This window comes from Poecilia mexicana, unplaced genomic scaffold (genome assembly GCF_051168715.1).
Source record: "Poecilia mexicana isolate PSO_F unplaced genomic scaffold, ASM5116871v1 scaffold_16, whole genome shotgun sequence".
Classification (NCBI taxonomy): domain Eukaryota; kingdom Metazoa; phylum Chordata; class Actinopteri; order Cyprinodontiformes; family Poeciliidae; genus Poecilia; species Poecilia mexicana.
This window is the reverse complement of record NW_028263385.1, coordinates 19,367,243-19,506,048: the sequence shown is the minus strand read 5'-3', so window position 1 is coordinate 19,506,048 and position 138,806 is coordinate 19,367,243. Positions and strand designations below refer to the sequence as shown.

General features: G+C 37.9%; 13 protein-coding genes, 2 long non-coding RNA genes and 1 pseudogene across 22 annotated transcripts; 3 read left to right on the top strand and 13 right to left on the bottom strand.

Moving 5' to 3' along the window:
- The first annotated feature begins 463 nt into the window (after positions 1 to 463).
- LOC106919185 (SUN domain-containing protein 2-like) lies at positions 464 to 5,482 on the top strand. Its single transcript, XM_088014017.1, has 7 exons — positions 464 to 548; positions 655 to 768; positions 866 to 978; positions 1,116 to 1,289; positions 1,543 to 1,632; positions 4,007 to 4,045; positions 5,064 to 5,482. Exons 1-7 carry the CDS (start codon positions 464 to 466, stop codon positions 5,304 to 5,306), a joined length of 858 nt encoding a protein of 285 aa, XP_087870143.1. The 3' UTR covers positions 5,307 to 5,482.
- Positions 5,483 to 19,984: 14,502 nt separating this feature from the next.
- Positions 19,985 to 21,397, top strand: LOC106905512 (urokinase plasminogen activator surface receptor-like). The gene is made up of 5 exons (XM_014970401.2): positions 19,985 to 20,129; positions 20,356 to 20,472; positions 20,546 to 20,692; positions 20,908 to 21,015; positions 21,125 to 21,397. The coding sequence occupies exons 1-5, from the start codon at positions 20,069 to 20,071 to the stop codon at positions 21,313 to 21,315; spliced, it is 624 nt and encodes a 207-aa protein (XP_014825887.2). The 5' UTR covers positions 19,985 to 20,068; the 3' UTR covers positions 21,316 to 21,397.
- Positions 21,398 to 30,737: 9,340 nt separating this feature from the next.
- On the bottom strand, positions 30,738 to 65,531 carry LOC148155064 (uncharacterized). Of its 3 annotated transcripts, none has more exons than XM_088014064.1 (22): positions 65,471 to 65,531; positions 38,037 to 38,095; positions 37,540 to 37,923; positions 37,160 to 37,447; positions 36,759 to 37,055; positions 35,969 to 36,349; positions 34,848 to 35,135; positions 34,466 to 34,759; positions 34,190 to 34,228; positions 33,628 to 33,984; positions 33,232 to 33,528; positions 33,024 to 33,132; positions 32,854 to 32,901; positions 32,092 to 32,118; positions 31,956 to 32,003; positions 31,854 to 31,880; positions 31,736 to 31,774; positions 31,633 to 31,659; positions 31,509 to 31,547; positions 31,355 to 31,420; positions 31,233 to 31,266; positions 30,738 to 30,919 (listed from the first exon to the last, which is right to left on the bottom strand). In XM_088014064.1, exons 2-22 carry the CDS (start codon positions 38,077 to 38,079, stop codon positions 30,893 to 30,895), a joined length of 3,159 nt encoding a protein of 1,052 aa, XP_087870190.1. In that variant the 5' UTR covers positions 38,080 to 38,095; positions 65,471 to 65,531; the 3' UTR covers positions 30,738 to 30,892. The 3 variants fall into 3 exon arrangements, with proteins under 3 accessions (XP_087870190.1, XP_087870189.1, XP_087870191.1); XM_088014063.1 differs by lacking the exon at positions 65,471 to 65,531 and adding an exon at positions 40,904 to 42,634; XM_088014065.1 differs by lacking the exons at positions 31,956 to 32,003; positions 32,092 to 32,118; positions 65,471 to 65,531 and adding an exon at positions 40,904 to 42,640.
- On the bottom strand, positions 49,703 to 60,570 carry LOC106905514 (myeloid cell surface antigen CD33-like). The gene is made up of 8 exons (XM_088014083.1): positions 57,246 to 60,570; positions 55,927 to 56,014; positions 55,448 to 55,843; positions 55,067 to 55,363; positions 54,850 to 54,949; positions 54,708 to 54,743; positions 54,582 to 54,614; positions 49,703 to 54,502 (listed from the first exon to the last, which is right to left on the bottom strand). The coding sequence occupies exons 2-8, from the start codon at positions 55,967 to 55,969 to the stop codon at positions 54,481 to 54,483; spliced, it is 927 nt and encodes a 308-aa protein (XP_087870209.1). The 5' UTR covers positions 55,970 to 56,014; positions 57,246 to 60,570; the 3' UTR covers positions 49,703 to 54,480.
- On the bottom strand, positions 60,663 to 65,553 carry LOC106905515 (myelin-associated glycoprotein-like; annotated as a pseudogene). Its single transcript, XR_015765656.1, has 9 exons — positions 65,471 to 65,553; positions 63,000 to 63,090; positions 62,517 to 62,912; positions 62,126 to 62,425; positions 61,939 to 62,038; positions 61,283 to 61,307; positions 61,123 to 61,188; positions 61,004 to 61,031; positions 60,663 to 60,910 (listed from the first exon to the last, which is right to left on the bottom strand). The product of XR_015765656.1 is annotated as a myelin-associated glycoprotein-like (transcript).
- A 5,417-nt stretch (positions 65,554 to 70,970) lies between these two features.
- LOC106905513 (myelin-associated glycoprotein-like) lies at positions 70,971 to 75,347 on the bottom strand. 4 transcript variants are annotated; one of them, XM_014970403.2, is made up of 13 exons: positions 75,222 to 75,347; positions 73,608 to 73,686; positions 73,130 to 73,525; positions 72,739 to 73,038; positions 72,525 to 72,624; positions 72,394 to 72,429; positions 72,281 to 72,313; positions 72,115 to 72,156; positions 71,884 to 71,910; positions 71,749 to 71,778; positions 71,597 to 71,662; positions 71,485 to 71,512; positions 70,971 to 71,403 (listed from the first exon to the last, which is right to left on the bottom strand). In XM_014970403.2, the coding sequence occupies exons 2-13, from the start codon at positions 73,648 to 73,650 to the stop codon at positions 71,341 to 71,343; spliced, it is 1,164 nt and encodes a 387-aa protein (XP_014825889.2). In that variant the 5' UTR covers positions 73,651 to 73,686; positions 75,222 to 75,347; the 3' UTR covers positions 70,971 to 71,340. The 4 variants fall into 4 exon arrangements, with proteins under 4 accessions (XP_014825889.2, XP_014825890.2, XP_087870206.1 ...); XM_014970404.2 differs by having other exon boundaries at positions 73,608 to 73,664; XM_088014080.1 differs by having other exon boundaries at positions 71,884 to 71,907; positions 73,608 to 73,664.
- Positions 75,348 to 84,316: 8,969 nt separating this feature from the next.
- On the top strand, positions 84,317 to 95,616 carry LOC106905516 (myelin-associated glycoprotein-like). Of its 2 annotated transcripts, none has more exons than XM_088014078.1 (9): positions 84,317 to 84,512; positions 84,653 to 85,006; positions 86,329 to 86,619; positions 87,269 to 87,520; positions 87,647 to 87,907; positions 87,993 to 88,077; positions 89,943 to 90,032; positions 90,119 to 90,188; positions 95,561 to 95,616. In XM_088014078.1, the coding sequence occupies exons 1-9, from the start codon at positions 84,464 to 84,466 to the stop codon at positions 95,594 to 95,596; spliced, it is 1,488 nt and encodes a 495-aa protein (XP_087870204.1). In that variant the 5' UTR covers positions 84,317 to 84,463; the 3' UTR covers positions 95,597 to 95,616. The 2 variants fall into 2 exon arrangements, with proteins under 2 accessions (XP_087870204.1, XP_087870203.1); XM_088014077.1 differs by lacking the exon at positions 95,561 to 95,616 and adding an exon at positions 90,260 to 90,918 and having other exon boundaries at positions 84,319 to 84,512.
- LOC106905518 (sialic acid-binding Ig-like lectin 12) lies at positions 92,597 to 93,528 on the bottom strand. The gene is made up of 3 exons (XM_088013923.1): positions 93,486 to 93,528; positions 93,017 to 93,388; positions 92,597 to 92,904 (listed from the first exon to the last, which is right to left on the bottom strand). The coding sequence occupies exons 1-3, from the start codon at positions 93,526 to 93,528 to the stop codon at positions 92,597 to 92,599; spliced, it is 723 nt and encodes a 240-aa protein (XP_087870049.1).
- Positions 95,617 to 99,023: 3,407 nt separating the features above from the next.
- LOC148155063 (sialic acid-binding Ig-like lectin 12) lies at positions 99,024 to 99,973 on the bottom strand. Its single transcript, XM_088014084.1, has 3 exons — positions 99,931 to 99,973; positions 99,450 to 99,833; positions 99,024 to 99,337 (listed from the first exon to the last, which is right to left on the bottom strand). Exons 1-3 carry the CDS (start codon positions 99,971 to 99,973, stop codon positions 99,024 to 99,026), a joined length of 741 nt encoding a protein of 246 aa, XP_087870210.1.
- A 3,428-nt stretch (positions 99,974 to 103,401) lies between these two features.
- On the bottom strand, positions 103,402 to 104,333 carry LOC148155062 (sialic acid-binding Ig-like lectin 14). The gene is made up of 3 exons (XM_088013922.1): positions 104,291 to 104,333; positions 103,822 to 104,193; positions 103,402 to 103,709 (listed from the first exon to the last, which is right to left on the bottom strand). The coding sequence occupies exons 1-3, from the start codon at positions 104,331 to 104,333 to the stop codon at positions 103,402 to 103,404; spliced, it is 723 nt and encodes a 240-aa protein (XP_087870048.1).
- A 2,179-nt stretch (positions 104,334 to 106,512) lies between these two features.
- LOC148155061 (sialic acid-binding Ig-like lectin 14) lies at positions 106,513 to 107,566 on the bottom strand. Its single transcript, XM_088014086.1, has 3 exons — positions 107,524 to 107,566; positions 107,055 to 107,426; positions 106,513 to 106,941 (listed from the first exon to the last, which is right to left on the bottom strand). Exons 1-3 carry the CDS (start codon positions 107,564 to 107,566, stop codon positions 106,640 to 106,642), a joined length of 717 nt encoding a protein of 238 aa, XP_087870212.1. The 3' UTR covers positions 106,513 to 106,639.
- A 2,343-nt stretch (positions 107,567 to 109,909) lies between these two features.
- On the bottom strand, positions 109,910 to 110,473 carry LOC148155060 (uncharacterized). Its single transcript, XR_015765657.1, has 2 exons — positions 110,342 to 110,473; positions 109,910 to 110,141 (listed from the first exon to the last, which is right to left on the bottom strand). It is a non-coding gene; the product is annotated as an uncharacterized LOC148155060 (long non-coding RNA).
- Positions 110,474 to 117,338: 6,865 nt separating this feature from the next.
- On the bottom strand, positions 117,339 to 117,908 carry LOC148155059 (uncharacterized). The gene is made up of 2 exons (XR_015765658.1): positions 117,771 to 117,908; positions 117,339 to 117,570 (listed from the first exon to the last, which is right to left on the bottom strand). It is a non-coding gene; the product is annotated as an uncharacterized LOC148155059 (long non-coding RNA).
- Positions 117,909 to 122,646: 4,738 nt separating this feature from the next.
- On the bottom strand, positions 122,647 to 123,986 carry LOC106905511 (sialic acid-binding Ig-like lectin 14). Its single transcript, XM_088014085.1, has 3 exons — positions 123,944 to 123,986; positions 123,475 to 123,846; positions 122,647 to 123,361 (listed from the first exon to the last, which is right to left on the bottom strand). Exons 1-3 carry the CDS (start codon positions 123,984 to 123,986, stop codon positions 123,060 to 123,062), a joined length of 717 nt encoding a protein of 238 aa, XP_087870211.1. The 3' UTR covers positions 122,647 to 123,059.
- A 4,893-nt stretch (positions 123,987 to 128,879) lies between these two features.
- LOC106913503 (sialic acid-binding Ig-like lectin 14) lies at positions 128,880 to 129,781 on the bottom strand. Its single transcript, XM_088014089.1, has 3 exons — positions 129,739 to 129,781; positions 129,270 to 129,641; positions 128,880 to 129,157 (listed from the first exon to the last, which is right to left on the bottom strand). Exons 1-3 carry the CDS (start codon positions 129,779 to 129,781, stop codon positions 128,880 to 128,882), a joined length of 693 nt encoding a protein of 230 aa, XP_087870215.1.
- A 6,677-nt stretch (positions 129,782 to 136,458) lies between these two features.
- LOC106913603 (sialic acid-binding Ig-like lectin 14) lies at positions 136,459 to 137,361 on the bottom strand. Its single transcript, XM_088014087.1, has 3 exons — positions 137,319 to 137,361; positions 136,858 to 137,229; positions 136,459 to 136,745 (listed from the first exon to the last, which is right to left on the bottom strand). The coding sequence occupies exons 1-3, from the start codon at positions 137,359 to 137,361 to the stop codon at positions 136,459 to 136,461; spliced, it is 702 nt and encodes a 233-aa protein (XP_087870213.1).
- Between the last annotated feature and the right edge of the window lie 1,445 nt (positions 137,362 to 138,806).

Below are 138,806 nucleotides of genomic sequence, written 5' to 3'. Positions count from 1 at the left end.
ACCTTTCAGGTATATTAAATCAGTATTTTTTTTACTTTTATGTTTTATACAGTCATCTGCTGATTAATGTACCCCCCCACGCCCCCTTCAACGATTACCGGCGCGTGATAAACATCAAACTTTTTCTGTTACAAAATCACTCTGGCCCCCCACCAGACAAGGGAAGAGTTATGTGGCCCTCACAGAAAAAAGTTTGGGGACCACTGATGTACATCTTAACTCACTTGTATATTTTCTGTCTTGGGTCAGAAGGAGGCGCAGAACAGGTCGCCCTGTAAACCGCCCAGTAAATCAGGAGGGGACATTTAGAGAGAGTCAAGAGGTGAATGTCATTCACCAACAAAAGGTCTTTGTCGTCATCATTGGTGTTTTTGTCGCTTTTGGTAAATACTCTCCTTCTACAGTCAGTTTGGAAGTGTTAAAGAAAGTCTGTATTTTAAATGTTATCTCACATCATCTGCTCATGTTCATCAGCTTGTATTTGTCGGATTATTTCCCTGCACTCGCGACCTTCAGAGTTACCTGTCACACCAACTCTAACAGACACGGTAGGCTTTCTCTTTCTAATCTTAACACTGATTTAAACTTAAATTATTATTTAAGTAAACATGAGAACAAGCTGTTAACTCTTATTATGTTGTGCACAGGTTACAGTCTCTGGATTTAACGATCAGGGACGTCTCTCCAAGCTGCAGTTGATGGAGTCAAAGCTTGACTACCTTCTACCACAAGCAAATCTGTGGCCCAACTTTGCTCTGGAGTCTCAAGGTGAACCATTACAAATAAGATCATAAACTAGTTTTCAATTTTTCAGTATTACATTTTTCTGACTCACATTATTTCTGTTTTTGTGTTTTGTGAACAGGAGCAATGATTTTAGCCAAAACAACATCAAAAACCTATCAGAGCCATAAGGCATGTCGAATGTTAGGGGTACCTTTCAGGCTACCACCTATGGGCCCAAACATTGTTATTAAGGTTTGAATGACACTCAGATCATTAAATGAATATTAGAAAAAGTGGTGTTTCTTTTTGATATAATATTAGGCTTGAAGATTTTCTTTTCTCTTAGTCTTGGTACCCCACCTAAACTTTGTTTTGTTCTCTGTTTTTAGGGAAGAACACATTTGAATCCAGGACAATGCTGGGCCTTTGCGGATTTTCCAGGACGTTTAGACATTGCTCTGTCCCACAAAGCCAACATAACGCATGTGTCCCTGGGACATATTACAAAGACGGTATCCCCCACTTCCTCAATCTCTAGTGCCCCTAGAGAATTTTCTGTCTATGTAAGTCAAGTAAAATGAGTGTCAAAACTGTGAAACATATATATCCACCTGTAGTATATTTTAGCCTTTAAAATGTGATAGTAATGATTCAGTAGGACATAATTTGATCACATTCTAAACTATTCAAACCTTCTGTCTGCTCTAATGAATTTTCTGCTCATCTCAGGATCTGATATGTTTTTAGAGACACCAACTTTCACATATATAGAAAAAACAAGATAATGAACTGCATTTCTATCTCATTTTGACTCAGGGAAAGAAGCATTTAGAAGATGAGGAAACTCATTTGGGAACTTTCCTGTATGATCAAGATGGAGACCAATTACAGACATTTAAAGTTGCTGTAAATATTTCAAATTAATGTTTTATTAACCAAATACAGTTATTACAGAAGCCCAGAGTGACTGACCTTGTTATAAATATTGAGCATCTTTCCTAACATACAACCATAAGTTTCTTCACTGGGTATTACTAGCATTCAATATAAAAAACCCACTTTAAATAAAATGGCAGATACAGTATTATTGTTCATTCAAAATGCTCCAATGAAAATTTCTATTTAAACCATAAAATATTATGTTAATTCTGCACTTCCAAAGGTGTTGAGTGAGAATGTAACTGATAGGTAGCATTGAAAAATTAATGAGTCAAGTTTGTAGCAATTATGTTGTCTAGGCCAGTGTTTTTCAACCTTTTTTGAGCCAAGGTACATTGAAAAAATCACAAGGCACACCACCAACCAAAAATGTAAACAAAGATACTCTGTAGCTGCCTATATTACATATATAGTCATTCTTATCAAAGTGTCTTGAATAGGAATCAAATAAACACAAAAAATTATTTTGATCATATTTTACATTTCTTATTTCAAATTGCACTTAACATGTCCACTTCAAAAATACACCTGAACAGTCCCACAACACTGTCGTGTGTGATACATGAATGTAGTAACATTCATGTATCACTAATTCTCTTGTTTTAATCACTAATTCTCTTGTTTTAATGTAAAATGCTCTGTACCTACTACCATCCATCCATCCATTTTCTTTACACCCTTGTCCCTTAGTGGGATCAGGAGGGTTGCTTGTGCCTATCTCCAGCTAACGTTCCTGGCAAGAGGCGGGGTTGTACCTACTACCATCTAGTGATAATAAAATTACAATTTTGTAATTACATTACAAAATTACGCCGCTAGTCACTACTACATCAGAGACACTCAAAGATGGCATTATGTGCAGATAATTAATACGTTTTCAAAAAATCTTTTAAGACCAATTACCGTATTTTCCGGACTATGAGTGCACCATACTATAGTACCTTCAAATTTTTTGAACCTCCTCCCCCCTGGAAACTTACATATATCAGCCGCACCGGGCTACAAGGCCGCTGGTATCTCTGTTGCTCTCGGTTTCCCATAAGGACCAGCAGAGGGCAGCAGAGGGCTGCATTCTAATAACTGCTGAATATATTAAGGACTCAGTTCTCTGTCTCCATATCCGGTTTTGTTCACGCCGAGTTTACGTGTAGTGTCTTTATTTCCCTCCTGTACTGCCAGATCGATACTCCTCAACTTAGCGCGTTCTTCTTTGATTTCCAATTTTGACTTCCAATGATTCACTTCCTGCTAAAGAGCCCCCTGGTGGTTGAAGAAAAATCCACAGAAAAGCCGCATGTTCAAAATGTAGGAAAAAAGTAGCAGTTTATAGTCCGGAAAATATGGTAGGTGAAATTGGATAATTTCCACGGCACACTTGACGATCACTCATGGTACACTAGTGTTCCTCGTCACAGTGGTTGGAAAAACACTAGACTAGACAGAGTGCCTAAATGCAGCACCATGTCCCACCTGCATATGCAGCCACAGAAAGTTTTGTTATTGAACCCTAATTATTCCAAAACAGAGAGAGATTAACTTGAACAGATGCAAGAAACTGTTTTGTTTTGTTTTGTTTTGTTTTGTTTTTCTGACCATCGTTTAAGGAGGAAAATATTTTTTTTCTTGGCATAAATCTCATTAATAAGACTTTTATTGTGTCTTGACAACAAAAAAGTGAACCTCTTATTGTTACGGAGTGGAAGCTTCTTCAATCAGGACAGAGACTCTGATTTCTTTTACTGAACATTTCTGTTCAGTTTTTATTGAGGAGAAACAGCAACAGCTGTTCGTTACCTAGCAACCAAAATCAACAGAAGCAAGACCGTGACAAAATACGGAACCAGATCCTGTTAAGCATTCTTCAAAATAAAAGGCGTCCTCCCTATCCAAATAAATCATGCCTCGCACTTAACTGTTTCACTTCAGCTTTTGCAATTATATACAATCATGTTAAATTCAGTTAATAATAGTTAATAGTAATGTAAATTATGCTTAACATACAATTGTAAATAAGTCACTTATAATGCAAATTGTACTTAACATATATGTGTAAAAAAGTCACAACACTTATCACAAAACAATAAGTTTTGTTGTCTCTTGATAACAAAGAATAAAATCACAGTGTTACAACATAACATTTTGTTTTCTGGTTAGCAAAATATCAGTATAATTGCCTTGCTATCTTGAGAAAAACTATGCAAAAAATATATTTACAGCAAGGCCAGATTAACTAGGCTTCCATGCACTTTAAGACGAATCTCCTTTGTTTCTATTGTTTGTCTATTTGAAACTATGGATTATCAATCTAACCACCCTAATTTGTATCTCTCTTGGCTTACAGGATGAGAACGTTGGTTCCTATGACTTTGTAACTCTAAAGGTAAATAGTAACTGGGGTAATCCAGAATACACCTGCCTTTATCATATCAAAGTGCATGGGGAACTAGCTCTATGAATCATAACACGGAGGAAAGCCTTGCAGAAAAGAGATTCAAAGATAGTAAAAGTGGCATGCGTGGGTTCTCTCCGGGTGCTCCGGCTTCCTCCCACAGCAAAACCATCACTTTTAGGTTCTTTTGGTCTGTCCAAATCCTCCTTAGATTGTCTGAAGGAGTTGTATAATGGCGCAGTTGGTAGAGCTGTTGCCTTTGCAGTAAAAAGGTTCACAGATAGTAAAAGTGGCATGCGTGGGTTCTCTCCGGGTGCTCCGGCTTCCTCCCACAGTAAAACCATGACTTTCCGGTTAATTGGTCTGTCTATATTCTCTTTAGATTGTCCTAAGGAGCTGTACAATGGCGCAGTTGGTAGAGCTGTTGCCTTGCAGAAAAGAGATTCACAGATAGTAAAAGTGGCATGCGTGGGTTCTCTCCGGGTGCTCCGGCTTCCTCTCACAGCAAAACCATCACTTTTAGGTTCTTTTGGTCTGTCCATATCCTCCTTAGATTGTCTGAAGGAGTTGTATAATGGCGCAGTTGGTAGAGCTGTTGCCTTGCAGTAAAAAGGTTCACAGATAGTAAAAGTGGCATGCGTGGGTTCTCTCCGGGTGCTCCGGCTTCCTCCCACAGTAAAACCATAACTTTCCGGTTAATTAGTCTGTCCATATTCTCCTTAGATTGTCTGAAGGAGTTTTATAACGGCGCAGTTGGTAGAGCTGTTGCCTTGCAGAAAAGAGGTTCACAAATAGTAAAAGTGGCATGTGTGGGTTCTCTCCGGGTGCTCTGGCTTCCTCCCACAGTAAAACCATCACTGTTAGGTTTATTTGGTCTGTCCAAATTCTCATTTGTGAGTGTGTACAACTAATATTGTAACTAAATCTGTCTTTCTTCTTTCAGAGATTTGCTGACATGATTGTGTTTTTTTTATTTTTATTTTTTTTATTTATTTTTGCCCTCTTGAAGCCAGCCAGCCTCGGCAGATGGCTGCTCATCCTGAGCCTGGTTCTGCTGGAGGTTTCTCCTTTTAAAGGGAGTTTTCCTCGCCACTGTTGCCTTGTGCTTGCTCAGGATGGGGGATCCCTTGGATTAAACATCCATCGCGATCTGCTGGTGACCCCTCCGCAGAATCGCCACCTTAACGTGGTGGAGGGGTTTGAGCATCCCAATGACCCAGATGGAGATTTTGTCTTGGGCTTCAGCCAGTAGTGAGGCTTCTTCCCAGGACAGGTTGCCATTGGGGAGGGATCAGACTAAGAGCGATTCAAGGTTTTCAATGAAGGACGACCAAAGCGATCAGGTGTTTCTAGGAGACAAGCCGTTATCCCAAGTCCGGTTTTGCAGGAAGTTTCTCTCAAAAAAAATTTGTTATCTTCCTCATTGATCAAAATTTCAATGAATTCACTGTACTCCAATGTCCTCCTGTGACTGCTGTCTGTGTTTCCATTAAGGTACCAGAATGGGAGGCTCCAAGGGTCAGATGGGGACTTTGGTCTATTTGGACGAGGGGCTTCCGTTCCACATGGCCAACGTGTGACACAAGTGGAGATTTGAGCCAGATGCACGGGTGTGGGAGGTTCTGGCTCAATACTTGGAGAGGAGCCACTCACCCACACTTGAAGGAGGTCCACACCTTGGAGCAGTCGCCTACACCTGATGGGGCCGATGGGTCCATGCTTGAAGGAGAACTGTGCATGACAGAGGGCCAGAAGGAGGCATGCACATGTCAGTTCAGCGGTTCCCGGGCATATGCCAACATGCCTGGGCTTTTGTCCACATCCTCTAGGCTTGTGTTTTAAAAATAAAGGCCTCAAAAGTACTTCAAATGGTTACTGGTGTTGTATCCACTTATTCTTCTTTAATGGCCTTTGAGGGGGCCCGTAACACTCCAAATCAGTAAATCTCAGTCCTTTAGAGCACTTTTGGGATGTTGTGACATGGAAGATTTGTATCATCAATGATGAGTCAACAAATATGCAGCAATTCCTGATCTGACCAAGATACAACTAATTTGTACAGTCCTTCCAACATACACACAACTGAATGTGAGAAACTGCAACATTGCATGGCATGTGCAGGGTTTCCTTCAGAAAACTTGCTAGGCTTGGGGTACCAAGGCTGTCCACTGGGGTTTTGTAGATGTTGACAGGAAATGTAAGGTATTACTGTGTAATTGTTACTGGAAGACATTGCTGACAATACTTAAACCCAAAACTATAGTGTGGTGGCCATTTATGTAATGTTTGCAACTTGTAACTTCTACTAATTTAGTTTTTTATTTTGGGGAGTTTAGAATTTATTTAAGTTAAGTTTAGATCCACAATCTGTAGTTAATTTGTATGTTTGAATTGATTATGTTGGTAATTGGTTAGACCCTCCCATTAATTTAAGTAATTAAAACACACCGGGTCCTGAGTGGAGGGATGGTTTGGCAAATGTTTGGTGTGTGGATGGAAGGTTTTGTAAATGATTTTTTGACCACTTTCATTTTCACTTTTCACCTTTTGTACTTGAAACGTCATATTAAGTTTACTTTCATTTTTGACTAAGTTGTAGGACATTTTGGGTAATTATTTTGTCGCTATTTTTACAAGAAATAAAGAATATATTTTTTCAAACGAATAAAAGGAAGTGCGTTCAAATCAAAAACCACCTGTTAACACCCACGGCCTTGGTTGGAATATAGGTTTTTTTTGGAGACGAGAAGGCCGCGACATATAGAATCTAAAAAAACAACAAATAAAAAATACACAATTTAAAAAATATATCAGTTATTTGCGATTCTGTTAAATCCAAATTAAGTCATCAGTTTGTTGATTTCAGAACACAATGTAATGCTGATCACATTTATAACTGGCCCAAGGCATAAATGAAATAAGAGAATATCAATGCAGTTAAATTTGATTTAATGGCTTCAGCATAGATACAAATTTTTAACTTGTTTGACACTTAAATTTAAGGTTTTAAGGAGCTGGCAAGTTTACTTTGTAAGAGTTCAAAGAACAATAATTATAGTTAGATTGTTTTGTTAGCACAACCACAAGCTAATGCTGTCTGCTCTGTTTGTTCACAAATGCATCTTAGTAAACTATAATTATAGCTGACTGCTCGGCCAATTAAACTAGGCCCCCTCCCCCAGATTTCACTAAGTCTATGGTGAAATGCTGTTAGTGGTGCTCATGTTCTTATCAGCTAGAGGGTTCCCTAAATCAAATTCTGCTCAAGGTCTCATTCAACACTGGACGTCCTGATGAGCGAGACCCGCCTACGCATCTCTGCTGCTGGATGTAAAGGGGCAAATGGGAGATTTAATTTATGTGGCTTTAGTAGCTCTTCCATTTAATGGCTGCTGAATTTTTAATAAGCGCCAGAGAGACCGCTTTGGTTGCCCGAGCTTTATGGGACGAATTGTTCGGATCTCTGCACGTCCACCCAGAGATCCACAGACCAATATAAACACCTCTGGGTGTTAATTCAGCACTGGCATTTTACTGTGCAGCCTTGGAACTTTGTTGTATTTTTGTTAAGTTACCACCACAGAATTAAATGTATGATTTCAACACAAAATGGTGGACAATAATAAAGTTAAAGAAAATAACTTTTTAAAAAGTTTTTCCATGTTAAAATCTGAAAAGTGTGGCATGCCTTTGCATCCAGATCACATTTCTCTGTAATTACAGCTGCAAGTCTCAGGCAGTTACATTGGAGCTCTGTGTTTCTGTGGAATGCCGCAGTGTTGGCTCGTCTTTCACAGGACTTACAGTTTTGTTTTGTTTTTTGGTGCACACTGTTGTCTTCAAGGAATGAAATATTTTAAACACATGTAAGTCCAGGCAACCTGCTTCTCCACATGGCATGTTTCTAACGTAGAAGGACTTGGGGGAAACACATTTGTTATCATTATATGTGCTTTCTAAACTTTAAAAACAGATCTTTGAATGTAAACTTGATATTTGCGAAGGTGACTTTCCCAAGAGTTCTCCATATTGGAAACTATTTATTTAGAAAGAAAAATTACTAAATTACAGAATAAGACCAACACTTGTTATTAAGAGTTTATTACAAGACTTAAGAGGCTTTTTTTATTTTAGCATGTATTTTCAATTTTTTTAGAAACTATATGGAAAGAGAAATTCAAGAAAGTCTTCAGTATTGTGCAAGATTCTCAGTGATACTTAGAATATATTGCTTATTTTCATAATTAAAAAAATAGTAATACTTGACTCTGCACATACACTGTACGACTGATTGTTGTCCTACGGACAGACTCCCACCTCAGCTGTAGATCTCTGCAGTTCATCCAGAGTGATCCTGGGCCTCTTGGCTGCATCTCTGATCAGTCTTCTCCTTGTTCGAGATGAACATTTAGAGCAGAGGTGGGCAACTCCAGGCCTCGAGGGCCGGTCTCCTGCAACTTTCAGATGTGTTTCAACTTCAACAAACCTGAGTCAAATAATGAGGTCATTATCTGGACTCTGGAGAACTTGTCTGCACTTGGGAGGTGATTCAGCTGTTGGATTCAAGTGTGTTGGACCAGGGAGACATCTAAGAGTTGTAGGACACCGGCCCTCCAGGACCAGGATTGCCCACCCCTGGTTTAGAGGGACGGCCAGGTTTTGGTAGATTTGCAGTGGTCTGATGCTCCTTCCATTTCAATATGTTCGCTTGCACAGTGCTCCTTAAGATGTTTAAAGCTTGGGAAATATTTTGTATCCAAATCCGGCTTTAAACTTCTCCAAAACAGTATCTCGGATCTGTCTGGTGTGTTCCTTGGTCTTCATGATGCTCCCTGCGCTTTAAACACAACCCTGAGACTATCACAGAGCAGGTGCATCAATATGGGGACTATACTATACTGGATTCTATTCATCATCATCAGTCATTTTTAGGACAACATTGGATCATTCAGAGATCCTCACTGAATTTCCGGAGTGAGTTTGCTACACTGAAAGTAAAGGGACTGAATAATATTGCACGCCCCACTTTGCAATTTTTTATTTGTTAAAAAGTTTAAAATATCCAATAAATTTCGTTCCACCTCTCAATTGTGTCCCACTTGTTGTTGATTATTAAGAAAATAATAATTTTTAGATCTTTATCTCTGAAACCTGAAAAGAGGCACAAAATATACATATACATATATATATTTACTATTTTTTTATTTTTAATAAAAACAAAAACAACACTTATAAAATGCACTGGGGAAAACCCTGCATGTTTCCCCAGACAACACTAATAGACATTTGGCTTGCACTTCTCCATTTTGTCATCTTAAGCAAGAACATCATGTCATTGTGTGAATGTCACAGTCAGTTTCCGCAGGCTACCCTCTCTGTACAAGAGTATAATACATTTTAAAATGTAGGAATCAGGAATTAAATTAAAAAAGTCCTTTGTTTTTTAAAAGGTTCTTAAATTATTTTATTTAACCAGTTGTTACTGTATTTACATTTAATGTCCCGTTAAGCATGGCAGTCCAAGCTAGGTCTAAGTGAAAGGTTTGTTCATTGTTGTCATAGCAACTTCATCACAGCTCTGACCAATATTATAAAGTCTGCAAACAGTGACCGGCCTTTCATACGGTGTTCTTCACCGCAAACCATGACATCTCAACGAGAAATGAACACAACAGATCTGCTCATGGCTTTTGCAGAGTCTCTTGGTGTAAGTCGTCCTCCGGTACCAGAACCAATAATATTCAGGAACAATCCTATTAGATATAATGATTGGAAGATTTCCTTTCAGATTCTGATCAACAAGAAAAATATTCCAGTTGAAGAAAATACTTATCTAAGAAAGTATGTAAGTGGATCTGAACTCTCATTCTAAAAGTAGACAATTCAATGCTTTATGAAGAAACTTAATTGATTGATTTTTGGAGGGATATGAATCTGAAGGGTTTAAAATACTCATGTTATTCAAATATACATAAATCATATTCATGTATCTATTACTTTTTAATTTCTGCCATTTTGATACATAAAATAAAAGACTGTCAATATGATAGGATCTTAACATGTAACTATGCACCAAGTTCACTAATTTCTGAGGATTTGAGACTAAGGAGAGACTCCTCTAGGTGGAGATTTAAACAATGGCTCCTATAATTATACCTTTTATAGATAATATAATTTGAAACCAATACAGATGAAACACCACCCTCATCAAGGTAAGTTTGTCGACGCCTGAAATGAGTTTGTTGAAGCATTTAAGGAAATGGATCAAGTAAAACTGGGAAAACTGGACTGTGAGTTTCTCTGAGTTTCTCTTTAACATCCAATCATCAAGTCACATGGATGATGTCTGGGAAAGACAAATCTGACTCATGTCAATCCTAGACCAATCAGGCAAACAACTTCACAGCTCTTCTCTAGGGAGGGACAGTCTTATATAAGGTCATGACAATTATCAATAGCAGACCATTAACTACTGACCAACTGAGTGATCCATCAAACCCAGAACCTTTAACACCAAACAACATACTAACAATGAAGTCCGAGATCACTTCCCCACCTCCAGAAAGGTTTGTGAATAAAGAGCTTCATCTCCGTACGAGATGAAGCTCTTGCCCTTTCTGGACAAGGTGGAGAAGAGAGTAGTTGTTGAATCTTCCAAGTAGACGAAATTGAACCAAAGAGCATATCCTAAGGTTGATGATGTTCTCCTGAAGGATGATATAACTCCACGCAACCAGTGGAAGTTTATCCTGAAAAGGATAAACTTCCACTGGTTAAGGACGGGTGATTAGGGTGAAATTGTTGATGAATGAACCAACCCTGGATAGACAAGGAAAATGTACCTCCAAACTTGTTGATCTGGAGAAAAACATAGTTCAAACACAATTTTTGTCAAGGATCTTTTATCAAATAGTACTGGGGTTTGTAAAACATTGAAACCAGATACTGGGATACATTGTTTAAGATGAGTTAAAACTCCCAAATTATATGTATTTATTAAAGGCAAAAATGATCAAAGAAAATCTGGTAGAAGTGAATTTTGAAACCAAATATTTACATATTGAATAAAAAGTAAACTGGGAACTTGGCAAACCTTTTTATCCTAAAACTTTAGGTAACTCTAGTGGCCTCAGTTCTTACATTCTTCAGTGTTTTACTCATTTCAGCAGTCATCCACTAAGATGTTTCAGCATTTTATTCAAAAAGGAGCAAATGTTTGTAAAATATTTCATATTTAAATAACATCGAAACATTTAGGTTATTTCAAAACAATATTTAGTATCAAAAGGACGATGAACACAAAATGTCGTTTTAATTCAGAAGAAGCTTTTTTTTTTTACTAAGCAACAACAAAATCAGCAAAGAAATATTAAGGATGTCGTTAATTACAAAATTTTGCTTATCTTTGTTACCCATGCTTTTAGGTTTGTTTTGAATTATGAACTGTTTCACCAGTGAAGTTTATTTGAGCTCATCACATTGGAAGCCCTTCAATGCCTGACTGTCTTCTCCTACATTCACAGCAAAAGGCATGTGTGCATCTGTATGAGGGGCCGTTTAGGACAAAATTTACGTTTTGTCTCTCACACACTACCAAAAAGTCTCGCATACTCCAAAAAAGTTGCCTCGCATACTCAAAAAAATTACGTTTCGTCTCTCACACACTACCAGAAACTCTCGCATACTCCAAAAAAGTTGCCTCGCATACTCAAAAAAATTACGTTTTGTCTCTCACACACTACCAAAAAGTCTCGCATACTCCAAAAAAGTAGCCTCGCATACTCAAAAAAATTACGTTTCGTCTCTCACACACTACCAGAAACTCTCGCACACTCCAAAAAAATAGCCACGCACACTAAAAAAATACTAAAATGTCACACACACACAAACGTTAACTGTCTCGCACACATACACTAACAGCTCGCACATTCACAAACGTTAACTGTCTCGCACACATACACTAACAGCTCGCACATTCACAAACGTTAACTGTCTCGCTCACATACACTAACAGCTCGCACATTCACAAACGTTAACTGTCTCGCACACATACACTAACAGCTCGCACATTCACAAACGTTAACTGTCTCGCTCACATACACTAACAGCTCGCACATTCACAAACGTTAACTGTCTCGCTCACATACACTAACAGCTCGCACATTCACAAACGTTAACTGTCTCGCACACATACACTAACAGCTCGCACATTCACAAACGTTAACTGTCTCGCACACATACACTACTAACAGCTCGCACATTCACAAACGTTAACTGTCTCGCTCACATACACTGCTACCAGCTCGCACATTCACAAACGTTAACTACTGTCTCGCACACATACACTACTAACAGCTCGCACATTCACAAACGTTAACTGTCTCGCACACATACACTAACAGCTCGCACATTCACAAACGTTAACTGTCTCGCTCACATACACTAACAGCTCGCACATTCACAAACGTTAACTTTCTCGCACACATACACTAACAGCTCGCACATTCACAAACGTTAACTGTCTCGCACACATACACTAACAGCTCGCACATTCACAAACGTTAACTGTCTCGCTCACATACACTGCTACCAGCTCGCACACACACACACACACACACACACACACACACACACACACACAGACGTTTATCTCTCACATACACAAGACTAAAGTTGAACACACACACACAGTACTAAGACTCGTTTTTTGAATGTGTGAGAGCGAGACTTTTTTTGAATGTGTGAGAGCGAAACTCTTTTTGAATGTGTGAGAGCGAGACTTTTTTGAATGTGTGAGAGTTGTCACGGAAGAGGCGGGGCATAATTTTTGGATCAAACTGCGCATGCGTAGATCCTAAACCTTAAGTTTCGATTGTTGACTCACTGTATGTTCTATTACTTAGTATATTTGTGCTATATATATTTTAAATATATATAGAACGTTTAATTTTCTTGTAGATTAAATGTGCTATAGAAATAAATTAATTTGATTGATTGATTAAAAATAGCAAAATTGCTGTAGTACAATCTGTCCACTGGGTGCCAGCATTACAGGAATTATTAAGAGGTCTTGTGAGAAATTCTGTTCCCCCGTGAAAATCTGTTCCCCCTGTGACGGGAGCGCGCATTGCAGCCAGAGACGTGGATCCGGTGAATCTGACCATTTTCACGGCGCTTCTGATCGATTTCTCGGTAAAAACTACTCATATGATCTTATCAATGTGTAACTTTCAGTTTAATCGGCAGCTATCAAAATAAAAATACATACATAAATAAACGAGGTCCGGTGTGGAGGTCTTTTTTCGCTGTTTTGTGTTATTTTGAAAGCGAAGAAAATCGATCTTTTTTCAGCTTTTGTCTCGTAAGCATGACAAATAAAAGTCAGTCAACAAACACAGGTTCCCAACACATAGTGTGCATTTATAATTTTTCATTTCTGATGAAGGAGGAAGGAGATTAATATACCTGCAAGATCTTTTACTTTGTTTTCAAAATATTTGCACTGTTTGACATTTGTCCTTAACATAGTTTAATATAAGGTAGCTATTGAAAGATAGTTTCAATATATTTATATATATTTAAAAACACACTGTATTTTTGACATACAGTGAGTCAAAAATGGAAAATTATAGTTTAGGATCTACGCATGCGCAGTTTGATCCAAAAATTATGCCCCGCCTCTTCCGTGACAACTCTCACACATTCAAAAAAAGTCTCGCTCTCACACATTCAAAAAGAGTTTCGCTCTCACACATTCAAAAAACGAGTCTTAGTACTGTGTGTTCAACTTTAGTCTTGTGTATGTGAGAGATAAACGTCTGTGTGTGTGTGTGTGCGAGCTGGTAGCAGTGTATGTGAGCGAGACAGTTAACGTTTGTGAATGTGCGAGCTGTTAGTAGTGTATGTGTGCGAGACAGTTAACGTTTGTGAATGTGCGAGCTGTTAGTGTATGTGTGCGAGACAGTTAACGTTTGTGAATGTGCGAGCTGTTAGTGTATGTGTGCGAGAAAGTTAACGTTTGTGTGTGTGTGACATTTTAGTATTTTTTTTAGTGTGCGTGGCTATTTTTTTGGAGTGTGCGAGAGTTTGTGGTAGTGTGTGAGAGACGAAACGTAATTTTTTGGAGTATGCGAGGCAACTTTTTTGGAGTGTGCGAGAGTTTCTGGTAGTGTGTGAGAGACAAAACGTAATTTTTTTGAGTATGCGAGGCTACTTTTTTTGAGTGTGCGAGAGTTTCTGGTAGTGTGTGAGAGACAAAACGTAATTTTTGGAGTGTGCGAGAGTTTCTGGTAGTGTGTGAGAGACGAAACGTAATTTTTTTGAGTATGCGAGGCTACTTTTTTTGAGTGTGCGAGAGTTTCTGGTAGTGTGTGAGAGACGAAACGTAATTTTTTTGAGTATGCTAGGCAACTTTTTTGGAGTATGCGAGAGTTTCTGGTAGTGTGTGAGAGACGAAACGTAATTTTTTTGAGTATGCGAGGCAACTTTTTTTGAGTATGCGAGACTTTTTGGTAGTGTGTGAGAGACAAAACGTAATTTTTTTGAGTATGCGAGGCAACTTTTTTGGAGTATGCGAGACTTTTTGGTAGTGTGTGAGAGACAAAACGTAAATTTTGTCCTAAACGGCCCCTCATACATCTGCCTGTAACACTCTGAAGACGGATGTGGAGCATGCAAAAACATGTTGGCCTCTTGCTGTTTTGAGGCTTTTCAGCAAAGGGTGTAATAAAATTTTGCACTGGGAAAAAAGTGAAGCTGAAGCACTTTTTTCCAGTTGTAAGCATTGTAGGCTAAGCCACAAAGATAGTTATTCTATTTAAAATACATACAGAAATATGAGAAATCTCTACTCAAAAATGTTATGTTATCCAAAAATATATGCACATTAAAGCTAGCAGTACTATATCGCTTTTATTTTATTTTTTATTTCAGACCAACATCGAGTCTGTGTGTGCATCCTTTGTGTCCACGAACTACTAAGAGTTAAAGTGTTGCAAATTTTATAGTGTTGCAATGTTTTGGAAAAAAAAACAAAACACCAATCTCGGTGTAAATTGCCAGGTGTTTGGATGTTGCAGAGCTCTGTAGTGCAGATCTTTACACAGATCTTACAATTTCAAATTTGACCGATCTCTTAAGACACTGTTTAGGCATAATGTAATCTTTTCACTTGACGTCAACAATCTTCCTACTACCTATAGTCTAATAACATGTATTTAAGTCAGGTAGTGAAGGACCAACAAAAATGGCAGTACCTAAACATTTATAGTTGTGTGAGGAACATTCTGTTGTTTTCTCAGCTCACGTTCCAGCATGATTTAGTGCACATTTATAGCATTTCATAACATTTCAGCATGCCAGAATGAAAGAAGGCATGCAATTCTTAACCAGGACAAGATCGACTGATTCACTACGACGGCATGTTTGGATCTGCACATAGCATTTTCTGAGCATAGACATGGGACATACAAAAACATGTTTGCCTCTTACTTGTTGATTTCATGCAGCTGTTTCCATTTCCTTCACAAAAAGGTTCTAGAGAAACATTGTTGTTTGCAAGTGAAGCACTTTTCATCATATGTAATGGACTTGCAGTGTAAGAGTTAGAATTTTAATATATTTTCCTTCAGCCAATTTGTATTTTTTATTTTTTTTTACATTTACTTGTTTCTCTAAAATAATATGTTTAATGAAGCTAGCAGCACCTGAAATTAATATTTTTACATGTTTTAGGATGATAAAGCTGATTTGGCAAGAGGTTTGTATTCCATTTTCTTTGTGTGTTCCAGTGTGTTAAGCTGTTAGTAAATAACAGTAAAGTGTCGATAATTTTAGTTTTGGCTCTAGCTAGTCTCATGGTAAAATGTAAGCATTTTAGAAATGTGTTCACTTGTTGCATGTGGTGTGAACACTTTATGGTGGGCGATTTGCCCATAACATACCAAAGTTGTGCTAATTGTGTTTAGAGCTTTGAAAATATGAAAACAGAATGGAAAAACAAATGTTGAATGTTGAAGAAAAAAAAAATGTAAATATGTCCTATAGCTAAAGTTGAAACCAGACATTTACAAACATCACATAGAAATACATAGAAACTTTTTTTTGTTGTCTAAGGTTTAATAAGAAAAAAAATCTCGTTTTAGTCTGGATAAAAACACCAAAATGATTTATTTGGTAGATGTCATATCTATCTTTGTGAGAAAGTTTTTTTTTTAATTGTAAATGTTTTTTTAATTCAAAAATCTACATTTACAGAATAACCATAAATGTCTTTTTTTGATCATTTAATTGGATGGCACACCTGTGAATGTATTTTAGGGCCACACCTGGAACGCAATGCTTTTTTGTTCGACATGATTTGAAAGGGCTCAATTTTAGCTGGATCCCGTCCCGGCCGGATCGGACTGATCTGGTGACTTGAACATTTATGAGTAGCTTGCTATCTGAAAACTGTGGGCAACCCTGCTGTATAGTTTAGTGGGGTTCTCTATAGTCACAAACCCACATAGAAGAAGAACTGCTCAGAACTGAAGGTATCAGTGAAAACAATAATGTAGTTGGTATCTCATTTTGACATTTTAAGCATAATCTATTCATATATTTATGGGTTTCCATAGTAAAGTAGTTCAAAATGGTCCATCCCATGCATGGTTGTGCTTCTAAACCAACAGACAGGCTAAGAGAGTTGTTCAGAAAAACATAAAGCGTGTGGTAACCAAGCATGAGCTGCAATAACCTATAATTTGAAAATGGGTGAAAATTATTTATGTCATCAGCTGCATTGCTCTTGGTGAAGTAAGACTTGGATGAAGCTGGATGAAACCCATTTCATGAAGCTGTCTGCAGATACAATCTGAAAGAATGTGACGTTTGGAGGTCAGTAGTTGTTTCTGCACTAGGTTGGTAATCTTTGTTTGTGGCTGATTTGCACTCCTTTCTAATCCTATGAACTGGTAGATTGGCCATAATGAGCAGATCTGAGTCAGAGAAAAAGTTTGTCATTTTCAGGTTGATGTTTTTATTCATGGTAACTGAACTGGAACAGTGTGAATGTTTTTTGTGATATTTAATCTTGTTTTGTACAGTCTTTATTTGTTCTGTTTCATTTTCACAAAACCGTGTTTATTAAGTTTTAACTTTAAAAGTATTGCTGGTATTCTCTCTCTCTCTCTCTCTCTCTCTCTCTCTCTCTCTCTCTCTCTGTCTCACAAACACACACACACACACACACACACACACACACGCACACACACACACACACACACACATACACACACACACACACACACACACACACACACCCCCACACACACACACACACACACGCACACACCCCCCCCACACACACACACACACACACACACACGCACACACAGGAGAAATGAAGGAGTGGTCTGAGTGGTCTATGTTTTCCACATATAAAAGCTGCAGCATATAACTTATGAAAAAAATTATTTTACATATTTGCTAAAACTGTCACTGTGTGGTGATATGAGACAAATAATCTCTTGAAAGATCAAGCACTTCCTCCCAATGCTACTATGTACAGAAATGCATCGCTGTTGGTCAAAAATAACCAAACAGAGCCTGGAGCAAGCCCTCAGCACCGTCAATCAAGCTAGTGTATGCATTACTCGATGTATTAATGGCAGCAAAACAACATTTTGTTGCAGGAAAACTGTTCATCATTGGTGGCCATCCTGACTAGCCTGAGTAGTCCTGGCAGACAATATCAGGAAGAAACTGTAGTGTAGCAGAGAGCAAGGGGGATGAGAGAACTAGGGTTGTGAGCAGTGTGTATACGAGAACGATACACAGTCTTCACAAGTCTGAACTGGAAGTGATCCATGCCATCTCAGTGTAAAGCATGTGCAATGCTTCGACACCAACAAAACGAAATAATGTGGGCACTCTAGACCAATGTGCGAGAGAAAGATGCATGAACTTTCTGTACTGCTCTATGTGTGTGTGTGTGTGTGTGTATGAGCATGCAAATAGCTAAACTTTTTGTGTTGTTCTAAAAACCCTGCGACTTTTGTAGTACCAGTGTTATAAGCTAAATATTTTACAGTACAGCCCTGGTTCAGGCTGTGAGGAGCTTTGCAGGAGAAGAATCCTTGAGGCAGAGGCCAGATTGTTTCTTCACTCATCAGCGGTTATCACTCACAAGCATCAGTTCAAACGCTTACCGCTTCCTGCCAGTCTCTCTCTCTCTCTCTCCCTCTCTCTCTCACACGCACGCACGCACGCACGCACGCACACACACACACACGCACACACGTACGCACGCACGCACACACACACACACACACACACACACACACACACACAGGAGAAATGAAGGAGTGGTCTGAGTGCCCAGCCCTTCTCAGGAGAACCACATATAAAATGAACAGAGGAGATTCAAGCTTACTCAGTCAGGAAGATGTCTCTTAACAAATTGCACTTTGTCGCACTGTTTGTTGGGATTTGGCTTCTTCCAAAAGGCAAGTTTTTTAACCTGTGTTATTTGCTTTGACATGTTTAATTTTACTGGACTTAAACTGTGGTGTAATTTCATTTTAATTGATTCTGTGTGTTTAACCTGCAAGCTTTGAAACATTGCTGGAGTATTTTGTCTTTTTACATTTCTACATTTATGTCTACTGCGTTTTTGAGGCAGGATTTAAACATCCTCCCTCATCTTTTTTCTTAAAAAAAAAAATTTTTATGCAATCATAAAATAGGAGCTCTGACGGCTGATAGTGCATGTAAGTATATAAAAAACAAACAGATATTTAAGTTAATCAGTGCCACCTTCAAATAATGACTATGTAAAAAAGTATTTCCACTGTCTAGCTGTTACCCATTCAGAAGTTCTGATCAGTCTGCCTGCTTTTAAGGAATCCACATATTTTTGGTTTCTAATACATTATGAATAAGCATGATTAAGGCACCAGTATTTTATTCCCGAAACGATTTTTGTCCAAGAGGGTACAGATGAACTGAGAAAACGTGCATGTTTTCCACATATAAAAGCTGCAGCATATAACTTATGAAAAAAATTATTTTACATATTTGCTAAAACTGTCACTGTGTGGTGATATGAGACAAATAATCTCTTGAAAGATCAAGCACTTCCTCCCAATGCTACTATGTACAGAAATGCATCGCTGTTGGTCAAAAATAACCAAACAGAGCCTGGAGCAAGCCCTCAGCACCGTCAATCAAGCTAGTGTATGCATTACTCGATGTATTAATGGCAGCAAAACAACATTTTGTTGCAGGAAAACTGTTCATCATTGGTGGCCATGCTGACTAGCCTGAGTATTCCTGGCAGACGATATCAGGAAGAAACTGTAGTGTAGCAGAGAGCAAGGATGAGAGAACTAAGGTTGTGAGCAGTGTGTATACGAGAACGATACACAGTCTTCACAAGTCTGAACTGGAAGTGATCCATGCCATCTCAGTGTAAAGCATGTGCAATGCTTCGACACCAACAAAACGAAATAATGTGGGCACTCTAGACCAATGTGCGAGAGAAAGATGCATGAACTTTCTGTACTGCTCTATGTGTGTGTGTGTGTGTGTGTATGAGCATGCAAATAGCTAAACTTTTTGTGTTGTTCTAAAAACCCTGCGACTTTTGTAGTACCAGTGTTATAAGCTAAATATTTTACAGTACAGCCCTGGTTCAGGCTGTGAGGAGCTTTGCAGAAGAATCCTTGAGGCAGAGGCCAGATTGTTTCTTCACTCATCAGCGGTTATCACTCACAAGCATCAGTTCAAACGCTTACCGCTTCCTGCCAGTCTCTCTCTCTCTCTCTCCCTCTCTCTCTCACACGCACGCACGCACGCACGCACGCACGCACGCACGCACACACACACACACACGCACACACGCACCCACGCACACACACACACACACACACACACACACAGGAGAAATGAAGGAGTGGTCTGAGTGCCCAGCCCTTCTCAGGAGAACCACATATAAAATGAACAGAGGAGATTCAAGCTTACTCAGTCAGGAAGATGTCTCTTAACAAATTGCACTTTGTCGCACTGTTTGTTGGGATTTGGCTTCTTCCAAAAGGCAAGTTTTTTAACCTGTGTTATTTGCTTTGACATGTTTAATTTTACTGGACTTAAACTGTGGTGTAATTTCATTTTAATTGATTCTGTGTGTTTAACCTGCAAGCTTTGAAACATTGCTGGAGTATTTTGTCTTTTTACATTTCTACATTTATGTCTACTGCGTTTTTTCTTAAAAAAAAAATGTTTAAGATGTATTAACACAGCTTACCGTATTCTATTATCAGCCAACACCCTGGATTGTTTCAGCTGTGTACCAGACACATCTGGAACCTGCGCTAACAAAGTGCAATGCCCCTCACAGGATAATCAATGTGCAGCAGTGAAAGTAATAAGATATACAGGTATTTTGTGCAATCTCAGTTTGATTTGTATCATTTTGTCTGCAATAGTTACAATTTCTACTTTTAACTATAGGTGGTTCTGTACACAATGAGACCAAATATAAACAGTGCTTTCAACCTGGAGATTGTGTTGGAGGCTCAGTCAACTTTGGATCTGAGAAAATTGTTATTGTGAGCGAGTGCTGCACCTCATCTCAATGCAACAGCAAAGATGCCTCTGGTAATTTGAACCTTGTTAAATTTGTATTCTGTAACCATGTAGTGCTTTTATTACTAATGTGTTTAGCACCTATATTGTTGTTCTGTTCATCTACACAATATTAGATTCTTGTCCATGAAAAGTAAGTTAATTCAAAAATCGATAAACAAGTTGACCTTTAAGAACATAGTTTGGGAGTCCATGCTGTGAAGATCTATGCTTTTGTTCTATTTCAGGGCCTAAGTTCAACACAAATGGTAAAAAGTGCCACAGCTGTGAAGGACAACAGTGCGTTAGAACTGAAGTCTGTAAGAATGATGAGAACTATTGCATCAAATCAACAAGTGAGACTTCTGCTTCCCTTTCCTCATCTTCTTATGAATATTCTAAGGTTCTAATATGAAACATGTGGCCCACATTAATGCCTTTGTTTTTCACTCTCTCACATAAAAGGGGCAGGTCAGACCTTGAAGGGCTGTGCCTCCAAGATGATGTGCCCAGAATATGCATCAGAGTTTTTTAGACCTTATATCTTAGCAGGAAGCAGCTGCTGCCAGGGAGACTTGTGCAACAGCGCCAGCGGTGCAAGTGCTGGCCTGCTGCTGTCGTTTGTGTCGCTGATGTTTTTGGCCTTATTTTCTTAGAATATACACACATAAACTCAAAGCTTTCTATTGCATAAAGTTGTTTGCAATATTTCAGTTGTGGAATAAACTTCAATCTGTGCTTGTGTTTTTTTTTTTTTCATAATGTCTTAGAAAGCTGAAAAGTGGATTGTCAGGATCTAAAATTATACAACTTCAAGAGTAAAGGCAGAAATGAAATGTATGAACATTCTTAATTCAGTTGCCTAATAGAGGATTTCTAGTCATTTGTAACGTTAAAGAATTTTTTGAGTTATTAAAATGAGAAAAAACATACAATATGATTTGTTTCACATTATTTAAAAGGGCACACGCACGCACACACGCGCACGCGCGCACACACACACACACACACACACACACACACCCACACACACACACACCCACACACATACACACACACACACATTTATATATATGTGCTCAGCGAATGTCTCAGGCAATGGGGAACAGAGGACGAGGTGCTAGAGGTACCATCATGAGAGGATAAGCCCCTACATGGGATGTACCACCGATAAATAACTGAAGTGGCTGATATCAGGAAATCCTACCAGTGGCTGGAAAAAGCTGGACTCAAGGACAGCACAGAGGCCCTCATCCTCATCCTGGCTGCACTGAGCAATAGAAGCTCAGATCTACCACACCAGACAAGACCCAAGGTGTAGGTTGTGCAAGGAGGCCTCTGAGACAGTCCAGCACATAACAGCAGGGTGCAAGATGCTGGCAGGGAAAGCGTACATGGAACGACATAACCAAGTGGCGGGCATAGTGTACAGGAACATCTGTGCAGAATATGGACTGGAAGCCCCGAGATCGAAGTGGGGAACACCCCCAAAGGTGGTGGAGAATGACCGAGCTAAGATCCTGTGGGACTTCCAGATCCAGACAGACAAGATGGTAATGGCGAACCAACCGGACATTGTGGTGGTGGATAAAGAACAGAGGAAAGTTGTTGTGGTGGATGTAGCAATACCAAGTGACCACAACATCAGGAAAAAGGAGCATGAGAAACTGGAGAAATACCAGGGCCTCAGAGAGGAACTGGAGAAGGCCTGGAAGGTGAAGACCACAGTGGTGCCTGTGGTCATCGGGGCCCTCGGGGCAGTCACCCCCAAACGAGCTCAGAGGATGAAAGAGAGAGAGAGAGAGACCACCCGCAGTGGGTGAGAAGGGAATTTTTATATATATATATATATATATATATATAAAATTCCCCTCTCACCCTCCGTGGGTGGTCTCTTTCATCCTCTGAGCTCGGGTCCTCTACCAGAGGCCTGGGAGCTTGAGGGTTCTGCGCAGTATATTGGCTGTGCCTAGAACTGCACATTTCTGGACTGAGATGTCTGATGTTGTTCCTGGGATCTGTTGTAGCCACTGCTCCAGTTTGGGGGTGACTGCCCCGAGGGCCCCGATGACCACAGGCACCACTGTGGTCTTCACCTTCCAGGCCTTCTCCAGTTCCTCTCTGAGGCCCTGGTATTTCTCCAGTTTCTCATGCTCCTTTTTTCTGATGTTGTAGTCACTTGGTATTGCTACATCCACCACAACGGCTTTCCTCTGCTCTTTATCCACCACCACAATGTCCGTTGGTTCGCCATTACCATCTTGTCTGTCTGGATCTGGAAGTCCCACAGGATCTTAGCTCGGTCATTCTCCACCACCTTTGGGGGTGTCCCCCACTTTGACCTCGGGGCTTCCAGTCCATATTCTGCACAGATGTTCCTGTACACTATGCCCGCCACTTGGTTATGTCGTTCCATGTACGCTTTCCCTGCCAGCCACGTCAGTTATTTGTCGGTGGTACATCCCATGTAGGGGCTTGTCCTCCCATGATGGTTCCTCCAGCACCTCGTCCTCTGTTCCCCATTGCCTGAGACATTTGTTGAGCACATCGTCCATTGAGGCTTTGTCCTTGATGTATTTATGGATCTTTGATGTTTCATCCTGGACAGTGGCCCTCACACTCACTAGTCCTCTGCCTCCTTCATTACGGCTTGTGTACAGTCTCAGGGTGCTGGATTTGGGGTGGAACCCTCCATGCATGGTTAGTAGCTTCCGAGTCTTAACATCCGTGGCCTTCATCTCTTCCATTGGCCAGCTAATTATTCCGGCAGGGTATCTGATTACTGGCAAGGCATAGCTGTTTATTGCACGGATCTTGTTCTTGCCATTGAGCTGGCTTCTCAGGACTTGCCAGCTCAATGGCAAGTCCTGAGAAGCCAGGACTTGCCATTATATATATATATATATATATATATATATATATATATATATATATATATATATATATATACGTATATATATATATATATATATAAATATATATATACATATATATATATATATACGTATATATATATATATATATAAATATATATATACATATATATATATATATATATATATATATATATATATATATAATATATATATATATATATATATATATATATATATATATACGTATATATATATATATATATATAAATATATATATATACGTATATATATATAAATATATATATATATATATACATATATATATGGATCTTTGATGTTTCATATATATGTATATATATATATATATATATATATATATATATATATATATATACATATATATATATATATATATATATATATATATATATATATATATATATATATATATAGAGAGAGAGAGAGAGAGAGAGAGGATAAATTTCTCTGATTTTACTTTTTAAAGATATATGTTTGAGTAAAATGAACATTGTTCTTTTGCTCTATGAACTTCTGACATGTTTCTGAAATTCCAACCAAAAATGTAGAATGAACTAAATAGCAAATTGATGCAGTGCTTTCAGACCTCAAATAATGCAAAGAAAACAAGTTCATCATCATAAAGAAACAATAATATGAATGTTTTAACTGCAGAAGAGCTCAGAAATAAATGCTTGGTGGAATAACCATGAGGTTTTCAGTGGGCTCTTATTTTTTCCAGAGCTGTATAAAGGAGGAATCTGTCAGAGGCCATTTCATTTTTAAAAACCTCTTTATAGCTACAGGAATACAGAGAGAATTCCCTATGCCACACCCTAACATAAACAGTTATCATTCAGTGGTTTCTGTGTGTATTACCAGACACTAAAAATTTCCTCAGGGAAACCACAATGATAACGTTTTACACATTCCCCAAAGTTCCTCATTAACTAGTGTCAAAAAAGGTCAAATCTTCATTGAGATCTTGGAGCAACAAGTTGTGCAATAATTGAATGGGTGGGTGAGTACAGTTCATATTTCTAACCAGAAGATGGCAGTACAGCTTTGTCTTTGGCCCCAATTTTTATGCAATCATAAAAAAGGAGCTCTGACGGCTGATAGTGCATGTAAGTATATAAAAAACAAACAGATAATTAAGTTAATCAGTGCCACCTTCAAATTTCTAATACATTATGAATAAGCATGATTAAGACACCAGTAGAGTTTATTCCCGAAACGATTTTTGTCCAAGAGGGTACAGATGAACTGAAAAAACGTGCATGTTTTCCACATATAAAAGCACTTCCTCCCAATGCTACTATGTACAGAAATGCATCGCTGTTGGTCAAAAATAACCAAACAGAGCCTGGAGCAAGCCCTCAGCACCGTCAATCAAGCTAGTGTATGCATTACTCGATGTATTAATGGCAGCAAAACAACATTTTGTTGCAGGAAAACTGTTCATTATGAGGGGCCGTTTAGGACAAAATTTACGTTTTGTCTCTCACACACTACCAAAAAGTCTCGCATACTCCAAAAAAGTAGCCTCGCATACTCAAAAAAATTATGTTTCGTCTCTCACACACTACCAAAAAGTCTCGCATACTCCAAAAAAGTAGCCTCGCATACTCAAAAAAATTACGTTTAGTCTCTCACACACTACCAGAAACTCTCGCATACTCCAAAAAAGTTGCCTCGCATACTCAAAAAAAATACGTTTCGTCTCTCACACACTACCAGAAACTCTCGCACACTCTAAAAATTACGTTTTGTCTCTCACACACTACCAGAAACTCTCGCACACTCCAAAAAAGTAGCCTCGCATACTCAAAAAAATTACGTTTTGTCTCTCACACACTACCAAAAACTCTCGCACACTCCAAAAATTACGTTTTGTCTCTCACACACTACCAGAAACTCTCGCACACTCCAAAAAATAGCCACGCACACTAAAAAAATACTAAAATGTCACACACACACAAACGTTAACTGTCTCGCACACATACACTGCTACCAGCTCGCACATTCACAAACGTTAACTGTCTCGCACACATACACTAACAGCTCGCACATTCACAAACGTTAACTGTCTCGCACACATACACTACTAACAGCTCGCACATTCACAAACGTTAACTGTCTCGCTCACATACACTAACAGCTCGCACATTCACAAACGTTAACTGTCTCGCTCACATACACTGCTACCAGCTCGCACGCACACACACACACACACACACACACACACACACACACACAGACGTTTATCTCTCACATACACAAGACTAAAGTTGAACACACACACACAGTACTAAGACTCGTTTTTTGAATGTGTGAGAGCGAAACTCTTTTTGAATGTGTGAGAGCGAAACTCTTTTTGAATGTGTGAGAGCGAGACTTTTTTGAATGTGTGAGAGTTGTCACGGAAGAGGCGGGGCATAATTTTTGGATCAAACTGCGCATGCGTAGATCCTAAACCTTAAGTTTCGATTGTTGACTCACTGTATGTTCTATTACTTAGTATATTTGTGCTATATATATTTTAAATATATATAGAACGTTTAATTTTCTTGTAGATTAAATGTGCTATAGAAATAAATGAATTTGATTGATTGATTAAAAATAGCAAAATTGCTGTAGTACAATCTGTCCACTGGGTGCCAGCATTACAGGAATTATTAAGAGGTCTTGTGAGAAATTCTGTTCCCCCGTGAAAATCTGTTCCCCCTGTGACGGGAGCGCGCATTGCAGCCAGAGACGTGGATCCGGTGAATCTGACCATTTTCACGGCGCTTCTGATCGATTTCTCGGTAAAAACTACTCATATGATCATATCAATGTGTAACTTTCAGTTTAATCGGCAGCTATCAAAATAAAAATACATACATAAATAAACGAGGTCCGGTGTGGAGGTCTTTTTTCGCTGTTTTGTGTTATTTTGAAAGCGAAGAAAATCGATCTTTTTTCAGCTTTTGTCTCGTAAGTCTGACAAATAAAAGTCAGTCAACAAACACAGGTTCCCAACACATAGTGTGCATTTATAATTTTTCATTTCTGATGAAGGAGGAAGGAGATTAATATACCTGCAAGATCTTTTACTTTGTTTTCAAAATATTTGCACTATCTTTGACATTTGTCCTTAACATAGTTTAATATAAGGTAGCTATTGAAAGATAGTTTCAATATATTTATATATATTTAAAAACACAAATATACTAAATGATACAACATACAGTGAGTCAAAAATGGAAAATTATAGTTTAGGATCTACGCATGCGCAGTTTGATCCAAAAATTATGCCCCGCCTCTTCCGTGACAACTCTCACACATTCAAAAAAAGTCTCGCTCTCACACATTCAAAAAGAGTTTCGCTCTCACACATTCAAAAAACGAGTCTTAGTACTGTGTGTTCAACTTTAGTCTTGTGTATGTGAGAGATAAACGTCTGTGTGTGTGTGTGTGCGAGCTGGTAGCAGTGTATGTGAGCGAGACAGTTAACGTTTGTGAATGTGCGAGCTGTTAGTAGTGTATGTGTGCGAGACAGTTAACGTTTGTGAATGTGCGAGCTGTTAGTGTATGTGTGCGAGACAGTTAACGTTTGTGAATGTGCGAGCTGTTAGTGTATGTGTGCGAGACAGTTAACGTTTGTGAATGTGCGAGCTGTTAGTGTATGTGTGCGAGACAGTTAACGTTTGTGAATGTGCGAGCTGGTAGCAGTGTATGTGTGCGAGAAAGTTAACGTTTGTGAATGTGCGAGCTGTTAGTGTATGTGTGCGAGACAGTTAACGTTTGTGAATGTGCGAGCTGGTAGCAGTGTATGTGAGCGAGACAGTTAACGTTTGTGAATGTGCGAGCTGGTAGCAGTGTATGTGTGCGAGACAGTTAACGTTTGTGAATGTGCGAGCTGGTAGCAGTGTATGTGAGCGAGACAGTTAACGTTTGTGAATGTGCGAGCTGTAAGTAGTGTGTGTGCGAGACAGTTAACGTTTGTGAATGTGCGAGCTGTTAGTGTATGTGTGCGAGACAGTTAACGTTTGTGAATGTGCGAGCTGTTAGTGTATGTGTGCGAGACAGTTAACGTTTGTGAATGTGCGAGCTGGTAGCAGTGTATGTGAGCGAGACAGTTAACGTTTGTGAATGTGCGAGCTGGTAGCAGTGTATGTGTGCGAGACAGTTAACGTTTGTGAATGTGCGAGCTGGTAGCAGTGTATGTGAGCGAGACAGTTAACGTTTGTGAATGTGCGAGCTGTAAGTAGTGTGTGTGCGAGACAGTTAACGTTTGTGAATGTGCGAGCTGTTAGTGTATGTGTGCGAGACAGTTAACGTTTGTGAATGTGCGAGCTGTTAGTAGTGTATGTGTGCGAGACAGTTAACGTTTGTGAATGTGCGAGCTGTTAGTGTATGTGTGCGAGACAGTTAACGTTTGTGAATGTGCGAGCTGTTAGTGTATGTGTGTGAGACAGTTAACGTTTGTGAATGTGCGAGCTGTTAGTGTATGTGTGCGAGACAGTTAACGTTTGTGAATGTGCGAGCTGTTAGTGTGTGTGTGCGAGACAGTTAACGTTTGTGAATGTGCGAGCTGTTAGTGTATGTGTGCGAGACAGTTAACGTTTGTGAATGTGCGAGCTGGTAGCAGTGTATGTGAGCGAGACAGTTAACGTTTGTGAATGTGCGAGCTGTTAGTGTATGTGTGCGAGACAGTTAACGTTTGTGAATGTGCGAGCTGTTAGTAGTGTATGTGTGCGAGACAGTTAACGTTTGTGAATGTGCGAGCTGGTAGCAGTGTATGTGAGCGAGACAGTTAACGTTTGTGAATGTGCGAGCTGGTAGCAGTGTATGTGTGCGAGACAGTTAACGTTTGTGAATGTGCGAGCTGGTAGCAGTGTATGTGAGCGAGACAGTTAACGTTTGTGAATGTGCGAGCTGTAAGTAGTGTGTGTGCGAGACAGTTAACGTTTGTGAATGTGCGAGCTGTTAGTGTATGTGTGCGAGACAGTTAACGTTTGTGAATGTGCGAGCTGTTAGTGTATGTGTGCGAGACAGTTAACGTTTGTGAATGTGCGAGCTGTTAGTGTATGTGTGCGAGACAGTTAACGTTTGTGAATGTGCGAGCTGTTAGTAGTGTATGTGTGCGAGACAGTTAACGTTTGTGAATGTGCGAGCTGTTAGTAGTGTATGTGTGCGAGACAGTTAACGTTTGTGAATGTGCGAGCTGGTAGTAGTGTATGTGTGCGAGAAAGTTAACGTTTGTGTGTGTGTGACATTTTAGTATTTTTTTAGTGTGCGTGGCTATTTTTTTGGAGTGTGCGAGAGTTTCTGGTAGTGTGTGAGAGACAAAACGTAATTTTTGGAGTGTGCGAGAGTTTTTGGTAGTGTGTGAGAGACAAAACGTAATTTTTTTGAGTATGCGAGGCTACTTTTTTGGAGTGTGCGAGAGTTTCTGGTAGTGTGTGAGAGACAAAACGTAATTTTTGGAGTGTGCGAGAGTTTCTGGTAGTGTGTGAGAGACGAAACGTAATTTTTTTGAGTATGCGAGGCAACTTTTTTGGAGTATGCGAGAGTTTCTGGTAGTGTGTGAGAGACGAAACGTAATTTTTTTGAGTATGCGAGGCAACTTTTTTGGAGTATGCGAGACTTTCTGGTAGTGTGTGAGAGACAAAACGTAATTTTTTTGAGTATGCGAGGCAACTTTTTTGGAGTATGCGAGACTTTTTGGTAGTGTGTGAGAGACAGAACGTAAATTTTGTCCTAAACGGCCCCTCATAGTTCATCATTGGTGGCCATGCTGACTAGACTGAGTAGTCCTGGCAGACGATATCAGGAAGAAACTGTAGTGTAGCAGAGAGCAAGGGGGATGAGAGAACTAGGGTTGTGAGCAGTGCGTATACGAGAACGATACACAGTCTTCACAAGTCTGAACTGGAAGTGATCCATGCCATCTCAGTGTAAAGCATGTGCAATGCTTCGACACCAACAAAACGAAATAATGTGGACACTCTAGACCAATGTGCGAGAGAAAGATGCATGAACTTTCTGTACTGCTCTATGTGTGTGGGTGTGTGTGTGTATGAGCATGCAAATAGCTAAACTTTTTGTGTTGTTCTAAAAAACCTGCGACTTTTGTAGTGCCAGTGTTATAAGCTAAATATTTTACAGTACAGCCCTGGTTCAGGCTGTGAGGAGGTTTGCAGGAGCAGAATCCCTGAGGCAGAGGCCAGATTGTTTCGTCACTCATCAGCGGTTATCACTCACAAGCATCAGTTCAAACGCTTACCGCGTCCTGCCAGTCTGAGCCACTGTGGGTATAATCGCCATCTTTTCTTCCATAATTGAAAGTGCTTTCAATTATGGAAGTTAATTGAAATTAACTTCCATAACTGAAATTATGGAAGTTAAAACACTTCCATAATATCCTTAATAACTGCACTAGACAGCTTTTTAGATGAAACACTGTTTGAAACCTGACATGAAAACAGAAAACATACCACGCTCTTGTGTCAAGAATGGCCACGTACAAATAATTCATTCCAATAAATAGTGAAGAGCTAAATATTTTACATGTATAAATGTCTTAACTGTGCTCAAAACAATTAAATATTTCTAATCTTTTTGGATCTTAACTCCTCAAATTCCAGCAAAGGAACATGAAATTATGACTGTTACATGTTTAAAAAAGAAATAAGCAGAAGCAGGACAGGTCAGAGTTCAACGAGAAGTTTTTTTTTTTTTTTGCAGACTTGGCGTTTCTAAAGCAAACACAGTGACCGGCTTGTTCTGGCAGAAAAATTATTTCAGAAAATCACTAATCTGTGGTGATTGCTTTAAAAGGCGGAATGAGAAAATAAGTAAAGAAATTAACTACTTATTTTTTAATCTCAATCCCATGAATAACCATTGTTTTCTGAATGAAAACTAGTTTGTTTTTAATGTCTTGTGTTATTTTCACGTTATTTCAGTAACAAAAACCAACTTTGTTTTCAGTGCGACAAGGTAACATTTATCCCTCCCTATATTTATGAACATCTTTGAAAAATTCCTCCCGTTATTAAAACACTGATCTATGTTGCTGCTCGTATTTTGTTCGTCCCACCATAAATTTTATTTTGATTATAATCCATCTTGTGTGACACTCCATTATCCCCCCAACTGACTTCATGGCAGAGAATACAGAAATGAGGCATTAGTGACTGATTATTGTTTATTTCTTCTTTAAATGAAAAGTAAAAATTTGCCATTGAAATGAAAAGCGAGAATAACATGATTATAAATGTGAACTATAAATTGAAAATTGACAGCAGAAGAAGAGAAAGGGTATCCACATTGATGCTCAGACTGTTTATTAAATGTTGCCGTAGACGTAACAATCCTGTAAAGAAAAAATATTAAATTGGTTCATTATTGCTTAATACACTTTATGTGCTTGTATTGTACTCTATGAACCGTGCAAAAAATGTAAAACCAATGGCTCTTGACAAATATTATCAAAAATGTTGAAGTTTGATGTAATAAGAGATCATCGTTTTATAAACAATAAAAGCCCAGAGGTTTAGATTTTAGACCATTACTGGAAAGTTGATCATCGGGGAAAATTGTTATTTTTAATGTGTAGCAAGAAAAATTGACGGAAATGTCCTCACAACAGCTGTAAATGGTAAAAATCAATGTATAATGAAACTGACCTCTGGTGTGGGCGGGGCAGGTCGTCTTTGGTTACTGAATAAACAAAACAAGATAATTAATAAAGAACCAAATTAATCACTGCAGTCTTTTGAAGCCTGAAATAAACAGTTGCTCTACTCACTTCTTTGGTGACGGGTAACGCTGTTTGTTGACTTGTTTGTTGCAGACGACCACTTCTGCATCATTTCTAGGAGCAACAACATATTTCACAATATCACATTTTCAGCATTTCTGCTCATTATAAAATATTTTTGAATCCACAGCTGAAAACTTACAAATAACTGACTGTGAGGTCAGTCGAGTTGTTTGGGCGTCTGCAACAATTATACATGTTGTTCTTAGTCTACTTTTCAATTTTTAACCACTTAATGTTCTTATTTGTAATAAACAAGAAATTACCTTGAAAATCTATTCCAGAAAGACCTTCTGTAAAAGAAACAATTAACTAGTAGCAACTTTAATCATGAGAATGAGTAGATTTAACAACAAAAACTGTTCCTACCTCGTGTTTTGCCAGCCGATTTTATCTTCTTCTGATTGTCTGAAAATAATAGTATTGTGAGCATCAGGCTTTAAAACTGAGGATTAAAATGGTAGAATTAGCTTTTTGTTGTTCTTACCGAGAAAACCTGCTCCAAACTGATCTCCTGCACAGAAACATTTGTTAGTTCTTAGTATGTGTTCAACTGGGCAGTTTCAAAAATAGCTTTTTGGCTTCGTACCTTTTTTCTGGCCTTGGAGGTTTCTCTCTATCTCCCTCAAAGTATCTCCTATAGGTATTAAAATGGTTTTGGATTTACTATTTGCTTATTCAAAACCAAAAAGAAACGCTAAAGTAAAACGTTTAATTCAACTCACCTGGATAATCTACCCCAAAGAGATCTCCTGTGAAAAAACAGGTATGTAAATATCCATTTATCAGTGATATGATGTTACATTTGAGTGTGAATATGAGTGTAAAGTAGAATAATATTTAACAAATACTCATTAATATCTATAACATTTGAATCAGTTTCGTTTGAGAGGCAGGACATTTCTCTTGATGTTATCCATGAACAACTAACTGGATTTAAAAGAAAACATGCTTAGAGCAAAATTAACACCTCATATCAAAACGGGGAGCAAAAATGGTAAATTAGCACAGCACCTAAGCAAACATCTGGCATAGGTGAATTAGAACAAATAAAGTGGATTACAGAATAATTAGCCTTGCATTAGGCTTTATTTTGATTTAAAGTTTCATTTAAACTTGTTGTCTTCTTGCACTAAGTTTCTATTATAACTGCTGCTGGATATCTGAGGGTTTTGATTTAGTTGGTTTCATTTTAATAGCAACTTGCTTTTCTTACTTCTTTCACTTTTATGTTACATTTACTTAAGTAATTAAACTGATCAAGTTGATTGTTTTTAAGTAGAGGGCCCATTCCTTTTGTATTTAAGAAAATTAGAGCATATATTGGCCGTAAACCGTTTTTGGGTCGTTTGTTATTTTTGTAATTTATATGAGAGGTTTTCATATGGAGAGGGATCTGTTCCTCACTCATTTGCTCTGACCTTTTGCAGAAATGAAATGTGAGAATCTGTTTATTCTCTAAAAGGTCTTGGAGGTAAAATTCTTGCCTTTTCTCTGGTCTTGGCGGAGGCCTCACAGGGTCATCGGCGTGTTTTCTGGTGATGAGAAGATTGTAATTTCTTTAGGTCAACTTAATTGGCCTCAGTTTTGAAGGTCAACAAATATCAGCACAGTACACACAAAGCGTCTATTAATTGATTTTGAGAGGTTTGCTCACCTTTTCCTGTAGACGATTATGCCAAGCACCACAGCAAAGAGGATCAGCACTAAGATGACGACAGGAATAACCACAGGGACAGATTTCTGCATCTGGTACTTCATAGTTCCTGGTGATGAAGATTTAAAATAATCACAATGAGAAAAACCTCTCAGTTCTCTGTGTCCAATGCTTTGATAACAAACAGAGCAAATTCGTTGAATCTAACCCTCTACAATTAATGTGAATGTCCTGGTTTGATTCTTTCCACCCCAGAAGGTAGCGGTACAGTTTAGGTTTCTCGGTCCATCTCCTCCAGCAACCACAAACGTGATGGTGGATGTCGTCTTCCAGACGCCTCGTGATATCGCAGTGTCTGAAACGTCGTTGTTGATGGAAGGGACAGTCCATGAAAACTCTGGAGGATGTGATGAACATGAGTGACTGACAGAACAGGAGACGTTTACAGTCGAACCAGCATCCACTTGAGCTGGAACTGAGCTCATCACTGGTTTCTCTGGAGAAGCTGAGGATTAAGACCAACGACATTTGTTATTGCTTAAATTGTAAGAAATTTAATCAAACAGCATGTGAATGATGTAAAACATTAGGAAGGATTCTTCACCTTTCATGACAATAAAAACACAGCTGTTGTTAAATCTGTATTTGTTTGGTTTATCTCTATTTCTTTGCTCTTTCTCTCCATAGAAACAGAAAGGGCCGTTGTCAAAGGGTTTTATATCATCAATCTCCAAAGAGCAGTCTCCTTCATTCAGGTTTCCCAGAATTTTGGTCCGATCCTTGAAGTGGTCCAAAACATTACTGCGGGCATTGTGGTACACCACTCCCCCAGATTTTTTGTGCCAGATACCACGAGTCAGGTGCTGATCCTCATCATCCTGGAAACTGCAGGGGATGACCACACAGGACCGAGTCAAGGCATTGAATCTGACAGGGACGTCAGCAGCCAGGACACGGAAAGCTGTTGGAGGGGGAAACAGGACCATTTAAACTTAATAAGGTGCCGTCAGAAATTACAGGATATTCAATACAGAAGACATGAAAGTTATACAGATATACAAAACTGACAGGCTTAAATATGAAATAATGCACACAAAGAGGAAGAAAAAATAAGCAGGAAATCAGTTTGTCTTATTTCCTTGTAAGGAAAAAGAAGGTGAACTCACTATCTTCCATGTTCAGTTCTTCTTCAATCGGTACATATTCTGTAAAAAGGAACAAATAAATTAATTTAAATGTTATAATCAATAAACAGACATTTTTGATTAGAAGCTAAGCAATAAACCCAAGAGAAAGCCATAACTTTAACTGGATTAAAGATACCAATCATTATTTACTGGCCAACATTTTTTGCTGCAATTGAAGCTGTAAATCTTCCTGGTTCTCTGAATTTTAATTTAAACTACAGTAGTAAACAATGTGTGTTAGATGTAAAAACTGACTTTTTATCTGAAGAAGTGAGGAGTCTGAGGTTTCTCCAGACACAAAATGTGCAGTGCAGGTCAGAGGTTTTCCGTTGTCTTCAAGGGAGCCAATAAATGTAAGATTGGACTCAGTGGTATACGTATTACTGGATATTTTTTTGTGCTTCGGTAAATACAGCATGTCCGAAAAGTTCCACTCAATTGTTGGCGTATTTGTCTTGCACTTGTAGGACACAGAACAAATTACACTCTTTGCCACTCCCTCTGTCAGCTCTCCTGGAGGTTCTACCATTTTGATTGTTTCAAATGGACCTAAGCAAAAACGATTGAAAATGTTTACTTGTAAAGAAAACTTAAAAATCTAACCAATTTAAACCACAACGTGTATATTCATACTCACATTCAACCTGCAGGAGGAGCTCACTTTTGGCACTTTGTCCACCAGGATATCTCACAGTGCACTCCACCTTCTTGTGGTCTTCTTCTACATTCCAAGTTCGTTCTATCGTTCTTTCCCAAATGCCGTCTGACAACAAGGAGTCCACGGTGCGGTCTGTTCCAGGAATGCCACTCAGAGTCAGATCAGGAGGAGCAGAAGAACATGTATGTTGCACTTTACAGGTAACCCTGCTCTGCTCTCCCACCCTAGGAGCATCAATGATGCTCATTTGAGGTTCTTGTGCATGATCTATAAAGATACAAAGAGAATTATGTTAATCAATGTAGATATTTAAAGTACTGGTGAAAGAGTGAAAGGAAAAGTTAAACATACATTTTTTTAACCTAAACAACTATTTTACTAGGAAATGAGAGACAAAAACAAGTTTCTTGCTGCAATGGAAATAACTGCAAGGGATGTGAATAATTGTGAGATTTATTTTGCATAATCAAGAAGTTGTTTTTCCAGACATGTTTTGATGTATGAAGTTCTGTTACGCTGCTCTTGAAAGTTGATAAATAAAACAAATGAGTGCATCTGCTGTGAAGTCAACCAACTGGACCTGAGACGAACAAAGAAGGGCAACATTTAACCCTTTCATAGTGGTCACTACAGTGGACAGCTGTCTAAAAGCCATTTTCTTGTGCTTTTTGTGGATTTTCATGTTATAAAGGCACACAGACCACTGAAGTGGACACTAGTGCATCATAAAATACATTATCAACTACTGGCATCAGCTGGAAATGCAAGAAATTATTTTTGTTAAATCCAATATGGCCGACAGACAAAAACGCATGCCAACCGACCCAATCCCTCCTTCTACTGTAGACAACTCTTATAAGCCCTAAAGAACAATACTACTGATACAATAACTTTGTATTTGGAGAAAATAATAATAAAAAATAAAAATAAAAAAAAATAATAAAATTTTGTTTTTACAAAAATTTTTCCTAACTTTTTTTATGCCTTCAGAAAATCAAAAGAAATTTGGAGAAAAATTCTGACACAAAGGATCTTAATTCATGCATGAAAGGAATATATATATATATATATATATATATATTTTTTTTTTTTTTTCTTACCTGAAACCATAATTTTGGTGCTTTTATCCAAAAATGAGTGTCCCTGTGAGTGGTAGGAGGTAATTGGGTTGATATCAACCCATGGATAGAGTTTATCCTCATTGTGAGACATGTCCAGCCGATCTATTTTAAGACTACAATTACTGTCTGACACAGAGCCACTCAAATGTGTTATCCCATTATATCTGCTCAAAATATTTGACTGTTTTTGGTTGAATACGTCTGCACGTCCATTACTTTGGTACAAGTACCAGACAACTTGGAGGCCACTCGGTTGGGTTTCGCTGTAGGAAAACTTGCAAGGAATGATGACACATGACCCTTTCATTCCTGTTACACTTCCTGGAGTAGTGAAAGACCAATCCAGATTGAGCATGTTTCCTGTAAAACACATAGAAACAAAATGGTAAAAATTTTTGATGGGCCACATTAATTTAATGTCTACATTTGAATGTTGTATTTCTAATAGCATTATTTGTTGTCTTTCTTCAGATATTTGTTCTCTGGTGGCATTTGGCAACTAAATAGAGTGGTGGGAAAATAAAGTCACCTTAACTCCTAAATCGTGACTTACAGGGATCAAATGCCTTCACTGCAAAAACAAAAAATCCAACCAAGTATTTTTGGTAGTTTCTACTGCTAGTATCTTAATAAACTTAAAATAAGACTAAATTAACTTACAAGTAACCTCTCAGCAAGATATAAGAGCTGGCTTTAAGTAAATAATTCCTTAAATTGCAGAAGAAGTACTTTCACAAGAAGTACTAATTTAACTATGATTGGCACTCACGTTTTACCCGTATGGTGGTGCTCTTCTGCTGGGTCTGTCCTCCAGGAAATCTTGCAGAACATGTCAGATAGTTTCCATTGTCTTTAGCTGATGCCGTAAATGCCAATGTGGAAACAGTTTTCCTCAAACTCCCAGAGGATTTAATATCTCTAGTATTAACTGGCATGTTAGCGTAGTTCCACGTGAGAACTGGTGCATTGTTGGAGCAAGTGTATGAAGCTTCACATGTTACCTGGCTTGCAACTCCTTCTAGATATTCAGTTGACAAAGAGCTAATGCTCAGTGGTAAAATGGAGCCTAAAAACACAAAGAACAAAAGAATGGTTAAAGCTTTTCCAGACAGACAACCTAAGTTTAGGACAGAGGTGATGCTGATTTTAATCTTGAGAGTTATCACTCACATTGTGCAGCTAAGGTTTCAGATGTTGTTGCCGTTTTACCTCCTGGGTGCTCGACAGTGCACTTAACGACTTGAAGGTCTGTCTCTAAGTCTAAAGTGGCTGTTAAAGTTGTCTTAGAAGTGCCATCAGATAGCTGAGTATGGATAACTTTTTTGTTTTTCATTGCGATGTTGAAGCTAAGAGTTGGCGGACGGGTGGAGCATGTGTGTTGAGCAGAACATTGCACTGTTACAGAATTTCCAACTTTTCTTTCACCGAAGATCATAATCTGTGGTCGCTGTGGCTGTCCTACAAAGGAAATGTAAAAACTTAAAAACTTTTTCAATGACATACTAATGAACTGATGTTCAAGGCAAAAATCCCAAAACAAACAAACATACCAATTACTTCAATTGTTACAGTTGTGTCATAGAATGCATATGTGCTAGATCCAACATTTTCTGGATCCACCCAAGGATAAAGCTTTTGTCTGTGGTCGTTCCAGTTCACACGTTCAATCTCTAGAGTGCATGATTTCTTATATGTAGAAGTGTATACATAGGTTCTTCCTCTATACATGCTAATTACATCTCCAGGGTACCAGTTGTCATAAACCAAAGGATATCCCCTGCTCACATACTGGTACCAAACAACTCTGTCTGCTCTTTTAGGTGGATACCGATTGTAGTCAAAGCTACAAGGGATAACGAGGCAGGAATTCAACAATCCTTTGATATTTCTTGGCATGTCAACGCGCCAAGCTTGTGTTGCCGAGTAAAGACATCCTGCAAGAGAAAAGTAGTTGTAAGTCAAAATTATGGAAGTAAAAATTAATCAGTTGCATCAAATTAAGATGGTATGTAATATTACGCCGTTCAAAAGAAGAAAACCAAAGTACCCAAAAACCAGAGGTGCAGGAGCAAATGTCTAAACCAAAACATCTTGATGTAAAGGTATCTGAAAGAAACAAATGAGGTGCATTTGTATTATTTATTGAAACAACTTATCATTAATGTCATGATGTGATGTTGTTTGTGGTGAGGAAGACGCTCGCAGGCCCAGGCAGACATTAGAAAGTGTTTAGTGACAAGTCCAAAACGTAACAGAATCCAGAAACATGAGTAACAACTGGGAGGAACAAGACATGCAGTGACAGACAGTCGTACAATAGACGACGACCCGACAAGAGGCAAAGACAACAGGTGGGTTTAAATACACAGGCAGGGTAATCAGGGAACTAGACACAGCTGGGATCAATCAACAGAGAGGACAGGACACAGGAAACCCTAGAAATAAATACACAAAAACACAGATCACCACAATTAAAGATACAAACAAAATCTTTTGTACCATTTTAAGTCAACCAAATTTTGTTTAATTTCCATTTCTGTGCAGTTAAAATGTTCCAAAGATGTAAAAAGACTGGTACCCATCTTTAACAAAGCTTCCTACAGTTTCTTTCTGTTCCGCTTTTTTGTTTTCACCTGACTAAGTTCTCATCTGAAAAGCAAAGATGACTTTGTAGTGTGGGTTGTGTTTTGCATGCATGAGCTCAAGTTGTTAGAGTAGAAAGAAAATGGCTACTTTACAGTTACTTTGCCATCTCCCCATTTTTTTACCCTTTAAGAGGATCATCTTCATGTTTTAGACTGTGTTGGTTTCAAAATTCACATGAACAAAGAATAAGTTCACACCACAAAAAATGATTATTCTCAGAATTCATAATCAGAAATTATGAATTAAATACAATATCTCAAAAATGGACTAGCTCACTTCCTTGTTTACATTTGTTTGGAATTATAAACAATTTAAGAAAGTAATCGGCATCTGTTCTGTCTTCACTACTTATTTACCATGCCTCTCATTTTTATTATCTTGATCAAAATCTTAAGATCAGGTAAGGAATTTCAAATATTTGTAATGTGTGGTGGTGGGTCCTATTTGCTCAAAAGTACTAAAATAAAAAAAAAGAAGAAAAACAAAAAAAAAACTAAAAAAAAAAAAAACAGGAGCGAAAAAATCAGCAAAGAGAATCAGTAATCTAATAAAAGCTGCATTTAAACTATTCAAGAACTCAAAATTATCCCATAAATATAGTTTTCTTATTATTTTTTGTCAGATATTCACTCTGTTTGGTGGCCAGGGCGAACCACCCTTTCGGCATCCCCCCGTTCCACAAACCGTGGGTGTGGGGCTCATGCCCTTTCTGAAGGCATCTTTTTTTTATGTATTTATAGTAACATCCTCATTAGTTTACTGGAAATGCTGGCATTATGCATGTTTAAAAACTTTATTTATATGTGAGCAGCAACAGAGGTTGGGCTACTCAATGCTGATCTCATTTTTTAACCTTTTTTTCTGCTTTTTTAGGTCAAATCTCAGATTTTTGGATTAGCTGGCAAACAAAATGTTTAAATCTCATTTATAATAAATTATCAAATCTGTTTTGCTTGTTGCACTTTTTCTTCTTCCATTTTAAAGCTTATTTTAAAAAGTGGTTATTATTCAGTAGTGTGAGATGAAACTAGTTGTAATGTTTTTCTCTAAATTAAAATATTGATCATGAGTCTAGCTGTATAGATCTATTTATTCAATATTCTCAGTTTTTTTGCATTCTCATCTAAATTTCTGATAAAGGTGCTTAATTTTACGTTTTACTTCTGTTTTTCGTGACATTAAAGGTTTTAACATGGTATGTTGTTCATCCAGCTCACAGTGAATGCATGGATATCGACTGCTGCACTTTCCAATCTGCTTGGTTCATCTGACCTTTTCTGCAAGCTGTATTCAGGACAACTCAGTACATGGCATTAATTTGAGTCAAGTTTCCTGTTCCTATTATTCAGAAAAATGGCTCAAGCTGCAACTTCAGAAAACAAATTCTGATCTGGACAACCCAGATTCTTTCATACAAACATTTTAATGAGCCCGACTTAATAGATGTTTGTTTTTTCTTCTTCTCCCAGGTTGAGCCAAGCAATTCAACTCCGTACAAAAAGAAAAACTTTCACATATATTCCAGTGATCATTTTACAATGTAGGTGGTTCAAGGAACAGCTTCAAGGATTCATGTTGTTCAGATTCCTTGAATCTGATTTAAGGCTTAAAGAACTTTATAAGAGGAAGTTTGAAAAGTTGTTTCATATGGAAAAGCTTTGTGGATTCCAAATATAAATTCTAAATTATTTCATGAAAACGTATTGAAGCAGAACATGTTTCCATGAAAGAAAGAAGAAAACCACAATGGGTTAAATCTAACATTTAGATCAAATCTAATATTTAGATTTAACCCGTTGAGAGAATAAAGTTGCCAGCAATAACATGTAAACTTTGGAAAGCAATAAAAAAATTACAAATGGTTTATGCATAAGGGGTGAATGTTAATTTGCCATTTTCATTACCGCAATAATATTAAACAAAAAATCATAAAAAGTAAAACAAAATATAATTTACTTATGCTCTTTAATTGTCCAACTTAATTATAAGATTACATTTTTTTTTTTAGAAAAACAAATAAGAAAGTTCTACGTTCTGCATTCAAATAGAAATATTTCTTCTATTCTTTTAAGGAAAGAGGAAGATGTAATTTCCTTGAAACATTTAGTGCAGCAAAATTAATTATTTCCCTTTTACAGGTATTTGCTCTAATGAGTGAATAAAAAATAAAAATGTTAGTTTCTTTGATGTGAGTATTCAATTTAAGTTTTAAAAAAAGATATAAAAAGAACTTATTTGCCATATTCTTTAAAGTTAAGACCAACTTACCTTCTGATGTGGATGTTTATGGGAAATCTTTCAAAAGTGCACTATTTAATGAAGTCCTCCCTAAAACTGTGGGAAGACGATTTGACTTGGCATCTTACTGCTCTGTCAAAAGGATGCTTTCAAACACACATTTTATATAAAAAAAACCACAGAAAATACGGAAGTGAAAAAAGAGAAGTAACAGGCATGTGCAGAGGGTTGATGGGGGGATGAAGTCCCTGCTCATTTTATCCTTGACATCCCAAGGGCCCATTTTTTATTTATTTATTTTTAACTTATTTTTTAGGTGACCTGCTTGTGCCCCTCATCAACAGTATTTAGCTAAATATAACAATTTAGCAAAATAAATTAGTCCGGCTGCCCTCGGTCTAATAATGAGTCTCAGTTCCTTTTGCCTCCATGTTGTTCAGATGGAACTGCGCCCTCTATCAATGAAATTATGGGCAAGAATATATCTTTTTATGAACATGCATTTGTTTGTAAATAAAAACGTAGGTCTGAAGTTGAAGTTAGAAAAACGTTTTATTATTATTATTTTTGTAATTGTCCTTGCAATAGCAGAAAAAACACCCTCCTCACCCTGAAACACAGAAATGGTTTGGCTGCAGAGCAATGGTGGCTCCAGATTTTTTTTTTTTTCTGCAGGTGCTAAGGAGGAGCTAAGCATTTTACTGAGGATGCTATCACTGGTCTTTTCTCCCCTATAGTTATCAACACACACGCATCATTTTTATTTTAATCAGACTGATTTGCATTTATTTGACACTTAGACGTCAGCATGAAGCCTTGAGCCATTAGTCAGATTACTTCCAGATAATAATACATTGTTTAGGTTAATCCAGCATTTATGACAAAGGGGATACCCAGTTATTGACCCATTGCAACTGCGTCACTTAATCATTCGAAGCGCCATGATGTACATCATAAGTGAGAATCGGGAGTATTGAACTTGTTTTTCCAAGTTGTTTTTGTCAGTTTATTCATGATTTCTACTTGCTGGAATCAAGCTAATTTGTCTGTAAATGTAGCACACCTGGTTGGGGCTCATAGACGGCGGTATTTACAGATAGCTTAAAAACTGACCCGAACCTCCTCCCTTCTGATGTGTTGATCAAATTACTGACTTTGCCTGAATTCACACCACATGATTTATGTCACTGTGTCATAAACAGCGTTTCCCCTTAAGCCGGAGCAGCTGTAAAAATGTACAGAAGATGAGACGCTAATAATTTTTTTCCAAACATGCTAGGCTACATGACGGCGTGGCATTGTTTCCATGGTTACTGATGGCTACCTTCTCCATAATGCAATATTTGTTAGCTGTGTCCGAATTCAGGGTCTGCATCCTTCGAAGAACTGGTCTTCGGAGGACGGGTCCTTCGAAGGCCGGTAATAAACTAAGACAGGAAGAAAAATATCTGTGGATTTGGACAGGTCTAGCCTTCACTACCTGCCCCCGCCCCCACCTCAGCGTAACTCATGTTACTCATGGAGGCTGGTTCTAGACCAGATTTACCACAGGGGCCAGGACAGTCAGTGTTTTTCCATGGCAACACTTGAAAAAGAATGAAACAAACAAACAAACAAACAAACAAACAAACAAACAAAAACAGAGCAATATTTAATCATTTGATATAATAAGTGAGCCAAGACCCACTTGAGTCTCCATGGATTCAGTTTGCAGATCCCTGGCAGATGGAAAGTGTGATCCTATCTCCATACAGCAGCTAAAAGTGCAACACTATAATTTTTAATTCATTAAAGTAAAATTGTGAAGGTAAAAATAAATCAACCACTGAGTATTAACATAAGACATTTATATAGTATAACTTCTTTGGTTCGCCGTTGGCCCCCATCTAGAACCGCCCCTGGGCTGCAGGTCTGCGTCTGGTGCACTGACCACTGAACAATGAATTCATAAAATATATAAACATTTCAAAAATACAACATACAGAAAGCCCTAACAAACCTTTTAAAGTAGGAAGTATTTATATAGGGTTAATCTAATGTAAAGTTCTAATGTTCTTTAAATGATGATTTGTATTATTTTGGCTGATAAGCAAATAATCAAACCAATATAGTCGACTAAAAGCACAATAAGAAACTTAATCATAGAAAAATGTTACCATATCAGGGTCTGCAGTTCCTCTCCTGAATCTGTCTGTTATCACACTGCGCCACAATGGACACTTTTTTTTTAATTGTCTGTGTTCATCCTCACTAACATTATGCAGCCTGAGATTTGCGTTTTCCTTCTCACGTCTGTATCTTTACGAGAGGTATTGCTTCTAAGGATGGTGGAGAATCGGGTCGAGGATGTTTTTAAAAAGATGTGGGTTGATAGCAGCTCACTGCGGCTGCGTAGTGTCCGTCTCTAGGCAACCGTGACAACAACATCGGTCCGTAGCGTTCAGGGGTCCTTTAGCTCCCGCAACAAGAATTTAGCTGGCCTTAATATTTCCTGTGTTTTATTTTGGTCATTATTGTTACACTTAGTGTTGATATGTGTGTGATAGGTGTGTCTATCGGATATTTATATAAATATCGTGTCCCGTATCGGTTCAATACGGGACGCAACATTTAACAGCCAAATACGGGACGATTCCGTATTTTACGGGACGGGTGGCAACCCTAGCAAAGGATAATAGAGAAATAATCCAAAGTGTAATAGAAAATACATATATGTTTCTTTCACATTCAGAAAAAGACATTTTCAGCATGTTGGGCTCTGACTCGTAGCATCTTTATAGCTAAATACCGTCATGGTGAAACTGAGCTGGGAAGCAGACTGAAGAACAGCAGCTCCAGCTCTGATCCTGACTGATCTTTCCTCACTAAATCCCCTGATCTTCAATGAACTTCTCCTCTAACAGCGGTTTTTCCATTTCTTTGTTTCAATTGGAAACTTCTCATCAGAGAGGTCAAAGGTCACATGTGGGGTACCCCAAGGCTCAATCCTAGGACCCCTTCTTTTCAATATTTATATGCTCCCGCTGGCTCAGGTTATAGCAGGAAATAGGATTAGCTACCATAACTATGCGGATGATACACAGCTCTACATCACGATGTCACCAGGTGACTCTGAACCCATCCAATCACTGAACAGATGCTTAGATCACATAAATGTGTGGATGGGCCAAAACTTTCTCCAGCTGAACAGAAACAAAACTGAAGTTATTATCTTTGGACCGAAAGAAGAGCGAACTAGAGTCAATGCTCAGCTTCAGTTATTACAACTGAAAACCAGGGATCAGGCCCGAAACCTGGGAGTAGTGATGGACTCTGACCTGAACCTTCAGAGCCACATAAAGACAGTCACAAAGTCGGCCTTCTATCACCTGAAGAACATCTCCAGGATTAGAGGACTAATGTCTCAGCAGGATCTAGAGAAACTCATCCATGCGTTTATCTTTAGCCGTATTGATTACTGCAACAGCATCTTCACAGGTCTGACTAATAAATCAATCAAACAGCTGCAGCTGATCCAGAACGCTGCTGCTCGCGTTCTCACTAGAACCAGGAAGATAGAGCACATAACACCAGTTCTAAAGTCCCTACACTGGCTCCCTGTAGCTCAAAGAATAGACTTTAAAATACTGTTGTTAGTTTATAAATCACTGAACGGTTTAGCACCACAATACATTAAAGATCTGTTATTGCTGTACCAACCATCTAGACCCCTCAGATCTTCTGGTTCTGGTCTGCTCTGCATCCCCAGAACCAGAACCAAACGAGGAGAAGCAGCATTCAGTTTCTATGCACCACGGATTTGGAACAAACTTCCAGAAAACTGTAAAACAGCTGAAACACTGGGTGCCTTTAAATCTCAACTTAAAACCCACCTGTTTAGAGTTGCTTATGGCAATTGATGCCTTCTATGTATTTGCGAGTGACTGGGAGTCATTGCGCGTATATAAAACCCTGTAAATTCTAGACTAACAGGTAACCAATTAAAGCACAAAATCCGCGTAGGACAGCGAAAGTCCTAGCGCAAAATTTTCGCGAAACAGGCGGACGGAGCCTGGTGCTGCAAGGCTGGAGGCCTTGTCCTGTTAGGCTGTGATTTTATCTTTTCTTTTTATCTTTTTATTACTTTCTTTTTCTTTCTCACTGTTTAACCCTGTAAATTCTAGACTAACAGGTAACCAATTAATGCACAAAATCCGCGTAGGACAGCGAAAGTCCTAGCGCAAAATTTTCGCGAAACAGGCGGACGGAGCCTGGTGCTGCAAGGCTGGAGGCCTTGTCCTGTTAGGCTGTGATTTCATCTTTTCTTTTTATCTTTTTATTACTTTCTTTTTCTTTCTCACTGTTTAAAATTATGTAAAGCACTTTGAAATGCCTTGCTGCTGAAATGTGCTATACAAATAAAATTTGATTGATTGATTGATCAGCTCTCTCTCTTTAGAAAACAGTATGAAAACGTTAGCTGCTAAGCTAACAATCAGCGGTTACCTTCGGGCCAATTAAGCTACATAGGAAATATTTTTTGGTTGTTTAGAAGCGAATTTCTGGCTGCAAAGTCAAGTAATTCTGATCTTTCATCCTTACCTGGGGAAGGTAATCCTAATGAATCCAGTTTGTTTCGTAAAACGGTTGAAACAAGTCCACACAGCACAGGACTTAAGAAGCTCCGATCACCCTGCTGCCACATAGAAGATGGCGGACGCTGTTACATACGACTCAGTGCTCCATGAGGCGTCTACATATTCGTGTCTATAGGTGCTATGACTTTTACAGGGGGAGCTATAGCACCCCGTAGCCCCCCCTGGCGCTGCCACTGCTGCAGAGAAAACTTCAGACTTTAATTTCATCATTCTGTCCCAGTGCTGGACTAAAAGCCTGGTTCGCTACAGGCAGCCTGAGTCGGTCCCACTGCTGTGGGTCAGAATCAGATATTCTATGAAAACCAACACCACAACTGTCACCATGACACAGCTCAAAGCCTCGGTACCGCCGGCTCACTGTTAGCTCTCTGCTTCACCTTAACGTTACTACCAGGCGGTTCGCACTGGATCTGGGCTGGAGATGAGCGGCTGTGAGTAGAAGTTACTGCAGAATCTCAACTGCTAGAAAAGATTCAGCCATTAGCATTTGGAGCTCACAAAACATCACACAAACATCAGCGGAAATATGGTACCAATGATTTGGACTGCAGCATAATGCCAAACATGCCATAATCCAGCAGAAAGATGTTTGCACAAGGCAGCTTTTTAGATGAAACACTGTTTGAAACCTGACATAAACACAGAAAACATACCACGCTCTTGTGTCAAGAATGGCCACTTACAAATAACTAATTCCAATAAATAATGAAGAGCTTAATATTTTATATGTATAAATGTCTTAACTGTGCTCAAAATAAATGTTTCTAAATTTTCAGCATCTGAATTCCTCAAATTCCAGCTAACTAACATAAAATTATGACTGTTACATGTTTAAAAAAGAAACAAAAAGCAGAAGCAGGTCTGGTCAGAGTTCAATGAGAAGGGGGTTTTCTGCAGACTGCGTTTCTAAAGTACAAACACTCGGTTGTTCAGGCAGAGCAAATATGGATGTGTGTTTTTTGATCTCGGAGTGGGAACATAAAATTTTTACTGCTAAAAACAATCTTTGAAAATACAACATGATTAATTTTGTAATTGACAGGGCCGCATTTTTTTTTTTAATTTCTATGAACAAAAAGTAAATAATTAAATTGTGGAGGGCCCCCTGTTGGTCAGGGCCCCTAGAATTGTCATCACTTTTCCCCCTTATAATGTGCCTCTGTGCGTGACTCTCCTTTATCCGCCTAATTTCATGGCAGAGAATACAGAAATGAGGCAGTATTGATTGATTATTGTTTATTTCTTCCTTAAATGAAAAGTAAAAATTTGCCATTGAAACGAAAAGCGAGAATAACATGATTATAAATGTGAACTATAAATTGAAACTTGACAGCAGAAGAAGAGAAAGCATATCCACATTGATGCTCAGACTGTTTATTAAATGTTGCCGTAGACATTACAATCCTGTAAAGAAAAATATTAAATTGGTTCATTATTGCTTAATAAACTTTATGTGCTTGTATTGTACTCTATGAACCGTGCAAAAAAAAAATGTAAAACCAACAGCTCTTGACAAATATTATCAAAAATGTTGAAGTTTGATGTAAAAAGAGATAATTGTTTTATAAACATTTTTGTTTATAAAACATTTTGTGCTGCAATTGAAGCTGTAAATCTTCCTGGTTCTCTGAATTTTAATTTAAACTACAGCAGTAAACAATGAGTGTTAGATGTAAAAACTGACTTTTTATCTGAAGAAGTGAGGAGTCTGAGGTTTCTCCAGACACAAAATGTGCAGTGCAGGTCAGAGGTTTTCCGTTGTCTTCAAGGGAGCCAATAAACGTAAGATTGGACTCAGTGGTATACGTATTACTGGATATTTTTTTGTGCTTCGGTAAATACAGCATGTCCGAAAAGTTCCACTCAATTGTTGGCGTATTTGTCTTGCACTTGTAGGACACAGAACAAATTACACTCTTTGCCACTCCCTCTGTCAGCTCTCCTGGAGGTTCTACCATTTTGATTGTTTCAAATGGACCTAAGCAAAAACGATTGAAAATGTTTACTTGTAAAGAAAACTTAAAAATCTAATCAATTTAAACCACAACGTGTATATTCATACTCACATTCAACCTGCAGGAGGAGCTCACTTTTGGCACTTTGTCCACCAGGATATCTCACAGTGCACTCCACCTTCTTGTGGTCTTCTTCCACATTCCAAGTTCGTTCTATCGTTCTTTCCCAAATGCCGTCTGACAACAAGGAGTCCACGGTGCGGTCTGTTCCAGGAATGCCACTCAGAGCCAGGACAGGAGGAGCAGAAGAACATGTATGTTGCACTTTACATGTAACCCTGCTCTGATTTCCCACCCTAGGAGCATCAATGATGCTCATTTGAGGTTCTTGTGCACGATTTATAAAGATACAAAGAGAATTATGTTAATCAATGTAGATATTTAAAGTACTGGTGAAAGAGTGAAAGGAAAAGTTAAACGTACATTATTTTTACCTAAACATCAATTTTACTAAGAAATGAGAGACAAAAACAAGTTTCTTGCTGCAATGGAAATATCTGCAAGGGATGTGAATAATTGTGAGATTTATTTTGCTTAATCAAGAAGTTGTTTTTCCAGACATGTTTTGATGTATGAAGTTCTGTTACGCTACTCTTGAAAGTTGATAAATAAAACAAATGAGTGCATCTGCTGTGAAGTCAACCAACTGGACCTGAGACGAACAAAGAAGGGCAACATTTAACCCTTTCATAGTGGTCACTACAGTGGACAGCAAATGCCGTTTTCTTGTGCTTTTTGTGGATTTTCATGTTATAAAGGCACACAGACCACTGAAGTGGACACTAATGCATCATAAAATACACTATCAACTACTGGCATCAGCTGGAAATGCAAGAAATTATTTTTGTTATGCCAACCGACCCGGTCCCTCCTTCTACTGTAGACGACTCTTGGAGGTAAAAATAACCCCTAAAGAACAAAACTACTGATACAATAACTTTGAGAAAAGTAGTTATAAGTCAAAATTATGGAAGTAAAAATTAATCAGTTGCATCAAATTTCAGATGGTATGTAATATTACGCCGTTCAAAAGAAGAAAACCAAAGTACCCAAAAACCAGAGGTGCAGGAGCAAATGTTTAAACCAAAACATCTTGATGTAAAGGTATCTGAAAGAAACAAATGAGATGCAGTAGTATTACTCATTGAAGCAACTTATCATTAAAGATAAAAACAAAATCTTTGTACCATTTAAAGTCAACCAAATTTAGTTTAATTTTAATTTCTTTGCAGTTAAAATGTTCCAAGGCTGTAAAAAGACTGGTACCCATCTTTAATAAAGCTTTCTATAGTTTCTTTCTGTTCCCCTTTTTTTGTTTCCTCCTGACTAAGTTCTCATCTTAAAAGCAAATGAGAAAGAGGACTTTGTCGTGTGGGTTGTGCTTTGCATGCATGAGCTCAAGTAGTTCTGTCTCACTACTTATTTACCATGCCTCTCATTTCTACTGTCTTGATCAAAATCTTAAGATCAGGTGAAGAATTTCAAGTATTTGCAATGTGTACTGGTGGATCCTTATTAGCTCAAAAGTACTAAAATCAAAAAAAAAAAAAAGAAAAACAAACAAAAAAACGAATAAACAAAAAACAAAAAAAACAAAGACAGGAGCAAAAAGGGTGGAAAAGTGATGACATGTCTAGGGGCCCTGACCAACAGGGGCCCTCTACAATTTATTTATTTATTTATTGTTCATAGAAATAAAATAAAAAAAAATTGGGGCCCTGTCAATTACAAATTTAATCATATTGTATTATCGAAGATTGTTTTTAGCAATAAAAATTTAATGTTCCCACCCTCAACCCAAAAAATATACATCCTTATTTCCCCTGAACCCCCATCCCCCAGCATTACATGGTTCGTTCTTGCTTGGAGCGCTTCACCTTGACGCTGTTAGCAGCAGTCAGTGGAAGACACGAACGATTGTGGTTGTTAATATGCTGCTAAGAACAGTTATAAAATCAGGTGTTCAAAAAAAAAGAGAGAGAAGGAGAAAGAGAAAAAGGCAAGAGTGTCAATTTATAGCTCAGTTTTTCTCCGAGAGGCGAGTAGACTGTATGAGATTATCAACCATTCAGCATTGTTAGCTCAGCTACAGACTACTGATTGCCTCCATTTCACGATGTGGTGGATGCTCCTGCCACCACCACATCATGTTAGTATTTATTTCTTTATTAGTATAGTTTATAGTTTGTTTAAGTTGGCTATTTCATTTAGACATATATTTTCTAATGGGTGCACACTTTAGTTAATGTCTGTCTGAATGGATCATTTATCCTTGTGTTTTTGTTTGGGGTGCCGCTTATAGGAACCAGCTGGTGGAGGAACCTGGGGCAAACCATCTACCAATTACTGAAAGACTGAAGGGGCAGACTTCAAGTTGATTTTTATTTAATTTTGTCACTTAAATATTCACTTATTGTTTGTGCTAAGTTAAAGTTAGTTTGCTTTATTTGTTTATAGAATGCTTTAGTTAATTTTGTATTTATTTGTTCTTTTGTTAGGTCAGACCTCCCTCAAGTGATAGATTTAGGTTACTCCACTCCTATTTAAGCAGCCTTTGTTCTTTGTTTGGTAGGTCAGTTTTTGTTTTGTGTTCACTTAGAGTTCAGTTGACCTCAGTTAATTTGGATCCAAATTTGCTATTTATCTTTTGATTTATTCTAGCTTTAAATCTTTATGCTTTGTTAATGATTTTTTTTTTTTTGAAGAATTAAATGGAAACCTTTTTCTACTTTGAACATTTTTTGTCTTCGTCTGAGTCTGGTCCCTCACACTCTAGCATTTAATGAATTAAGGAATTAAGTTACCAACATATTCATATATGTATTTAACTTGTCCCTGTACCTTTTACCACTTAACAACAGATGATTCAGTCAGCAGCAGCTCTAACCCACGTCCCTCCTTATCTGCCCTCTCCTAAGTGAAATTAAAGCTGCAGTATGTAACTTTTATATAAATATATTTTTTCCACATATTTGTTAAAACTGTCATTATGTTGTGACATTATGGTATGAGAGGTAATCTGTGAAAAATCTTTTTCCTCTGCTTTCCCCCAGTGCTCTCGAAAAACAGCTAGTCAGTAACAGGAGAGGTTTAGTGCTGTCAATCACGATCTCATGTGGCTCATCCTTCCTCCCCCTGGCTCTGTGCTATTCTGCAGCTAGCATAGCCTGTTGTAAATGCTTAGTCTAGTAAGCATAGATACCAATGATAGCAGATAAACGATTTTCCTGTAACAATAAGTTGTTTCTCCACCATTAGCACATTTAGCAGTGAGTGAATGGGGTTGATTGACAGTGCTAAGAGTGTCCTACTGGTTTTGATTGGTTGTTTTGGTCAGAACGGTGCATTACTTTAACCAGTAATAGTAGTTCACGAAGGAGGTGGAGGAGATTGATTGTTTTCACAGATCATTTGTCTCATAACAAACTGTCACGACATGATGACAGCTTTAACAAATATGGAGAAAACATGTTTTTTTTAAATTAAAGATATGTTCTGCAGCTTGAAGAAAATGCAACTACATAGCATTTTTTGAGAAGTCTTGGATTGCTTCATGGATATTTTGCATGTTGCCTATGACTGTTGCTCATGGGGAGAGACATTTCAGTAATCTAAAAGTAATAGAAAAAAATTAAGCAACCTACTTGCATACTGTATGCAGACTGTGTGCATACTGAATTTTACTCTTATATGTAAAATTCATGAGCAGTAAATATTGTACTAGTTATCAGTATTGGACCAAAGAAAGCAAGGCAGTTGCAAGCCTTTGAAATTGTGACGATTTCGATGGGTTAGATAGACTCAAGAAATTGCAACAGCAGCTGCGTGAAGGGGCCCCAATTTAAGTTTTTTGTCAGGGGGCCCAAGATTCCTGGCAGCGCCCCTGCGTCCACCCCTCCACAAACCGCGGGGGTGGGGGTAGAGTCATGCCCTTTCTGAAGGCATGTTTTTTATTTATGTATAGTAACATCCTCATCAGCTTACTGGAAACACTTGCAACATGTTTAAAAACTTTATTTTTATGTGAGCAGCAACAGAAGTTGGGCTACTCATTGCTGATCTCATTTTTGAACCCTTTATGTTCTGCTTTTTATTGGTAAACTTTCTCAAACTTTATAGAAATGCAGTATGCCGTATGTTTAAATCTCATTTATAATAAATTACCAACTCTGTTGCAGTTATTTATTCTTTCATTTTAAAGCTTACTTTAAAAAAGTGATTGTTATTCAGCAGTGTAAGATGAAACTAGCTGTAACACATTTCTCTGAATTAAGATATTGATCAGGAGTCTAGCTGTATAGATCTATTTATTCAATATTCTCTGTTTTTTGTGCTCTCAATTAAATTTCTGAGAGCTAGCGGACAAAATGGTGACAGGCAACAGTTGGTAACTTCTTTCGTTGGCCTCTGTCTAAGCTACGCCCCAAAGAGGGCATTCCCTAGTGTGTCATTTCCTCAAAGCTCTCATTTGCATTTCCTACCATGTCATTTCCTGTAGGTTTCGCTTAGCTTTGGCTTAGCAACTAACAAAGATAGAAGGAAAACACAGAATTATTTATTCCCAACATGTATTCGTGAACAAACCCAGCTCAAACACAAATATTACACCATATTGTAGCCATTGTAACACAAAAATCAAACTATCTAGATTATTCTTTGCACTTTTACAAAGCAAACGTCCTAATTATATCCTAAATGTACAATTTATTTTTCTTTTATTTAATCTCTGCTGAACACATCAAATAAAATTTAATAGCATTATCATTCTCAGTGAATGGATGCTAAAGTTTTAGATTTTGTTTAACAACTTCAGTCTCAGATCAACACAGTCCACACCGTCAGCAGCAGAAACAGCAACCTTACACATATGGGAAAACATAGACTACATTTTTATGTTTTCCCCACATGATGAGGATGATACAATATGATTCGATAAAACTTTACATTCTTCATTAATGTGGGTTCTTGCTATTTTGTGTTTTAAGATCTTGCTGAATGTGCCCCTTTTTAACTTTAAGACCCTGCCCCTCCAAAGCTCTCTGCATGGCCCTGAGAAGTGAGCTCTCATGGGAGTGAACTAATGCTAAAAAATACTAATTTTGTCTCATTCATTTAATTTTTATCTGAATTTAACCCTTCATGACCAATATTGAGACTGCTTTCTTTTTATTAACTTAAAGTTAGTGTTTCCAGCAAATTCACTGGATTGCAAAAGTGCTTTCGGACCAGAAGAGGTTGCCAATGCTGTCACGGATCTTTAAGTGGGTGTGAAAGTTTAAAGCAGTTTATAGAAAATGCAGATATTCCACCTTTATTATAATCTCATTTTATTTTAAGTTCTGAAAGACAGGATTAAAAACACACCACACCTCCTCACAACTTTTGAGCTCCTACAATAAAGAAAAATCTAACTTCATAATTCCCTCAACAGTAGGGGTAATGACACCCTTCTGTGTTTGACCTCACACATGCAGCTGTTCTCTCAGGGACATGCTTGACAGGCTTCCTGTGTGAATTTCTGGCTGAACCGTTTTGAGCCTTTCACGCTTTATCTGTGCCACATGGCAGCTACAAATGGTAAAGGTCTACAGATGAATTTCAAGAAAACTGCTGCAGTGAAAGATCATGCAGCTGTTCTGAAACGCCTTGAAAAGTAGTTTTTTTTTTACAAAATAGAAAAATATTATGCATATTTATGCACGAATCAAAATAGTAGATACAACTACTTGCTGTTCATTTTTAACAAATATTTTCTTAAATATTGTATCCTACTAAGAATAACCTATTTATAGACTTTCTACAGTTAAGAGGGCAGTATTATGTATTTTCCACGCACATAGTGCCATTTTATAGCACAGTTAAGTAAGTAGTTACTTTAAGTTGTTATAAAAATGCTTTATATATCAAAGATGACTTGAAAGAAATTTTGGTAACACTTTATTTGAAGGGGTATCCATAAGACTGACATGACACTGTCATAAACATGACATAATACCTGTCATGAACATAAAGAAGTCTTTATGAATGAGAGAACAGTGACAAATGTGATGAGATATTTACATATTTACTCTGGAGTCATGGATGGAAGCACAATATTTTAAAACTGTTGCTAAGCATTCCTCAACATCACTTTCTCAACAAAAATATATTAAATCAGTTCAAATCTTAACCAAATGGGCTCTCTGTGAGTTTATTTTATACTCTGGCATTTTTGCATTATTTACAGACATATTTGGTCATTTTGAACTTTTGATAGTGGTTTTGCTTCGTCTAATCCTAGAAAACTATATGTCTACATCACTACAAACAGGTAGATTATTATTATCATCATGTCTAAATGATATTTGCATATAATTTTAACAATGAACATAGCTGTGCACTGGGTACCTACCACAACAACCAAAAAAAAGTGGAATATTGTATTTACAACGACAGAAATATGATCAGAGTGCAGACGAGGCAGAGCACACCGTCAAAGCCGCCTTATTTCTCACGTTGACACTGGTTATGTTTTCTGACACACTCTGTCATACTTGGAGCTTTTGGAGTTGAACGACTGGAGTTCAGTTGTGTTTATTTTATGTTAGAAGTGGCTACTTGCACACAAAATATTCAGGTAAAACAGAATATGAACTGCGTTATTTATTGCAGTTATATTTTATTCACTAAAATATAACAAAATACTGAATGGTCTGGCCAGGTTTGCCGGAATAAAAATAATAGCCTACACAACTTTATGAAAATGGAATAAGTTCATTTTTGTACAATTTTGATAGAAAAAGCACAACAAATAATTTTCGCTGATTTAAAGTTCAATGGTAGTAATAATTAAAAACAAGGCATGACTCCTAAAGCAAAAATCATTCTCATGGATATAAATGAAAATTAAAATGTGAACATCTACGTGCTGGTCATCATTTGCTCAAGTTTCTTACACTGGATTATGACCACAAAGTCACTGGCCACTGGAATGGAACCTGAAAAAGTCCCAAAAAAGTCAAATATTTATTTAGGTGAAACAAATGAAAAGTCTCATTGAAATAAATCAAATCTCACCTGCGAGACATCCTGGACAGCCTGTTGAACATGCTAAATGTCCCAGACAATTTGATTAATATTTATTTTTAATGTGATGACATTATATGTTTTTATTTTGTAGTACAATATTTTAAATCATTTTACCTTCCTTCACGACTTTGAAGCTCTGCAATGCGATTCCTTAAGAAAACAAAAGGAGGTTAAACAAGAACAGCACCGAGAAAAGAATCATTTGCAGGTTTTTACTCAGCGGATCCATTTAAATAGTCAATATCTGTAAACCTACTTGTACTTTTTCATCACAGCAGTGCAGATGACTCCGAAGATCACAGCCGTGCCAATGGCCACTGCGACTGGAATGATGATGTGATAAATGTTTCCAATACCTGCAAATAGAAATTAAATCAGACGCATGTCATGTGATGATGAAAAATGCTAATTAACCACATCCGGTGTGTATTTTGAACTATTCAAAGATAGGGACAGACAAAATTAGATCTCACGTTTTACATTGAGTTGAATAGATCTGGATTTTACTTTTCCTCCATTAAATGCTGCTGTGCAGGTGATTTGAGTGTGGTCATCCTTTTCCTCAGGAATAAACACCATGATGGACTGTGTCTCCCAGATCCCTGAGAGAACGGGCTTTTGAATATGGATAACGTCATCTTTACTTCCTCGACTCCATGTGAACACAGGAACATGTGATGGGCAGGTATGACGGACTGAACAGGTGATGGCGTAAGGTTTTCCTTGAACAGCTGTGTTTGACTGAAAAAGTTCAGGTTCTGGAGGATCTCCTATAAAAAGAAAAATGAGTTATTGGCTAAGGCCTAAATTGGTCTATTGCACTATAGTATTGATTTATAAAGAAGATTACATACTCTGCATCTTTAACTCAGCACATTCATCAACAAAGGAGTACTTTTCAGTGGTTTCTTTGTTGTCATGAGTTTTAACAAGCTCGATTCGGAAGCAGAATGGACCGTTGTCATGATCTTTAACGTCTGTTATTTCCAAGGTGCAGTTCTTATCACCCAGTTTTCCTAACATGTTTGTTCGACCCTTAAAACTATCTAAGACCTTTGTGTTATCCTCGCTGTACACAATCTCTTCGTCTTTCTTAATACGATGCCAGATGCCTCTCAGTCTGGAGGTAGGGAGTAATGTGCCAGGATAGTTGAATGAACAGGGCAGCACAACACAGGAGCCGACTACGGCTTCAAGAGATTTTACAACAGAGGCCGTCCACTTTTCTCCAAGCGCAGGGCTGCAAATACCTTAAATGGATACAACAGAGGAGGTTAAGAATGAAATGAATGATGAATATCAAGAGAGGGGAAATGAATGTGTGTTAACTTACCAACCAAAAGCAAAATGAAAATGAGCCTCCTAACTTTTTCCATCTTGTTCAAGTGTTAGTGTTCTAAAATGATCCTCAGTGTTGAAATCTATGCAAGCAAAACAATTAGAAAAAATAATTTGTGCATTTTTTTTTAACACTGAAAGGCCTCGATTACACAACAGATGCTATGGTTAATAATTTAAATTGAGTCTAGAAGAACACAAAATTGACTGGTTACCATACACCAAATTTGGTGATGTTATCCACAATGGTGTAGGGCTGAATCAAGCTATTACCCTACAAAATATAAAAATTAATTGTTTTTGCAAACAGAAAAACAGGCAGAGTCACTAAATTGTTGTTCTGTGTAGCATGATGTCTTCAAATTCTTAAGTAAGTAAAATCAACCCTCAACAGGTTTATCTGCCCTTGACAAATCTTTTGAGCCAATGTCCTTTTTGATAACCCTCCTACATATTACTAAATGAATATCAGGAAACCCCTATAGCCCTTGGCGTGAATAATGTACAGTGAAACCGAAATAGCATCTTGCATTTATCTCAGCCTTTGGTCTGCAGTATTTTCAATTGCAAAAGAAAGATAACAGACCACAGTTTTACAGCCAAACCATAACAAAATCTTCACTATTTTCTAATTATTTCTCATTCTTACCAGGAATAGAAGTGACACCGCTATACTAACATCACTAGACTCATAGTTTGCAGTGGATAATCACTGAATGCAAGTCGAACTTTTACAGTGCAAGAAAATATTTGAAAAAAAATTGAAAATTGTTTACAAAATCTGTGAATTAGTTCTCAAGTGTTATACAGGTGAATAGGAGAGCTAAACAGCCTTTAAACTTTTCATTGTGTTAAATTTGAAAAATTGTCTTGTTGTATTCCCCCAAAACAAAATGTTCAAAACGACAAAGTAATGATGCGCTGTAAAATTTTAATTCTGTAAGTATTTCTCGTTTTTCAAAAGGTGAATAAAGAATTTTTTGGTTGTCAAAAAAAGTAAAAAGAATGAATAAATAAATTAAGAATTTCTGAAGTTGTAAAATCAATAAAATGTCCATATTACTGCATCTCAACTTGGTTATCCTTCACAATTCAACCATACCATGGTAAGAAATTATCTCTTGAATAACTTCAGGCACAAATCTTATTACTACGACTAGAAGGATAATTAAAATTAAAATTCAGTACCATATCATAATATCTTGTGATTTCTAAGCCATGCTTAGAAAAACAAATCCATATCCATTAGAATTTACATTGCCTTTACATTATCTGAACCCATATTTAAGTAGCATGTAGAGTTTTCAGTCTTACCTGATAAGAGAGGCGCTGTCCTGATCTCAGCCCCAGTTGAATAAAAACAGGGTCACATCATTCAAGCTGCTTATAAATTGGTGAGACAATGCTTTCAGTTCACACTTGGAAGGAACCAATCTGCTGCCATGAGAGAAAATGTTGCAATTTCCCCCCCGTTTATTTGTATGAGACACAGCTGTGTGTTCATGCTTCAACTAGAAGATAACACAAAAAGAAAATGCAAAAAGGCAAACAATAGACAGCACTCTAGATAAAACCTAATCACATCTGTTGACTCACTATGAAAACCTTTTTCATTTGAATATTTTTCATTTGAATGTGTAAAGTGTGAGACACGGTAAAGTTGTGATCCCAGATTGTTGTGAACAGTTTCTGTGTGACTGAATACCAGCTAAAAATAAATACTGAAATAATTATTTACAAGGCTGTCTTTATTATAAGTTACCTTGCAGAAAAGAGCGTGTTTAAAAATACCTGGTTCTGGATAACGACTGGCTTAGACTTAGACCGAGACATTTTGGACATTTGGTGTGGATCATCTTGAGTCTCTGTTGTGGCATTTTCATATAAAACATCATGACTCCTACACAGGCTGTGATGTTATAATGGAACAATGATGAGTTCAGGTCATGGCTACGCTTCCTCAGCTCATGCCTGAAGGTCAAGTCTGCTCTAGCATGAACTTAAGGCCTGATTTTTCTTTTTTTATATAAAGCATTAAAATAGAAGCTGGGTTTTCCTGTCTCACTGTTGATTTTTAGCCATGACAACAATGAGAAGCACACATCCCCTAAATATCACTAATGCATTTCATGCTTGGCTAATTCACCAAAGTACTTTTGACTCCTGAATTAGAGTTGCATGACTGCGTAGCAATAAAACTGAGCAAGTGTTGTATATTTTAATTCAAACAGGATTACGGGACGGTGGTGGTGATGTTGGTAGGAGTTGGTTGCCGGTTCAGTTCCCACTCTGTCTGCCTCTGTAGATCCAACAGATCTACTAATAGAAACAGTCTGAAGCTGCTTATTCAATTAAGACCCATGACAAACAACTGTTAGCTGCAGTGGTGCAATCTGACTGAGCTTGAGTGATTTTGTAAAGAATATTGGGCAAAATGTAAGACTGTAGATGAGCAAAGCTGACATACCAAAGGACTTCCAGCTGTAATTGTGACCAACTTAAATGGGGTCACTAAGACCTGAGTCATGATAAAACAGTCAAAGCCCATATTTTGGTTCAGTAGCTACCTTTTTTCTGTAATAGGGAAATGGTTTGCAAGGCAACGTCAGTGATCTAGATAAATAATGTGAAAAGCTCTGGCAGCTCTTCAGCAGCAGCATTGATCCGCTAGCACCTTTTGCTCCTGCTGCTGTAGCCGAGCTGCTTCAAGATTCAGTGTATCGTGAGTTCACAGGTGACAGTCCACCAACCTCGGTTAGAACAAGGAGTGGATGGAGGTAATCTTTCCATACAATCATACTCAACTAGTCTGCCTATTCTTCTCTGATGTCAGCTTTTTTTTCCCCATTTGGAGCAATAACTGTTTGTAAAACTTTGAGTAGATCAGTAGTTTCCGACCTAATAAGACCAGCCTATGTGGGAAGAAAATCCTCTTTGTTCCCCATTCTGATTCTGACTTTAAACTAAACCAAATGTCCTAACCATATCTAGATAACCAAATGTGAAAAGTACCTTCAGTGTGATTGCCTGATTTGTTGTTTGTATTAACAAGCAACTGAACAGAGTACATTTTAAAGTTTCTCCTTTATACTAGTGATCTGCTTCAGCCATCTTGATTTTCTTATCTACGCTCTACAGGTTTTACCCTTATCGCTTCGTGTTCTTCCCTCAGATTTAACCCACCCACATGACAAGATTAAGGAACTGATTTTCAGTTCTGCTTTTTCTGAAGTTAAAAAGGCAGCTGAAGTAAATAACACATTTACTAAAATAATTTATCGGAGATGACAAATTAAAGTCTTTCGTTTGAGTTGTACAAAAAAATAGGAGAAACACATGCAATATTTCTATTTTCAAATATGCAAAATGATATCAGACTGGCTTTACCATAGACATGGAGATCTGTGGTACTTTTAAGGCATTTCTTGCCAATAAGCAGTACGATTTGGTCTTTGAACACACTGGTTGTGTTATTTGCACCAAACCTTATTTTTTGCACACAATAGTTCACTCTTATTTTTTAATACATAAAATCTTTATGCTCATTCTGCAAGTCTATTCAAGGGTTTATTGCTCATTACTAATTTTAAACTAATCTTCATTAACAGCGGAGGCCAGATCATTGCTCATAAGGATTTACACGTCTTGATTTTAATCTTTTTAAGTCTTCAAATTAAGCAGACAGACACCCTTATTGACAGACATTTCTCTTTAGCTGGATTTGTCAGTTTCACACTTATTTCTCCACTTGAAAAATATGACATTGCTAACTTTTTCAAAGAGACAGCCTCTGCTGTAGACCTTTGGATAAATTTATTTATGGAGCCCATTTAATGTCCACTCACTGGTGAATTAGTATTCCTGGCTACCATTACAGCATGGTAGCCCTGAAGAAATCAAATAAAAATGAAGAAAAACAATCATTTCTTCTGCCAACCCTTTTCAAATCTGAGTCGGTCGATCCCAAGATCATCTGAGAGTCACAGTCTACTTCGAAGAAAAAAAAATAAAAATAAAGCATATAATCTCCTTGCACTTGTATTCTTACCATTAGAACCGTTACCATTATTCTGTGACACAACAACCATCCACTTTACTGTGTTGAGGGACTCTGTCATAGATTTACAAAAATTAGCTCATAAAGGTGAAGTTGAGGAGTAATAATCAAATGGTTTTCAGACGGAAAGGACACAAACATGAGCACACCAAAAAGTGTGTCGGTATTTTGTAAATAAGAAAGCTATTTTTATTTGTGAGGCATCTTTCACAGATTAAAAATCATAACGTGCTCCATAAAGATACAAAATAGAAATTAAAACATTCAGCTAAAACGTTATTAAAAAAGACCAAAACAGTTAATTGATATAAATCAATGGTACTTAAAAACCTGTTAAGGTAAAACTTGTTTGAAAGAAGAATGTCTTCAGCAGGTTTTACTAAAATGTCTTCAGAGAAACCTAACAACACAAGAAGCTTTGCAGCTGTGTGTAGATTTCGGTTTGGGGACTTGATGTCTCAGCTGTACTGTGTCACTGCTTGTAACTAAAACTGATGCAGAAAAACCATCAGTGATTTTCTGATTAATATTCAGTCTTTCTGATTTTAATTTGGGAGGAATAGATGAAACATAAAGTGAAGAGTTCACAGATGGATGGATGGATGGATGGATGGATGGATGGATGGATGGATAGATATGTATGATTTTCACAAATAATCACTGTGCAGCACACAGAGCTTTTCATGTTTATTGGTACAGGAAAGACCCAACAGTTAAAGAGATAAATGTAACCCATACTAGCATAGCTGTAAAAACTTTAAAACTTTAATCTGTATATATGTGCGTAAAGTTCCTTAAGTCACCAAAGAGTTAAAACAAAAGGTGTTGAAAATTTACAGTGATCACCAAGTCTTACACTGGGAAACATCTTAACTATTTAGATGTTCAGGTCTGCAGTGTCGTCATCATTGTCATCAAGATCCTGTGAAAAATAAGCATAATCAGGATATTTGTTGGTTAAAAAAGTAGAATAAATGTAACTGCATTGAATAATTGACTGAAAAAAGTATAGTACCTGTATTTATTTGCAGGGATTTGGTTGGCTTTATGGTCCCACCACAACAGCAGAAGTAACAATTAGAAACATTTCACAGAAAATTATTTTATAAATCTAATTCAGTCTGAAGTAGGTACCTCTTTGGTGATAGGAAGAGAGGTTTGTTATCTTTCTGTCCACCATAGGAGTTTGCATCACAGGGCCTGATGATTCATATAATAGATTTTCAAATTAAAAGAAAAAACACACACCAACAAACTTTTACCTTTAAAAGTTTCTTAAATGTCAAATATTCACCCCAGACTCATTTCTGTAGCATCTCCTGCGAAGACAAATTAAATGAGTTTATGTGGAATGTAAAAAAAAAAAAAAGTGTTTTGGCTTATAAATAATGTTATTGCGAAGCCACAGACAGTTCCAAAACTTAGTTCCAAATAGACCTTCTGGGAAAGTTAAAGAAGAACAGAAACTATGCAAATTGTTTTGGAGAAATGTTGCCTAAGGTCAAAAAAAGAATTTCTCTTTTACTGCCAAAATAACAACTCACAAGTCTATTTGAAATCCACAGCGAAAATAAAGAATTATTCCCTGAAATTCAGTTCTGTGCTTAGAGAAGTAAAGAAATTAAAAAATGTTACTTAGTGAATTACAACTCCAATGTCATTGAGATAAGAATAATTATACTCAATTGTGTCGCAGAGGGAAAGACATTGATTGCACAGTGACTATTTTCTCACTTGCGAGACAGTATAGACATCCTGCTCCACATGCTAATGTTAGAAAAGTGTATTATAATAATGTAGTTAAATGTAGCTGTGACTGTGAGCAAGTTGTCTTTTTTATACCTGCCATCTTGACTTTGAAGCTCTTGAATGTGTTTTATTTGTTAAAATATTAGACATCTGTAACAGGTTCACTGTTAATGAAAATGAGTTTGGTACTTTGTTACTCACTTGTATTTCTTCACCATCAAAACACAGAAGAGTCCAAAGATCACAGCAGTGGCAGCGACTGCAACAGCAGGAATGATGATGTGGTTGTAGTTTTCTATGCCTGCAAACCAAATGTAAGCCATTCATTTTTTATGGCAAACAGCAACAAGTGGGAACGATTTAAAAAGCAAACCAAAGTTTGTCTCACGTTTTACATTAAGTGTGAACTTTTCCTCTGATTTCATTCCTCCATTAAATGTTGCTGTGCAGATGAGCTCTGATTCGTCATCCTTTTCCTCAGGAACGAAGGACAGGATGGATTCTGCCTCCCAGATCCCCGAATGAATGGGTTTATGAACTTCAGTGATTTCATCATCCTTATTTTCCCGACTCCATTTAATCTGAGGGCGATGCGAGGGGCAGGTGTGGTGAACAGAGCAGGTGAGGGTGTAGGGTTTGCCTGGATTGGCCGTCTTTATTGGACCCAGTTTGGGTTTAGGTACGTCATCTGTGAACAACAAATACAGGGAGCAGTTAATGTAAAAATGGGTGAAACAAACGAGCAGCATTGATATACAGCATGTGGAGTATTTACATACGGATCATTTTGATATCAGCACATTTCTCAACAAAGGAGAACTTTTCCTTAGTGGGTTCGTTGTTGTCTTTTCGTACAAGTTCAACGCGGAAGCAGAAAGGGCCGTTGTCATGATCTTTAACTTGAACTATTTCTAAGGTGCAGTTGTTCTGACCCAGGTTTCCCAGCAACTTGGTTCGGCCCTTAAAGCTGTCCAGGATCTTTGTGCTGTCCTCATGGTAGAAGTTCTCTTTCCATTTGTCCTTACGATGCCAGATGCCCCTGAGTCTGGAGGTGGACAGGTAAGTCCCAGGATGACTGAGTGTACAGGGCAGCACAACACAGGAGCCCACCAGAGCGTCAATGGACTTTACAACATCGGCCGTCCACTAGTCTCCGAGCACAGGGCTGCAAATACCTTAAGTGGATATAATAGTGGAGGTTAAGAATTAAATGAATGATGAACATCAAGAAACTTGAAATGACAATATGGTAAACAATTTACCAGCCAAAAATAAAAAGAAAATGATCATCTTTCTATCTTTTTCCATTCCTTTGGCGTGTTGGTTGGTCTAATTGCTCTTCAATGTTGAAACCTATGTAAAGACAACAATTAGAAATATTATATTTGATTCACTGAAAAGTCTGAAAAGTAACACCAGTTGTTACCATGAGTAAAATATTAAATCACATTCAGAATATCACAAAATGACTGAGAACCATTTAAAATTTGATGCTACAATTATATTGTGCTTATGAAATGATTTCCCCTACAAAATATAGACATTATATAATTATTTTTGCAAACAGAGACAACAGGAATTATTTATTTCCATTACTATTAGTGTCTCTTGGCAGGGCCCACTTTTGTGGAATTATGTAAAGTTTGTCATGGGTGGGGTTGTGCTTTTGCAGGAGTGTTAGTTACACTTTCAGATCATTTCCAGGACATCTTACCACACAGAACAGATGTCACAATAACTTAAACAGCACAGTCAAGCGTGGGTATGAGTGGGTGAAGTTAAGAGGGGGTGTTGGAAAATTAACAACTTTGTTGCTATATTTAGTGACTTAAACAGTGATTAGCGAGAAATCTAGTGCATTTTTAGTGTATTTTTGTAGACTTTGTGGCGACATGTGAAGGCACCAGTCGCTCTGCTGTAACTGAGTGAGAAGATAGTGCTGCCGTGAGCCTCTGCAGTTTCCTACGTGCTGCAGTTAGTCTCGCAAAATCATCTGCCAGCAAACAACCAGAGCAGAGAGGACAGCAGCCGATTCCATGTCCACTTTGCAAATGAATCACACATGTGCAAAGCTAAGAAACACAACTGATCAGTGCTTGCTATTGCATCTCCATGGGGGTGAGTGTCTAAGTGAGATGAGTTTATGACCCTTTGCAATTATGTCACTGTCACGATGGACTTTGGGAATGAGGGATGGGAGTATTGAACAGAGCGACTGAAGCTGTTTTCCTAACTTCTTTTTGCCAGTATTGTTACTTCTTGTTCAAGTCAAGTTAATGTCTGAAGGCATAACACACCGAGCTGAGGCTCGTAGACGACAGTATTTACAATCGAATAAAACAGCTAGCTTAGAAACCGACCCGCCCAGCCTCCCTCCTGATGTGTTGATCAAATTGCTGTGTTTGCCTGAATTCACGGCGAATGATTTATATCTCTAGGTCATAAACTTAAAAACAAACACAACATTAGATGCTAACCAGTTTTTTTCCACACATTAGACAATATAATGGTGGGGCATTTTCTCCCTGGCTACTAGACGCGTACCTTTTACATAAGACAATATTTGATATCTTTTCAATCATGCTTCCTTATTAAGTACATGAATGTTAATCTTCTTACCTTGTAAAAAGTGTTTGCTGCAAATCCACGATTACATCGAGGGCTGCCAGTCATTATGATTGACAGCTGCTGTCCATCGCTGCTGTATCCTCATTAAAAGTTATACTTCAATGACAAGTTTGGTTTTCATCCTTGTCTGTTTGGGTCTGCACAAACAGACCCAAACATTTTACTTAATCAACTAATTAAGTAAAAGCAGTATTAGGACACCAACTGTCTATTTCTTGATAAGCTTTATGGGTGTGCATAGGTTGTTTTGACATCCGCACAGTGCTGTGATGTGGACATTGACCAAGCAGTACAGTTGTAACCAAAAAGAAAAAGAATATTTTGCTTCTGTGCAAAATAGTAAATTTACAAATTTTGTAAAATAGTAAATTTGCTTCTGTGCAAAGTTTGCACAGAAGCATAAGAGCACCCCTAAGGACCGATTTACTAGTTTATCTGCATAAAATGTGTTTTCAGGTTTAGTTTTAAGTAAGCAAAATGAATTCCCTAGGTTTCTCTGAATTTTCTCAAATGGAGCTTGGTGAATAAGGAGTTAATTATGTTTATTTGGAATTGATTTATGAGGTTTTGTATAAACACACACTCATAAAAATGAGTGAAGAAAGCCCGAGACGATTCTTTTGATCGCTGCCTTACATATCACTCAATTAACACATATATAAAAACTCCACTAATACTTGGTATAAATAATGTCAAAATGAAAGGGTGGCCTGGATTTATCTCAGCCTTCAGTCTGCAGTATTTTCGATTGCGGAAGAACGATACCACACCCTGGTTTTAAAGCTAAGCCATGACAATAAAAAGCTCAGGGTGCAGTTGGCTTATTTTCAAGTATTTCCCAGACTCAACCCATGTAAGTGAGACTGCAGTAACATATGCATGAACTTTTCAATGGACTCCAACAGAATGCATACATAAACTTTACAATGCAAGAAAATGTTTCATCAGTGTTGTAAATTCTTATTACTCTTACCACAAGGGAAAAAAGTAATGAACAGTAGTATCCTGTGATTACACTAGTTCACACTGCTGTCTTAGTAGCTGCAATTTGAAGCCAAATTTACGCTGCTTATAAACTAAAAATGTTTCTTTTTTTTAGTTTTACCTTATAAGTGTCCTGCTTTGCTTTGAAGAGCTGGAACCAAACAAGTAGAAGGATGAGGTCAGCTGCGCTGTTGGAGAAAGAATGCTTTCAATAAAAACAAAAGACTGCTACTGGTTTTACTTAAAAAGACGACAGTTGTGGTTCCATCTGCACAGGAACATTTGTTATCCGTTATATACCATTTTTGAAAGTTTTAGTTTAAAATAGAGTACAGGGAAAAGCAGGAAAAATCACATACCTCACACAGGATGGGCGTACCACAGGAAATGACCAAGCCCACGCACAAGAGTATGGAGTTAAATTGAGGTCATAAAGTTTTAAAATGGACACTAAAAAAATCCAACGAACTTGGAAACTGAAAAATAATGATTTCAAAATGAAAAATAAATTTGAAACAAAAAATAATGAAACAAACAAACACCAACAAAAACGCTTAGAATTTCTTTTCAGATTAGTTTTTTTCCACCTTCAGATTTATTTATTTATTTATTTTCCAAACATCTGGCCCTGTTCAATGTGGGGGTGAGACCTCAGAAGGCTCCATGTGGGTGTTAAATTATGACGGACAGCTCAACACTGCAACCATCCATTATACAACATGCTTATCCCTAGAGGGGTCGCCAGGGAAGGTCAACGGGCGACATGCGGCGCACCCTGGTCAGGTCGTCAGTCCAGCTCAACACAGTGACTGCAAAATATTCCCAGCTGTTGCATTCAGGAAGTGTGGCAACTGAAAACGTCTTTAAAACATCGTTTGCTAACACTTTATTTGAAGGGGTGTGCATAAGACTGACATGACACTGTCATAAACATGACATAGCATCTGTCATAAACATGAGGGGGTCTTCATGAATGTCTATGACAGTTGTCATGAAGTGTCATTTGGTAAATAATGACATTTTTAAGGCAAAGTTGATTTAAAAGTTGCCTTGAAAGTCCACTAAAAGTCCCAACTTTGCATTATTTTGTAAACAATGACACTTTAATACAAAGTTGGCACTTTTAATGGACTTTCAAGGCAACTTTTAAAGTAACTTTGCATTAAAAGTGTCATTATTTACTGAATGACACTTCATGACAACATTCATAAAGACTCCTTCATGTTCATGACGGGTGTTATTTCATGTTTATGACAGTGTCATGTCAGTCTTATATTCTGTTAATGTGAGTACATTTGAAAAATAACATGCTTCACTGATATAAGCTGCTTATGTAAACACACAACACAAATCTCTGTGGCACATGTATAATACTGTCAAATTTGAGCAGTGGTGGACATTTCTCAAGGTCTCAAAATAAAGCAGAATACCAATCAATCTGACTGCTTCAGCTTCCCAGAGCAGAAAGAAAGAGTCCTTATAGTTAAAAACTAATAAGGAGTTTTTAACTTTCAGTTTTCCTTTTTTAGTTTAACAATTATTTTTAAATTTTGATTTTTTTTTTTTTTTTTAATGAACAAACTTTATGGCCTCAATTTAGCTCCATACACACTCATACACCACGAGCTGAATTAGAACCGCCCCGCTCTCATTTTCATTTTAAGTAATCGCTATTGCGAAGCTGTTCGGGCAAATGCTACCTGCTAATCCCCATACACTCAGTCTTGCAGTGGATTTATAAGAATAAGCCCAAATGTGCAAAACAATTACCGTGCAAGGGACAGCAGACTAGCAGAGAAACGCAAAAAAAAGGGGGGGGGGAGAAAAAAGGGGCAAGAAAAAGCTCAAAAGTAAGCAACAGCATTCCTGCAGCCAGCCGCAGCGGTAGCAACTTTGCAACACTCCCTCTGGTATTATTTTCTGTTTTTAAGCTAGCCAGGTCTAAAGTTTAATCATGCGACATCTCTAACACGCCCAGGTCAGAGTAGGACGCGTCTCGTTCACCAGCTGTGATCAACAGGATGAGCTGCAGACTGAACTGTGCAGGCACTCTGCTGCAGCGGCCAGCGCAGCGCTGTTCCAGTGCTGGCTGCCAGTGGCTATTACGTAAGGCGGACAAAAATGTAAATTTGGAAATTGGACACACAAGCAGCAGATGATTCAAGCTAAACAGCGAGCATAATTATCTCTTCCACCACATATTTTGTTGAATGTCGAGTCAACGAAACAAATAATACAGGTCAAATTGGTAAAAATTAAAAACAGTAAAAAGGCACATTATTTTCAATCACATGGAAAAATACATACTACAGGTTTTCACGTTATTGCTTCACTGCACTTCCCTCAGATTTAACCCACACACCTATCTGTGGAAAGATACATTTTAGTAATGCTGGGCTCTGCAAGATTGGTGCAGAAATAATTTTCAGTTCTGCTTCTTCTGGCAGCAGAAGTAAACAACACATTTACTAAAATATCTTATCTGAGATGACACATTGGAATCCGAGTTTGCAGATGATGTTAAAAAAAGAGAAGAGAAAAAAGCCCTACGTTTCTATTTTGAGGGGTGCAAAATGATTTCAAACTAGTTTTACTAAATATGGTGATCTATGATGCTCAACAAATTCTGCAGAGTTAAATCAACACTATGCAGAGTATATTTAGCCTTTTCAGAATCGGCATTAATTTAACTCTTACAGAGTTATTTCAACAATAGTTTGAGTAGTTATAACTATTTCAAGTGTTAAAATTACTCAGTTTCCTGTTGAAATAACTCTGAAAGAGTTAAATTAAAACCAGTTCTAATAAGGACCAAATTCTGCAGAGTTGATTTAACTCTGTAGAACGTTAGCTGGAGATAGGCACAGCACCTCCTGACCCCACTAGGGACAAGGGTGTTAGAAAATGGATGGATGGATGAGAACCCAAGATCCACTGTATCACCTATTTAATCGGTGGCGCAGAATAGCATGTATAAAAATCTTCCCCAGTTTGAAGACTGATGCTGAAGTTCGTGGGGACTGTTCATCTAGAACACAATGTTTAGCCTTTTTTACCTGCTGACACACACACGCTGCAGCTTACATAGCCATGTTTATGTGTGACTGCCACCAGTCACACATAAACAGAATGAAAGTGATTAGACTCCCCTTTAGGGAGGGTACAGATAGCAGAGAAGATTAAAAAGCTAAACTCGTGCTACAATCTTTGGCTCACTTGGTTTCATCCATAAGGTTTGCTAAGTGACATCAACGCTGGACGGTGAATGTAACTCTTTATCTTTTCCATTTGTACGACATGTATGGCTTGTAACATTTGATCATTTTCCAGCATTAAAGCTTGTTTGTAACCAAATCTCATTATTTCTCAAGGTAATTTACACAGAGGGGTTCTGATCGGGTCCTGGAACTAGTTAATGGACCTGGTGGAGCACAGAGACAGAAATGAATGAACTCCAACAACAGGTTAGATGTAAACCATTTGAGTTGTTATTATGACGCCTCATGTTAGCAGCATGTGTTATCCCCTGGTTCTTAAGATGAACACCATCTCAGCCAAAAAGGAGAAACGCTCTCAGATTATAATTACCATAAGAGTTGAATCTGAGAGACCAGCAGGGAGGTTAAAACCAGGAGTTTTCCTGATTCACCTTCCAATCCCCACCTTGTGACAGATTAAAGTCTCCTCACTGATGTGGGGTGGTTTAAGTTAAACTGAATGAAGACAGCATTCGTTCACTTTTTGATTTTAAATATTTGATTTAGAAGGACAAATACTTAAAACTCTGTTGGCTGTATGGAGCAGATTACCTTTTTAACATAAAAAGGAACTTGGATTGCATGAAAGGATAAATATTTTCTTATACGCTGCTCAACCTTTTATTGTGTGATGTAAATGAACCATGGAGATAAAAACGATCGCCTTGAACACCAGAAGCTGTCATCAGGAAATACCCAGCTATATGCAGCTAACTTATTTTGGGAAATATGAAAATAATTTACATATAAACTGCTTTCTGACACATATATTTTAATACTTTATAACAGGAAACTTGTTAAAGTTGATAAGCTGTAATCCCTTCAACTAATTCAGTTATAAAACTTCAAACCTTCCTGTTTGGATTAAAGTGATGTTTTGAGCTCACAGGACCGTTGCTGACTGACTTTCTAAAAACCTGCAGAGTGATTGTGTACGGTGCTGTGAAAGTGTATTTGACTTCTGCTTATTCGCTTTTGCTTATCTGGTCAGTCACCAAATGAATTTTAACACCAAACAAAGACAACCTCAAACAAACATCATTCAGTAAATGTGAAATCAAGTATTCAAATGATTTACTGTTTTAAGAAATGAAAATGTCCTCCAAGCCTAAAGAAATTGTTCTGCCACCTTTAGTGGGATTGACTGTCATCAAGTATTTATGATAATTGACAATGAGTTAAAATATCTCAATTGGATGTAAATCTAGACTTTAACTAGGAAATGGCCAAGCCTCTGATTTTTTTCACGGTATTTAGAGTTGGATTAGCAGGTGTGCTTTGAGTCATTTTCTAAATCAAGTGTTGGAGAGCTTTAGGCTATAAGCCAATGGCTGCACAGCCCCTTCTAGCACTTTCTGGTGGAGGGCAGATTTCATGGTTTAATCAATTACGACAAGCTTCTCCGGTCCTTAAGTAGCAAAACAACCACAGATCATCACATCATCATCGTGTTTCACTGTCGGCGTTTACGTGATGTGTTTATGTATTTTTTTGATAAGCTGTATTATTTTAATGCCAGATGTGAGACACACACACACACCTACCAAAATGTTTCATTTTTGTCTCATCAGCCCACAGAATACTATACGAAATGTCTTGGGGATCGTTGGCAGCCATTTCTCACCAAGTGAGAAGACTGCAGCTCCTCTTCCTCTGAGCTGCAGTCTCCATGCCAAGGCTCTGTCTCACAGAGAACGACTCCCCAACTCAGCTCCTTCAAACTAGCGGTAGCAACAATTAGAAAACTTTGCTAAAGGCTTCATGGAGAAACGTTGTGATAAAGGGATGAAGGGGGAGTGTCAAAAGAGCACACACTTGTTAGGACAGAGGCCCAGTTTCAGAGTGGTAGATTATGAAGTCAAATTTCTGTTAAGTCATGTTTTGAATGCAACATAGTTACTTTTGTAAGTATCTTCCAGGCACAAATTGCTTGGAAGATACTTCATGCTTCCCCTTTAGTTGCAGATTCTACTTTGCATTCAGGAATGGAGGCAAAGTGTTAACTGGACGTTTACCTGTTTGTCCATCCTGTGACAGACTGGGAACCAGAGACAAACTCTGCATCTTGGATGTTGATCACTGGCGCTAACTCCCCCGTGACCCTAGCCAGGAATATTTGAGGATGGACAACAGATAGACTTCTGGCCATCCTTTAAGCTACTCCAACATTTTAATAATTTGATAATATTTTTAAAGCTTTTGTACACATGAACCAATCTATTGCCAGAGAAATTTAGTGCTTAATTTGAGAGCTGTACATTGATTGCTTGCTCTTTAACTGAGCAATGCAACATCCCCAGTTAATATTTGAGCAGTTTTCAGTTTATTGTCACTATTCGTCAGAGTGCCAATAAAACATCTCTGTTTTCTTTTAAAAAGGTTTATTTGCATGTCCAAAATATTTTTCATAGTTATAAATCAAACATTGGCTGAAACACAGTATGCATGGATGAGTGGATGGATGGATAAATTTGTGATTTATACAAATAATCACTGTGAGCTTACAGACCCTTTCATTTTTATTGGTAGGGATGCCACAGTTGAGGAAGGTGCAGTAAACGTAGCATATATTAACATAGCCGGTGTTATAAAGACTTAAATCTGTGCATATGTAAAGCATGTACCTTAATTCACCATTAAATCAGAAGAATCAAAAGAATACAACCGGTTTGTTGAAACAAAGGATGCTGATAATTACACTGGCTATTTACTTTGATCATCAATTTTTACATTTTTACACGTTTCCATAAATATTCAAGTCTGCAGTGTTCATGTAGTCGTCGTTGTCATCCAGGTCCTATGAAGAATAAGGAAGATAAGGGTGTTTATAAAAAATGGACTGAATTTTAAATAGCAGGAAAAAGAAACTGAATCATACCTGTTTGTAATTGTTGGATTTTTGTTGGCTTTATGGTCCCACCACAACAGCAGAAATAACAATTAGAAACTTTTCATATGAAATATTACATAAATCTAATTGAAGTGGTTACCTCTTCGGAGACGGGAAGCGAGGTTTGTTAGTTGTCTGTCCACCACAGGAGTTTGCATTATTGGGACTGATGGTTCAAATAACAGTTTTTACAATTAAAACACACACCAAGAAAACTTTACAACTTGTAGTTTCTTTAAGCTAAATATTCACCTTTGATCATGTTGATTCCTTTGGGGTCTCCTGTTAAAGACAAATTAAATACTATATGAGTAATATTTCAAATAAAAATACAAGAGCTTGTCTTATACTTAAGGTTTTTACAAAGCCACTAAAAGTTCCAGTTACCTTGAAAATCTGCTCCAAATAGACCTTCTTGGAAAAACAAAGAAGGAACAGAAAGTATGCAAATGTTTTAGGAAGCATTTTGTCTAAAGTAAAAAAAAAAGGAATTAATCTTTTACACTTAAGAAAAAAACTCCAACTCAGCAGTTTGCAGGTCTATTTGAAGCTGCAGCAGAAAATATTAACCTTTTCTCTTAAATTCAGTGGTGCATTGAGAAAAGTAAGATCTCTTGCCTTTGATCAGAAGGAGTTGGTCCTGAGGCGCCAGGTCGAAGCCTGAAAATGTCACATACTGAATTAAATATTATATTATATAAGTACAATGTTACTAAGATGAGAATAATCATTTTAACTGTCTGACAGAGGCAAGGACATTGATTACAAAACGACTATTTCTCACCTGCGAGACAGTCTAGACATCCTGTTCCACATGCTAATGGTTGAAAAGTAAAGTGTATTATAATAATGTAGTTAAATGTAGCTATGACTGTGAACAAACTGTCTTTTTTATACCTGCCATCTTGACTTTGAAGCTCTTGAATACGTTTCCTTTAAAAGACCAAACATTTGTTAAAATATTAGACATCTGCAACCAAATACAGGTTCACTGTTAATGAAAATGAGTTTGGTACTTTGTTACTCACTTGTATTTCTTCACCATCAAAACACAGAAGAGTCCAAAGATCACAGCAGTGGCAGCGACTGCAACAGCAGGAATGATGATGTGGTTGTAGTTTTCTATGCCTGCAAACCAAATGTAAACCATTCATTTTTTATGCCAAACAGCAACAAGTGGGCACGATTTAAGATGGCTGAATTTTCAAAATAAACAAAAAAGCAAACCAAAGTTTGTCTCACGTTTTACATTAAGTGTGAACTTTTCCTCTGATTTCATTCCTCCATTAAATGTTGCTGTGCAGATGAGCTCTGATTCGTCATCCTTTTCCTCAGGAACGAAGGACAGGATGGATTCTGCCTCCCAGATCCCCGAATGAATGGGTTTATGAACTTCAGTGATTTCATCATCCTTATTTTCCCGACTCCATTTAATCTGAGGGCGATGCGAGGGGCAGGTGTGGTGAACAGAGCAGGTGAGGGTGTAGGGTTTGCCTGGATTGGCCGTCTTTATTGGACCCAGTTTGAGTTTAGGTACGTCATCTGTGAACAACAAATTCAGGTAGCAGTTAATGTAAAAATGGGTGAAACAAACAAGCAGCATTGATATACAGCATGTGGAGTATTTACATACGGATCATTTTGATATCAGCACATTTCTCAACAAAGGAGAACTTTTCCTTAGTGGGTTCGTTGGTGTCTTTTCGTACAAGTTCAACGCGGAAGCAGAAAGGGCCGTTGTCATGATCTTTAACTTGAACTATTTCTAAGGTGCAGTTGTTCTGACCCAGGTTTCCCAGCAACTTGGTTCGGCCCTTAAAGCTGTCCAGGATCTTTGTGCTGTCCTCATGGTAGAAGTTCTCTTTCCATTTGTCCTTACGATGCCAGATGCCCCTGAGTCTGGAGGTGGACAGGTAAGTCCCAGGATGACTGACTGTACAGGGCAGCACAACACAGGAGCCCACCAGAGCGTCAATGGACTTTACAACATCTGCCGTCCACTCGGCTCCGAGCACAGGGCTGTAAATCACTGATCAGAACCAAAGCACAAAGTTACAAATAATTATTGAGGAGCAAAATAAGATGGATGGAGTAATTTACTAAACACTTACCAGCCAAAACCAAACATATCTTGAGCTTTCTCTCATGGTCCATTGTGTCACAAAACCCTGTGGGTTTAATTGTTCAAATCTGAATGAATTTATAATGGAGGACAAAACAAACAAACACAAAATATTATATCAATATTAATCCCAAGGATTAAGAACGTGCTAAATAGATTTAATTTATATTTTTTCTAAAATACTAAGGTATGACATCAAGGGTGTGAAATGGCTCAAGACTCAGAGTCCACCAGCGATGAAAGTTAATCAGAATGAGCAGTGCATCTGCACTAGCAGATTGATTATAGTATTTAATAACAACACAGGAGAGTTGACTTTGATCTAAAACAATAACACAAATAAAAAATGGAATCTGAGACTAAAATAAATGAGGAAAACCAAACTCTGAGTTCAATTTAATGCGGTGATTTCACAATCATACGTATGGAAACAGAGAGGGAAAGTGTTTGAAACTGCATAAGAGAATGAGGTTACGTGGAGGTTTGGCTACAACGCCATAATGATGGAAAAAATAAAGCAAATTCAGAACAAAACATGTATCTATGCAGAATGCTAAATCTGAAAATTTGTGTGGAATTCAGAAAAGCAAAATGAAAACATTCAATTTGCAAAACTATTACGTATAAAGTCGCCCAAAACAAAAATATTAACTACACCCACAAACAATTTTGAAAAGTATTTATTTTGATAACCTTCAATGTGAAAATGACATGTTACGTATCTGAATGTGCAAAGGACCTCGTGTTTTGAGTCAGAAATCTGCCTGCAATGAAAGCTCTTAATAATGACATAAGTGGTTTTTCGGTGGATTAAATTGCTGCTAGAAATATTCAATTTATAATTACTGATTTAGCGAAGAAAACATTGTGAGCAGATGATATCAAAAAGAATAATACTGGGAAAAGTTCAAAACAGCAGATGAAGGTACATCATGTTAAAGAAAGAGGAAGTTAGTTTGTTCTTCTGTGTGTTAATTTTCCGTCCTATAGCAAAAGAAACTATATATATATATATATTTTTTTTTTTTTTTTTTTTCGAAGTACATCTTTGGAGAAGTAAAACAAATATAATTAAGTTTAAAGTCTGCAGTTAAAACTGAATAATGAGGTTTTAGAGCTTTTTTTTTTTTTAAAGATATGACTTGTATGTTCAACCATCCATAGATATTAACATAGATATTAAATATGTAATTACATATGTTGCTTTTGTTGCATTTACTTTTGGGATGCAACAAAAGTTGCATTTTTCCTTACCTATGCTTTCATTTTACAATAATATCAAATAGCTCCATCATTTTATAATCATTTAACCTTTTAATGGGGATATATTTTTAAACTGAATCAAGTATTCAGAAAAAAATATGTTTTTAAAAAATAATATCCTAATTTAAATCCAAATGTTACTTTAAGAACAATCAGCAGAGAAAGTATTAAATCCAATCCCTGCTTTTATTGTATTTATCACTGCTAATCTGCATTTTACCCCCTTTTTTTTAACCAAGCCCTTATTTTATAATAAGGGCTTGGTTAAATATATTTATTTTATTAGAAAAATATACATAAGCTGAGTTTGGTGCAACGATTACAATTGTCAAAATCTTACCTAATGGCGTCTCTGTCTTGTCTCAGCGGTTTTCTGAAAACACTTCTGAAGAATGATTCTTTGGTTTGGTTTCTGCAATTTGCCAGCCGCCACAATTACTTTCACGGTGTGTGAAAATGTAAGAGCGTGTGTGCAGAGGCAGTGAAGCCAGAGTTAATGATGCAGAGAACAGGGAGTGGTCTCAGCTCTATTACTCATCTGTATGCAAATCGCTGTTATATTTTAAAACACAAAATCTCTGACACTAACCAGGAAAGAAAATGCTAAATTCTTGTTTTTATCTTTCACATGCTTGAAGCTACAATTGGCTTTACCCAAAGGAAATTGAATTTGTCATCAGGTACTGATTTCCTGTGGCTGTATAAAGATCACTGGTCTAAACAGAGCGACAGAAAAGAGAAAAATGTGTTTCCTCCAACCTTAAATCAACAGATTTAGCCAAAAAGAGAAGTGATCTGGTAGGAAAAAAAAAGTTGCTCTGCCTTAACAGAAATGCATGCAGCTCCACATAATAAATAAGTTTCTGAAAGACAAGGAGATTTAAAGAATATTAACTAAAATGTCTGTGATCGTAAGAGTGTGTAATAATTAAGAAAGTTGGTATGAATAAAAATCCACTGAGTCATTACATTTGTTCTTGGCGGCTTTCAGCAGTACATTGAAGGGCATGTCCTTCATCTTCGCTCTGTTTAGTTTAATGAATGTATTTTTTACAGTGTATTCTTTAAGAAATAAGGCTAGGTCACAGGAAAATCAGCATCGGTGTAAAATGCATTATTCAGTATTAAAAAACACCTACAGAAATTGCTTTGGGAAACTTGAATTGAACTCTAGAGACCTCTGCTGCTCAAATAGCGTTATATTTTGAAAGATCTACACTTGAAACAGGAAATGGAGACTGGCAGAGGTTCTTGCAACATTTCAGGCAACACTTACTGGTAATAATCAGACTTTAGCAGAACATTCCTTGAAAGTTGGTATCCACATCTTTTGCACAAATAATCAGATGAATTTTGGTGTTCAAAGATCAAAATCATGCATTTCTTCAGACTAAAACTGCGGTTTACAAATACTAAGGAACGGACAACATTTCTTCCCCCTGTCATCGATATTATCCTTATGTAGAACATCAAAGACAATGATTCATCACTGGTCTGTCTGGTTTTATAAGAAAAATGCATGATTAAACGAAAAGACTTGTTTACAAGTAGCAGATAGAATCATCAGCTTAATGTAATTCATCGGGTTTAGTTAGTAAGCATACATTTTTCCAATAAATTTCAGAGTTTCAACATGCGATTCCACATGCTACCTTGATATCACTTTTTATTCCTGACATTTGGAAAATATGCTGAACCATGTCACCTTGACTAAAGTTGTTAACACTCTTTTATACTCAAGAGGGTTTATAATGACTTTGAAATATTGTCTTTGCATGATTATAAGTGAACTGTTCTGTACTATTATATCCATTGGGGATGACAAGTCAACTGAAATGCAATTGCTTTTATCAAAATGTTTGATCGCTTTAGGTTCCAGGCCGATTACGAATTAAGTTTATTTACAATGTGATAAACAGAAAGAGGTGAGGAAGAGAGCCATTAATCAAACTCTGATTGACTTCTGTAGTTACAGTCTCTTAGTGATGTGATTAATTGATCAGTTAATGTCCGATGAGGTCGTGACCTCAGGACTTTAAAATGAAGGAGTCTGACTATCTTTTGCAGTGCTCCGAGACTTCAGCAGCCAGAGCACCAGGAGGAATACAACCTGTTGTAATTTGCTCCATAAAGGTAAGAAAATGTACAATCATATTTCTCTGACGTGTGCAAATTCATTTTTACAATAATTCTTACACTTTGTGTTTTTCTGGATAGATTTGATCCGTGGACAGTGAAGCTCTCAGCTTTTCTGATGGGTAACTGGTCGTCCACTGGCTTCGCTGCCCCCAAGAGACTGTCCTGGGGACGCCTAAAGGAGGACACTGTCGAGCTGCAAGACACCCAAACCAGAAAAGAGGAGGATCGCAGGAGCGCTAAAAGGAAGCTATGCTTAGCTGTCAAAAAGATTCACCTCCCTCACAATATCAATTATGTTGATCTGGATTTTCAAGATAGAGGGAATTCCCACCCAAAAAGTGGAGAAAACTTTAACTCTGCCTTTGTGGAAGAAAGCGGCCGATGAGTTTATAACACAGCTTGGTGAGAAATATTTTTCAGCCGTGGTGTTTAAGAGGCGACCACCTTTTTATTTCACTGTAGCTATAAACTAGAAAAAAGGAAGTGATACAACAAGGCAAAAATAAATGTACTGACAGTTCAGCTCGTTTGTGATGCATGCTCCAAGCTGCTGTTAGAAGATTATCTTGATTATAGACTTAATGACAAAACTAGAACAAAAAAAACAGCATGAATTATAAGACTAACTCTCAGGTGGACCTTTTGTTAGACAAAAGTACCTCAACCTATCTTTTAAGATGCATTTGTAAATAATTCAGTCATTCTGGTTGTAATATTTTTGCATTTAGATGTCTAACATTGTGCAGAAGCTTGTTGGACAGATACACTAAACGCTGTTTTGTGTCTTTGTGTTGGTTCTTATCGGGAACATCCTTGAGATAAATACAAAAAACTGATGAGCTCAGGACTTACTGAAACAGAAGCTGTAACTGTGAGATAAGACCAGTGTAACAGTAGAAATAGAGGCTGTCACTAAATGAACTTTACAGCATGAGGACGACAATTTCCAAAACTGAATTAACTTTTGAAATGACACAAAAGTGTCATTTTCTGTAGCAGAAAACTGTAGCAGTTTTTTGCTACAGTTTCATTGTTGGTAAAACAGTTTCATTTGAAAATATACATTGAAAATTTGATGAGTGCTACAAATTGCTTGTGTTTTTTTTTTTTTTTGCACTTTTTTAATAGGTGTTACAATTGCTATGAGATAGCAACATGTAACATGTTGTAATGTACAAGAAGCAGGACTGACTGGTTTTCTTTTCAGTAGCATTTTAAATGGGAATTGAAAACACAAACACCTCATAATGAGGCACATAAGCTGAAATGTAATAACTGAGACAAGAAATATCTGAAGACAGATTTACTACAGTTTTATTCACTGATGACAGCGAATCTTGAATTACCAGAACTGGACTGTATCTGCCCAGTAACAGGGACAGAACTCCACTTTAACTGTGAGGAACCAGTTTGGGCTGGAATGAGTAAAGCTGAGCAAGTGAGGCCTTTTCAGGTTAACGGTGTAGTTTTAGAAGATACTTTCCTACAGAGGAGGTGTAGGAAACCTGTGGTTTCTATGCACCATCACACATCAAAGTTATTCACTGTGTGGCTGCGCAGTAAAGATCTCAGAGATAAGATGAATGAATATGGAAAAAATATATATATAGGTTTTGTTTATACTTGACAATAATTTTGAGAACTAATAGCTACCCAACAGTTGTGCTGAAACAGGTGTATGTTTGTAATGACTGTGAACACTGAAGTTGTTTTGCAATATATATTTAACACCCAATAACACAGTTTGTCCAGTTGTCTGCATGCAGTGTAGCATCATAGTTAGTTCGAGTTTCCTGTCTTCACATTTCATAAGTTTCTGTTCCTGTTCTCTGAAAAAGCTTCAAAGATTTTTCTTTATTTGGTTAAATTAATTCAACAGAAGCTGCCATGTAGTTCCTCTTGAGGTCTGCCAGGAGGGTTATTTTAGGAACATTTCTAAAGAAGAACAGAAGATTATTCAGTTTCTGTTTGCCTTCATTTGTGTTAAGTGGGTCTTCACTTTGTCACAAACTTGTCTAATCGCAACAGATTTTAAGAGTTGCTGTTTGGAAAAAGTGCTTTTTGTTTTAACCTCAACTCGAGCTGAACCTGAATGAAGCACTTCATCAACAACACATGATGGGATTTGTCCTTTCCTCATCCAAAAAAAAAAAAAGCACTTTAGCATTCCCATCAATTTCCTGTAGAAATAACACGAAGAAGGAGCAGAATCTGCATTCTGTTCTGCATTTCAGTCCTCCCACGTCTCCCCTGCTTGTTTCAAAGGGGAATCACTCTGGAGAGAGGAGATCCATGAATCCTAAGAGCTTGGCAATGCATAGAGGAGAGCCACGTGTATTCTGAGCTTTCCCTTGAGTCAAACAGACTCTGAAAAGCCTTTACAGTGGACGATGTTGTGCCACCCAGGACGGTACGACAAGGAGTGAAGAGTAGAAGACCTGTCATTCAATAATGCATTTGCATCGACCTAGTTTTGGTTCCAGAAGAAGAAGAAGGAGTTTCAGGAAAGGAAGCTGTGTGATGTTCATTTTAAATAATCTAGTTTCTAATCATTGCATCATTTGATTGATTCTATTTGTATTTCTATATTTTCAGGGTTTTACTGTTAGTAGCTTGTTCGCGTAATAAGTTTGTTGATTAAAGAATTTTAATTGGAAGGCTGATGTTTTTGTTGTTGTTGTTAATAAACTCTTGTATATGGATAAAATATGTGTTATATCAGTTGCTCACTGCCCTACATGTTTTAGGTTCCTCCTTTCTTCCAAACATATGACTTATATGAATGGGTGATTAACAGGCTTCTGCAGTATTTGGCAACAACAGAGGAGTTCATGCAATCATTTGAATCAGGTCTGCTGCAACGGAGACTCATCTAAAACATGCATGTGTTACATACATGTGCAGTTTTGCTGCTAAAACATGGATTTATTTATTTTTATTTTAAACCATTTTCATGGCCTCCATCCATAATGAGGACTATGTGACTATTGTTTATTGATAATCAGGTTGTACCCTGACTATGTAATTTTAATATAAATTGCTAACTTTGTTAATAATTGTCATTAGCATTAATTTTTCATCGCAAAATCAGACCAATTGTTGGACAACAACTATAACATACAAGCAGAAACGCCAGAGATCCACCATGTAGGATGTAAGTGTTGACAGATTAAGTGTTTTGAATCACATGGGTGCAAGAAAGCACCAAGAAAGGGAAGACATGTTAAATGCGAACTTAGGTCACCAAAACCACACTGAAGACACAACATCAGAAGAGGTGGCAAAATAGGAAGGGAACTGGTTATACGTTTTGCCAACAGATTTGTTTGATAAAGTACAGCTATGATGTTGAAGTTTCTTGATCTATAACAATTCAACACAAGGGTATAAAATTATTTATTTGGTGCTCCGCCCTTTAAACTTACTAGTTCCACTGTAATTAGGGAAGCTAAAAAAAAGTTGTCAACAATGCAACTCTGGAAATAAGTAAAAGCAGAGATCAGGTCCTGCTTTAACCTCATCCATGGCATGTCCCTCTTGGATTATCAGTCATTTTTTAATTGAATTGAGTTGCATTCAAAAGTTGACATTTTTATTTTGTATGTCTTCCAGATAAACGTGGAGATGAGTTAATCCAGAGAGAGTATAACAAGCAGTTCTAGACTGGAAGTGTGGTTTATGGTCCAGCGTCTGAGTAATAACTCATCCAGGAGTGGATATGTCGAAAAAAAATAGTTACTAATCAAATGTAATTTAAGCCTTTTTGTGAAAAAGGTCCGAATCCCCTCGTTGTATCTCGTGAGTCTGTTTGCAGAAGTTCAGGAAATGAGTAGTTTCTGATGTGACAAACCTTTTAGGTCCAGCTGTTTTTCTCTGTTTTATGAACTGGACAGAACAATAACAAGCAAAGAGAGAAACATAACATGCATGCAGCTGCAGATAGTGAAAAAGTCCTCTAATGTGAGATCTGCCTGTGCAAAGAAGAATGAAAATCATCATGGACAAAAAAGGTCCTATTCTCCTCAAGACGGTAATTTAACATCAGTGTCAGAGGTCAGAGGCTTCTTCAATGCCGTTGGGCCAGATCACAAAAAGTCTTTCCTATCTATGGCTAAAGTTATATTTATTGACCCCCTGTGGAGTTCTGTATTATGACACAAACTATTAAATTTCCCTCAGGAATGTAGAGTTGTATTGACTTGACTTGCATTTGAAATTTGTGATATTTTATTTTGAATGCAAGTTTTGTCTTTCGGAAAAACCCAGAAATAAGACAAAATCAACTAGAAAAGGTACAACTTATCTATTTACCAGTTGTTGTCACAACAGCCTTAACGATGGAGTAATAACAAAATGCTTTACACAACACATACCAGTCCTTACTGTTGGGAATTGGGGTTTTTTTGGTCTTTGTGTGGATTTTCTGTTGTCTGCTGCTTCCCTCGTCATCCACTAGATGACGTTAAGAGGCTGCTCTTTCCTGGAGGGCGTTCCTGCTGTCTGGATTCAGCGCACTTGTGATCAATCATCTCCTCATGTAGGAGTATATGAGGAGCGGTCTCCTAGCACTTTGAGGCCCGAGTGTTTTGCTAGTTATGGTACTCTGCTTTCTGAGTTTTCCTGGCTATCGGACCGCTCCTCGCCTCTCCTCACAAGTGCTTACCAGTCCGCCCTCCACCGCAAAGCCTCTCCCATCTACCTCCAAGGAACTCTCCATCAAGGCCACACACTGGAACCGGGATCATCACAAGGACCCCCTGCTAAGAGACCTCAACCTCAGAGACCACAGAACTTCTCCCCTTGGCAGAAACTAACCTTCTCACCAAGTAAGATCAATCCATTTCCTCAGAATTCAATCTGTCCAATTTACCCTCATCTCACCATCTCTCTCAACTTACCCCCAGAGTTCTGACGACTTCGGCTTCCCACCCACAGGACGGAAACCTCACCATCTCACATTTCATCTTTGTTAAAGTAAACTTTATCCGATTCCCCGTTCTCATGTTTGTGGGTTAAAAGACGTGAACCCAACACGACACTTGGTGCCAAAAGTTAAGATAGTTGAGTCTATTTTTTTTTTCTAATCATGATGTACAGCCAAACAGTTCAAGACTGAAGGTGTGGTTTATTGTCCAACATTGAAGGAATAACTCACCCAGGTTTAGATATGTTATAAAAAAATATAATTTTACTAACCAAAAGTAACTTAAGCCTTTGTGTTAGAAGGGTCAACATTTACTTATTCATAGTGAAAGTCTGTTGGCAAACAGGAAGAAGCTCAGGAAACCTCCAGTTTCTGATATGAAAAACCTTTCAGGTTCAGCTTTTCTTTCTGTTTTATGAAGTTTATTTAAAATAAATATATAGAAACATGAGCATAAGGGCAACAGTACATTTGGTAAAGTCAAGTACAGATAAAAAAAAAAGCAGTCCTGTCTTTTTGATTTTCAAAATTCAATATGACTGCACATATTCTAAAATTGTTAGATATTTAAAAAAAAAAAATCTTATGCAGCCAAAAATAAAACATTGTTTCTGTGTTTTGACTTATTTATATGCCGTCTATAAAAAGTCCCCCTGTAAACCCGGCAGAGTTTCAGAAAACTACCACACCCATAAAGTCATTAGTCAGTTCACACCTTTTTGTCACAGTTGCATATTTCAGCTCATTAAAGAATCTCCAACAAGTATAACGTAAGAATAAATAAAACATCTTCAAAATATTATCAATAGAAAATCTATCCTAACCAATTGGCTGTTTAAAAAAATCAAATTACTTATATTATTGAAAGATAAAATAACTTAAGAACATTTATATAATTCAGTTTCATGACTTAGTTTTTTTTTTTACAGTAGGGTCAAGTAAACTAAATGTTTTAAATTGATTTGGACATTTCTGTTTGTATATTTTTAACAGTGCATTAATATTTAAAAGTTTGATTTTATTTTAGAAAATGAAATGTATATTATTGCTTATCTTGCCTGACTATGTGGTGTATTTATGAATAAAGCATTTAGTAAAGACTTAATGAACCATTGATTTCAGAGTTTTTCACCTTTACAAACCTGTTATAACACAATGCCTTTACATCACAGACTGACCTGCAATCAGTTGTGTACTTGGATATTGTGCAACCACCTCCCTTATTCTCTGCAGCAGAATGAGTTAATTCGTCCATATTATTAGAGTATTAGAATTATTTCTTGCAAAGTAATCATTCCTGTTTTGCTGCACTCAGTGGTTTTAGACAAAGAATCACAGAATTTGAAAAATTACATGAAAATGTCACAATATGCACAGAAACAAAAAATATTTATACAGTTTATCCACAAAAAAAATGTTGATTTAGGATTTTGTTACACTTTTACTTTTCACAGACTGTGGTTCGAGCACAATGTCGTGCAGAAGTTCACACTTTACTCGGTAGCAGGTCTTTCTATAAATAAGTCATGGCTTCTGCGGTGAGGGAGTGACAGGCTGACATTTCAACTGCAACAATATTTTAACCCTTCTTTGGCTCATTTTAACATCTACAGTGTGCACAAACCATCATGGCAACATAAACTGCATCCCAGATTCTGTAGTTGCTGATTTAATGTTGGTAGTCTAATCTAAAATTGTATTTTCATCCCATGCTTTATTCCTCCTTTTAATTTTGAGGTTTCTGTTCCTCAATCATTTGTTATACCCTTTATAGAGGAAACGGCGCTTTCATCTGTTTCTCAACAATGCTAGAGAATTATACAACATTCAAAATATGTATTTTTTTTATATATATACATTTCCCTCGAGTTGATCACACAGAGATCTGTGCTATGAATTGCATTAAGATTATTTTAAAGGTATTTAATACTGTATGGTCAGCAGTCCTTGGATTTTTCTTGATTTCTTATTTGTTTTCCGTCATTGTCGCTTTAACTTTCTGCCCAAATGTACACTTTAAAAGTCTGTACTCTCATCTTTCGCATGCACCTTTGTTAAAATCCATCTTGTTACAGGTCCAGCAGTGGTACCTTGTTACAGGTCCAGCAGTGGTACCTTTGCATGAATCCAGCATGACAACTCCTCCTGGAAGCTCAGCGGTGACGATGGGGCGTGCATCATGGAATTGGTGAGATTGTGGAGGGGCGTTCCGAACCGCAGCGAAATGAAGGGCGATCCAGTGAAATGACTTTATAACTGTCAGATTTAAACGTGTTTGAAATCTTCCTCATAGTTTTAAATACGTTGTTGAGCCGTACTTAAGATTAGGTTTGGTAGTGTTCTTTCGTTGGTCACGCTTGCAGATGATAAATATGCACATGTATGTGACGCAGTGCGTTTGAGGTTTGATAAAAGTGGAACGGAAACTAGACAAGTCATCTGTCACGGGAATGTAAAAGTAGCTGCAGCCTGCATGCCCATCGTATTTCTTTCATTTGCAATTCACCCAAGAAGATGAGATGGGTCCCTCCAAATGGCTTACCTTTTTTGCATGCATTTATTTGACAGGTAGGGTGTATTTTGTGTAATTTATCAATTAAGAGATGCTAATTATTGTCAATGTTGTTTCCAAAAATTTCTTTTCAGGTGAATTTACTTTAGTGAAATTTAATTTATAAGTTACAATACTTAAATGTTTCTACATACAGGGTCTGAAAGCGAAGCCTCATCCTGGACATCCACATCTCCAGCTTCAGTTAAAGGGCTCCTCGGCTCATGTGTGGTGATCCCCTGCTCTTTTAACTATCCAGATAAAGGAAGTAAATATGAATTCACTGGGATTTGGAACAATCCAAATGGCGTAATTTTTCACTCAGGCTCTGGACAGACGGTACAGGCGTATCGGAATCGCGTTGAGCTTGTTGGGGAGCTGGAAGGAAAGAACTGCTCTCTGAAGATCGACCCCCTTCAAAAAAGCGACGTGGGGCCTTTGGATTTTAGAATTGAAATTAAGAGCTACGACAGCTTTTCCTACAAAAATAACATCGCCATATCAGTTATAAGTAAGTAGCTCATTATTTTCTCCTTTCTGTTTTCAGTGTTGCTACCATGTTTGACATTTATGAGCATTTTTAGTATTTAGTTAATACAAATGCAACATTTTATGTTTGACCTTTGCATTTGTTTTAAGGCTTTAACCAATTTTAGACTAATTTTACAGCATCTAAAAGTTTACAAATTAGTATTTTTTGTGCATTGTTTTACTTTTGTTTATGCGTGGAGAAAAATATTCAAGAAACAAAACATTAAGAAATTGCTAGTGAACTAAAGCAAATAAATCTTAAAAAACAAGAATGAAATTAAACAGAAATGAAAAAAAGTCCAAGATGTTTGTTGAAATATATGAAGCATATCAGTTTACATTAGTTACTAATGTTTCACAGTACACAATTTAATTTATGACAGAAAAATATATTCAGGTTTTAGACCACTCAGCTGACTAGTTTCACCTTTTGAAAACTCAACAAGCCAAACCATTTTAATGACACGAAGCATATAATAATTGACCAAATAAGCCAAATGCCCCATATTAAAAGTGGAATCAATGCAATATATGCAACAAATCTGAACTGACGCTTCGCTCTAAGGTGACTTCTTGATCTAAATTTGAAATCATTCTCCATTTCCATTTTAAATGAGGCTTAATGTTGTTTGCTACATTTGGGAAAGTTTATCAGAGACAAAATGTATTTAGTTTCACAAATAATTAAGTGTTATCTCATCAGGAACACCAGCCTGGCCATTGACTTCCTACAATATTTCACTCTATTCAAATCTTGCGGTCTCAGTTTTCTCCCATTGGCCTGGATTCCTCTGGTAGATTTTCTACCACATCGATCAGCAAACAGAAGGAGAAGTTGTTGATTTTCTGCTCTGTGTTAGAATTGTAGTCTGTCTGTAATTTTAGCAATGTCAGCACAGGAAGTGAATAAAGCCATTCAGTCTGTGTTTCTCACACTTACAAATACTAACATTAACAGCCCTAACCCTACCCAGAGCTTCATAGCATCAAACTGACACATTTAGGGTAAAATACAGAACTGTCCCATACTCTACAAATGTGGATGTGTAATATTAAAGAAGTGGCCCCCGAGTACTTTATATAGTAGGCTGTCCCAGCCATTGCTTGACTCACGGTGTTGGTGTTGCGATATTGTGCCCAACTGCTTTCTGGTTAACAAAAACTAACCGACATCCTGCCGCCGCAGGCTCTGGTTTTTTACCAGGCTATATTAACACAGGATGAAACATTTTAATTTTCTCTTTTTGATTACTATACATAGATCATTTTAATAGTCTGTTGTGATGTCTCTGGTTAACACAGGTGAGCCAAATCCTCTCCAACTCTTGGTGAAAGAGGACCTTAAGGAGGGACAAAATGTGTCTGCATTCTGCTCCGTGTCTCACTCCTGCCCCTCCTCTCCTCCCCATTTCAAGTGGAATCACCTTGGAGAGGAGATTCATCAGTCCCAACAGCTTGGCAATGCAGAGTGGAACACAACGTCTATTCTGAGCTTTCGGCCAACTCATATTGACCACAACAAGCCTTTACAGTGCACTGTAACCTACAAGGGGGGCAAAAGTCAGGAGAAATCCAAGATACTTCATGTAAAATGTAAGTGTTGATTAGAATAACATTTTCCTGATTACATTTTGGATTTAAAACCAAATTACTATGATCTTTAAGTCACATGAAAAATGGTTTTGAATGAAAAAATCCTTTTAAAAGGGAAGTGAAAACATAGAGAGGCACATTGAGGTCAAAAAAGCTCAAGAGGCAAAATGAAGAATTCACTGTTTTGGACATAATTTTACCAATAAATGTACATCATGTCAATGTTAGCATTTTACCAACTGGTAAAAGGCCAATTGGATAGTTTATCAATAAACTAGCCAACTGGCTAGTTGGATGCCAGTTCATCCAACAGATTTATGTCAACCAGGTTAAAACGAATGAATTCATTATCTAGTTCACTACCAAAACATTGTGAGCAAAGAAAGCCAACATGAGCCGACTTTCAGTGATTCCTTGTAATCTTTTCTAAATACAGATAAATAAAACAGAGTTTTAAATAAATCATGATGCTATAATTAATTACCATATTATGATGGCATGTTTCTAAAATGTTGTTTGCCTCTATATTTGCAACATCTGAGGACTTCAATTTCTGTGGATTTACTTTTTCATGATACTGTTGTACCAGACGCCATCACAAAAGATATATATGGCAAGATTATATAGCTGTTTTTATATATTCATGCAGATGCACCAATGAATGTGAACGTTGAGTACAAAGTCGACGTAAAGGAGGGAGAAACTGTGGCTCTCACTTGCTCCAGTGAGGCTCACCCTCCTGTCAGTCACTACGAGTGGCACAATGAAACTGGAGCAAAGATCTCTCAGGGAAACCTCTACATAGTGTCAAATGTTTCTCGAACGATAGGAGCAATGTACTGTGCTGCTATCAACGACGAGGGAAAAAATGTTTCACGGCCTGTCCAGCTCAATGTTTTATGTGAGTAAAAAAATAACAGACATAGTGACAATGTTTAATATTGTCACTAGAATGAATATGAACTCATAGCTGATTCCAAATGCATTCTGGGATTTTTTTTAAATTTTTTATTTTTTGCCTTTACAGATGCTCCTGAGATAAAGACTGAGTCGTTATGCTCAATAGAGGGCAACTGGGTGAAGTGTGAATGTATTGTGGACTCCAATCCTGCCAGCACTGTCACATTTAAGCAGTCTGACAAAATTCTGCCTGGAACTACAAGAGATAAAAATGGTTTCTATACCATAAAGATTCTTTGGGAAGACATTGAGTCTTCCAAGTTTGTGCAGTGTTTGGCATCTAACATCCAAGGGAAGGCCAGCCATACACTCTCTGTACCTCATGACGGTATGAAGTGATATCCGATTTCAAGACTCACCACCAAACATGGCGAATAACATAAACATACATTGTGTCATTTTTGTCTTAACAGAGACGATTCTTTACATTTTCATTGCCACTGGAGCAGCAGGGTTCTTGCTGTTGGTTATACTTGTAGTCGGAGTTTATAAGAAATGGTGAGTAAAATATAAATATTGTTTGCTAATGTAAAGAAATCTGCAAACAAGCAGTGTTACATTAGAAAATGTTTTATTTTTTGTATTATACAGTATACATTATTCTATTTACCTTCCAGAAAGAATAATGTGCATTTTAATGTAAATATGTCAAATATTTAGAGAATTTTGATAAGAGTCCTTCAAGGCACAGTTTTTGGCCTTATTCTTTTTTTCAATTTCCAAATAGCACTTGAAAGAATGTGTCTACAGCTAAAGTGCATTTTTATGTAGATAACATGATACATCAATGTATGACCTGAAGCTCATCCTTACCATGAAGACTACAAATCATGCCGTTTTCTAGAACTAAACCTAAATCTTGATGGTATTGGTATTTCTGATCTGTGGAAGGCCTTATTGATAAAATATCATCCTCCAAATATCTGGGTATTGATTGATTCAGTAGAAATGTTGAAGGGCTGCTATTTCTGAAATAGGACCTGTCCTAGATTATCCTTCAGGAAAAGCCTGTAGAGCCTAAAAGGATTTAGACAACATCTTGGAATGTTCTTGTTCATAGTGAGATTATTTATATGTACATTTCTTCCTTCGCACGTTATTCTAGATTTTATTTATTACTCATTACATTTTATGACAAATTTATTTCACACAATGGGTCACTGTGTAGTTTAATCTTTTTTTCTGACACAAATTAACCCTAAAGCAGTCTTTCTCAAACAGTGGTCCCCAGACCGATGGTGGTCCACAAGGTGCCCCCTAGTGGTCTGCGAGGTACTGCATGTAAACGTTATTCGTCATGACATCAGCTCAAAGTGCGACTCTACAGATTGTGTTAAAAATAATGATTTAACTGGCTTCAAACAGAGATACTCTAAAGAAAAGCAGCAGATACTGGTGGAAAGAAAACAACTCCAGGAATATTATTTGATCAGAGGACGCCAAGTCAAATCTGCTGAGTGTTGATGTGTCATTCACCACTCTTCTCATTAGGATGAACAAAGAAAACAACAATACATGAGTTAAATAACTAATATTTTAATTTCAGGTTGCATCATATATTAAGATTTATTATCGCAGGGGTAATTTCAGGTTCGGTGGTCCGTGATTGGCCTCTCGATCTGAACTTGAGCGGTGTTCTGTTGTTGGGTTTCCGGCCCCAAGTGGAGGAATTTAAGTATCTCAGGATCTTGTTTACGAATGAGGGAAGAAGGGAGCAGGAGGTCGGCAGGGGGATTGGTGCAGCGTCTGCAACGAAGCACCACAACTGTTCTCTTGTCGTAGTGAAGAGAGAGCAGAGTCAAAAACCGAAGCTCTCAATTTACCGGTCGATCTACATTCCTTACCCTGATCTATGGTCACGAGCTTTGGGTCATGACTGAAAGAATGAGGACGCGGATACAAGAGTCCACGAGGGACTCAGAGTAGAACCGCTGCTCCTTTGTGTCGAGAGTAGCCAGTTGAGGTGGCTCGGGCATCTCGGCCAGGAGGGGTTAGGATGCCTCCTGGACGCCTCCCTGGTGAGTTGTTCACCACACATTGGGAGGAGGCCCTGGGCAAGACCCAGGATATGCTGGGGGGACCATGTTTCTCGGCTGGCCTGGGAACGCCTTGGGATTCCCCCGGAGAAGCTGGAACAAGTGGTGGGGGAGAGGGAAGTCGGGGGCTTCATAGGCTGCTGACCAGAAGATGGATGGATGGATGGATGGATGGATGGATGGTCCGTGACTGTTTGTTAAATGGGTTAAGAGTTCCTCAGCTTGTTTGAGAAACACTGTCGTAAGGAGACAAAAGCACAGATAGGATTCAATGTACAAAGTCATGCATAGTAGACTCCCCTCTGAGAAAATTATTTACCTTACCAGCAGGGGGAAACCTAGAGACACTTCGGGATTAAACATGAGTACCATGATGACAGAAAGACCTCAGGAACCACCAGAGGAGGCCTCAAAAAGGTCCTTATCATTCACCAAAGACTGAATTAAACAAACATTTCATTTTATTTATAATTGTTTTGAAAACATCTGATTTGTATTCCCAGGAACAAGATTTGTGATGATCTGCATTCTTCTAATATTTATATGAATGAAGATATGTATGGAAATGTTGGGGTATGTATTCATCTCTACTTAATTTTATGAATTAGTACATACAATAATTTTATGTTGTATTTGTTTTTCAGACTGACTGGGATGATCAAATATATGCCAATGTCTAATAAATGGAGGAAAAGCTGCAGTTTGTCTACCTGGTATAATTAATGGTTTAATTATATTTAAAGTAAGTTTGTTCTGTGTAAGCATTTTGATGTGTGCTGCAGATGTTCTGTGCAGACTCCGCTTGCAAATGCAATCTACACCAACAGTGTTAACCTGGTTAAAAAGGAAATTAATTCTAAATATATTTAATTCATTTCCTTTAAATAAAGGAAACAAATTCAAAAAATATTTGTGTTACATTTAACTCTCAAACATTAAAGTACTTCATAAGGTACTTTTGCTTGCAGCTATAACTTTTCCATACAAGTTTTGTAAATGAATTTATCAATAATGGCTATTAAGCTGTTGTAAAAATGTACCTCAGTGTATTTTTAATTATCATTTATGTGGTAGCATTTATTTGGTTACAACATGTTGTGCAAGTGTTGTCTTTAGAATTTCCTCTTTTGCTTGAAAATTTTGATATTTGTTTAAAGTGTTTAAAAGTAAAACTATTTTGACAAGAGACAGACTTTAAAGGGATCAAATGATGTTCCTATAGTTGTTGACCTGCAAGCTTTGTAAGTGCAGATGTGAAAATAAGTCAGATTATGACTGTTTAATAATAAACAAAGAAAACGTGGTGGTTGTTGTTGAGCGTGTACTCTTGGTCTAGTGTGGAAAAACCCACATCTAAGTGCATGTATGTCTGTTCAGAATTAACACTCAGAAAGGGAAGTTGCTACAAACCTCAGTGAAATTTTTCAAAACATCGACATTACTCAAAAAGAAAACGTAAAAGTTTCAACCTCGTTTTTGCTTTTGGCATTGCTGTCCGTAGCTGACACAAACAGCGTATTTTATTTTAAATTCTTCATTGACAACAGAAAATGTTTGACTCATAAAACAAGAATTAATGTGAAGCAGATAACAGCCATTTGGGAGAAATATTTTCCAGGGGAGATTGTTGTCAAATCAAGATGAGAGACCTCTTCATGTTCATCGTTTTGCAGAGGTTCAGGCGTCTTTCTTCAGTTATTCTCTTACAAGCAGCATATAACTTATTGCTGGAGGAACTTTTAATATAGACGCCACTCTATGCCAGTGTTAACCAAACAACTCCAGTGCTGTAACTTGATTTCCCCCCCCCCAGTGTTATCCTACAACAATAAACAATTAAGATTGAAGTAAAGGATCAATAAAGATTTTTGCCTGGTAGTTTTCTTAATTATTGTAACTATGTCTATACTGCAGCATGATAATAGTAGATTGTGCTTAAAATGAAACATAAAGTGTGACTTGGTTTAAGCTGAATTTTTATTTCTTTAAATCTCTTTTCATCTGTTGCTGCTGCTGGAGCACCAGAGCATGCTTTGTTACTCCAGTGCAACAGTAACAAAGGATGCAAAGATGAAGATAACCATTTAAAAGTTGGCCATGCATAACTATGTGATATGCTATGTGATTCAAAAGCATGGAAAATGCCAAAAATAACAGCAAAGTAACATTTATTCTACTTCCCCTCTTTTCTTCTCGTCAGTGCAGTTGACAAGCTACTTAAATATAATGCATCAGGTCATTATCTCAATCTTTGAAAGAGGAAAGACTATCATATTCTGATTAGTAGAGAAAAGTTCATGTTTCCATAAATATTTTATCTACATTTCCTTTGTTAGGGACTCTCCCACTTGTAAAAATATTTAGCTTGGCAGCAAAATTTACCCATTGAATCATTCAATGTAGATTTAAATTGCATAACACTATTACTTCTGTCGCTATTTGTGCAGTTTGTCTGTTGATGAAGGTTCTTTGTGGTCTATTTTAAGTGCTAAATAAAATATATTATGCTCTCTATTCACCATAAATGGGAGGCTGCAGCCACAACAGTCCAACACTCCAGATAATTGAGACAAAATTTAAGAGATAAAAAACACACAAATGTTATAATCTTAGCACTTCGATGAAATATTTAATAGAAAACAAAAGGAAAACTTGTAGACTTTGAAGTAAGACGTACATTTAATAGTCAGTGTATCATCATACAGTTGATGAAGAGTAAAAGAAAGAAACCAGCAAAACAAGATTATTCCATAAATCCTATTAGAAAACCATTAAAGGTTAAAAAAGACTCCTAACTTTTGTGCCTCTAACACATGTTCAAACAATTTAGGTAAAGTTAAACTCAGAAGGTGATATGAATCAAAGCATACAACAATAAGAATTTCTTGTCTCTAAATGTTTTTTTTCTTTGCAGATTTGCTAATTCAGGCCTTTTTCTGCAAAATCACTGTCATTATGGCAGACAGCTCTAAAATATTGCTTTAATTTAGTACTCCAATATTTTGTTTCCTCTTCTTGAAGACAAGCACAGAGCCCTTTGTGGTCTTCCTGCCATGGAATGTCACCATGCATTCTAAACGCTTGTTAAAATCGGCTACTCGAGGGATGAAGGTCATGGTCGATGTTGTTGACCACAACCATTTATTCTCCTGTTTTGACATTGTTGTCCACGTTCCTGCGCGGCTCCAGGAGATGTGGGGAGGAGATGTTGGACAGACGTGAGTAACTTTGCAGGTGGCAGTCACTTTATTACGGACGTCTATAGTCATCACGGGACGCTTAGGAACTTCTGTACAATCAACAATTTTCACAAAATCACTTGTTAAATAGTTATTTAAACACGTTTTACTATGTTAAAGTAAATGGTTTAGAAATACTGAAAAGGTCTCTAATATACTCACGGAAGATATCGAGGGTCACCTTATTTTTTAAGTAGGAGTAGCTATTAAGAAATGGAATTTCAATTCTGAAGTGAAACGGACCAGTGTCGGTTTTTCTGACGAAATACAGCTGCCAGGTACAGTTGCCACTTTCAATGCTTCCTGCCATTCTGGTTCGATGGTGGAACTCGCGCGTTAGTCTCAACTCGGGGAAATTTGATGCGACGATCGTGTGCCCTCTGTACCAGAATGCCCGAAATCTGTTAAATGTTTTTCTTTTCTTGGGACACGAGTATACACAGGGAATGACAACACATGAGCTTTCAAGAACAGGGATTCTTGATGGCACATTTATGAGCCAGTCCTTGCCCAAGATTTGAGATTCAGCCATTTCTGTAATAAAAGCACAAAAACAAGAACACTTTCTTAGCAAGTAGACAGTGATAGAATGATGATATACCATGAATTGTCATTTTAAGATTAAACTTACCACAAACCATCAGAATTGAGAGCCACAATTTCAGATCCATCATCAGCTGACTAGAAGTATAAAAACCAACAAAAAATTAAGATAAATATAAAATCTTTAGTGAATTCTTTTTAATCTTCAAAGTAATAATCCACTCACCTTTTAGTTTCATTAACATATGACTGAAATTAAATCATTTAAGATTTGAACGTTGTGCAGCCAAAGAATATGTCTCTGTCCTATTGTGTGGTGAGAGAGAGTCTTGTGCTTATAAAGCAAAAGTTTAGACCTTGAAGCCAGAAATTGCTAGTTTGCAATCAAACTTTCCCCACGTCATAAGCGGATTATTATGTAGCTATTTTGTACTTTTTCCGTGAACAAATTTTAGATGGAGGAAAAAAGAAATAAATGTAGCACATGTACTAATTACATAGAAATGCTTGACATCAGATCGAATCTTTGGAATTTTAATATTTTTAATCAGTTCCATAACATTACCTATGCGGAAAAATGTGGTAAGAAAATTTTGCTGACATCATGCAAATGTTAAAATGCAATAAGAAATATATAATTTCACTGCTTTTCCTTTAAACATGTTTGCTAATGTAGCTAATGCTTTTCCTTGTATTGTTTGCTAATGTAAAGAAATCTGCAAACAAGCGATGTTACATGAGAACCAGTTTTCTTTTTTGTTTTATACATCCATCCATCCATCCATTTTCTTGTTCCCTTGTCCCTAGTAGGGTTGTGAGGGGTGCTGGTGCCCATCTCCAGTCAATGTTTCAGGCAAGAGGCGGGGTCACCCTGGACAGGTCCCCAGTCTGTCGCAGGGCAACACAGAGAGGACAAACAACCATGAACACACACACTCACACCTAGGGAGAATTTAGGCAGACCAATTAACCTGACAGTCATGTTTTTGGACTGTGGGGAAAAAACTGGAGTACCTTGAGAGAACCCATGCATGCACAGGGAGAACAAACTCCATGCAGAAAGACCCCGGGCCGGGAATCAAACCTGGGACCGACTTCCTGCTAGGTAACAGTGCTACCAACTGCGCCACTGTGCAGCCTTGCAGTTAAAATAATGTGCATTTTTATGTAAATAAAATTTTGAAAAGTCTTTTAAGGCACAGTTTTTGTCCTTATTCTTTTTTAATTTTTTTAATCATATTCTTTTTTTCAATTTCCAAATAGCACTTGAAAGAATGTGTCTACAGCAAAAGTGCATTTTTATGTCGATAACACAATACATCAATGTATGACCTGAAGCTCATCCTTAGCATGAAGACAACAAATCATGCCGTTTTCTAGAATTAAACCTAAATCTTGATGATACTGGTATTTCTGATCAGTGGACGGCCTTCTTGATAAAATATCATCCTCTAAATATTTGGGTATTGATTGGAAGATAGTCTGCCTGTTGATGATTCAGAGGAAATGTCGAAGGGTTTTAATTTGGCTGTTATTTTTGAAATAGGACTTGTCCTAGATTATCCTTCAGGAAAAGCCTGTAGAGCCTAAATAGATTTAGGCTCTACAGGCCTAAATCCATCTTGGAATGTTCTTGTTCATGGTTTTTATATGCACAATGCTTCCTACTAAGGTAGTTCTAGATTTTATTTATGATTCTTTACATTTTATGACAAATTTATTTCACATTATGAATCCCTGTGTAGTTTATTATCTTTTTTTCTGACCGAAATTAACCTTTAGGAGACAATAGCTCTAACAGGATTCTATGCACAAAGCCATGCATAGTAGACTCCTCTTAGAAAATTATACTTTTAAAGTTATACCTTTATTCGGCCAGCAGGGGGAAACCTAGAGACACTTAAATGACACAAAGAAGTCAGGACCCCCCAGAGAAGGCCTCAAAACATCCTCATCACTCAACTAAGCAAACTTTTCATCTTATTTATACTTGTTTTCAAAACATTTGATTTGTATTCCCAGGAACAAGACTTGTGATGATCCACATTCTTCTAATATTTATATGAATGAAGATGTGAATGGAAATGCTGGGGTATGTATTCATCTCTACTTTCATAAATTCTTGAGTAAATGCAATAATTTTACGTTGTATTTGTTTTTCAGACTGACTGGGATGATCAAATATATGCCAATGTCTAATAAATAGAGGAAAAGCTGCAGTTTGTCTACCTAGTCTGTAATTAATGGTTTAATTATATTTAAAGTAAGTTTGTTCTGTGTAAGCATTTTGATGTGTGCCGCAGATGTTCTGTGCAGACTCTGCTTGCAAATGCAATCTACACTAACAGTGTTAACCAGGTTAAAAAGGAAATTAATTCTAAATATATTTAATTCATTCCCTTAAATGAAGGAAATGAATTCTAAAAATATTTGGGTTACATTTAACTCTCAAACATTAGAGTGCCTCATAAGGCACATTTGCTTGCAGCTATAATTTTTCCAAATAAGTTTTATGCATGCATCAATAATGGGAATTAAGCTGTTGTAAAAATGTACCTAAGTGTATTTTTAATTATCATTTATGTGGTAGCATTTATTTGGTTACAACATGTTGTGCAAGTGTTGTCTTTAGAAAATTGAAAATTTTGATATTTGTTTAAAGTGTTTAAAAGTAAAACTATTCTGACAAGAGAGACAAACTTTAAAGGGATCAAATGATGTTCCTATAGTTGTTGACCTGCAAGCTTTGTAAGTGCAGATGTGAAAATAAGTCAGATTATGACTGTTTAACAATAAACAAAGAAAACGTGGTGGTTGTTGTTGAGCGTGTACTCTTGGTCTAGTGTGGAAAAACCCACATCTAAGTGCATGTATGTCTGTTCAGAATTAACACTCAGAAAGGGAAGTTGCTACAAACCTCAGTGAAATTTTTCAAAACATCGACATTACTCAAAAAGAAAACGTAAAAGTTTCAACCTCGTTTTTGCTTTTGGCATTGCTGTCCGTAGCTGACACAAACAGCGTATTTTATTTTAAATTCTTCATTGACAACAGAAAATGTTTGACTCATAAAACAAGAATTAATGTGAAGCAGATAACAGCCATTTGGGAGAAATATTTTCCAGGGGAGATTGTTGTCAAATCAAGATGAGAGACCTCTTCATGTTCATCGTTTTGCAGAGGTTCATCTTTCTTCAGTTATTCTCTTACAAGCAGCATATAACTTATTGCTGGAGGAACTTTTAATATAGACGCCACTCTATGCCAGTGTTAACCAAACAACTCCAGTGCTGTAACTTGATTTCCCCCCCCCCCAGTGTTATCCTACAACAATAAACAATTAAGATTGAAGTAAAGGATCAATAAAGATTTTTGCCTGGTAGTTTTCTTAATTATTGTAACTATGTCTATACTGCAGCATGATAATAGTAGATTGTGCTTAAAATGAAACATAAAGTGTGACTTGGTTTAAGCTGAATTTTTATTTCTGTAAATCTCTTTTCATCTGTTTCTGCTGCTGGAGCACCAGAGCATGCTTTGTTACTCCAGTGCAACAGTAACAAAGGATGCAAAGATGAAGATAACCATTTAAAAGTTGGCCATGCATAACTATGTGATATGCCATTGTCAGGAATGGTGGTGTTTTGCGTTGACAGGAACCAAGAGACTTTCTCCGTCTCGTCATTATACTTTTAATCTTCATTACCATCAAAGATTTTACAGGTCAGACTCTCCAGTTACAATAGACGTACTAAACTCAGCATCAATACGGCTGCAACTAAGACTAGCACTGACACAGAGCTTAGACGACGCTCAGACCAGACTGCTGCACCAAACCTGCAGCACGTCAACTCTAAATAGCTTGGCAAACAGGTGGATCAAATTACTAATTAGTGGACAAAGGAAAACTGGCAGTACCCAAAATAAGACACTTGAAACCTAGAAATAAACCCAAACTAAATGGAGAACACAGAAAAACCCACACAAAAATCCAACATTATGACAGCTATGTGATTCCAAAGCATGGAAAATGCCAAAAATAATGGATAAGTAATTTTAATTTTACTTCCCCTGTTTTCTTTTCGTCAGTGCAGTTGACAAACTGCTTAAATATAGTGCATCAAGTCATTATCTCAATCTTTGAAAGAGGAAAGACTATCATATTCTGATTAGTAGTGAACAGTTCATGTTTCAATATATGTATTTTATCCACATTTCCTTTGTAAGGGACTCTCCCACTTGTAAAAATATTTATCTGGCAGCAAAAACATTGTAAAATTATATCATTCGTCAGTTCAGCTGACAAACTGCCGTACTTTCCGCACCATAAGGCACATAGAATAGACGCTACAGTAAAGGCCGGAGTTACGTTATGCATCAACTAGAAGGAGCTGCACTAAAGGGAATGTCAACAAAGTAGTCCGACTCCAGTTGGCGAGGAGAGCTTTCCACGACTGGGCCGGGGTGTGGCCAGACGATGGTCACCCTTCTCCGTTCGCGTACAGCATGTTCGTGGAGAACATGGTGCTAAATGACCTGCAGATGACCTGATTCTAGATGGTCAGTAGGTAGATAGGTCAGTCAAACTTTATTAAAAGATTACAAACCAGCGTCCTAACAACTATCCCAGCATGCACCGTGCGCTTCTTCTTCTGCAGGCAAAAAATTAAGTCGGCGGCTGGTTGCTAGACCTGTTGTGGCTTAATATTGGTCTATATATAAGGCGCACCGGATTATAAGGCGCAGTGTCGGCTTTTGAGGAAATTGAAGGTTTTTATGTGCGCCTTATAATGCGGAAAATACGGTACTTAAATATAATGCATCAGGTCATTATCTCAATCTTTGAAAGAGGAAAGACTATCATATTCTGTTTAGTAGAGAAAATTTCATGTTGCCATATATAAATTTTATCCACATTTCCTTTGTAACGGACTCTCCCACTGGTAAAAATATTTAGCTTGGCAGCAAGATTTTACCCAGTAAATCATTAAATGTAGATTTAAATTGCATAACACTATAACTTCTGTCGCTATTTGTGCACTTCTTCTGTTGATGAAGGTTCTTTGTGGTCTATTTTAAGTGCTAAATAAAAAGTTTAATTTTCACCCCAAATGGGAGGCTGCAGTGATGACAATCCCCCACTTCACACACTCCAGATTATTGAGACAAAAGTTAAGAGATAAAAAACACACAAATGTTATAATCTTAGCACTTTGATGAAATATTTAATAGAAAAGAAAAGGAAAACTTGTAGACTTAGAGTATGATGTACATTTAATAGTCAGTGTATGATCTTACAGTTGATGAAGAGTAAAAGAAAGAAACCAGCAAAACAAGATTATTCCATAAATCCTATTAGAAAATCATTAAAGGTTAGAAAAAAAAGACTCCTAACTTTTGTGCCTCTAACACATGTTCAAAAGATTTATGTAAAGTTAAACTCAGGTGACATGAATCAAAGCATGCATCAATAAGAATTTCTTGTCTCTCTGAATGTATTTATTTACTTTTTTGCAGTTTTACTAATTCAGGCTTTTCTTCTAAATAAATCCCTTTGTCATTATAGCAGATAGCTCTAAAAATATTGCTGTAATCTAAAACTGCATATGTAGTTAAACATGGTCGTCTACTTGGTGACAAGCACAGAGCCCTTTGTGGTCTTCCTGCCATGGAATGTCACCATACATTCTAAACGCTTGTTAAAATCGGCTTCTTGAGGGGTGAAGGTCATGGTCGATGTTGTTGTCCACATCCATTTAGTCTCCGGTTTTGATATGTTTAACCACGTCCATTCAGTCTCCTGTTTTGACATCGTTGTCCACGTTCCTGCGCGGCTCCAGGAGATGTGGGGAGGAGATGTTGGACAGACGTGAGTAACTTTGCAGGTGGCAGTCACTTTATTACGGACTTCTATAGTCATCACGGGAGGCTTAGGAACTTCTGTAAAATCAAGAATTTTCACAATATCACTTGTTAAATAGTTATTTAAACATGTTTTACTATCTTAAAGTAAATGGTTTAGAATTAGTGAAAAGGTCTCTAATATACTCACGGAGGACATTGAGGGTCACCTTATTCTTTGTGAAAGAGTAGCTTTTATATTTTGGAATTTCAATTCTGAAGTAAAACGGACCAGTGTCGGTTTTTCTGATGCCTTTGAGCTCCAAGGTGCAGTTGCCAGCCATCATGTTTTCCGGGATTCTGGTTCGATGGTGGAACTCGCGCGCTAGTCTCACCTCAGGGATATTTGATGCGACAACCGTCCTCCCTCTCTTCCAGAATCCCCGAAATCTGTCAGCATGTACCAACGTGTGTGCATCTGTCATGGGATACAGGTAATCACAGGGAATGACCACACATGAGCTTTCAAGAACAGGGATTCTTGATGGCACAAATATGAAAAAGTCCATGCCCAAGATTTGAGATTCAGCCATTCCTGTAATAAAAGCACAAAAACAAGAATACTTTCTTAGCAAGTAGACAATGATAGAATGATGATATTCCATGAATTGTCATTTTAAGATTAAACTTACCACAAACCATCAGAATTGAGAGCCACAATTTCAGATCCATCATCAGCTGACTAGAAGTCTAAAAACCAACAAAAAGATTGGTATAAAAGTCTTCAGTGAATTCTTCTTAATCTTCAAAGTAATGATCCAGTCATCTTGAAGTTTCTTTAGCATATGGCTGAAATCAAATCTCTTAATATTTGAACGTTTTGAAGTCAAAGATTGTCTCTGTCCTGTTGAGTCTAGTGATTCTTGTGCTTATAAAGCAAAAGTTTAGACCTTGAAGCCAGAAATTGTTACAGTTTACAATCAAACTTTCCCCACATCATAAGCGGATTATTATGTAGCTATGTTGTACTTTTTCCGTGAACAAATTTTAGATGGAGGAAAAAAAAGTAGCACATGTACTAAATAAAATCTGTAACAATGTGGTCTATGAATTAGAAGGTTATTGTGTAAAATAAGTTCATTGTATCCTAATGGATCACTTCCTGAAAGTCAGCACAGTGTACCCAGCATCAGGTGTGGAGCAATTAAATATAGTAATGATTGACATCAGATCGAATCTCTGGAAATTTTATATTTTTAATCAGTTCCATAACATTACCTATGCGGAGAAACGTGGTAAGAAAATTTTGCTGACATCATGCAAATGTTAAAATGCAATAAGAAACATATAATTTTATTGTTTTTCCTTTAAACATGTTTGCTAATGTAAAGAAATCTGCAAACAAGCGATGTTACATGAGAACCAGTTTTCTTTTTTGTTTTATACATCCATCCATCCATCCATCCATCCATCCATCCATCCATCCATCCATCCATCCATCCATCCATCCATCCATCCATTTTCTTATTCCCTTGTCCCTAGTAGGGTTGGGAGGGGTGCTGGTGCCCATCTCCAGTCAATGTTTCAGGCAAGAGGTGGGGTGACCCTGGACAGGTCGCCAGTCTGTCGCAGGGCAACACAGAGAGGACAAACAGCCATGAACACACAGCAAATTCAAAAGTGTTAGATTTCCAGTGTTAGTGTTGTATGTTAAAAATACAGTGTTAATTCAATAACTTGAGTGTTAGTTTCCCTAGTGAGTTCCAAAGAGTTGAACAAAAAGCAATCCAGTCCAGTGTTGATTTCTAAATTAACTCCAACAGTAACTCAGTCTGGTGTTGCTTTAGAAATCAACATCAGATAGTTCCTCCCACAATTGTGACATATTTGTGACATCTCTTCAGGGAAGGAGCAACAGGTAGGGTGGAGGTTGCAGCACGCCCCCTGTCTGGACCTAAAGGGACCACATGGGAGGCAGAACATGCATTCAGGGATCCAATTTTCTTCTTCTTCTTCTTCTCCTTTTTGTTTCATTGTGGTTGGCAAACAACTTATAGGTGCATTACCGCCACCTTCCATGTTTTAGTTCTCTCCCTGGTGGTTGTAACAACCTTTCCAGCATGTCAGTGTTCCTCTTAGGCCTCTAAAGAGCCATCATTTGATCCAGGTGTGTTAAACCAGGGAGAGAACTAAAACAAACATAATACATTTGATTTCCATTGATGATTTTTGTGTGATTTTGTTGTCAGCACATTCAACTTTGTACAGAACAAAGTATTCAATGAGAATATTTCATTCATTCAGATCTAGGATGTGTTATTTGAGTGTTCCCTTTATTTTTTTGAGCAGTGTATATATGTATAGGACTATGATCAATCTTTTAGGTAATAAATCAAATTATGTTAAAAATCTCTTATTTAGGTTCTTAAATAACACTGGGTTAATTAATCGTATTTAGAATATATGCAAGTGTGTGTGTATGCCAGTGCATGCTCATGCATTCATACATGTATTAATGAATGTTAAGATGTGAACTTGCACATTGTACATATCATTGAGGTGTGTTAAATTCCCTCTGAGATATCTGATGACCACACTCCAGTCTGATAGGTGGCAGTAAATGGACCTTAAGTTGGATGCCAGCCGGCAGCCGCCAATAAAAATCAAAAGAAGAAGAAGAATTGAGCCATTTGACTCTGGTGTTTTGTACCTGTGGCACATCTAAAAACTGCCGCAATGTTTTTTTCTTAGTGTGTCGTCTTGGTGACTGAAGCCGGTTATGATGACTTCAACACATTTCTTCAGACAGGTTGGCATGACTTTTAATGCTGTCCAAAATTTTTCTATAAGCCGTCTAATTTCTTTAGTAATAATTTTTGACATTTTTATGCTTTATCTTGTAAACCAGGTGGGCAGAGTAATTTGAATGAATATGACACAGGTGAGTCTGATTAGTTTTGTTAACACTTCTTTTTAAAATATTTATTTATTATCCTAATGTTTCTGCAAGGTAACGGTGCTTCCCACTGTGCAGCCTTGCAGTTAGAATAATGTGCATTTTAATGTCAACGTCAAATATTGAGAGAATTTTGAAGAGCACTTCAAGACACAGTTTTTTTAATCATATTATTTTTTTCAATTTCCAAATAGCACTTGAAAGAATGTGTCTACAGCTAAAGTGCATTTTTATGTAGATAACAAAATACATCAATGTATGATCTGAAGCTCATCCTTAGCACCAGAGCATGCTGTTACTCCAGAGCAACAGTAACAGTAGTAAAGGATGCAAAGATGAAGATTACCATTTAAAAGTTAGCAATACATAATGATGTGATATGCTATGTGATTCCAAAGCATGGAAAACACCAAAAATAATGGATGAGGATTTTTTTCTCTTCGTCAGTGCAGTGCACCAGGTCATTATCTCAATCTTTGAAAGAGGAAAGACTATCATATTCTGTATAGTGGAGAAAAGTTCATGTGCCCATATATATATTTTATGCACCTTTCCTTTGTTAGGGACTCTCCCACTTGTAAAAATATATAGCTGGCAGCAAAATTTACCCAGTGAATCATTAAATGTAGATTTAAAAGGCATAACACTATTACTTTTGTCGCTATTTGTGCAGTTCGTCTGTTGATGAAGGTTCTTTGTGGTCTATTTTAAGTACTAAATAAAATATATGCCCTTTTTTCACCATAAATGGGAGGCTGCAGCCACAACAGTCCAACACTCCAGATAATTGAGACAATAGTTAAGAGATAAAAAACACACAAATGTTATAATCTTAGCTCTTTGATGAATTATTTAATACAAAAGAAAAGGAAAACTTGTAGACTTAGAGTATGACGTACATTTAATAGTCAGTGTATGATCTTACAGTTGATGAAGAGTAAAACAAAGAAACCAGCAAAACAAGATTATTCCATAAATCCTATTAGAAAACCATTAAAGGTTAAAAAAGACTCCTAACTTTTGTGCCTCTAACACATGTTCAAACAATTTAGGTAAAGTTAAACTCAGAAGGTGATATGAATCAAAGCATACAACAATAAGAATTTCTTGTCTCTAAATGTTTTTTTTTTCTTTGCAGATTTACTAATTCAGGCCTTTTTCTGCAAAATCACTGACATTATGGCAGATAGCTCTAAAAAATATTGCTCTAATTTAGTACTCCAATATTTTGTTTCCTCTTCTTGAAGACAAGCACAGAGCCCTTTGTGGTCTTCCTGCCATGGAATGTCACCTTACATTCTAAACGCTTGTTAAAATCGGCTACTCGAGGGGTGAAGGTCATGGTCGATGTTGTTGACCACAACCATTTATTCTCCTGTTTTGACATTGTTGTCCACGTTCCTGCGCGGCTCCAGGAGATGTGGGGAGGAGATGTTGGACAGACGTGAGTTACTTTGCAGGTGGCAGTCACTTTATTACGGACTTCTATAGTCATCACGGGACGCTTAGGAACTTCTGTACAATCAACAATTTTCACAAAATCACTTGTTAAATAGTTATTTAAACATGTTTTACTATCTTAAAGTAAATGGTTTAGAAATACTGAAAAGGTCTCCAATATACTCACGGAAGATATCGAGGGTCACCTTATTTTTTGAGTAAGTGAAGCTTTTATGTTGTGGAATTTCAATTCTGAAGTAAAACGGACCAGTGTCGGTTTTTCTGATGAAATACAGCTGCCAGGTACAGTTGCCACTTTCAATGCTTCCTGCCATTCTGGTTCGATGGTGGAACTCGCGCGTTAGTCTCAACTCGGGGAAATTTGATGCGACTATCGTGCGCCCTCTGAACCAGAATGCCCGAAATCTGTTCAATATTTTTTTTGTCTTGGGATACAAGTATACACAGGGAATGACAACACATGAGCTTTCAAGAACAGGGATTCTTGATGGCACATTTATGAGAAAGTCCTTGCCCAAGATTTGAGATTCAGCCATTCCTGTAATAAAAGCACAAAAACAAGAATACTTTCTTAGCAAGTAGACAATGATAGAATGATGATATACCATGAATTGTCATTTTAAGATTAAACTTACCACAAACCATCAGAATTGAGAGCCACAATTTCAGATCCATCATCAGCTGACTAGAAGTATAAAAACCAACAAAAAATTAAGATAAATATCTAAAAATCTTTAGTGAATTCTTCTTAATCTTCAAAGTAATGATCCACTCACCTTGAAGTTTCTTTAACATATGACTGAAATCAAATCTTGTAAGATTTGAACGTTTTACAGTCCAAGAATATGTCTCTGTCCTATTGTGTGGTGAGAGAGAGTCTTGTGCTTATAAAGCAAAAGTTTAGACCTTCAAACCAGAAATTGCTAGTTTGCAATCAACTTTCCCAACGTCATAAGAGGATTATTATGTAGCTATGTTGTACTTTTTCCGTGAACAAATTTTAGATGGAGGAAAAAAATAAATGTAGCACAAGTACTAAATAAAATCTGTAACAATGTGGTCTATGAATTAGAAGGTTATCATGTAAAATCAGTTCACTGTATCCTAATGAATCACTTCCTGAAAGTCAGCACAGTGTACCCAGCATCAGGTGTGGAGTAATTAAATATAGTAAAGATTGACATCAGATCGAATCTTTGGAAATTTTATATTTTTAATCAGTTCCATAACATTACCAATGCAGAAAAATGTGGTAAGAAAATTTTGCTGACATCATGGCAGTACTCAGATAAATGTTAAAATGCAATAAGAAATATATAATTTCACTGCTTTTCCTTTAAACATGTTTGCTAATGTAGCTAATGCTTTTCCTTGTATTGTTTGCTAATGTAAAGAAATCTGCAAACAAGCGATGTTACATGAGAACCAGTTTTCTTTTTGTTTTATACATCCATCCATCCATCCATTTTCTTATTCCCTTGTCCCTAGTAGTGTTGGGAGGGGTGCTGGTGCCCATCTCCAGTCAATGTTTCAGGCGAGAGGCGGGGTCACCCTGGACAGGTCCCCAGTCTGTCGCAGGGCAACACAGAGAGGAAAAACAACCATGAACACACACACTCACACATAGGGAGAATTTAGACAGACCAATTAACCTGACAGTCATGTTTTTGGACTGTGGGGAAAAAACTGGAGTACCTAGAGAGAACCCATGCATGCACAGGGAGAGCAAACTCCATGCAGAAAGACCCCGGGCCGGGAATCAAACCTGGGACCGACTTCCTGCTAGGTAACAGTGCTACTAACTGCACCACTGTGCAGCCTTGCAGTTAGAATAATGTGCATTTTTATGTAAATATGTCAAATATTTAGAGAATTTTGAAAAGAGTCCTTCAAGCCACAGTTTTTGTCCTTATTCTTTATTTCAATTTCCAAATGGCACTTGAAAGAATGTGTCTGCAGCTAAAGTGCATTTTTATGTCGATAACACAATACATCAGTGTATCAATGTATACATCAACCTGAAGCTCATCCTTAGCACCAGAGCATGCTTTGTTACTCCAGTGCAACAGTAACACAGCATGCAAAGATGAAGATTACCATTTAAAAGTTAGCAATGCATAACTGTGATATGCTATGTTATTCAAAAGCATGAAAAATGCCAAAAATAACAGCATAGTCATTTTAATTTTACTTCCCCTCTTTTCTTTTCGTCAGTGCAGTTGACAAACTACTTAAATATAATGCATCAGGTCATTATCTCAATCTTTGAAAGAGGAAAGACTATCATATTCTGATTAGTAGAGAAAAGTTCATGTTTCCATCTACATTTCTTTTTTAAAGGACTCTCCCACTGGTAAAAATATTTAGCTGGCAGCAAAATTTACCCAGTAAATCATTAAATGTAGATTTAAATTGCATAACACTATTACTTCTGTCGCTATTTGTGCACTTCTTCTGTTGATGAAGGTTCTTTGTGGTCTATTTTAAGTACTAAATAAAAAGTTTAATTTTCACCCCAAATGGGAGGCTGCAGCCATGACAGTCCCCCACTTCACACACTCCAGATAACTGAGACAAAAGTTAAGAGATAAACACACAAATGTTATAATCTTAGCACTTTGATGAAATATTTAATAGAAAAGAAAAGGAAAACTTGTAGACTAAGAGTATGACGTACATTTAATAGTCAGTGTATCATCTTAGAGTTGATGAAGAGTAAAAGAAAGAAACCAGCAAAACAAGATTGTTCCATAGATCCTATTAGAAAACCATTAAAGATAAAAAAGACTCCTAACTTTTGTTCTTCTAACAAAAGATTTAGGTAAAGTTAAACTCAGAAGGTGATATGAATCAAAGCATGCATCAATAAGAATTTCTTGTCTCTCTGAATGTAATTTTTTTTTTTTTTGTAGTTTTACTAATTCAGTCCTTTTCTGCCAAATCACTGTCATTATGGCAGATAGCTAACAAAATTTTGCTCTAATTTAGTACTCCATTCTTGGATTCCTCTTCCTGGTGAGAAGCACAGAGCCCTTTGCAGTCTTACTGTTGTGGAATCTCACCGTACATTCTAAACCCTTCCTAAAATCGGCTTCTTGAGGGGTGAAGGTGATGGTTGACGTTATTGACCACATCCTTTCATTCTCCTGTTTTGGCATCACTGTAGAGGTTCCTGAGCGGCTCCAGGAAATTTGTGGAGGAGATGTTGGACAGATGTGAGTAACTTTGCAGGTGGCAGTCACTTTATTACTGACTTCTATAGTCATCACGGGACGCTTAGGAAGTCCTGTACAAATCAACAATTTTCATAAAATCACTTGTTAAATAGTGATTTAAGCATGTTTTACTATCTTAAAGTAAATGGTATAGAATTACTGAAAAGGTCTCTAATATACTCACGGAGAACATTGAGGGTCACCTTATTGTTTGAGAAGGAGAAGCTATTAAGTTGTGGAATGTCAATTTTCAAGTAAAATGAACCAGCGTCTCTAAATCTGGCGCCATCCAGCTTCCAGGTGCAGTTGCCACTTTCAACGCCTCCTGTCATTCTGGTTCGACTGTGGAACTCGCGCGTTAGTCTCAACTCGGGGACATTCGTTGCGACCAACGTATACCCTCTGTACCAGAATGCCCGATATATGTTCAATGTTTTATCTGTCTGGGGATGCGAGTATGTACAGGGAATGACCACACATGAACCTTGAAGAATAGAGATACTTGATGGCACATTTATGAGCCAGTCGTTACCCAAGACTTGAAATTCAGTCAATCCTGTAATAAAAGCACAAACACAAGAATACTTTCTTAGCAAGTAGACAGTGATAGAATGATGATATTCCATGAATTGTCATTTTAAGATTAAACTTACCACAAACCATCAGAATTGAGAGCCACAATTTCAGATCCATCATCAGCTGACTAGAAGTCTAAAAACCAACAAAAAGATTGGTATAAAAGTCTTTAGTGAATTCTTAATCTTCAAAGTAATGATCCACTCACCTTTTAGTTTCTTTAACATATGACCGAAATTAAATCTTTAAAGAATTGAACGTTTTCCAGACAAAGATTGTTTCTGTCCTGTTGAGTCTAGTGATTCTTGTGCTTATAAAGCAAAAGTTTAGACCTTGAAGTCAGAAATTGTTACAGTTTACAATCAAACTTTCCCCACGTCATAAGTGGATTATAAGCGGATTATAATGTAGCTATTTTGTACTTTTTCCATGAACAAATTTTAGATGGAGGAAAAAAATAAATGTAGCACAAGCACTAAATAAAATCTGTAACAATGTGGTCTTTGAATTAGAAGGTTATCATGTAAAATCAGTTCATTGTATCCTAATGAATCACTTCCTGAAAGTCAGCACAGTGTACCCAGCATCAGGGGTGGAGTAATTAAATATAGTAACGCTTGACATCAGATCAAATCTTTGGAAATTTTATATTTTTAATCAGTTCCATAACATTACCAATGCATAAAAATGTGGTAAGAAAAATTTGCTGACATCATGGCAGTACTCAGATAAATGTTAAAATGCAATAAGAAATATATAATTTCACTGCTTTTCCTTTAAACATGTTTGCTAATGTAGCTAATGCTTTTCCTTGTATTGTTTGCTAATGTAAAGAAATCTGCAAACAAGCGATGTTACATGAGAACCAGTTTTCTTTTTTGTTTTATCCATCCATCCATCCATCCATCCATCCATTTTCTTATTCCCTTGTCCCTAGTGGTGTTGGGAGGGGTGCTGGTGCCCATCTCCAGTCAATGTTTCAGGCAAGAGGCGGTTCTGTCGGTTATGTTCGGTTCGGTAAGTTTGGCTTTTGTTCTTGCCGTGTTAATTGAATTACGTTCTTGTTTGTGAGCGCTTGTTTTGCATTGGTCTACGGTGGCCGACAGGTGCAAATGCGCAGCAAAAGAGAAAACATGCAAACAAAAGAAAAGACACCCCCCCGAATCAAATGCAGCAAACAAAAAAGAAAACACCCCCGAATTAGAAAACACCCCCGAATCAAATGCAGCAAACAAAAAAGAAAACACCCCCGAATTAGAAAACACCCCCGAATTAAATGCAGCAAACAAAAAAGAAAACACCCCCGAATTAGAAAACACCCCCGAATTAGAAAACACCCCCGAATTAAATGCAGCAAACAAAAAAGAAAACACCCCCGAATTAGAAAACACCCCCGAATTAAATGCAGCAAACAAAAAAGAAAACACTCCCGAATTAGAAAACACCCCCGAATTAAATGCAGCAAACAAAAAAGAAAACACCCCCGAATTAGAAAACACCCCCGAATGAAATGCAGCAAACAAAAAAGAAGACACCCCCGAATGAAATGCAGCAAACAAAAAGTGTTGAAAACGGAAGTGCTCCAGACCACTATGGGGAGTCTAACAAAAAATAGCTGTGTCCGAATTCAGGCTCTGCATCCTTTCAAGGGCCCTGAGAAACTGATCCTTCGAAGCATAGACATAATAAAAGAGTACACCCTCCCCCCCACGATTGGCTGCTCCGGCGCAAATACACTTTGCTTTGCTCAACCAAAACAGCAGAAGATGCCTTCAGCACTGCGGAATATTGTTGATCGGATCGACGGACTACTGACGTGAGGGCTCGACAGACTTTTCGCAAGTAAGATGGACATATTACTGTGTATTTTTGTGATTAGAATATTACTATACTGTATTTATGTCCACTGGCGAAATACCAGCTAATGCTAGCTATAGTGCTTGGTGTTCAGCCCCCGCTCTGACAGCTAACCGAGATTCCGTAAATCTTAAAATGTTTCAGTCATTCTCCAACATTTAGATTATCTGATACAAGAGCCTACTATAGAAATGAAACAATATTATAAAAATCATAACATTCACCAGCAAAGTTTACACAGATGACAATGGCTATTATTTAATTATTTAACTCAGTCAACGTAGGATAACTCGAAAATGTCCCGTTTTTGTTTTGAAGGTTTCCTACGACGTGAGGAAGAAGGGAGAGACAGATTCACTGCACAGCACGGATGAATCTCTTATCGGATTTTGGACCCAATCTCAGCTGCTGAATCACTCTTAAACCAGAACTCGTAGGCTGGAAAACATATATATATATATATATATATATATATATATATATATATATATATATATATATATATATATATATATATGTAACCGGGTTCTGCTTCACTCCACTGTACCAGGCCAGCCCAAGTAACCCCTCGACTCTGCGTTGTGTAGTTTTAAAGAAGACAAGGAGTTTCTGGGTGATCTGCAGTTTATTTCCTGAATGAGAACATATCGGGTTGGAATCAGTGCAACGGCTCAGCTTCAATCAGCACACTCTTGTGCAGCTTTCACAGACTGGCACTGAGTGTAGTAAAAATCATGTTTTAAAGATCATACAATGAAGGATACAATAATAAATGATGTACCTGAATGAGAACATATCGGGTTGGAATCAGTGCAACGGCTCAGCTTCAATCAGCACACTACAACAGAGCGAGCGTTATGTTAGCTTTTTTTAAACTTAGCACATGAAGTGTTTTATAATGAAATGAAAGTGCAAAAATTAGTGCCAGGCACGAATCTAGTAAATATTAATTGCACTCTATTTATCTAAGTTAATAAAAATTATGTTTTATCGATTGCTAACATCTTTCTACTCGGTGTGCTGAAGAATGAAACTCACCTCTTGTGCAGCTTTCACAGACTGGCACTGAGTGCAGGAGCCAGCAGTATATAACCAACCACACAGAGAGGGGGGCGCTATTTCCCCATTGCACTGATACATAAAGCAAGTGGGATTCTACAACCTAAACACTGTTACATTCCCCCCTGCTGAATTCCACTTGCACCCCAAAATAAACAAATATCACAAACAAAAGCAACACCCCCCCCACCCCCAAAAATAAAGTCAGATACACCACAGCAACCAGAAGAGAAAAAGAGAACCAAAACACACTGAACATTCTAGAAAATGTCCAACAGCATATACAGAGCCATTGAGATGTGATGAATCTGCTCAGCAAATTCCAGGCGGTACAGTTACAAAGAAAATCCAGTCAGATGACTATTCTCAAAAGAATCAGTATAAGAAGAAGTTGGCCAGACCCCTTCATCACACATGTGGGAATCATTAAAAAAAAAAAAAAAAAAAAAAATCAAAATATGCCCATTACATATTTCAACCTGTTATAACCATACGCCATCCTGATACAGACAAATGAAAACAAGAGCACCTTGTTTGTTCCGAGACACAGTTTTCTATTACAAATACAATAAAACAAACCCTGTCTTCACTAGAATCAAACCTTTTCTATTTTCTGGTGCATCATCTCTATCAATCTAGAAACAGGCTTAAGTAACCTTCCCACCCTTGATCTATTGTGGTTCCTCACCGTCCTGTCAACAACAGTGCGATCCCCAGAGGGCACAACATTTTCAGGTGAGACATGAACCTTAATCAAAGGTAAACAGTTTGGGTCATGCCCAGTAGTGGTTGCCGCCCCCAAAGCAGAAGAGCATGTAGCTGGATCCATGGACATGACCAGGTCGGAGTGTTGCACATCACTGGTCGAATTCTCTTGTACATCAGAGTCAATAGTGGGAGCGCAGCCAGAGGCCAGTCGATGGTCCACAACAGCGCCTTCTGGTTCAATATCCTCAGTCATCAGGAACTCATTGGGCACTTCAGATGGCAAGTCAGAAACCCAAGCTCTTGTCCTGTACTCAGCAGATGCCACAGACATTCCGCCCACAGTCTCTCCATCGCCATCCGCCATCAGCGAGCCAGATTCAGAAGACAAATCCACTTCTTCCTGCAGCAAAGCATCCTCGAGAGGGAGAAAGTTCACTGGCATTAACAGGTTGCGATGTACAATCTTCACCTGGCCTGTGGAAGTATTCTGCAGCTTAAAGGTGTGACTTGTGTCATTCTTGTCCAAAACTGTATAGACAACATTCTCCCAGCGATCTGCAAGTTTTCTCTTGCCGTGTCCCTTTTTATTGGCTAAAAGAACACGGTCTCCAATCTCCACTGGGGATCCCCGGACCTTCCGGTTGTAGAGATCTGTGTGGCGCTGCAATTGTTTGCTTGCCGTTCTTTGTGCAATGTCCATCGCCTCCTTGAGGTCTTTCCTTAGTGTCTGGACATATCGGTCATAATCTGTGACGTCATGATGGTCAATGACAGAGCCAAATATTATATCAATTGAGAGTCTTGGGACCCTGCCAAACATCAACAGAAATGGAGCAAAACCGGTTGTCTCGTGAACAGTGCAGTTGTATGCAAAAGTGAGGGCTTTCAGTGCATCAGGCCATCTTTGCTTAGCTTTCGGAGGCAAGGCACGAATCATATTGCCCAAGGTGCGGTTCATCCTTTCACAAGAACCATTACCCATTGGGTGATATGGAGTCGTGTGGGACTTCTGGACACCAGCAACACTCAATAGTTCAGAGATTAGTGTACTCTCAAAATTCGCTCCCTGATCAGAGTGTAAACGTGTTGGAAAGCCGTAGACACAGAAATAGTTATGCCACAGTTGGTGCGCCACTGCCTTGGCAGACTGGTTGGGGCATAAAAAGGCATGCGCCATCTTTGTAAAATGGTCTGTGACCACAAGCACATCCACTGATTTGTTTGCAGAGTCTTCAGCTGACCAAAAGTCTATGCAGACCAGTTCCAGGGGCTCTGATGTCCTGATGTTCTCTAAAGGTGCTCTAGCCTCTGGTTCAGGTGACTTGCTAACAATGCATCGCTTGCAGCACCTCACATACTCTGCCACATGTTTAGCCATCCCAGACCAGTGAAATCTTTGCCTGGCCAGATAAAGGGTTCGTTGTTGACCTTGGTGGCCTGCTTCATCATGGACTCCCTTCAGTACAGCAGGACGCAGGGCAGGTGGGACAACATACAGGTAGGTTTTTGCCTTTGTTACAGGATTCTTGGAGACTCGATACAACACACCATTTTTCACAGTCAACTTGTTCCATGCCTTCAGAAGTCTATTTGTATCAGTCACTTCTTTGGCACGCTCTCTCCTTGATGGTCTTCGCCCCCTTTCTACATAGAAGATTGCCCTACACAGTGTATCATCACACCGCTGCTGCCTCACTAGCTCGTCGTGCGAAAAGATTTCAGAATCAGTTTGGTTCGGTGTGAGCAAAGTCTGAGAGAACTGAGGCAGAAGGAGAGCATGTGGCCACACCTTGGACTCATGTTCTGTATGAACCTGGAAGACAGCTCCCACCTCAGAAGATGTCAGCCCTCTGGCCTGTACAACAGCTGTGCACTGAGAAACAATAGGCTGGACATCGCCTGGGGGCTCCTCAGGTGAGTGAACCGTCCATCTGAAAGCCTCCTGCACCCCACCTGTGGCAACTGCCTCTGCCTCAGCCAGCAGATCATTGTATGGCACTCTTATTAAACGATGGGAGGCAGTGGGCTGCACAAAGGGTTCCCTGCTCAGTGCATCAGCAACCACATTTTTAGGACCAGGGATGTACTGTATGTCAAACTGGAAAGGCGCCAGTTTTGCAATCCACCTCTGCTCACATGCATCTAATCTTGGCTTAGACAGTATGTAAGTCAGAGGGTTATTATCGGTCCATACTGTAAACTGATGACCCCTCAGCCAATGATGAAACTTATCGCACACTGCCCACTTCAAAGCAAAGAACTCCAGCCTATGCGCTGGATACTTGGACTGTGCGTGACTAAGTGTCTTACTGGCAAAGGCGATTGGCCTTGATGTCAAAGCCCCAGCCGGAACTTGTGACAACACAGCACCAAGGCCGCTGCTGGAGGCATCAACAGATAGAAGGAAGGGCTCCTCGAAGTTTGGATGGGCCAGGAGCACTCGATCCAACAGAGCCTGCTTCAACTTGAAGAATGCTGTCCTGCAGTCATCCGTCCAATCCTCCTCACGCAGCTTCGCACGGGCCTACCGGCGCCTTCTCCCGGGACCACGTGGGCCTCTCTCTCCAGATGTCAACCGGAACAGAGGTTTTGCAATGGATGAACAGTTCTCAATAAATTGTTGGTAATACATGACCATTCCCAGGAACGAGCGGATCCTCTGCTGGGATGGAACCTTAGAACCATCTTCCATGAGGTCTGCTTCCGTAAGGGATGTAATGGATGCTATTTTGTCAGGATCTGACCTTATTCCATCAGCATTAACAATGTGCCCTAGGAATTTCACAGACTGCCTCAAGAAGTGGCACTTCTTTGGAGCCAACTTAAGATTGTGAGCCTGCAGTCTCTGGAACACCATATGCAAGCGCTGCAGTGCCACTTCTTCAGTGGGGGCAAAAACCAGGACGTCGTCAAGGTAACACAGCACACTGAGGAAGTTCTGATCTCCGAAAATGCCCAACATCATCCTCATAAAGGTCGCAGGACTGTTGCACAGTCCTTGTGGCATACGATTGTATTCGTATAACCCAAACGGTGATGTGAATGCCGTGTACTTGCGGTCCTGGTCATGCACCTCCACATTATAGTAGCCTGAAGTCAGGTCCATTGTAGAAAAAAATCCATTTCCTCCTAAAGCAGCCAGTGCATCTGCTGGATGCGGAAGAGGATGGGCATCTTTGACAGTTCTAGCGTTAAGCCAGCGAAAGTCATTACATATTCTTAAACCACCAGACTTCTTCCAAACTAAGACCAAAGGTGATGCAAATTCACTGCAAGACTTTCGGATTATTTCCCGTTCCTCCATTTCATTCAGAGCTTGTCTTAATTTGTCATAATGAGTTGGTGGCACACGTCGGCATGGCAACCGGAATGGCTTGTCATCTACTACTCGAATCCGATGGAGATAGCCCGTAGCTTTGCCGCAATCTAGCTTGTCTCTTGAGAAAATGGACTCAAACCGAGCTATGAGGTCAACTAGTTTTTCTTTGCTAGCTTGTGACACTTCACATGAGTTGATATCAATGTCAGACAGCCCCAGATGTTGCAGCACTGCATGTAAAGAGCTACTGTCACCCGTTTCTCGCCCTGAAGATGGATGATCAGGCAAGGTGGAAATATCAGTAACTAGACTCTGCTCATCGTTGCACTGTGCTGAGTCAGTAGCTGGGAGCTGTATATTCTGTTGTAAACAGGAGTCAGTGGGGCTGAAGCTCTCCACTGCTGCACAGGTAAACACATCAGCCAGCTTCATGTTTCGTTTTAAAGTCATTGGCTTCTCAAAGGGGTTTAATACTTTTACAGGGAGCCACCCATCACTTTTAAGATGTGCCACAGTTCTCCCAACCATAACTGACCTTGGCCTTGACCTTGCTGCTGTGGGTTCTATCACTACAGCACTGCCCACTTCCTCATTACCTCCTAGCTGCAGCCTGCCCCAGACCAGGTGCTCTGTCAATGGTTCCAAGGTTATGGCTCTCTTTAGCTTGACAGTTCCAATCTTATCACTGACACTCTCTGGAACCACCACTTCTGACATTAAACTCAACACATTGTGATTAGACATGTCTTCTGTATTTAAGATCCTGCTGCATCCCACCCCCAAACCATCTTTTGCCTTCAGGCGATTGACCAAATGTCTCATAAAGTTGCTGCCTATGATAAGGTCCTCCCTTTGTCCTGCAACCACCAGCACAGGCACAACAACTTTGCAGCCATACATTTCCACTGTAATGTCACACACACCAGATGGGATTGTCTTCGAACCTCCACAACCAATAAGTACAACATCAGTGGGTTGCAAGGTGGGGGACTGCAATACTGCATGATCTAAGAGATGGGGCATCAGGTTGGTACTGAGGGTGCAGGCCATGGAGCCACTATCGAGCATTGCTTTAATAGATACTTTGCCACCAAGGGTCACATTTTCATAGAACAGTTCATCATGTTGTTTCAGTCTTTGGGTGTTCTGAAGTACTGGTCGATGGCCAAGCTGTCGTTCCTCATAGACAGTTTGGTACACAGACTCCAAATCATCAAAATCAGTCTCTTGGGGCACAATTTCAGGCCTAACACTTGCCCCCTCCACATGTAGGCCAACTAGTTTCCCAGCTGCTGGGCAGCTGATTCAGGCCCTCTCACTTTGTTAGATATGGCCCTGGGGCACCGAGCCCGTGTGTGATCACCAGCATGGCAGATGAAGCACAACTGATTGGCTCTACAGTGGTAATAGGTAGAGTGTTCAGTGTCACCACAGATTGCACAGGGCATGACTTTGTGTGTTTGGTTTCGATGAGCTCTGACATCATCTTTAGCAGGTGGCTTTGCTTGTCGGGGTTGACCCTCCAGAACTTTCTCCAACAGAGCGATCACATGATCAAGACGATCAGCAGGCGCTGGTGCATTAAGTCCAGTAGATGGTACTGAGGCAGAAGTTGGTGATGGTGTGGTACATTTACTGCCGCATGTCACCTGTGGCACATGAGGACTCACCTCCTGTCGCTGAAAACTTAAAGCACTGGATGCACTCTGCTGAGGGCCACACTTCTGATCTTTGCTATGCTCTAGCAACTTGTCGTGTATATCAGCAGGTGTCCACTGCTGCAACGGCTTGCATTTGAAAATAAGAGACAGTTCTGAGTCTGGGCAGTGACGAATGAACATTGCAGTCAGTTCTTTTGTCAGATACGCGAAGGACTTATTCTGTCTTTTGAGACAGTCCTCTGTCAGTTCCATGACTCTGTTCAGCCGGAGCCAGTAGTCAAAAGGTGTCTCTCCTAAGGCAGGTAATGTTGCATAAAAATCAGCCAGAGGCATGCTTGAACAGGCAGTGTCACTAAAGTGCTGCTTGAGGATCTCAAAAATAGGCTCTGGGCCTTCCTTAAGACATAAGGATGGCTTACTACGTATGCCCACCCTGACAATCTCTCTTGCCCTCCCTGCCAGTTTAACAAGCACTTCATCAGCTTGTTCAGCTACCTGTACTCCTCTTTTCTTCAAATAGGTCATTATCATTTCCTCCCATTCCTGCACACTGCATGTGTCACAACCATCCCCTCTAAAACACACAGGTTCTTTAACATCAGATTTCACAATCACATTCAAAAGTGAAGGTTCTGAGAGCACATTACTGGCAGACCCAAGAACACTGTTTCCCAGTCCACAGCCCAAGCGAGACTCAATACAAGATGCAATGCTTTCTCCAATAGAAACCCCAATTTGCGTCGCTATCTCTGCATACAGGTTCTCCTTAGTAGGTTTGGCGTCTGATTTAGAATGATGGGAATCATCATAGTCACCATCAACAGGTTTTTCATTTAACTCGGCAAAGACGGGCCTAGGTGTGGATGAGACTGGGGCTGCCAGCAAACCTGCCCTACCCCTGCCAAATGACTGCAGTGGGGTAAAACTAACTGTCCCCCTCCCTCTCCCAAAACCAGAAAAGTCTGTCATGATTCAGATCTGCATCGGTCTTTTTTTTTTTTTTTTTTTTTTTATTATATATTTTCAACCAGATGTACAGAATCCCACCTCAGTGTTCCAATAGAAAACCGCAAATAGCGGAAAAGAGGGAAATTCTACGGGGTTTCCCACGGCCCATGTGGCGACTCCAACCGTTGTCCAGGAAATAGACGGCACCGCTTCAGATACAGGATTGCAGAAGCTCGGGTCACGGCACCAATGTAACCGGGTTCTGCTTCACTCCACTGTACCAGGCCAGCCCAAGTAACCCCTCGACTCTGCGTTGTGTAGTTTTAAAGAAGACAAGGAGTTTCTGGGTGATCTGCAGTTTATTTCCTGAATGAGAACATATCGGGTTGGAATCAGTGCAACGGCTCAGCTTCAATCAGCACACTCTTGTGCAGCTTTCACAGACTGGCACTGAGTGTAGTAAAAATCATGTTTTAAAGATCATACAATGAAGGATACAATAATAAATGATGTACCTGAATGAGAACATATCGGGTTGGAATCAGTGCAACGGCTCAGCTTCAATCAGCACACTACAACAGAGCGAGCGTTATGTTAGCTTTTTTTAAACTTAGCACATGAAGTGTTTTATAATGAAATGAAAGTGCAAAAATTAGTGCCAGGCACGAATCTAGTAAATATTAATTGCACTCTATTTATCTAAGTTAATAAAAATTATGTTTTATCGATTGCTAACATCTTTCTACTCGGTGTGCTGAAGAATGAAACTCACCTCTTGTGCAGCTTTCACAGACTGGCACTGAGTGCAGGAGCCAGCAGTATATAACCAACCACACAGAGAGGGGGGCGCTATTTCCCCATTGCACTGATACATAAAGCAAGTGGGATTCTACAACCTAAACACTGTTACATATATATATATATATATATATATATATATATATATATATATGTGTGTGTGTGTGTGTGTGTGTGTGTGTGTGTGTGTGTGTGTGTGTGTGTGTGTGTGCGTGCATAATCATGCATAGCCTAATGTATATTATTCAGTATTATTGATTATTTATTTATGTTTGTATACTTATATAAGTATGTATTGATAAGACGAGAGCGGTCCATTAGGCGTCTGTCCTTTTATTATGTCTATGTGAGAAACGGCCCGATCTACAGAAGACGGATCCTTCGAAGGCCACGAATATGGACGACCAGAAGAGAGAAGCTGTAGCCTCCGGCTAGCTGCCTAGCCTCCATCTCGGCGTTATGTTGCTTAGCAACCGTGACAACGTGAAGCACAGAGCAACGAAGTAAAAAAAACGGACTCAGTTGTTTTTTACTCTTTATTTCTGTATTATTCTTCACCTTTTGTAATAAAGGTTGTTCCATAGTAAAAAGAAAATCTGTCTGATTCTAAAATGTTTAATGTATACAAGGGATATTATTCATTTTCAAATACTCTCCAGATCTCAGGTAGTAAGACATTACAGTTAAATAAACTATGTTTGAAGGCTTAACTTTAATCAGTCAAACCCATTTGCTCAGGAATAAATTAAATACTTTATTAATATCTACATGGAGCGCCCGGCCAGCTGACAGCTTGCGAGTGAAGCTGGCTGTTAATGCAGCGGGAGAAGACATCTCCGAAAACGTCGGAGCAATATTGGAAGTAGGTGATTTATTAATGAACCGAGCAGATATTTCAGATCTATACATCTACATTCTCGCCTAAAAACATTGTAAAAAATAAATTTGTGTAATTTTAAGTGTAATACAGCAAAAATTATTTTGTCGCCATTGCTGCTTTTCTGAACACCCGCTTTAAAGGATGCAGAGCCTGAATTCGGACACAGCTATTTTTTGTTAGACTCCCCATAGTGGTCTGGAGCACTTCCGTTTTCAACACTTTTTGTTTGCTGCATTTCATTCGGGGGTGTTTTCTAATTCGGGGGTGTTTTCTTTTTTGTTTGCTGCATTTAATTCGGGGGTGTTTTCTAATTCGGGGGTGTTTTCTTTTTTGTTTGCTGCATTTAATTCGGGGGTGTTTTCTAATTCGGGGGTGTTTTCTTTTGTGTTTGCTGCATTTAATTCGGGGGTGTTTTCTAATTCGGGGGTGTTTTCTTTTTTGTTTGCTGCATTTGATTCGGGGGTGTTTTCTAATTCGGGGGTGTTTTCTTTTTTGTTTGCTGCATTTAATTCGGGGGTGTTTTCTAATTCGGGGGTGTTTTCTAATTCGGGGGTGTTTTCTAATTCGGGGGTGTTTTCTTTTTTGTTTGCTGCATTTAATTCGGGGGTGTTTTCTAATTCGGGGGTGTTTTCTAATTCGGGGGTGTTTTCTAATTCGGGGGTGTTTTCTTTTTTGTTTGCTGCATTTGATTCGGGGGTGTTTTCTAATTCGGGGGTGTTTTCTTTTTTGTTTGCTGCATTTGATTCGGGGGTGTGTCTTTTCTTTTGTTTGCATGTTTTCTCTTTTGGTGCGCATTTGCACCTGTCGGCCACCGTATTGGTCAACTGCTTGTTAGCGTTCGGCTCTGGGACGCTAATTTCCATGCGTTTAATTTGTGACGGGGGAATCCCGTGACGTAATTATCCATATTTGGACTTGTGCGCTCTTGGGGGATATGCAGGTGGTTTGGATGAAGTGCGGTGCATTTTTGTTGTATTGGAGAGGGATGCTTGTTCCATGGATTAGTTTAGCGATAGGTAAGTGTCAAGTTTTTAATCTAGACTTGTGATGTGTTGAGTAGGTGTCCCCTTGTAGGTTTTTAGCGGCGTTTCCCAACAGGGGTTTCACCGCGTTCTCTGTTAGTGTGGAGGTACGGCGGGTAGAGCTTCCTTCTTCCCCTTTCCCTTCATCGGCTCGGGAGCATTCCGTGGTTTCGAGGAGGTGACGGGCTGCTGGTCGCCTTTCTCGTACCACTGGTTTTCAAATGCATAAGAACTCATCGCCACGCCTCACGAAGACTAGGGTTGAGTTTGTAAGCTTCTTCGCTAGGCAGATAGCGGGGACACGCTGCGGGTGGTCGCTTTTGGAGTTTTTATTGTGCGTGTTTTCTCGCTTATAAACCATGGATCAGGTTGAGGTTTTTAATGGTTAAAGAATGTCTTATAGATGTGCGCTAAGAGCAGTTATAATGATGGCAGAGCATTATGATGATCACTGGAGTGTCCCGTAGGTATGTGATCGGCACGTCTACAAATTTTAAATTTTGTTTGAGGTTTGTGTGCTTGAGCCTTGTAACTCGTCTCCGTCCTTACTGTCGAGTGTCACTAGTTTGTCTGGTGGGCAGCAAACGGACTTGTTTGAGTTTCAAGTTCAGTGGAAGGAAAGAGTGCTTTGAGCCTGATTGTGCCTGTGAAATGACCGTTCTGGTGTAGGAGTTGGCCCACATTTTGTTTGAAACCCATAAGAGTATGGTGCTGGACCATGCTGGGTTTGTTATGCGTGTGGCTCTCTGTGTTTTGTTGGTCATGTGATGAGAACCCTGGGAAAAATTTGTGAAGCAATGATGTGACTGTTTGGTGTTGCGGAGATGTCGGCTCACTTTGGTTGATGCCCTTTTGGTGTTGCTGGCTGTGAGACGGCAGTAACTTTGAGTATGGTGCTGGACCATGCTAAGGGTGATCTGTTGTGGGTGTCACTCTCCGTAATTTGTTGGTCACTTGCTTGGTTACCTGACTTGTGGAGCAGCGTTTTGTGGTAGTGGACCACTTGTTGCTGTGACCTTTTGTGTTAGGTAACATCAGTTCAGATCTGGTTGGATTACTAGTTATTGCTTTTGCGAGTGGTAACTGGGTGAATCCATTTTGATTTGGCTGTGAACCTGTGGTAGGTCACTTGTGTGTCAGGTCTGTGTTCGTAAGTGGGTTCTCTCTTCGTAAGGTACGTTAAATGTGTTGACGCATTAAGGACATGTCCTGTTTTAGCTGCCTACCATTCTTTGCCAGTCTTTTTAACCAGTGACCGGACATGATGGGCACAGCATCTTATGGCTGTGGGACATGAAGGCTGATGTGACGGTGGTCCTCCTGAAAACCAAGATCTTCGGTAATGTATTACCAGCCCCATCATTTTAAATTTGTTTTTTTTAAAGGTTCCCCTTTGGGGCCCTTTTCTTAAGGGTGGGGGTGTTACGGCCCTGGGCCTTGTAGGCTGGGTTGCAGGTGTTGCTTTTGTCTGTCTTTGTGCTCCTCCCCTTTGCAGGTGTCTCTGGTTCATTGATTGGGAGCGCAGAGTACTTGAACCAGGCTGTCTCCGTCTTCTGGGTCGCCTTCAGCGTCCACTCTGCCGATTGACACTGGTGGTGTTTGTTGCCAGGCCTCAGCTCCCCTCCTTTTTGCACATTTGCGTTTGTCTTTGTTTTTGCACTTCAACACTTCCATATACACTCATACAATACATCCAAGCATTTGCATTACACCACTGATACTGGTATCCACAATCCATTGTTGTTTTTGTTAATAAATATTAATTTAAATGCACTTTAACCCCTGCATGGTCTCCCGTTTTGTTATGACCTTGAGCCAGTCGTAACAACATCCATCCATCCATTTTCTTATTCCCTTGTCCCTAGTAGGGTTGGGAGGGGTGCTGGTGCCCATCTCCAGTCAATGTTTCAGGCGAGAGGCGGGGTAACCCTGGACAGGTCGCCAGTCGCAGGGCAGCACAGAGAGGACAAACAACCATGAACACACACACTCACACCTAGGGAGAATTTAGGCAGACCAGTTAACCTGACAGTCATGTTTTTGGACTGTGGGGAAAAAACTGGAGTACCTAGAGAGAACCCATGCATGCACAGGGAGAGCAAACTCCAGGCAGAAAGACTATGGGCCGGGAATCAAACCTGGGATCGAATTCCTGCTAGGTAACAGTGCTACCAACTGCGCCACTGTGCAGCCTTGCAGTTAAAATAATGTGCATTTTTATATAAATATGTCAAATATTTAGAGAATTTTGAAAAGAGTCCTTCAAGGCACAGTTTTTGTCCTTATTCTTTTTTTCAATTTCCAAATAGCACTTGAAAGAATGTGTCTACAGCTAAAGTGCATTTTTATGTCGATAACACAGTACATCAATGTATGACCTGAAGCTCATCCTTAGCACCAGAGCATGCTTTGTTACTCCAGTGCAACAGTAACACAGCATGCAAAGATGAAGATTACCATTTAAAAGTTAGCAATGCATAACTGTGATATGCTATGTTATTCAAAAGCATGAAAAATGCCAAAAATAACGGCATAGTCATTTTAATTTTACTTCCCCTCTTTTCTTTTCGTCAGTGCAGTTGACAAACTACTTAAATATAATGCATCAGATCATTATCTCAATCTTTGAAAGAGGAAAGACTATCATATTCTGTTTAGTAGAGAAAAGTTCATGACTCCATATATAAATTTTATCCACATTTCCTTTGTAAAGGACTCTCCCACTGGTAAAAATATTTAGCTGGCAGCAAAATTTACCCAGTAAATCATTAAATGTAGATTTAAATTGCATAACACTATTACTTCTGTCGCTATTTGTGCACTTCTTCTGTTGATGAAGGTTCTTTGTGGTCTATTTTAAGTGCTAAATAAAAAGTTTAATTTTCACCCCAAATGGGAGGCTGCAGCCATGACAGTCCCCCACTTCACACACTCCAGATAATTGAGACAAAAGTTAAGAGATAAACACACAAATGTTATAATCTTAGCACTTTGATGAAATATTTAATACAAAAGAAAAGGAAAACTTGTAGACTTAGAGTATGACGTACATTTAATAGTCAGTGTATGATCTTACAGTTGATGAAGAGTAAAAGAAAGAAACCAGCAAAACAAGATTATTCCATAGATCCTATTATAAAATCATTAAAGATAAAAAAGACTCCTAACTTTTGTTCTTCTAACAAAAGATTTATGTAAAGTTAAACTCAGAAGATGATATGAATCAAAGCATGCATCAATAAGAATTTCTTGTATCTGAATGTAATTTTTTATTTATTTTTTTTTGTAGTTTTACTAATTCAGGCCTTTTCTGCCAAATCACTGTCATTATGGCAGATAGCTAACAAGATTTTGCTCTAATTTAGTACTCCATTCTTGGATTCCTCTTCCTGGTGAGAAGCACAGAGCCCTTTGCAGTCTTACTGTTGTGGAATCTCACCGTACATTCTAAACCCTTCCTAAAATCGGCTTCTTGAGGGGTGAAGGTGATGGTTGACGTTATTGACCACATCCTTTCATTTTCCTGTTTTGGCATCACTGTAGAGGTTCCTGAGCGGCTCCAGGAAATTTGTGGAGGAGATGTTGGACAGATGTGAGTAACTTTGCAGGTGGCAGTCACTTTATTACTGACTTCTATAGTCATCACGGGACGCTTAGGAAGTCCTGTACAAATCAACAATTTTCACAAAATCACTTGTTAAATAGTGATTTAAGCATGTTTTACTATCTTAAAGTAAATGGTATAGAATTACTGAAAAGGTCTCTAATATACTCACGGAGAACATTGAGGGTCACCTTATTGTTTGAGAAGGAGAAGCTATTAAGTTGTGGAATGTCAATTTTCAAGTAAAATGAACCAGCATCTCTAAATCTGGCGCCATCCAGCTTCCAGGTGCAGTTGCCACTTTCAACGCCTCCTGTCATTCTGGTTCGACTGTGGAACTCGCTCGTTAGTCTCAACTCGGGGACATTCGTTGCGACCAACGTATACCCTCTGTACCAGAATGCCCGAAATATGTTCAATGTTTTATCCGTCTTGGGATGCGAGTATGTACAGGGAATGACCACACATGAACCTTCAAGAATAGAGATACTTGATGGCACATTTATGAGCCAGTCGTTACCCAAGACTTGAAATTCAGCCATTCCTGTAATAAAAGCACAAACACAAGAACACTTTCTTAGCAAGTAGACAGTGATAGAATGATGATATTCCATGAATTGTCATTTTAAGATTAAACTTACCACAAACCATCAGAATTGAGAGCCACAATTTCAGATCCATCATCAGCTGACTAGAAGTCTAAAAACCAACAAAAAGATTGGTATAAAAGTCTTTAGTGAATTCTTAATCTTCAAAGTAATGATCCACTCACCTTTTAGTTTCTTTAACATATGACCGAAATTAAATCTTTAAAGAATTGAATGTTTTCCAGACAAAGATTGTTTCTGTCCTGTTGAGTCTAGTGATTCTTGTGCTTATAAAGCAAAAGTTTAGACCTTGAAGCCAGAAATTGTTACAGTTTACAATCAAACTTTCCCCACGTCATAAGCGGATTATAAGCGGATTATAATGTAGCTATTTTGTACTTTTTCCATGAACAAATTTTAGATGGAGGAAAAAAATAAATGTAGCACAAGCACTAAATAAAATCTGTAACAATGTGGTCTTTGAATTAGAAGGTTATCATGTAAAATCAGTTCATTGTATCCTAATGAATCACTTCCTGAAAGTCAGCACAGTGTAGCCAGCATCAGGTGTGGAGTAATTAAATATAGTAACGCTTGACATCAGATCAAATCTTTGGAAATTTTATATTTTTAATCAGTTCCATAACATTACCAATGCAGAAAAATGTGGTAAGAAAATTTTGCTGACATCAAGGCAGTACTCAGATAAATGTAAAATGCAATAAGAAATATATAATTTCACTGCTTTTCCTTTAAACATGTTTGCTAATGTAGCTAATGCTTTTCCTTGTATTGTTTGCTAATGTAAAGAAATCTGCAAACAAGCGATGTTACATGAGAACCAGTTTTCTTTTTTGTTTTATATATCCATCCATCCATTTTCTTGTTCCCTTGTCCCTAGTAAGGTTGGGAGGGGTGCTGGTGCCCATCTCCAGTCAATGTTTCAGGCGAGAGGCGGGGTCACCCTGGACAGGTCCCCAGTCTGTCGCAGGGCAACACAGAGAGGACAAACAACCATGAACACACACACTCACACCTAGGGAGAATTTAGGCAGACCAATTAACCTGTCCAAAAACAGTCATGTTTTTGGACTGTGGGGAAAAAACTGGAGTACCTTGAGAGAACCCATGCATGCACAGGGAGAACAAACTCCATGCAGAAAGACCCCGGGCCGGGAATCAAACCTGGGACCGACTTCCTGCTAGGTAACAGTGCTACTAACTGCGCCACTGTGCAGCCTTGCAGTTAGAATAATGTGCATTTTTATATAAATATGTCAAATATTTAGAGAATTTTGAAAAGAGTCCTTCAAGGCACAATTTTTGTCCTTATTCTTTTTTTCAATTTCCAAATGGCACTTGAAAGGATGTGTCTACAGCTAAAGTGCATTTTTATGTCGATAACACAGTACATCAATGTATGACCTAAAGCTCATCCTTAGCATGAAGACAACAAATCATAAATCCCAGATGATAACGGTATTTCTGATCTATGGAAGGTCTTATTGATAAAATATCATCCTTTCAATATTTATGTATTGACTGGATGATAGTCTGCTTGTTGATGAGTCAGAGGAAATCTTGAAGGGTTTTAATTTAGCTGCTATTTCTGAAATAGGACCTGTCGTAGATTATCCTTCAGGAAAAGCCTGTAAAGCTTAAAAGCATTTAGACAACATCTTGGAATGTTCTTATTCATAGTGAGATTATATGCACATTTCTTCCTTCTCACGTTATTCTAGATTTTATTTATTACTCTTTACATTTTATGACAAATGTATTTCACACAATGGGTCACTGTGTAGTTTAATCTTTTTTTCTGACACAAATTAACCCTAAAGCAGTCTTTCTCAAACAGTGGTCCCCAGACCGATGGTGGTCCACAAGGTGGCCCCTATTGGTCTGCGAGGTACTGCATGTAAACGTTATTCGTCATGACATCAGCTCAAAGTGCGACTCTACAGATTGTGTTAAAAATAATGATTTAACTGGCTTCAAACAGAGATACTCTAAAGAAAAGCAGCAGATACTGGTGGAAAGAAAACAACTCCAGGAATATTATTAGATCAGAGGACGCCAAGTCAAATCTGCTGAGTGTTGATGTGTCATTCACCACTCTTCTCATTAGGATGAACAAAGAAAACATCAATACATGAGTTAAATAACTAATATTTTAATTTCAGGTTGCATCATATATTAAGATTTATTATCGCAGGGGTAATTTCAGGTTCGGTGGTCCGTGATTGGCCTCTCGATCTGAACTTGAGCGGTGTTCTGTTGTTGGGTTTCCGGCCCCAAGTGGAGGAATTTAAGTATCTCAGGATCTTGTTTACGAATGAGGGAAGAAGGGAGCAGGAGGTCGGCAGGGGGATTGGTGCAGCGTCTGCAACGAAGCACCACAACTGTTCTCTTGTCGTAGTGAAGAGAGAGCAGAGTCAAAAACCGAAGCTCTCAATTTACCGGTCGATCTACATGGAAATGTTGGGGTATGTATTCATCTCTACTTAATTTTATGAATTAGTACATACAATATTTTATGTTGTATTTGTTTTTCAGACTGACTGGGATGATCAAATATATGCCAATGTCTAATAAATAGAGGAAAAGCTGCAGTTTGTCTACCTGGTATAATTAATGGTTAATTATATTTAAAGTAAGTTTGTTCTGTGTAAGCATTTTGATGTGTGCTGCAGATGTTCTGTGCAGACTCCGCTTGCAAATGCAATCTACACCAACAGTGTTAACCAGGTTAAAAAGGAGATTAATTCTAAATATATTTAATTCATTTCCTTTAAATAAAGGAAATGAATTCTAAAAATATTTGGGTTACATTTAACTCTCAACCATTAAAGTACTTCATAAGGTACTTTTGCTTGCAGCTATAACTTTTCCATACAAGTCTTATAAATGCATGCATCAATAATTGCTATTAAGCTGTTGTAAAAATGTACCTCAGTGTATTTTTAATTATTATTTATGTGGCAGGTCTTATCTGGTTACAACATTTAGGCTCTAAAGGCCTAAATCCATCTTGGAATATTCTTGTTCATGGTTTTTATATGCACAATGCTTCCTCCTCATGTAGTTCTAGGTTTTGTTTATTATTTTTTACATTTTATGACAAATTTATTTCACACTATGAATCCCTGTGTAGTTTTTAATCTTTTTTCTGACTGAAGTTAACATTTAGGAGACAATAGCTCTAACAGGATTCTATGCACAAAGCCATGCATAGTAGACTCCTCTTAGAAAATTATACTTTTAAAGTTATACCTTTATTCGGCCAGCAGGGGGAAACCTATGGGCGATATTTAACGTGTTTAAAAGTAAACCTACTCTGACAAAAGAGACTAACTTTAAAGGGATCAAATGGTGATCCTGTAGTTGTTGACCTGCAAGCTTTGTAAGTGCAGATGTGAAAATAAGTCAGATTGTGACTGTTCAATAATAAACGAAGAAAACGTGGTGGTTATTGGGCGTGTACTCTTGGTCTAGTGTGGAAAAACCCACATCTAAGTGCATGTATGTGTGTTCAGAATTAACTCTCAGAAAGGGAAGTTGCTACAAACCTCAGTGAAATTTTTCAAAACATCAACATCTATTACTCAAAAAGAAAACGTAAAAGTTTCAACCTCGTTTTTGCTTTTGGCATTGCTGTCCATAGCTGACACAAACAGCGTATTTTATTTTAAATTCTTCATTGACAACAGAAAATGTTTGACTTAAAAAACAAGAACTAATGTGAAGCAGATAACAGCCACTTGGGAGAAATATTTTCCAGGGGAGATTGTTGTCAAATCAAGATGAGAGACCTCTTCATGTTCATCATTTTGCAGAGGTTCATCTTTCTTCAGTTATTCTCTTACAAGCAGCATATAACTTATTGCTGGAGGAACTTTTAATATAGACGCCACTCTATGCCAGTGTTAACCAAACAACTCCAGTGCTGTTTAAGCTGAATTTTTATTTCTGTAAATCTCTTTTCATCTGTTGCTGCTGCTGGAGCACCAGAGCATGCTTTGTTACTCCATTGCTAGAAGATTACTATTTAAAAGTTAGCAATGCATAATGATGTGGTATGCTATGTGATTCCAAAGCATGGAAAACGCCAAAAATAATGGCAAAGTAATTTAAATTCTACTTCCCCTCTTTTCTTCTCGTCAGTGCAGTTGACAAACTACTTAAATATAATGCATCAGGTCATTATCTCAATCTTTGAAAGAGGAAAGACTATCATATTCTGATTAGTAGAGAAAAGTTCATGTTTCCATAAATATTTTATCTACATTTCTTTTTTAAAGGACTCTCCCACTGGTAAAAATATTTAGCTTGGCAGCAAGATTTTATCCAGTAAATTATTAAATGTAGATTTAAATTGCATAACACTATAACTTCTGTCGCTATTTGTGCAATTCTTCTGTTGATGAAGGTTCTTTGTGGTCTATTTTAAGTACTAAATAAAAAGTTTAATTTTCACCACCAATGGGAGGCTGCAGCCATGACAGTCCCCCACTTCACACACTCCAAATAACTGAGACAAAAGTTAAGAGATAAAAAACATACAAATTTTATAATCTTAGCACTTTGATGAAAGATTTAATACAAAAGAAAAGGAAAACTTGTAGAATTTGGAGTATGACGTACATTTAATAGTCAGTGTATGATCTTACAGTTGATGAAGAGTAAAAGAAAGAAACCAGCAAAACAAGATTATTCCATAAATCCTATTAGAAAATCATTAAAGATAAAAAAGACTCCTAACTTTTGTGCCTCTAACACATGTTCAAAAGATTTATGTAAAGTTAAACTCAGAAGGTGATATGAATCAAAGCATACATCAATAAGAATTTCTTGTCTCTCTGAATGTATTTTTTTCTTTGCAGTTTTACTAATTCAGGCCTTTTTCTGCAAAATCAATTTGTCATTATAGCAGACAGCTCTAATAATATTGCTGTAATCTAAAACTGCATACGTAGTTAAACTTAGTCCTCTACTTGGTGAGAAGCACAGAGCCCTTTGTGGTCTTCCTGCCATGGAATGTCACCATACATTCTAAAGGCTTGTTAATATCGGCTTCTTGAGGGGTGAAGGTCATGGTCGACGTTGTTGACCACAACCATTTATTCTCCTGTTTTGACATTGTTGTCCACGTTCCTGCGCGGCTCCAGGAGATGTGGGGAGGAGATGTTGGACAGACGTGAGTTACTTTGCAGGTGGCAGTCACTTTATTACGGACTTCTATAGTCATCACGGGAGGCTCAGGAACTTCTGTACAATCAAGAATTTTCACAAAATCACTTGTTAAATAGTTATTTAAACATGTTTTACTATCTTAAAGTAAATGGTTTAGAAATACTGAACAGGTCTCTAATATACTCACGGAAGATATCGAGGGTCACCTTATTGTTTGAGAAAGTGAAGCTTTTATGTTGTGGAATTTCAATTCTGAAGTAAAACGGACCAGTGTCGGTTTTTCTGACGAAATACAGCTGCCAGGTACAGTTGCCACTTTCAATGCTTCCTGCCATTCTGGTTCGATGGTGGAACTCGCGCGTTAGTCTCAACTCGGGGAAATTTGATGCGACCATCGTGTGCCCTCTGAACCAGAATGCCCGAAATCTGTTCAATATTTTTTTTGTCTTGGGATACGAATATACACAGGGAATGACAACACATGAGCTTTCAAGAACAGGGATTCTTGATGGCACATTTATGAGCCAGTCCTTGCCAAAGAATTTAGATTCAGCCATTCCTGTAATAAAAGCACAAAAACAAGAATACTTTCTTAGCAAGCAGACAATGATAGAATGATGATAATTCATGAATTGTCATTTTAAGATTAAACTTACCACAAACCATCAGAATTGAGAGCCACAATTTCAGATCCATCATCAGCTGACTAGAAGTCTAAGAAAAACAAACATATTAAGATAAATATATAAAAATCTTTAGTGAATTCTTAATCTTCAAAATAATGATCCACTCACCTTGAAGTTTCTTTAACATATGACTGAAATCAAATCTTTTAAGATTTGAACGTTTTGCAGCCCAAGAATATGTCTCTGTCCTATTGTGTGGTGAGAGAGAGTCTTGTGCTTATAAAGCAAATGTTTAGACCTTGAAGCCAGAAATTGCTAGTTTGCAATCAAACTTTCCCAACGTCATGAGCTGATTATTATGTTGCTTTTTGTTTGCTTTTGCCAGGAACAAATTTTAGATGGAAAAAAATAAATAAATGTAGCATATTTACTAAATAAAGTCTGCAACAATGTGGTATTTGAATAGAATGGTTATGATGTGTAATCAGAACAAGCATCCTTATTGATGACTTCCTGAAAGTCAGCACAGTGTACCCAGCATCAGGTGTGGAGCAATTAAATATAGTAATGCTTGACCTGAGATCAAATCTTTGGAATTTTAATATATTTCATCAGTCCTATATGTTAAAATGCAAAAAGAAATATATGTTTTTACTACTTATCCTTAACCCTCCTATTGTCCTCGGGTCAGCTTGACCCGAGGACAATAGGAGGGTTAAACATGTTAAGGCTTTAGCTCATAATAGTTTTGGTGACAAAAAAGTAGTCATATATTAAGAAAAATATATGGTTTCTGAACTTATTTCCACTTTTGTCATAATCATACCAATTACTTCATACACAGGCCCACTCAGTTGCCCATGGACACGTCAATATATGACAGTAGGGAACTGAAATTGAACCCACAGCTTTCAATTTTGCAAGGAAACTACCGCACAGACAGCCACACCACTATTGTGGTTTCTTTGTTTGAAAATTCACTCTTCGGCCACTTTATCATTTACACATTCCTTGTTATTGGTTGGACCCAACAAGGTGTTTGTAACATCAGAGTTTTTGGTCTATTTCCACACTGGTCTCTTTTTTTGCTGTAGCCCATTTCTTAGAAGATTCAATGAGTTTTGCTTTTTAAAACCTTTTAAAAGAGAAGTGAAAATATAGAGAACGCAATATAAACATAAGTCACGGAAGCCACATTGAGGTCAAAAAAAGCTGAAGAGGTGGTGTGACAACGTTGCATTTTGCTGCATGATTGTTTTAAGAATTCACTGTTTTGTAGATAATTTTACAAATAAATGTATGTCAATGTGTTGCCAGTTCTTCCTAAACAAGAACTAGTTCAAATTCATTCTGCCAGGTTAAAATTAACGAATTAATGTTCACCACCTAAACATTGTGAGCTAAGAAAGCCAACATGAACCAACTTTCATTAATTTATTGTAATTGTTTCATGATGCTATAATTAATTACCATATTATCATGGCATATTTCTAAAATCCTGTTTGCCTCTACATCTGTAAGCCGAACCACCCCATGAGGACAACAATTTCTGTGGATATACCTTTTTCATGATATTCTCATACCAGATGCCATCACAAACGGTATAGTTAATATGGGAAGGGTGTTTATATATTCATGCAGATGCACCATTGAATGTGAATATTGAGTACAAAGTCGACGTAAAGGTGGGAGAAACTGTGGCTCTCACTTGCTCCAGTGAGGCTCACCCTCCTGTCAGTCACTACGAGTGGCACAATGAAACTGGAGCAAAGATCTCTCAGGGAAACCTCTACATAGTGTCAAATGTTTCTCGAACAAAAGGAGCAATGTACTGTGCTGCTATCAATGACGAGGGAAAAAATGTTTCACGGCCTGTCCAGCTCAATGTTTTATGAGTAAAAAATGACATATAATGTCAGATAAGGTGTTTTAGGAAGTGAAGGTGAACCAAAAAATGAACATTGGCATGGCATCTTGCAGTTTTACTGATTTTTTATTTTTTTTTTCAGACACGAGTAGCCAAAACAAGGGTGAGGTGAGGCCAGGTGAGACACACACACAATCCAGCAACAGACAAGGACATGGCTTTAATTTAAATACTACAGGAAACAGGTGAGGTGAATAATTGATCAGGAGACACAGGTGGAAAAACATGTGCTAAATCAACAGAGGAGACAGAGCTGGAGAACCAATGACCTAGATCCATAGAGACAAGAAATAAAACTTAACATAGGACAGAAAACTAAACCTATGAAACAAAGAAACCCACAACACATCCCAAAACACTGACATAGTGACACATACAATTTATCTGTGTATTCTATCTGTAAACATTTTAACGTTTACATTAAAATTAACATTTTAATGTAAATATGTTAAATATTTAGAGAATTTTTAAAGGCAGTTTTTGACCTAATTTTTTTCATGCACTTGAAAGAATGTGTCTACAGCAGGGGCTTCCAAAGTCGGTCCTCGTGGGCCGGCATCCTGCATGTTTTAGTTCTCTCCCTGGTTCAGCACACCTGCATCAAATGATGGCTCGTTAGAAGGCCTAAGGAGAACATTGACTTGCTGAAGAGGTTGTTGCTACCACTAGGGAGAGAAGTAAAACATGCAGGATGCCGGCCCACGAGGACCGACTTTGGAAACCCCTGGTCTACAGATTAAGTGCATTGTTATGTAGATAACATGATACATCAATGTATGACCTGAAGCTCATCCTTAGCATGAAGACAACAAATCATGCCGTTTTCTAGAACTAAACCTAAATCTTGATGATACTGGTATTTCTGATCAGTGGACGGCCTTCTTGATAAAATATCATCCTCTAAATATTTGGGTATTGATTGGAAGATAGTCTGCCTGTTTAATTCAGAGGAAATGTCGAAGGGTTTTAATTTGGCTGCTATTTTTGAAATAGGACCTGTCCTAGATTATCCTTCAGAAAAAGCCTGTAGAGCCTAAATAGATTTAGTCTCTACAGGCCTAAATCCATCTTGGAATGTTCTTGTTCATGGTTTTTATATGCACAATGCTTCCTCCTCAGGTAGTTCTAGATTTTATTTATGATTCTTTGCATGTTATGACAAATTTATTTCACACTATGAATCCGTGTAGCTTATTATATTTTTTCTGACCGAAGTTAACCTTAAGGAGACAATAGCTCTAACAGGATTCTATGCACAAAGCCATGAATAGTAGACTCCTCTTAGAAAATTATACTTTTAAAGTTATACCTTTATTCGGCCAGCAGGGGGAAACCTAGAGACACTTAAATGACACAAAGAAGTCAGGACCCCCCAGAAAAGGTCTCAAAACATCCTCATCACTCAACTAAGCAAACTTTTCATCTTATTTATAATTGTTTTCAAAACATCTGATTTGTATTCCCAGGAACAAGACTTGTGATGATCCACATTCTTCTAATATTTATATGAATGAAGATGTGAATGGAAATGCTGGGGTATGTATTCATCTCTACTTTCACAAATTCTTGAGTAAATGCAATAATTTTACATTATATTTGTTTTTCAGACTGACTGGGATGATCAAATATATGCCAATGTCTAATAAATAGAGGAAAAGCTGCAGTCTGTCTACCTAGTCTGTAATTAATGGTTTAATTATATTTAAAGTAAGTTTATTCTGTGTAAGCATTTTGATGTGTGCCGCAGATGTTCTGTGCAGACTCTGCTTGCAAATGCAATCTACACCAACAGTGTTAACCAGGTTAAAAAGGAAATTAATTCTAAATATATTTAAGTCATTTCCTTAAAGAAAGGAAATTAATTCTAAATATATTTAAGTCATTTCCTTAAAGAAAGGAAATGAATTCTAAAAATATTTGGGTTACATTTAACTCTCAAACATTAGAGTGCCTCATAAGGCACTTTTGCTTGCAGCTATAATTTTTCCAAATAAAGTCTTGTAAAAATGTACCACTTATTTGGTTACAACATGTGCAAGTGTTGTCTTTAGAATTTCCTCTTTTGCTTGAAAATTGTGATATTTAACATGTTTAAAAGTAAAACTATTCTGACAAGAGACAGACTTTAATTAAAGGGATCAAATGATGTTCCTATAGTTGTTGTGCAGATGTGAAAATAAGTCAGATTATGACTGTTAATTAATAAACGAAGAAAACGTGGTGGTTGTTGGGCGTGTACTCTTGGTCTAGTGTGGAAAAACCCACATCTAAGTGCATGTATGTCTGTTCAGAATTAACTCTCAGAAAGGGAAGTTGCTGCGAACCTCAGTGAAATTTTTCAAAACATCAACATCTATTACTCAAAAGAAAACTGAAAAGTTTCAACCTCGTTTTTGCTTTTGGCATTGCTGTCCATAGCTGACACAAACAGCGTATTTTATTTTAAATTCTTCATTAATGGAAAATGTTTGACTCATAAAACAAGAACTAATGTGAAGCAGATAACAGCCACTTGGGAGAAATATTTTCCAGGGAAGATTGTTGTCAAATCAAGATGAGAGACCTCTTCATGTTCATCATTTTGCAGAGGCTCAGGCGTCTTTATTCAGTTATTCTCTTACAAGCAGCATATAACTTATTGCTGGAGGAACTTTTAATATAGACGCCACTCTATGCCAGTGTTAACCAAACAACTCCAGTGCTGTAAATTGAAAACATGCATGTTTAAAAATATTCATAATCATATTCATACCTTGCCCAAATGTGGCCTACCTTTTTTAAAATTATAATTAATTTCCAGTTTTCACTGGGAAGGTAAGAAGTAGCAGTGATGGTTTGATACAAACATTTACTTCTTACCCGGGCCTCTGCTCACTTGTGTCACCAGTAGCTCCTGTGTGGTGGGAGCTGGCACACCGGACAGCATTTGGTCTCATGGCTGTAAGTCGAAGGAGTCAACATGAACCTCCTTTTGCTCTTCCCAGGAACCACGCTAACATGTCCTAAATTAGAAAATGAAGATAGCAGTTTGAACTTTTAAAAATTTTAAATGTACAGTGGTTGCATTTTCTTTCCCCCCCACAATGTTTCACTGTTGGCGAACATTGTTTGATTATCATAATACACGCCCAATGCATTGCTGACCATTCAGACAGAATGTCAAAAAGCATTCATTGCCCAGCATAGTACCAGAAAACTATAATGATTTTTGCTAAATTGTTTTTGCCATTTCATATTACAGAAGTGACCACAGCTACATTGCTATCGTATTTTCAGTATTTACTCACGGAAATTAATCTGCAACCAAACATATTCTGTAGAGAAGAAGTAGTCCACATTTTTCAGTGGTTCAGTATTATGAAACGGAAACAATTTACTACGAAATCAGTAGTCCATTATGTGAAACACAATACTTTATGATACCCGAGATTACAAACAGCTGATGCAAGTGCAAATTTTCGTAATAATCCGTTAACTGCGGAGCCCATCAGAAAAATAATTTCAACAAATCTAAATGCATTTAATTCTTATCCAAAAATACTTTGGGTCAAATAATAGTAGTCATAGAGACAATATTTATACCGAGGTTGTGTTAGCAGGTATTATTAAAATGATCTGCTAACTCATCTTAGCAGAATACAACTTTTTTTACAGCGCTGCATCAAGCTACAGAGTAATATTAGTAATATTAGTTTTGCGCTATCACCAGTGATATTGTAACCTTATCTCAGCTGTGTTGTTTTTTTTTTTTTTTTTTTGTATTAAAAATAAAGCAAATCAAAAGGAGATACTTAGTTCTCAGACAGAGATCTGGCTAACTCCAGATCGGTTTTGAATCCTTTACGAGCATTACTCCCTCCACCATTAAGCGTTGCTCTGATATTTAGCCTCGTTTTATTTCGGGCTTGGTCTAATTCTCTCTGTTAGCTTACCTTTCGTTTTGATTTTTGGACCAGGTACTACTCCATAACTTAGGGGTTTCCCTGTAAAATGGGTTTGTTTCTCCGCCATTAGCACAAAAACAGCGCACCGCTAGCTTCTGGTAGAACGACTGGTGCGCGTGTGAGCTGCACGTACACGCGTAAGCAAAGACACGCCTCCTGACTCTGATTGGCTGGTTTTGCTTCGGGAGCGGAATATGTTTATAAATGGGGGCACAGATTATCTCTCTCATTATCAACTTTCATAGTATAGTGAATTTTTTTTAAAAGGTTTTGTTGGGTCTAATGGCCTTTATTTGTAAGTAGTTCGACAGGAAAGAGGGCAATCAGAGAGGAGAACACATGGGGCAAATGTCACCAGGCCAGGAATCGAACCTGCGGCCACCGTCGTGAGGACTAGGGCTTCAATACGTGGGTCATGCTTTGAACCTGCGCCACCACAGCACCCCAATATAGTGGATTTTTAACAAATATGAACATACAAAAGTTACATATTGCACATTTAAAACAAAAGAATAGGACAAATTGAGGACATTGGAGTATGATGTAAATTTAATAGTAAGTGTATGATTTTACAGTTGATAAAGAGTAAAAGAAAGAAAAACAGCTAAACAAGATAAATCCATAAATTCTATTAGAAAATCATCAAAGGTAAAGAATCTTAACTTTTGTGCCTCTAACACATTATTAAAAGATTTATGAAAAAATCAACTCAAATGGTGATATGAATCAAAGCATGCAACAAGAATTTCTTCTCTCTCTCTAAATGTCGATTTTTTTTAAGCTTTACTAAATGAAAGCGTTTTCTGAAAAATCACTTTGTCATTATGGCAGATAGCTCTGAAAATATTGCTTTAATTTAGTATTCCATATTTAGTTTAACTAGGTACTCTTCTTGACCAGAAGCACAGAGCCCTCTGTAGTCTTCTTGTCATTGAAATTCACCGTGCATTTTAAAGGCTTGTTGAAGTCGGCTTCTTCAGGGGTGAAGGTGAGGGTCGACTTTGTTGACCACAACCCTTCTTTCAGCTTTTTTGAACTCGTTTTGGTCTTCCCGGGGTGACTCCAGGAGAATTTGGGAGGAGATGATGGACAGGCATGAGTAACTGTGCAGGTGGCAGATGCATGATTATTTACTGAAACAGTCATCACTGGAGGCTCAGGAACTCCTGTACAATCAACAATTTTCACAAAATTACTTGTTAAATAGTTATTTAAACATGTTTTACTATCTTAAAGTAAATGGTTTGGGATTATTGAAAAGGTCTCTAATATACTCACGGAAGACATCAAGGGTCACTGGATCTTTTGAAAAGATGAACTTTGAATGTCTTGGAATTTCAATAGTCAAGTGAAACGGACCAGTGTCGGTTTCTCTGACGTCATCCAGCTGCCAGGTGCAGTCGTTACTTTCAATGGTTCCTGTAATTCTGGATCGCCCTTTGAACTCCTGCTTTAGTTTGAACTTAGGGTTATTTGATGCAACAGTCTCGTCACCTCTTGTCCAATATCCCCGCCACTTTTTCCACAGGTTACCTTTCGTGGGGTAATCGTACTCACAGGGAATGACCACACATGAGCTTTCAAGAACAGGGATTTTTGATGGTACAGATATGAGCCAGCTCTTGCCTGAGCCTATAGATTCAGCCATCTCTGCAATAAAGCACAAAATACTTTTTCAGCAAGTAGACAGTGATGAAATGACGATATTTCATGAATTGTCATTTTCATGCTAAACTTACCACAAACCATCAGAATTGAGAGCCACAATTTCAAATCCATCATCAGCTGAGTAGAAGTCTAAGAAAAACAAACATAAAGATTAAGATAAAGATAGAAAAGTCTTTAGTGAATTCTTCTTAATCTTCAAAGTAATGATCCACTCACCTTTAATTTTCTTTAACATATGACTGAAATTAAATCTTGTAAGATTTGAACGTTTTGAAGCCTAAGATTATGTCTCTGTTCTGTTGTGTTGTGAGAGAGAGTCTTGTGCTTATAAACCAAAAGCTTAGACCTTGAAGCCAGAAATTGTTACAGTTTGCAATCAAACTTTCCCAACGTCATAAGCGGATTATAATGTAGCTATTTTGTACTTTTAAATGAACAAATTTTAGATGGAGGAAAAAAATAAATGTAGCACAAGTGCTAAATAAAATCTGTAACAATGTGGTCTATGAATTAGAAGGTTATTGTGTAAAATCAGTTCAGGTATCATTATGAATCACTTCCTGAAAGTCAGCAGAGTTTACCCAGCATCAGGTGTGGAGCAATTATAGTAACGCTTGACATCAGATTAAATCTTTGGAATTTTAATATTTTTAATCAGTTCCATAACATTACCCATGCGGAAAAATGTGGTAAGAAACGTTACTGTTGGTGAGAGTGAGTCTTGTGCTTATAAAGCACTACAGTCATGGCCAAAAGTTTTGAGAATGACACAAATATTATATTTTCACATGATCTGCTGCCCTCTGGTTTTCATGTGTGTATGTCAGATGTTTTCATCACATACAGAAATACAATTGCAATCATATTATGAGTAACAAAAGCTTTTATTGACAGAATGAGTTAATGCAGCAAGTCAATATTTGCAGTGTTGACCCCTCTTCTTCAGGACCTCTGCAATTCTCCCTGGCATGCTCTCAATCAACTTCTGGACCAAATCCTGACTGATAGTAGTCCATTCTTGCAGAATCAATGCTTGCATTTTGTCAGAATTCCTTGGTTTTTGTTTGTCCACCCGTCTCTTGATGATTGACCACAAGTTTTCAATGGGATTAAGATCTGGGGAGTTTCCAGGCCATGGACCCAAAATCTCTATGTTTTGTTCCCTGAGCCGGTTAGTTATCACCTTTGCTTTATGGCAAGGTGCTCCATCATGCTGGAAAAGGCATTTTCATCACCAAACTGCTCTTGGACGGTTGGGAGAAGTTGCTCTCAGAGGACATTCTGGTACCATTCTTTATTCATGGCTGTGTTTTTAGGCAAGGCTGTGACAGAGCCGACTCCCTTGGCTGAGAAGCAACCCCACATATGAATGGTTTCAGGATGCTTTACAGTTGACATGAGACGAGACTGGTGGTAGCGCTCACCTCGTCTTCTCCGAACAAGCTGTTTTCCAGATGTCCCAAACAATCGGAAAGGGGATTCATCAGAGAAAATGACTTTACCCCAGTCCTCAGCAGTCCACTCCCTGTACCTTTTGCAGAATATCAATCTGTCCCTGA

Bases quoted from the DNA above. Each gene is read 5' to 3' on its own strand.
- LOC106905512 (XM_014970401.2), top strand. From the start codon at position 20,069: ATGTCTCTTAACAAATTGCACTTTGTCGCACTGTTTGTTGGGATTTGG. The intron at 20,130-20,355 runs GCAAGTTTTTTA...TTCTATTATCAG, and splicing joins GATTTGGCTTCTTCCAAAAG to CCAACACCCTGGATTGTTTC. The intron at 20,473-20,545 runs GTATTTTGTGCA...TTTTAACTATAG, and splicing joins GAAAGTAATAAGATATACAG to GTGGTTCTGTACACAATGAG.
- LOC106919185 (XM_088014017.1), top strand. From the start codon at position 464: ATGTTCATCAGCTTGTATTTGTCGGATTATTTCCCTGCACTCGCGACC. The intron at 549-654 runs GTAGGCTTTCTC...CACAGGTTACAG, and splicing joins CACCAACTCTAACAGACACG to TCTCTGGATTTAACGATCAG. The intron at 979-1,115 runs GTTTGAATGACA...CTCTGTTTTTAG, and splicing joins GCCCAAACATTGTTATTAAG to GGAAGAACACATTTGAATCC.
- LOC148155061 (XM_088014086.1), bottom strand. From the start codon at position 107,566: ATGATGGATCTGAAATTGTGGCTCTCAATTCTGATGGTTTGTG. The intron at 107,427-107,523 runs GTAAGTTTAATC...CTTTTATTACAG, and splicing joins CTCAATTCTGATGGTTTGTG to GATTGACTGAATTTCAAGTC. The intron at 106,942-107,054 runs GTGAGTATATTA...TGATTTGTACAG, and splicing joins GGTGACCCTCAATGTTCTCC to GACTTCCTAAGCGTCCCGTG.
- LOC106913503 (XM_088014089.1), bottom strand. From the start codon at position 129,781: ATGATGGATCTGAAATTGTGGCTCTCAATTCTGATGGTTTGTG. The intron at 129,642-129,738 runs GTAAGTTTAATC...CTTTTATTACAG, and splicing joins CTCAATTCTGATGGTTTGTG to GAATGGCTGAATCTAAATTC. The intron at 129,158-129,269 runs GTGAGTATATTA...TTGATTGTACAG, and splicing joins GGTGACCCTCGATATCTTCC to AAGTTCCTGAGCCTCCCGTG.
- LOC106905516 (XM_088014078.1), top strand. From the start codon at position 84,464: ATGGGTCCCTCCAAATGGCTTACCTTTTTTGCATGCATTTATTTGACA. The intron at 84,513-84,652 runs GTAGGGTGTATT...TTCTACATACAG, and splicing joins TGCATGCATTTATTTGACAG to GGTCTGAAAGCGAAGCCTCA. The intron at 85,007-86,328 runs GTAAGTAGCTCA...TGGTTAACACAG, and splicing joins CATCGCCATATCAGTTATAA to GTGAGCCAAATCCTCTCCAA.
- LOC106905511 (XM_088014085.1), bottom strand. From the start codon at position 123,986: ATGATGGATCTGAAATTGTGGCTCTCAATTCTGATGGTTTGTG. The intron at 123,847-123,943 runs GTAAGTTTAATC...CTTTTATTACAG, and splicing joins CTCAATTCTGATGGTTTGTG to GAATGGCTGAATTTCAAGTC. The intron at 123,362-123,474 runs GTGAGTATATTA...TGATTTGTACAG, and splicing joins GGTGACCCTCAATGTTCTCC to GACTTCCTAAGCGTCCCGTG.
- LOC148155062 (XM_088013922.1), bottom strand. From the start codon at position 104,333: ATGATGGATCTGAAATTGTGGCTCTCAATTCTGATGGTTTGTG. The intron at 104,194-104,290 runs GTAAGTTTAATC...CTTTTATTACAG, and splicing joins CTCAATTCTGATGGTTTGTG to GAATGGCTGAATCTCAAATC. The intron at 103,710-103,821 runs GTGAGTATATTG...TTGATTGTACAG, and splicing joins GGTGACCCTCGATATCTTCC to AAGTTCCTAAGCGTCCCGTG.
- LOC106905513 (XM_014970403.2), bottom strand. From the start codon at position 73,650: ATGGACCATGAGAGAAAGCTCAAGATATGTTTGGTTTTGGCTG. The intron at 72,430-72,524 runs GTGAGTAACAAA...GGTCTTTTAAAG, and splicing joins TTGATGGTGAAGAAATACAA to GAAACGTATTCAAGAGCTTC. The intron at 71,911-72,114 runs GCAAGAGATCTT...TGTTTTTCCAAG, and splicing joins CCAACTCCTTCTGATCAAAG to AAGGTCTATTTGGAGCAGAT.
- LOC148155064 (XM_088014064.1), bottom strand. From the start codon at position 38,079: ATGTTTTGGTTTAGACATTTGCTCCTGCACCTCTGGTTTTTGG. The intron at 33,529-33,627 runs GTGAAGAATCCT...CTTAATCCTCAG, and splicing joins TGTTTTTATTGTCATGAAAG to CTTCTCCAGAGAAACCAGTG. The intron at 31,775-31,853 runs GTAAGAACAACA...TATTATTTTCAG, and splicing joins GTTTGGAGCAGGTTTTCTCG to ACAATCAGAAGAAGATAAAA.
- LOC106905514 (XM_088014083.1), bottom strand. From the start codon at position 55,969: ATGGAAAAAGTTAGGAGGCTCATTTTCATTTTGCTTTTGGTTG. The intron at 54,744-54,849 runs GTAGGTTTACAG...TGTTTTCTTAAG, and splicing joins GCTGTGATGAAAAAGTACAA to GAATCGCATTGCAGAGCTTC. The intron at 54,615-54,707 runs GTAAAATGATTT...TGGGACATTTAG, and splicing joins CTTCAAAGTCGTGAAGGAAG to CATGTTCAACAGGCTGTCCA.
- LOC106913603 (XM_088014087.1), bottom strand. From the start codon at position 137,361: ATGATGGATTTGAAATTGTGGCTCTCAATTCTGATGGTTTGTG. The intron at 137,230-137,318 runs GTAAGTTTAGCA...GCTTTATTGCAG, and splicing joins CTCAATTCTGATGGTTTGTG to AGATGGCTGAATCTATAGGC. The intron at 136,746-136,857 runs GTGAGTATATTA...TTGATTGTACAG, and splicing joins AGTGACCCTTGATGTCTTCC to GAGTTCCTGAGCCTCCAGTG.
- LOC148155063 (XM_088014084.1), bottom strand. From the start codon at position 99,973: ATGATGGATCTGAAATTGTGGCTCTCAATTCTGATGGTTTGTG. The intron at 99,834-99,930 runs GTAAGTTTAATC...CTTTTATTACAG, and splicing joins CTCAATTCTGATGGTTTGTG to GAATGGCTGAATCTCAAATC. The intron at 99,338-99,449 runs GTGAGTATATTA...TTGATTTTACAG, and splicing joins GGTGACCCTCAATGTCCTCC to AAGTTCCTAAGCCTCCCGTG.
- LOC106905518 (XM_088013923.1), bottom strand. From the start codon at position 93,528: ATGATGGATCTGAAATTGTGGCTCTCAATTCTGATGGTTTGTG. The intron at 93,389-93,485 runs GTAAGTTTAATC...CTTTTATTACAG, and splicing joins CTCAATTCTGATGGTTTGTG to AAATGGCTGAATCTCAAATC. The intron at 92,905-93,016 runs GTGAGTATATTA...TTGATTGTACAG, and splicing joins GGTGACCCTCGATATCTTCC to AAGTTCCTAAGCGTCCCGTG.